General features: G+C 40.9%; 2 protein-coding genes across 2 annotated transcripts; both read left to right on the forward strand.

Annotated features, from left to right (window-relative positions):
- Positions 1-4,194: 4,194 nt before the first annotated feature.
- Positions 4,195-7,460, forward strand: TMEM169 (transmembrane protein 169; the record flags this gene model as incomplete). The annotated part of the gene is made up of 2 exons (XM_079924225.1): positions 4,195-4,633; positions 6,838-7,460. The coding sequence occupies exons 1-2, from the start codon at positions 4,363-4,365 to the stop codon at positions 7,458-7,460; spliced, it is 894 nt and encodes a 297-aa protein (XP_079780351.1). The 5' UTR covers positions 4,195-4,362.
- Positions 7,461-14,616: 7,156 nt separating this feature from the next.
- XRCC5 (X-ray repair cross complementing 5) lies at positions 14,617-114,039 on the forward strand. The gene is made up of 21 exons (XM_079924063.1): positions 14,617-14,740; positions 19,531-19,644; positions 22,473-22,656; positions 23,557-23,605; positions 24,056-24,178; positions 26,974-27,165; positions 29,962-30,076; positions 31,429-31,567; positions 34,424-34,536; positions 37,883-37,945; positions 42,402-42,539; positions 43,407-43,497; positions 46,956-47,089; positions 60,537-60,733; positions 68,959-69,052; positions 70,527-70,596; positions 92,612-92,721; positions 94,348-94,444; positions 96,256-96,323; positions 106,795-106,869; positions 112,645-114,039. Exons 1-21 carry the CDS (start codon positions 14,720-14,722, stop codon positions 112,657-112,659), a joined length of 2,202 nt encoding a protein of 733 aa, XP_079780189.1. The 5' UTR covers positions 14,617-14,719; the 3' UTR covers positions 112,660-114,039.
- The last annotated feature ends 7,857 nt before the right edge of the window (positions 114,040-121,896 follow it).

A 121,896-nucleotide genomic window follows, 5' to 3' on the forward strand; every position in this document is an offset into this window, starting at 1 on the left:
AGCCCTAGAGGTTTAAGTATAAAATCTGGGGTAAATGTTGGCAGGCAGCAAAGCATGGTGAATAAAACATGGGCTCTGAAATTAGCAAAGCTGAGTGTGAGTCACAGCACCATTACTATGTAACCTTGAGCAAATTACTCCTCTGCATGGGGATAATAATAGTACCTCCTTCCTTGGTTTGCTGTGAGGATTACACAATAATGATTATTGAAAAGCACTTAGAACAGCACCTAGCACACAGTCAACATCCAGTAAGTTTTAGGTATTACTATTATTAAGTCCAGATGTCCTCATTGCAAAATAGTGCTTGTTCTGTTAGGAATTGTGCAAGTTAGGCTTAAATCCAGTTCTCTCACTTCTTTATTTAACATGGAAGAGCTTAATAACGTCAAGTGAGGACATTAGAACCTACTTTATCACAGAAAGCTCCTGTATTCTGGATCTTCCCATTTTTAGAACATCGTGTGCTCTTAGAGACGTCACCAAATGAATTTCGTAGTCCAACAAGCTCCATGCATAAGAATGTGAAGGTAATGGTACTTATTTTGTTCAAACAGGCAAAGTCAGGCTGTGAAGATTTAGTGAAACCTTAATTCCACCTGTGGGCGTTTTCAGTTCTGTGGCTGAGCACCTCATTTGTTTCAGTCACTGGGCTATGTGCCCAAGATACAAAGGTGATAAGACCCAGTACCCACCTTCCATCCAGTGGGGAAACAGGAAAGAAAATTAACAATTAAAGGATGAAGGAGAAGTATTTAGGTGATACTTGGACAATGGAGGAGAGCTACCTGCTGAGAAGGTTGCTCAGACTTTGGGGAGTTTTGGCATTCAAAGAAATGTGATAGAGTCAGTCTTGGTACCTGGTAATACAGAAGGTGCATCGTATTAAGACATGGAATTTGCTTCAAATTGAGTGGCATTTAGCGCCTAGTTAGATTTTTGTCTGTTTCATAATCCTCCTCATTCCCCACCCTGCCCTGACTGGGCCAGTCCACTAAACGTTGGGGCCATTTAATACAAATAAGAGGAGAAGTTTTATTGTTTGGGATACAGAGACACGAAAGAGTGTGCATGTGGCCTTGAAAGAAAGGAAGTACTCAGAGAGCACTGAAACAAAATGAAGATTTGAGAATTGGGAACAAAAGTAACAAAAAGCTGGCACCCTGGAGTTACTGAGGGTAAACAGTCTCCGGGTGCCTGGGGCAACAGAACTGTGAGTAGAGTCTACTTACAGTCTACTACAATTCTCAATTATAAATACAGTTATTTGGAAATTAGGACATTTGTTTGGTAAATAATTCAGAAACTTTTCATATCAGTAGAAGCTGCCACTGTTCTCATTAAAGAAAGGTATTTAACAGTATAATTGACAATAATGTTATATAACAATGGCGCCACTTGCCTCCTCCACTAAGTTTAAAACTGGGTTTGTTAAAAGCACATGAGGGACTTCCCTGGTAGCGCAGTGGTGAATCTGCTTGCCAATGCAGGGGACATGGGTTCGATCCCTGGTCCGGGAAGATCCCACATGCCGCGAAGCAACTAATCCCGTGCGCCACAACTACTGAATGTGCACGCCTAGAGCCCGTGCTCCGCAACAAGAGAAGCCACTGCAATGAGAAGCCCACGCACTGCAGTGAAGAGTAGCCCCCACTCTCTGCAACTAGAGAAAGACCGTGGGCGTCAACGAAGACCCAACACAGCCATAAATAAATAAATTTTTTTTTTTTAAAAAGGCCCATGAGAGTATTCTGGCTAATAAATAAAGAAGAAATGAGAGAAATAGAATGTCATCATTTTTGTAACACCTAATGAACGAATGGGTCTGGCCGATAGTCGTCAATGGCTACTAATTTCACGGAGTCAAGCAAATATTAGCTACCTTCTGATGGAAATACAAAACACCATCTATAACATCTTGCCAAAACAACCAACCGACCAAAAAAAATTCTAACCCAAATCTGAGTAAGCCTCTTTATTTAGCTACCAATTTATAGGAAATATGTGGTTCAGAGGAACATACTATGGGGGTTGCAATCCTCAAGATCTAGGCTATGAGAATCTGCAAGGTAAATGACCTTTCTTTAACAAATAAATAGAAAGGAAAAGGAAAAAAAAAATTGGTTGAGGAACATATGGACCTGTTCCGTCCAATATAGTAGCCAGTAGCCACATGTGGCTATTTAAATTTAAATTGGTTAGAATTCAATAAAATTTAAGATGCATTTCCTGGGGAATTCCCTGGAGGTCCAGTGGTTAGGACTCCACACTTTCACTGCCGAGGGCCCAGGTTCAATCCCTGGTCGGGGAACTGAGATCCCACAAGCTGCTCAGCGTGTCCAAAAAAATAACAATAATAAAAATAAAAATCATTTCCGCAGTTGTACTAGACTCATTTCAGGTGCAATGGCAGAAAGTTCTATTGGACAGCGCTGCTATAGACAGAGGTGTGCGATCTGTTTCCATTGCATAGATCTTATTTGAATCCTAATTCAAGAAAATAGAATTTAAAGTTTTAAACAGGGAAATTTGAACTGACCAGATATTTAATGATATTAAAGAATCGTTTAAATAATTAGGTGCGATAATGGTATGGTGATAATCTTTTTTTAAAAAGAGAGTTCTTATATGTAAGAGGTACATGCTGAAAGAGATACAGATAAAATGAAATGATATCTGACATTTGCTTTTTTTTTTTTTTTTTTTTTTTTTTTTTTTTTTTTTTTTGCGGTACGCGGGCCTCTCACTGTTGTGGCCTCTCCCGTTGCGGAGCACAGGCTCCGTTCCGGACACGCAGGCTCAGCAGCCGTGGCTCACGGGCCCAGCCACTCCGCGGCATGTGGGATCTTCCCGAACCTGCACGAACCTGTGTCCCCTGCATCGGCAGGCGGACTCTCAACCACTGCGCCACCAGGGAAGCCCTGACATTTGCTTTTAAATAATATGAGGAGATAAAACAAAATTGGCTACTAATGTTTTGATTATTGTTGAAATTGGGTGAGAGGTACAGTAACGATTCATTCGAATTATTCTCTTTGCTTTTATAAATGTTTGCCACTTTCCCTAATAAAAATGTTCTCATTTTACATGTTTGGAACGTTCCATAATATAATAACATTTTTTTAAAAGAAGCAGACAAGCAGTTACCTGTTATTTTGACTGTGTTGGATCTTCGTTGCTATGCGTGGACTTTCACTAGTTGCGGCGAGTGGGGGCTACTCTTTGCGGCAGTGCGTAGGCTTCTCATTGCGGTGGCTTCTCATGTTGTGGAGCACAGGCTCTAGGTGCACAGGCTTCAGTAGTTGTGGCAGCAGACTCAGTAGTTATGGCTCGCGGGCTCTAGGCTCACAGGCTTCAGTAATTGTGGTGCACGGGCTTAGTTGCTCCGTGGCATGTGGGATCTTCCCAGACCAGGAATCAAACCCACGTCCCCTGCACTGGCAGGCAGATTCTTAACCACTACACCACCAGGGAAGTCCCGCAGCTACCTGTTTAAATGCGACTGGCTGGGTATTTGCTAAGTGGCACCTCTTTAGCAATAGCACTCAAAACATTCCGTTCCTCTTAATGGCTCCATGTACCAAAAACACAGACCGATCAGCTTCTTCCTTAAAAGATGTTGTATAGACTCTCTTCTCTCCCACCTCTTTTTACCTGGAGAACAAAAGAGGAGAAAAGTGTGCATTCTTTCCACTGGTCTCCCAGAAGGTGATAGTACGGATCCCAGCCATTCTGGGATCTTGGGCCAACAAGAAGCCAGGAGACAAGTGTCTTTATAGAATATCAGAGAAGGCATGGTTAGTGGAGTTGTGCCATTGTTGGATGGCTTGTTCAAAGTTGCATTCAACCATTTGAGTATAGTTGTAACGGCTGACCCAATAGCCAGAAGCCTGGAGTGCTGGTGCCCGCCATAGCAATCTCCATCTATGGTGAGAGGAAGAATGGTCCTTAATCTGTCTGTAAGGCTTCCTCACCCAACTTCCTTATACTTGGCATCCCCCAGCTAGATTGATGAGTTTTGCATAATATATGCAACACAAAATATGGCAACACAAATAATATTTTATTAACAATGATTCATTCCTGTAAAAGTATTTCCATAGCACTCCCAAAATAAACTTTTATGAGAAATAAAGGGGGGCAAAGGCTTCTGCCAAGTTGAGGACCACTTCCTAAACCCCTCTCCATCTCACCCTATTCATTCCCTGTTGATGATTTTGCTTTCCTACCTTTCAGGTGCAACTCATCGTTGGAACGTCTTTGCATAGCCCCATCCTGGAAGAAGCTCTGTGATGTGTGGATCGTGAGTTTGCTCAAGCAAATTGGACTCTTTACAAGGAATAGCTAGATTTGAAGACTAGGATGGAAGAGCCAGCACCAGTGGAAGGCCAGGGCCAGCTCCCAAGCCCCCACCAGGGCTCTCTGAGGAAAGCCATGGCAGCTGCCCTGGCCCTTGATGGGGAATCCACACTGGGTCGCAGGAAAAAGAAGAAGAAAGAGTCCCGCCCAGAATCTATTATCATCTACCGGTCAGAGAGTGAGAAACTGGATGAGGAGCCTGGGGAATTAGAAGGTGGAGATCAGCCTAAAGAGGAGGAGGGAGATGATTTCCTAGACTATCCTGTGGATGATGGTAAGTCTCTCTGGGGCCACCTACTTAAAGCCACAGGAAGGAAACCAAATGAGGATCCTCCAGAAGACAGACAGTCATTTGCTCACTGACGTACTTCTTATTGATACATTTCTTCTCGCAGTGTTGCAGCCTTCATTCAACAAATCGATAGTATTTGTTGAGCATTTATTATGTTCTCTTCTAGGTGATACAGAAGAGATCTCTGCCCTTTTGGAACTCCTTGTGTAATGGAAGAGACCGATTTATACACAAAAAATAGTAATACAAGACAACCATGCTAACTATTTAATACATGTAAGATAAAGAAACTAATATTTGACTTCCATAATAATCAGGAAAATGCAAATTATAACAACGAGTTATAGTAATCCTTCACATGTAGGATGGCCAAAAATTGGGTAAAACATGATAACATCAATGTGTGGAAATGGATATATTCTCGTATACCTCATGTGGAAGAGGAATCCGCTTCAGGGAAATCTGTCAATATCTATTAAATTTAAAATTCAAAATATGCATAGCCTATGTCCAAGAAATTCTCAGTATCTACCTCATGCCCATGTGCGTAAGGAAGCATGTATAAGAATGTTTGTTGCTCTTAAGGAAACTGTGGAGTGTCCATATTAAGTGTCACTACACAGCAATAGATGGATGAGGTAGATCTCTGTGTCGATGGTCACCCCTAAGACATACGCCCACGGTGAACAAGATGAGCAATGCCCCTGCCTTCATGCAGTTTACCTTCCAGTCAGGGGAAGACAGACAGCAAAAAGTCAGCAGATAAGAGACAATTACAGGTAGTGGTATGGGTTCCAAAGACAGTAAACCTCAGTGATGGGAAGATGAGCAAGTGAGGGAGGCGGGTGGAGGGAAAGATTGCGTGGTTGGGGATGCCTCTCGGAGGAAGGGACGTTTGCTCTTGAGGCAGGCCCATTCTGTCCATCTACCAGCCAGGGGGCTAGGAGTCCACAGGGCCTGGGGGACATGCCAACCGAAAGCCTATACCCTCCTCCCATCCTCCACTTCTAGACTACACTTCACATACTAAGGACTGTGGACTTTGCTGTTTCACTACCTGCAATCTCACTGCTGGGATGGCCAAAGAGTGGCTGTTTGGTGAGGGTGGTGGTGATGGTAGTGATGGCAGTGGTGGTGACGATGGTGATGCTGGTGGTGGTGACGATGGTGATGATGGTGGTGGTGATGGTGGTGATGCTGGTGGTGGTGGTGGTGATGCTGGTGATGCTGGTGGTGGTGATGCTGGTGGTAGTGGCGGTGATGCTGGTGGTAGTGGTGGTGGTGATAGCGATGCTGGTGGTGGTGATGGTGGTGGTGATGATGGTGATGCTGGTGGTGGTGATGCTGGTGGTGGTGGTGGTGACGCTGGTGGTGGTGATGGTAATGCTGGTGGTGGTGATGATGGTGATGATGGTGGTGGTGATGGTGGTGATGCTGGTGGTGGTGGTGGTGATGCTGGTGATGCTGGTGGTGGTGATGCTGTTGCTGGTGGTGGTGGTGGTGGTGGTGGTGGTGGTGATGATGGTGATGCTGGTTGTGGTGATGCTGGTGATGCTGGTCGTGGTGATGCTGGTGGTGATGCTGGTGATGATGCTGGTGTATTTTTGTTGGGGAATGTGTGTATGTTGTGCGTGTGTATGTGTGGTGCCTGTGTGTGTACAGAATTTGGATATGAAGGCTGGGATGTCCACCAGCATATGAGGAGGACCCTCTCAGAGAAGCATGGGGTTAGGAATGAGGAGAGAAGAGGGGTGGGCTGCTCATCAGTATAACACACACACAGCACCACCTTTACACACAGTAGCTGATACTCAGAAACAGTATTTTCACAGCACTTGTAAACTAGAAATAAGGTCACTATGAAGTAGTGTCTGTGGTAGAGTTCCTCACTCCCCTCCATATCACAGACATGATAGAGGCCCAGAAAAGTGGAGAGAGAATGAGAAACAAGTTTAACCTGCTTCAGGGCCCTGATGTGAGAGTTTACCATGGGAGTACTAACCCCTCCCCTGAGGGAGACCCATTCAGTCCATCGTGGAAACACTGATTTCGTACCATGTCAGGGTGTACCGTGTCAGGGGCTATAATAATGGACATTCTTGTACTCAGCTCCAGTCTCAGAGGATGACGCTCTGATGAAATGTCTACTCTTCTGATCTTGACTTTTCCCTTTTTATGCCCTGCAGGTATGTGGAACATGCCTGTGGACAGCCGCTATGTCACATTAACTGGGACCATCACCCGAGGGAAGAAAAAGGGGCAGATGGTGGATATCCATGTCACGTTGACAGAGAAGGAGCTGCAGGAACTCACCAAGCCTAAAGTGTCTTCAAGGGAAATGGCACCTGAAGGCAGAAAGGCCTGCCAGCTGGGAGCAGACCGTGGGCCCCACGTGGTCCTCTGGACGCTGGTCTGCCTGCCTGTGGTTTTCATCCTCTCCTTCGTGGTCTCTTTCTACTATGGCACCATCACCTGGTACAATATCTTTCTTGTGTACAACGAGGAGAGGACCTTCTGGCACAAGATCTCATGTTGCCCCTGCCTCATTCTCTTCTATCCAGTGCTCATCATGGCCATGGCCTCTTCCCTGGGCCTCTATGCTGCCGTGGTCCAGCTCTCATGGTCCTGGGGAGCATGGTGGCAAGCTGCCCGGGACATGGAGAAAGGCTTCTGTGGCTGGCTGTGCAGCAAACTGGGTCTGGAAGACTGTTCTCCCTACAGCATTGTGGAGCTGCTTGAATCTGACAATATCTCAGGCAATCTGTCCAACAAGGATGCCACCCAGGAGGTAGAAACATCCACTGTCTAAACTCCCAACAACTTACTTGATTCTCTGGTCTCAGTAGCCTGTATATCATCTTCCAATTTCAGAATATTCCTTCTTTAAATTATTCCTCCCCCGCCTTCCCCCGTACACAGTTCTTCTGGAAAATTTTAGCTCACACTGATCTGTCCTACCATCTTGTTGGTTTCCAGGAGGGCGGAAAACAGAAAAGCAATCTGTGCCCAGATAGTCCATCCAGTGGATAAACTCTTCTTCATTCCTTGACCTAAGATGACCATTTTTCTGAGACAAGGGAGCTCAGGTGTGTGTCAGTTCAGGAGCTTGGAGGTGTTCCTGGTGCCTGGAACCCAGGGGAGATGTGACTAAATGTGACAGGGAGAATAAGGAGGCTCACGGGAGACCCAAGTCCACCAATAAGATAATAGATAGGGATGGAGTGAAATATTTAAGAAGCAGGCTGCAACAGTGTAGCAGAATGTAAAGATATGTGTGTATCACTTAGATTTTGATTTATATATTAAATATAATTAAAATCCAAATATCAGTAGTTTAAACAAGATAGAGGTCTGTTTCTTTCCTGTATAGAAGAAGTCTGGAGGCAGACCATCAGGGAAATTGATGAAGTCATCAGAATCCCAGGCTTTTTTTATTCACCAACCCTCACTGCCTTTATCCTCAACACCCAGTGCTGACTACATCTCCAGTCATCACATCCCTGTTTCGTATAGAACAGAGGAAAGGGCAACGAAGAGCACATACACCCTCCTAGACTAAGGCGGCTTCTCAGAAGGCCCCCTCAACACTTCTTGTATCTCATTGGCCAGACGGTAGTCACATGACCTCACAAGCAAGAAAGGCTGGGAAATGTAGTCTTTTGGCCGGGCAGCTATATTCTAAATGTTTGGGTTCTGCTAATTTAAGAGACAAGGAAATAATGGCTATTTTGGTAGGCAAGTAAGAATCTCTGGCTCACAGTAATTATTTAAATACATTCAGATCCAAAACTGCGAGTACAGTTTTATTTATGTATGTATGTATTTATTTATTTAAGCCTAAATATTACACAGAGAATTTATACATAGATACTAGCTACATATACTATGCATAAACCACACGTAGATATTAGCAACTCATGTATGTTGCAATTAAATATCTATAATGCCATGTGGTTTCAGGTTTTTTAGAAAGGAAGAGTGAATAGTTCAATACAATTATATCATAGTAGCATAGCTTTCTTCCCGGTAGTGAAGGTGGGCCTGTGTGGTGATGTTTAGTTTAATGTACAGATGAAAGACTGCAAAGGGAGGCATTGCATATGTCAGACTTTCCCCCAGCAAGGTCAGCAGCCCCAAGCACAAGAAGACAGTTAGCTTTGTGTGGTTTGTCAAAGCTCACTCAGAGCCTCACTCACTCAGAACTTTCTTCTCACAGCAAACACAGTCTTTGCTGTGCTGAAAAGCTTGGGTCTTCATGGACGCTGAGGGTGTAAACCAGGTGGATCCAGATCAATAGATTCTGAACTTTCAAAAAATATTCCTGAGGGTCTCTTTCCAGTTTCAAAAAAATCAAATCCTAAGAGGTCAAGCAGATTTTGGAGGTTTGAGTCCTTATAAGAATAGCTGGTGCCCTATTCATGGTTCATGTCTCAGGAAGAAGCTGTTGAAAGAACTGCTGTGAATCAAACCAGATGGGTCAAGCAATGCTGTCCCACAGAAGGCCAGGACATTTGCCTGATGCACGGTGCTGTACTCCACCTTCAGAGGAAACCCCTCCTTTTTAAAAATAACTATTATTAGTTTGAGAAAAAAAACAACAACTGTGTCTAACACGTTTGAAGATAATGTTGGTGCTCTCTGGTGCTTTTACAGAGATATAAACAATTGAAATGAAGACAAAGAAAATAAAAATAAAATCAGATTAACGTTTGCTCACTTTTTCTTTGAGTTTCTCCAAAATTGCTTTGAACGCTTCAGTTTTCAGAAAAGGTTGAGCGTGGTGACTATTTTATATATGTATAATGATCTTAATATGGGTCCTTATGTCTTGACTCTTCCCATAGACCACCAATTTATGAGGATTCTGTTTAGCTGGATTTTTTCCACAGATCACAGATTTACCTAAGCTTACATTAGGAAGTTGCAGCCACATTTGTCACATTTTTTTCGGGGGTTAAGGAAACAAATGGCCAAGGCGAAAAACAGTCATGATTAGGACAAGGATAAGATGTCCCTGGCAGAATGAAGGAGGGTGGGGTCAGGGTAAGGAGCGTGGGATACCTAGGTGAAGTTGATGTAACCCTCACCCTAATTGGGCTCGCCACCTAGTGGAAGAAATAGGCTCATAAAATAAAATCATTTCAAAAGGGCTCAGAGAGGTATGTAAAAGCCTAGACCTGAGGAAGGAAAACTTAACCAAACAGACCTAAAGCAATCTCATCCTTGCTGTCAGCAAATACCTAGAGAATTTTAGAGGAGAAATTAGAGAGTTAAATGCCATACTTGAACATTCTGTTAGCTCATAGTTACCTACTCTTCATGGTGAATATCAGGAAGGAGGACTATGCTTTCCAATTGCTCTGTAGCCATAATATTCTGAGCTTGGTAAACCATGTCTGATCCAGTATGATAATGCCAATGTTCCCAAGCCATCTTGTCCATCGACATTAGGCAGCGCTCTTCATTTCAAGTCCAAGGGGACCAAAACCCCTGTTATCCATGATTTCTAATAAAACAAGGTTCTAAATCTTAAGAAGAACTAATTTTAGATGACTTGAAAGTTTCATTGTGTCATTGATACCAGGCCACCTAGGGCTTAAGTTTTACAGTGTTGCAAATGATTAGAGGCCAACATCAGAAATTTTACCCTCCTTGAATGTAAACTGGTGCAGCCACTATGGAGAACAATATGGAGGTTCCTCAAAAAACGAAAAATAAAAAAAAATAAAATAAAAAAACGAAAAATAGAACTACCATATGACCCAGCAATCCCACTACTGGGCATATATCCAGAGAAAACCATAATTCAAAAAGACACATGCACCCCAATGTTCATTGCAACACTATTTACAATAGCCAGGACATGAAAGCAACCTAAATGTCCATCAATAGCGGAATGGATAAAGAAGATGTGGTACATATATACAATGGCATATTACTCAGCCATAAAAGGAATGAAATTGGGTCATTTGCAGAGATGTGGATGGACCTAGAGACTGTCATACAGAGTGAAGTAAGAGAAAAACAAATATCTCATATTAACGCATATATGTGTAATCTAGAAGAATGGTATAGATGATATTTGCAAAGCAGAAATAGAGACAGACATAGAGAACAAACATGGATACCAACGAGGAAAGGGGGGAGCGGTGGGATGAATTGGGAGATTGGGGTTGACGTATATACACTATTGATACTATGCATAAAATAGATAACTAATGAGAACCTACTGTATAGCTCAGGGAACTCTACTCAATGCTCTGTGGTGACCTAAATGGGAAGGAAATCCAAAAAAGAGGGGATATATGTGTACACATAATGCTGATTCACTTTGCTGTACGGTAGAAACTAACACAACATTGTAAAGCAACTATATTCCAAGAAAAATTAATTTAAAAAAAAGAAAATTTCCCCTCTTCGATTAATTTAATTACTAACATGAGCCTGTTGAAATACATTCTAGGCCCAAGATGAAGCCACTCCTGCTTAGGTGCCGCATCAGCAAACCAAAACTTAGGTCACTTTTGCATCCCTTTACATGTTCTGCTTGACCAGAAATGTAGTACAATCGTCCCTGGCATCAGTGGTGGATTGGTTCTAGGACCCCTGTGGAGACCAAAATCCACAGGGATGCTCAAGTGCCTTACATAAAATGGTAGTACAGCCGGCCCTCCATATCTGTGTTCTCCATCCTCAAATTCAATGAACCAGGGGTTGAATTTGACCTGCAGTCGGTTGAACCTGTGGTTGCCCAACCCATGCATATGGTGGGCCGACTGTATGTCCAGTCAGCCAACCCCCAAACAGCAAGGCAGCTCGGGCTCTATACTTCTTTCCTTGTTCCTTCTTGCTCCAAACAAGGCTGACTATGTGGCCGCAGCCAATCCGATATTTTCTATTTTTCTCTTCCTTATTCGTTATTATCTATCCTGTAAAAGCTTCCTGCCTTTGTCTCATTTTGTTGTCCTTTGAATGGAAACAGTCTGTTTCATAAAGTGTTAAATAAAATTTGTATCGTTGAAATTGTCTTCTTTAATCATTTCTAACAAGCATTTTACATGTTTTTTTAATGGTATTTTAAAATCACATAGAATATGGTACATCACCACTCACATCTTTCTGGGATATAAACTTTTATTTCATATTTGTACCACATTAAGATTTTAAACTAATTTTTCCAATTGCCCATATAAACATTGTTACGCCTCTGTCAGAACACAAAGCCTGCACATTTTTATTTTGTATGCTGTTCATGAATTCATCACTTATGTAGTTCACTCTCAGAGCAATATCAAACTCAAACACACTTCAGCAACTTCAATTGTAATTTCAAAATAAAATTCTTTACTTGCTTTTGTTAACTACTCTTAAGGGATGCATATTCTACACTACAGCAAGAGTTTAAAATATCCCTATTGTTCCAGTTATCTCTAGTTGCGTAACACGTAAAACTTACTGGATTAAAATAACCGTCATTTGACTTATTTGCTGGTAATTCTGCGATTTGCGCAGAGCTTGATGGAGATGACTGGTCTCTACTCAATATCTCTCTAATGCTGGGACAGCTCCCTTGGGGATGCAGCACCTACTCTCAAGATGGCCTCACTTGCATTTCTGCCAAAGTGGTGCTGGCTGTCATCTGGGTGGGCCCCTGGGGCATTGGTGCTCAGTGCTGGTATCAGTTTGCTAAGGCTGCCATAACAAATACCATAGACTAGGTGGCTTAAACAACAGAAATTAATTTTCTTATATTTCTGGAGGCTGCAAGTTTGAGATCAGGGTGCCAGCACGGTTGAATTGAGCCTGAGGAGAGCTCTCCCCTTGGTTTTCAGATGGCTGCCTTCTGCATATTCATATGACCTCTTCTTTGTGCAAATGGCTGGTGGGGTTGGTGAGCAGGGAGTCAGTGCAAGCACACTAACTCTCTTTATAGTGGCACTAATGCCATCATATAGGCCCCCCTCTCGTGACCTCTACTAACTCTAAGTACCTCCCAGAGGCCCCATTTCCACATACCATCACATTGGGGGTTAGGGCCTCAACATATGAATTTGGAGAGGACACAAACACATAACCCCTAATAGTGCTCCTCCGTGTGGCTTCCCACATGGCTAGGTTGGGCTTTCATAGCATGTAGTCTTATGGTAGTCAGTCTTTATATATGGTATCTGGCTCCCACTAGAGTGCAAAAACCAAATCTGCCAGGTACTCTGAAAGCTTTGGTCCAAAACTGGCCCAGTGTCACTTCCACCACATTTTATTGCATTTTAAGCAGGTCCTAAAGCCAGCCCAGATTCAAGGGAAAGGGACTGTATAAGGATGTGGATGCTGGGAAGCATGGCTATTGGGGGCCATCCAAATAATGATTTTCCTTTTCTTATTTCATCCATTTCCCTCATACGCCACAGTGGCTCCCATGCACTTCTCTTTCTGTCCAAAATGCCCCTTCTCCTCTACTAGCCATAGCCCATCACCTCTTATCTTTACCCTTTCCACCTAATTCTTTATCACACAAATCTAAACCGATCCTGAACTGACAGGCTGAAATGGAACCAAAAAAGTCAGAATCCTTTCGTTGTGGAGGAAGAAGGGAGTCGCCATTTACACTGTCACATTGGTAATGTTTGTCCCTCACCCTTGATTAATGGAGGCCCTTTGCCAGGAGAAGTAGTGCTTAAAGTCCATATCCATTCTCAACACCATCGCTGCCTAGCTGTCCGGAAGTGTATGATCCTAAAGACTTCTATAAGGACAGTGGAGAGATGCAAACAAGCACACGCACTAGAATTTTAAAAATTTTTCCCAGGAAACAAATCTGTATTGGAGGGTGTGTAGTGTGAGAAAGAGAGGGGGGAGGGGACAGAGAAAGTACAAGAGGAAGAGAAAAAAAGGGAAGGAAATAGAGACTAAACACAAGATAAAATCATGGGCATAAAGCATAGACATTGCCTTCACCATGGTGAGTCTCCAGTAATTCTATTTACCTGTCATATGAAAAATACTTTAAAAATAATATTTCAGCCTTAAAAGAACTCCTTGAATCGAAAACTAGATGAACCCTCTAGGCTCTGAAAGCACCGTCTGAAAGTGTCTGACTCTCCTGGCTTCAGTGTGTTTATAACTTAGGCTCCCTCAAGACCCCTCCCTCCTCATGGCCCCTCCACATCTTTCCAGCTGCAGGCCTGCTTTACCCAGGTCTGATTTTCAAGAGGGACAGAAGCTGATTGGACTTAATGTTCTAGGCTGGCAGACACTTTGCAGGTTCCCAGACCCTTCGTCCAGTCAGCTCTCAGCTTGTGGGTCATCTGGTACAGAAAAGAGCCTTTTCTGTGTAAGGTTCAACTTGGACCTGCCTCCCTCAAAGAGTCAAGGGCTGCAGGCTGGACAGTTTCCTTTGAAAGGGGGTGGAGCGACTGTCAGGCACCGAAATTGATAGCTGCCATTTCTAGAACATCTCCCTAGATTCGTTTTCTGGAATTAAACCTCACTTCTTCCTTTCCAACCTAGCGACGCTTCTAAGTATTGGGAGATCATTAGCAGACGGTGTTTCATGCCTCCAGGCCTTTTTACATCCCATCTCCTTTCCAAGGAAGAATCTTCTTTCCACTTTGATTGCCTGGAAAACTACTTTTCCTCCAGGAGTTGGATCTAAGGTCATCGCATCTGTCGTCTTTCATTATTTTTAGAAGAAGAAACAGAATTTTAGGGAAGTTAAGTGACTTTTTGGATTCATGCTCATATTCAGGGAAATCTAACTCCAGATATCTGACATAAAACGCTGTAGGCATTATTCTCAGTGTGAGAAAAGGGGAATGAACCTTTCCGAGAAATGATTCCTACCTCTAGCGATTTGGAAAGCCCGAAGACCACACAGCTCCTCAACAAGGGGAGAAACGCAGGGGCTCTGCGCATGCTCAGAATGTCGACGTACAGTTTCCCCGCCCCTTCCGGCCTCAACGGAAAGCGGCTCTTCCTGCGGCCCTCCAGCTCCGCGTCCGGCGGAACTGAGCTTCGGCGCCGCAGGTTCCCGCTCGGAAGAGGCGACCAAGGCGCTTGCGGAATGTCAACATGGCGCGGTCGGGAAATAAGGTAGGAACATCTGTAGGCTTGGGCCTTGCCTGTGCCGGGGGTCCAGAAGCAGGAATCATGGGATCACGGCGGTGCCAAGGAGTGAGGAAGAGAGATCCCGGTGGTGGGCTGGATCAGTAGGGCCGGGGTCGAGGGTTGCGCTGTGAGAAAAGCTGGCGATTTGGTGTCTTAAGGCGGGAATTTGAGCCTCGCGCACTCCCCACCCCCGTCGCCTACTCAGCCCTTCCATCCTCCCACTTCCTCTCCACCGGTCCTCATCCTGCTTTCCATCCCACTCGGACCTCCCCTCCGTACCTCTCTATCCCAGCCTACCCCCGACTCCTCCATTACTTCTGAATCTGGGTTTTTAAAATCTGTGAGAATGGAAGTTAGCCACGAAACGAACCAATCCCAGAGGCCTGTAAAACTTAAGAGAAGGATTGAGTAAAATAACTTGAAATGTAAAACGTCTTATTACCTCTATAATAATCTAATATTTCGCATTTATTGCGAAAGCTTACTCTGGTGAGGCACTGATCTAACGCTTTATTCCGGTCTCATTTAATCTTCACAACAAGCCCATGAGTTGAAAACTTTTATGCCCAATTTACAGGTGAGAAAACCGAGACCTAAAGAAAGTGAAGTGATTAGCCCAAGGTCACCCAGTCCACAAGTGGTAGAATCTGAATTTGAACACAGGCTTTCAGCTTTCAGAGTCCGGGAGAATGTCTCTCTTGCTAGGAATCTATGACCCTCAGTGACCCAGGTTAATAACATGATCAATTTTTAAAATGGCATTTTCAGTATAGGCAGAGCGTGGTAGTTGTCTCTGAAGGGTCTCTAGAGGGAGGTGTGTTCCAAGGACTTGTTCATTCATTCATCCATCCATCGGTCTATCCATCCATCTATCTATTCAAAACTAGGCCCTTTATTAGGCATTTGGTATACAGATAAACAAGATAGGAGTTGGAGCAGCTGATCCCTAGTCTTCTCCACTCCCCATAGGGAAATGCTGATTAAAATGATTATGAACATATGCCACTCACCTCCTTTATTCCTTTCAGCTGCTGAAAACTTTCAGCGCTAATGAAGCAGCTGTTTATGGCAGGTGGACTTGCAGCAGAATTCTAATAGCCTGTATTGCTTCGGTGTTTAAATGAAGGGTTGCCATGCTGCTCAATTTCTTTCTCCTGGTTTTCTTCCTGCTACCAGAAGGGAGCTTGCGGTATTACGTAGACCATTCTTCTGCTTCCAGATAAGAACTTCCATACTGTGAAACCCTTTGATGCCATTTTTTGGATACCTGATTCCTGGCAAAGGACCTTTAGTCCTCTGATTTAGAGTTTTTTGTTCATAAAAGTAGCTTTTATGAACATATATTAAATAGGTGCAGCAGCGTATTTGGGGACTCTTAACTTTTTAAAGGTTCTTATGCTCAGAGCATTGAAACTATGGGATGTAAATTTTATTCTCAAAGGAATTTTGTAGTTTTTTACCACCCTTTCTCCAAACATACTATTTATAATCTAGAACTCTCTTAATATTAATGCATTATGTTTAATTCTTTGTGAACTAGGGGAAAACTTAAATAGTCTTTCCTTTCCATGTTTTGCCTTGCCTGAGATGTAACCAAATTAGAGATCATCTATAACGTCCCTGATAGGAGCTCATCTAGGTTTTTCAAACAGTTTTAGGCTCAGGAGATCATTGCTTCAGAAAACAGTAGTTCTTTCATTTATTACTTCTAAATATTATTTTTTCTCCCTTAATATGGTGTCAGATCAATCTCTATAGCTTCCATCTGTTGATCCTATTATCTCGTGGAGCTTTTTATAACACAGCTGTCAACTATTTGAGGATAACAGTCAGGTTCCTCTAAATCTTCTCGTCTGGTTCAAATAACCAGTTTTTCCTACCTGTTCCTTAGGTCACGTATTCTCCAGATCCTTCTCTAATCTGCTCATTTCACGTTCAGTTGTAATTAGTGTTTCTCATAAGATGTGATGATCAGAACTGCTCACCGTTTGTTAAGTGTGGTCTGATCAGTACAAAGCACAGGTGAGACTGTCAGTCAATGTCAAAGAATGTTAACTCTGGAAAATATCTTAGATCTCATCTAGTCCAACAACTGCTTCCTGCCTCCACAAATTAACAGTGAATTTAAGTTACATGCCCAAGAATTTAGCTACTTGGTGATAAAGGTGGGACTGGATCCCAGGTCTCCTGGGATCTAGTTTAGTTTTGTTTTCTTTTTAAACCATAAAACCTGTCTTTTCCTTCCTTAAATTTACTACACCATCGATAGGACTGAAAATATTTTGGAGGATGGAATGGGGTAGGTGTGAGGAATGTACTCCTGTAGCCATGTCGTACTGGTGACATTTTATAATGTCATTTTATAATCCACCCTGAAATTGACTGCTATTTGTTCAGGTCTCCAACCCAATTCAGTTAAACCTTGGTTGCCAAATACAAAACTTTACATGTATCCATTTTACTTTTAGTTTACGTTTGCCCTATTTCCTTAGTCCCCTACATACATGATTGCTAGCCAGTGACCAGGTGTCTGTATTTATGTGGTTTCCTCTGCCTAAAACTGCCCTTGTTTACATGACGGACTCCTACTCATTCTTTTTTTTTTAACATCTTTATTGGAGCATAATTGCTTTATATGTTGTGTTAGTTTCTGCTGTACAACAAAGTGAATCAGCTATATGTATACATATATCCCTATATCCCCTCCTTTTTGAGCCTTCCTCCCACCCTCCCTATCCCACCCCTCTAGGTCGTCACGAAGCACCGAGCTGATCTCCCGGTGCTACGCGGCAGCTTCCCACTAGCCATCCATTGTATATTTGGTAGTGTATATATGTCAGGGCTACTTTCTCACTTCATCCCAGCTTCCCCACCCCCAACCATGTCCTCAAGTCCATTCTCTACATCTTCATCTTTATTCCTGCCCTGCCACTAGGTTCATCAGTACCGTTTTTTAGATTCCATATATGTGTGTTAGCATATGGTATTTCTTTTTCTTTTTCTGACTTACTTCACTCTGTATGACAGACTCTAGGTCCATCTACTTCGTTACAAATAACTCAGTGATGTTCCTTTTTATGGCTGAGTAATATTCCATTGTATATATGTGCCACATCTTCTTTATCCATTCATCTGTCGATGGACACTTAGGCTGCTTCCATGTCCTGGTTATTGTAAATAGTGCTGCAATGAACATTGTGGTACATGTACCTTTTTTTAAAAAAATAAATTTATTTAGTTATTTATTTTTGGCTGCGTTGGGTCTTCGTTGCTGTGTGTGGGCTTTCTCTAGTTGCGGCGAGGGGGGCTACTCTTTCGTTGCAGTGCGCAGCCTTCTCATTGCGGTGGCTTCTCTTATTGCAGAGCACGGGCTCTAGGCACGAGGGCTTCAGTAGTTGTGGCATGCGGGCTCAGTAGTTGTGGCTCACAGGCTCTAGAGAGCAGGCTCAGTAGTTGTGGCGCACGGGCTTAGTTGCTCCGTGGCTTGTGGGATCTTCCTGGACCAGGGCTCGAACCCGTGTCCCCTGCATTGGCAGGCGGATTCTTAACCACTGCACCACCAGGGAAGCCCACATGTGTCTTTTTGAATTATGGTTTTCTCAGGGTATTTGGCCAGTGGTGGGATTGCTGGGTCATGTGGTAGCTCTATTTTTAGTTTTTTTAAGGAACCTCCATACTGTTCTCCAAAGTGGCTCTATCAATTTACATTCCCACCAACAGTGCAGGAAGGTTCCCTTTTCTCCACACCCTCTCCGGCATTTATTGTTTGTAGATTTTTTTGATAATGACCATTGTGGTTTTGATTTGCATTTCTCTGATGATTAGTGATGTTGAACATCTTTTCCTGTGTTTGTTGGCACTCTGTATGTCTTCTTTGGAGAAATGTCTGTTGAGGTCTTCTGCCCATTTTTGGATTGGGTTGTTTGGTGTTTTGGTATTGAGCTCCGTGAGCTGCTTGTATATTTTGGAGGTTAATCCTTTATCAGTTGCTTCATTTGCAAGTATTTTCTCCCATTCTGCCTACTCATTCTTTAAGGTTCACCCAAGGATCATATCCAGGAGGCTTTTTTAGCCTCCTTATCCGTCCTCTCTCCCTTCCACCAGCCTTGGGTGGATGCCCCTCCTGTGTGCTCTCTTAGTGTCCACTGTATACCTCGGTCATGGAATATTGTGCTGGTATCATTTATGTGTCTGTGTCCCCTACTAGAATGGATTTGGTGTCTTAGTCTTCACTTTAGATTCCCAGTTTACAAACTGATTCAAATTATTGGAGTGTATCATTTTAGCATATATAGATTGTGACAGTCACCTATTGCCACCAAAATGCTTTATAACAGACTACACCCCAAGTCAGTGGCTTACAACAAAAGCATCTGTATTCATACTGTGGGTCAGCATATCAGTTGCATTTGGTTTGATGTAGAATATTTTGGGCTCAGCTGGGTTGGACTTAGCTCTAGCCTGCAGATTGTTTTCAGATCTACTCCCCATGGATTTGTGCTCAGGCTCAGGCCAGAGGAACAGCAGCTACTTGGAGCATGCTCCTGTCCTGGCAGATACTTTCTAGCTTTCAGGAAATATCAGGACTATTTAAAATTTCTCCATAGTGAAAATTTATGTGCCTTACATACACTCTCTAAGTAGAACACCTCCCTTCCCTTTATCATGCATACCCTGAATATCTATGGGTGAAATAAGTAAACGACATCTCTTTTTCTTCTTTTAATGACCATTAATAACATTTTCTCACATGTTCTTTGGGACTTTTTTTCCAGGCAGCTGTGGTGTTGTGTATGGATGTGCGTTTTGCCACGAGTAACTCGGTTCCTGGTGAAGAATCCCCATTTGAACTAGCAAAGAAGGTGGTGACCATGTTTGTGCAGCGACAGGTAAGATTCACATTGGTCTTGAGCTTGTAACTCGTGGTTTAACTGCTTGTTGCTTCCACTTAATAATGCAAGATGCCAGCCTCTTTATGTTGTCCACCCTCAGTGTTCTGGGGAAGCCGAGGGGTTATTCTTACATGTACTCACATGCTACCACTGGAGGCTGATATGTTTATCTTTTCTCGTTTTGGCTCCTCCACTGGATATTACAACTTTTATCAGAAGCAAGAGGCAATGTGATGTTTAAGTATGTAAACTCTAGAGCCAGATGGCCTGGGTTTGAATCCTTGCTCTGCCATGATACTGACTAACTTTGCAATCTTGAATAAGTCTTTCAACTACTTTGTGCCTATTCCAGTTATCGTTTCCTGGTTACAAACTACCCTCCCCAAACTTAGTGTCTTAAATGACCTTAAAAAAATCATCTCACGGTTCTGTGAGATGACTGGGCGTGTGATTGGGTGGTTCTCTCTGAGGCCTCTTGTGCAGGTGTGCTCACTCGGTGGCTGGCGCTGAGTCACCTGAGGGCTCGGTGGGGCTATACGTACATCCAAGGTGGCTCACCCCTGGAGCTGGTAGTTATGCCTTCTGGGGGCTGTGAGCTCAGCTGGGGCTGTCGCCCAGAACACTCAACTGCGGCCTCTCCATGTAGCTTGGGATGCTCACAGTATAGCAGTTGGTTCTAAAAAGGAGTGTTCCAAGAGTGGGTATTCTAAGAGACCTGCTTATGTGGCTTTTTATGACCTACCTCTAGAAATGCCAGAAGGTCATTTCCACTGCCTTCTATTAGTCAATCAGGTCGCTAAGCTATCTCACATTCAGTGGGGTGGGGAGGGGGCGGGAATTAGAGTCCTCTATTGTTTTAAGGGGTAGCCTCCAAATACAGGGAGAGAAGGAATAGATGGAGGCTGTCTTGAAGACTCTCTACCACGGTGCCTCAGTGAATATCTCTAAGATAAAGTACTTAGTACTTGACGTATTGTAAATGCTGTATGTGTTTTCATTATCATAACTACTACTACTACCATTATTATTAATTTCTGCCCTTTCTACCTGGTCTGACTGCTACTTTTGCGAAGTCCATGAAGTCCTTCATTCACTACTCCTCTGGACACGTCTGCTGTTTTTTCTGGGTGTTGCCTTTTCTACTGGGCACTGTTACCTCCCACCTGTCATCCTAGATTTTTACAAGTTCTGATAACCTGGAGTCCTTAATATCTCAAAGAAAATGAGGATGCTTCTAACCCCATTCTTGGTTATAGTAATTTGTGTTGGTTGTATTCAAGTAGTGCTGCTGTGCCCTAACGTAGTATAGATTTTTTTTAAAAAAAGGAAACAGTGCTTTCAGTTTTTATTTTTGGCTCTGCCCCTCGCATGGGAGTTGAAGTGAAATCTGGAAGGCCGGGAGACAAAACCTGGTGCCGCTCTCATGCTGCATTCAAATTTCCTCCCCTCTCCTGACTGAGGTTTTGTTGTCGAACAAGATTACCTTGCCTTAAGATGAAGTCTTGTGTGGGAGGCGGCTAGAATTCTAGCTGGCCTGCCGCACTGGTGTGCTGGAAATATTTGAACCCCAGCAGCTGGGACCTTCCCTCCATGTACAACTGGCAGTTGCAGCTGGAGTTGTTAACAGACTGGGGAATTTAACAGACCAAACAGGTGAAGAATGACAGAATTCCATCCTCTGCCCATGCAGTGTTCTTTTTACTGATACAGAAGGCTTCTGTTAATAAGTAGGTGGGAACAGGGCTGCCTTTTGTGTCGCATGCTATTTCTTGTTTTCATATTTCATTATGGAATGCTTCATAAAGAAGCAAACAGAATAATATGATGGAAAGTGGTTTTCCCATTGTCTAGAACTACAACAGCCCTAAAGTTTTACTATATTTGTTTGATTTCTTTTTCTTTTTTTTCTTAAAAAATAAAATGTTAACTTATAGCTCCTTGTGTATCCCCTCCCAACCCTTTTCTTTCCTCTTCTTCCCCTCCTTTCCTCAGAATTTTCATAGTTATTACTGCACGTACTTTATACCTTGGATCTCAGTGTATCTATAAATAGTATTTAGTATTGTATGAAGCTCTCAAAAGTGTATGTAATAGTATTATTCAGTACATATAATTCCACAACTTATTTTTCTCAGTCTTTTGTTTTTGAGATTTATTCATGTTGGTAAACATTGAACAAATTTATTCATTCTTTTTTTTTTTACTAGAGTGTAATATTCCATTGTATAAATAATTTTCAGTGTGCTTTTGCATTCTTCAGTTGATGGATAGTTCGTTTTCAGATTTGCCCTGTTATAAACAGTGCTGAAGTGAACTGGAACTTTCTTGTCTCTTGTCTCTTTGTGTACATGTGCAGGAACTTCTCTGCAGTATATATACCTGTAAGTGAAATTGCTGGGATATAGAATATGAATCAGCAATTTATTTTTAATCTCTGTAAAATTTAAACTTTGTATAGTCATTCCAGAAAGACAGACTAAAATCGTTTCAAATGATACATAATTAGTTTTCACTGGGAATTAGAGTCTGATTTGGGTGGAAGCAAATCAAAGAAACTAATCAAGAGTAGCTACTGCCCTCCCATTCCTCCACCACAAATTGTGCTGAAAGGATGGGAACTGTAGTCAATGAAAAAGTCTGCTTAGAACCTAGGAATTATCATTGCTTATCAGTCCCACGGACCAGTTAGCCCAATATTCTGTTGTTGACGGTGGCCCCAGGGACCTGCCATAGGGAGGTATGGTTGTCTTGCTCCCTGAAGGTTAGATATCTAATGGTTTCCAGGTGATATTGTATGATTTCAACCTTCTAACCTGCTTCTCTAGGTGTTTGCTGAGAGCAAGGATGAAATTGCGTTAGTCCTTTTTGGTACAGATGGCACTGAGAACGCTCTTGCTGGTGAGGGCCAGTATCAGAACATCACAGTGCACAGACACCTGATGCTACCAGATTTTGACTTGCTGGAGGACATTGAAAGCAAAATCCAACCAGGTTCTCAACAAGCTGACTGTATCCTTTTTGAACCAGAGAAGACTCTTAAGAAATTTCCTTTAATCTGGGGAATTGTAATCTAGTTTGGTGAGGTTTTCTAAGAGTCCTAGCTCTGAGTATGTGGATGTTTTTGGCTCTGAGGACACACGGAGGTGATGTGTGTTAGGACTGAATGTGAAATTAACTAGGTTGGGTTGGGTGCCTGGACTCCACGCCCTGCAGTAACTTGCTCCTCTGCACTAGTGACATTGAGAGGTTGGGAGGTATCAGAAGGGGGTATATGTATTGACTATGTGTAGAGGGTTTGGTGGTGGTGATGGTTGGAAATGTTTGGATGTAGAGAAGCTATTTTTAGAAGAGTATAGCATTAGCATTCTCCTAGCCTTCCTGGATGGAGGATAATTGTATGCCAAAAATCAGACTGATACCCAAACTGTGAGACTAACAGTTCCTTCCACAGCTGCCCTGGTTTTAAGGGGTTCCTCTTATTTTTCTAAACAGTGGTGCCATCCCTGGTCACTGGGAGGTGCTGCTGTGCTGGGAGTGACTTACAAATGCTACATTATGGCTCGCTTCATGTGTAAGAATGGACTGTAATCACAGAAAATGGGTTCTAGATACTGTAAGATGGCATCATAATTTTTCATTAAATGAGCAGAATATGTCAGATTACCTTTTGGTTTATTTCATTTTTCCTGTTTATATGTTTCAGGAAGTGTACTTTGATTTATAACATATATGAATATATGTTAGTGAAATAGACTTGGAAGAAGGGCACTTGGGCAAGTACTTTTAAATCATCACACCGTCAGCCCAGTGTCCACAATTTCCAGCATTGTAGATTTCACTGGAAAAAAGTGGCATGTTCTTGGGATAAAGGGACTGTTTGGTGTTATCTTCTGCCCTTAACTAGCTGAGTCCTGGATGCCCTCATTGTGTGCATGGATTTGATTCAACAAGAAACTGTGTAAGTATCTCAACTGAAGAGAGCTGGAAATGAGCCTGTCTGTGTGGAATCAGACCATTTGGAAAATGAACCCTTGCAAGGCTATAATTGTAGTGCCTAGGAGAGTTGCTTGTATGTACCTCTGTGGAGGCTGGAAGGGGATCCTTTTTTATCGTAGTGACCACATCTTTAACTGAAGTTAAAGTTAGGAAATCAGAGACATACTATTTCCATAATGCTCAGAAATTTTGCCTAAGATGTTCAAAGCATGAGTCATGACTGGGTTGGTTATATGTTTAATAGGAACCTAGCTGAGCATCAGCAGCACACGGACTTCTGGAATGTAATCACCTTTGTTAGCTGGAGCTAGATTCATTCCTTACCCTTTTTCTGCTTAGTGACCAAGTACATTTGAAGTTTAGGAAATAACTCAGGAGAATGATTTCTTAACATGCTAACTCTCTCTTCTAGAGGAAAGAAGTTTGAGAAGAGGCATATTGAAGTGTTCACTGACCTCAGCAGCCCATTCAGCAGAGATCAGCTGGGTATTATAATTCATAACTTGAAGATATCTGGCATCTCCCTGCAGTTTTTGTAAGTCCATAAGAATAATATTTGCAGACAGATCTTGTGCTCTTATAATGCAGTGATAGGACCGCTTCGTAGAGCACTCAGTTCTCAAGAGTCCTCTCTGCTCTGAGTCAGAATCTGTCAGATCACTGACTTCAGCCAACGTTCATTGATTACTCTCTTGTGTTCCAGGAACTCTTCTGAGTTTTGATGATAAAGGGATGAAAGTCACAGGGAAACCTGGGAGTTTAGCTCAGTAGCAGATGTTTGCTTGTGCTGTTCTTGGACCCAAAGAATTGAGGCATTAGAGGAATCTTTTAAGGACATTCAGTTCATCTCCTGCCTGCATAGAAGACTTTACCCAAACAATTACCGGATTGGTGGTGTCTTTTCTTAAACAGCCTAGAGGACTGTGTCTTAAAGACAGTAGATGTTTTTAGGATAGAGAGGAATGTCAACTTGGGAACGATTTTAAACACGTCTGCTTATTTTTAACTCTTTTTCAGATCTAAAGGATACACACACATTTATAAAATGTAATTTGCTTGTGCATATTTACAGATGAGGTGTACAAACTTAGGAGGAAAATATTTTTCACAACTTGTTAGGGAGAGAGTCCCTCCTCCCCCAATAACTTGAATTTCCCCTCCAGGCACTTACTTTATCTTATAGCCCTAACAGAAAGTTCTTTCCACTACATTAATCCTTCCTGCTGCATCTGAAACCTGTTTTTTCTTGTCCTATTTTTGGTAAAAGCAGAGTGGAGGTATAGAATGTTGAATTATTAGGGACACTCCTTTTTCGGATTGAGAGCCATACCAAGAAGCCTGCAGCTCTGAGTGGTGAGCCTGCAGCTTCTTTAGAATGCCTGCCGTGGAGAATTAAGAACCTCTCTTGCATGTACGTACCTCTTAAGACTGCTGAGGGGCAACTCCTTTCTGTAGAACTGTAGAAAAATAGTTCAGAATAACCCATCAAGCTGATACTTGGTAAGATGGTACTTCAGAGAAATTAAGTGCTTTTTAAGTGACTCTTCTTTTCTCATTGAGTTGAGGTTTTCTCAGCACTTCAAAAGCCCAGCTCGGTTTCTGTTCCCTGTTCATAATCTCAGATGCCTTTACATCCTTGACACGTACTGCACTTCTGTCAATGTCATCGGAAAGGGCTACTTTTTTTTGTATGAGCAATGCTGTAAAGCAAGCTGAACAGAACGTAGCCTTTTCTTCCACTTGCTGGTTATTTGACTGGTTGTATTTTTTTCTTGGGTAATACCCTTCTTCCTTTGCTGCAAACTTCTAGCATGCGAAGTAGAGTTTTTGCTCTTATTGTTTGGTGTATCCCATGTATGGTGGATTGTTCTAGTTGGACTGGACCTTCCTGACCCTTCATTTTCATGTTAATCATCCCTTCTTCCTGGTTGATGCTCTGGAAACAGCAACAGCGTGGTGCAAACCTGACGTGCTGTACCCTGCTTGCTGGAAGCTCTTTTTCATGTAATGCAGGACATGCACATCTCTCATGCTAAGAATACATAGAAAAAATGGAAACATGAAGCTCTGTTTTGATGATAACAAATGAAATGATAAAGGAATCACCTTAAAAATCCACATGGGGTAACCAGCAGGTAATTTTGAGTAAACTGAAAAGATCGCTGAATTCAACTGTTTGGGTTTCCAGGGACAAACTAGGGTGACCTGCTACAGTGGAAAGAACCTTGCTCTTTCAGTCAGATGACTGAGTCTTTGCTCCGTCACTTATTAGCTTTATTAGCTATACGGTTTTGGCCAAATTATTTCATTTCTGTAGCTTCCATTTCTTTTCAGAAAATGGAGGTAGAAATCTCTATCCAACTAACACATAAGAATGAAATGAGATTGTTTATATAAAAACATTTATAAAGTGTCATGTAGAATATTATCATAAAATGTGTTTGGTTGGTTTACTTTTCAGTTTGTATATTGATTATTGAATATTCCCATGACTGGTAACCCCACTCTAGTTTTAGTCTCATTTCAGGCAAACAACTGGAGTGAAACACAGGAACAAAATTGGTTTTACTTATTTCTAGCAATTAACTGGTTTCTGTATAGGAATTCTCTATCTGAAATAATGATGATGACATTGTTTGAGTTTTAAGTATTTTATGCACTTTCTCTTATTAATCTTTATAATAATCTTGAGAGATCATTAATGGGCATTTGTTTGTTTATTTTTGTCTGCCTAGAATGTCACCCAGCCTTTTTCTAGGAAGCGTTCCTTCCTACTTTTTAACCTAATGGCTTGAATGAGAGCTGACATCTAGATCTGGCTCCTAGGCTACCACTAATTCCTGGTCTTTTGAATTGGAGAGTAGAGGGTTAAACCCTCAGTCCCTCTTTGGTAGTGGAGTTGGGCATTATGAGCTTGAAAGTGTTCAGAAACAATGTGGAGGAAGCCAGTCTGAAAGAGCGGGGCCAGCATAAAGGAAAATGAAATATGGAGATAGAGAGTGAGAGGGTCACAGAATCCTTGTGGTGTTTGAGACTCTGGGTCTAGTCATCCTAAGGCCATGTGCAGCCTTGCCCTTTCAATTATTTTGTTACGTTAAGCCAATAAATTACCCCCATAAAAGCCAAACCAAAGAGACTTTGGTCACTTGAAACTGATAGAATATTGGTCAAGGTAGATAGTGCCATTTGATGGTTGAGAAATGTAAAGCTCAGAGAGGCTGACTGACCATTTTCTCATAGCGAGTGAGTGACAGTCACAGAATTGGAACCCCGTTCATTATTTGGCTTCAGGGCTTTTCTTCTTAAGTACTGCTGGTCTTTTCCTGACAGTTTGCCTTTCCCAGTTGGGAAGGAAGATGGAACTGGGGACGGAGGAGATGGCAACTTGCTCTCCGACCACCATGGGTCCTCCTTTCCTCCAAAAGGAATCAGTGAGCAGCAAAAAGAAGGTATTCGGATGGTGAAGAAGGTGATGATGTCTTTAGAAGGTGAAGATGGGCTGGAGGAAATTTATTCCTTCAGGTAAGACATGAAAGCATTGTTTACAACTTTCAGTTGTAAGCATATTAATTGTTCTTCTGATCAGATGGCTCCCTAATGCTTTTCCTTTTCTGGGCCACTTTTGAATTAGCAGTTATACTTTAGTATTTCAATTTTTATTAAAGAAATGGTGCACCAGCCCCTAATCCCATTTTTTGAAGTTTGTATGGTTGGTGCAAGATTTCTTATTTATTTCCAAGACTATGTCGGTAGAGTTTGGAAATACATAAATATAACGAACGATTTAACAAGTCAAATTATAAAAGATGAGGTAGTAGATTTCTTCTTTATGCCAAGCTTGGGGCACATTTCTTGGGCCCTTCCTTGTCATACACCTAAAAAACATTCTTAATTGTAAAATGTGGTGTCAGGTCTGAGATAATACTTAATATCCTCTAATCTTCTGATTTAGGTTTTAGGAGGCAGTATACTATAATATACAGATTTTTTTAAAAAACTTTTGATCTCAACATAGTTTGGTCAGGCAAAAACAAATCAAAACAAAGCAAAACCCCCAAATATTAAGAATTTACAACCTGTTTATTCCATGTGGGCTTTGTAAAGGCAAAATGATTTAAGAAATGGGAAATCCCTGAAGTACCATATAACGATTAGTCAAGCTACTTTTTTTGGCCATCCAATTAGAGACTGTGGGAGAGATGATCTCCTTTATCTGTATTATTCTTGGTTGGAATTGGATATATATTTTGATCAAAGAACCTGAGACGGGTCCATAGCATCTAGAACGGTGTGTATTTGAAGGGCCTGATTTGGTAAAAGTGGCAATAGAATACCACACTGTATGGCTGTGGAGTTTCAAATCCTCAGGGATACTGCTACTTAATGTTAAAGAATTAATTCCAGTTTATTAATAAACACACAAAATACAAGCATTTTAAGAAAAGTTCTTAATTGAAGTAGAGGTTCAGTTGAAGTAAACGTTAAACAATTAGGATTTTTTTGAGTAGCAATAGTGTGTATCTGCTCTACTTTTTATTCTCAATCACAATTTTCAAATATTTCTGGTGAGCTATAATTGATAAGCAATCAGCCTGCTTTTCTAAACATAGATACTATTGAAAAATTGCAGGTAAATGGGAATTTTGGAAATTGAACTGTAATTTCCCAAGGGGTTGTCAAAGGAGTCAATGAAGAATCCTGTAAGGTGATGTTTCTTTGCCATAATATGTGTTCTAATTGTAATACATGCAAATATGTGTTCCTAAATTATTTTTCTTTCAAATTTGGATATGGCTTTCTCTAACATGGGAATACATGTCTAAAGCTAACATATTCACCATGATATTGTAAAGAAGAATTATAGACCAATAAAATTACCTAGAAAAGTTTCTTTTCCTGTAACATAGCAAGGAGGGAAATTACTATGTGCTGTCCTAGCCGTTTGAAATTACTTTGATTTTAGGTCTGCCATGAAGGTGTGGATCAGAACTTTGCCATCTGATACAGTAGCCATTATCCACATGTGGCTATTTAAATTTATTAAAATTAAATAAAATTTAAAACTTAGTCCCTCAGTCATAGTAGCCACTGAGTTAAAGAGCTCAGTAGCCTATTGGACAGGAATAGTTAGAAATAGAATACTTCCCTCATTGCACAAAGTTGTACAGGACAGCCCTGGACTAGACTTATCCTCATCTAGAAGACATTAGAGGAAGATAACTTGACTTGTAATTGGGGAGCTTCAAATCTGCAGAACTCATCCAGTTGTTCTCAGATGTTACATATAAGAGGCTGGTCTTTAGAATTTCCCCTGGAACAGAATCCAAACCTCTTGATGGTTTTAGACGTGACTCATAATCAGACTAGCAATGTCCTATGAGACAGGTTAGACCTGGTTTCAGACCCATTCATTCCTCAGTGAATACAAAGCCAAGGTGTACCGTAAGCTTTGGAGCAGGGTATCAGGTAGAATATCTACTATTCATTGTAGATTATTTCTGAAAATTGGAGTCTCTTGAGGCCTCTTTGTCCATAACTCTGGATAATGTCAGATAATCCTTAGTGAATACCACAAATTCCACCTATCTCCTATGATTTTCTCTGTTGTGTTTGATTAGGAACCAGATGAAAATAGAACTGATCTTCACTAGTATTCAAATGAAGTAGCCCTCTGCATCGTGTTTGCTACTTCCCAATTCCCTTTCCCTACGCAGTGAGAAACCTAGAGTTACCTGCTTTAAGACTGAGCGTGGACTGCTAAATTCCTTTATCCCGTGGAGAGTCATTATTTAATTCTCTCCACTGTGTGCATATACTTACCATGTCTTTTATTTAAAAGAATGGAAATGAGCTAAAGAATTGCAGGGTTGTGAACAGTGACGATACAGGATGGAGCCCACCCTTTGATATCTTAGAGCAGGGCTTTTTATCCTCAGGTCCATGGTTTTCGGGAGCTGGTGTGTGCAAACACATTTACGAATGTGCTTTTATCACATCCTCACAGTGTCCTTGGTCCTGAAAAAAAAATGTTAAGAACAACTGGCCAAGTTGAAGAAAAGATTGAATAGGGGGAAGGTACAGATGTTCCTTTTCACCTATCAGTAAAGGAATTCAACTCCTTCCTCCTAAGCCAACTCATTTGTATTCTGGCTCTCTCCCAACTGATGGTCGCCACGAGTTTTCCTTGCCATCCCCTGCTGTTCCTCTCTTTATGATCAACAGCATCTCACTTCTCATTCTAGACAACTAAATGCAATGTCCAGCACAGGTTAACATTTTTAAAATTGCTGCTTTCATAATACATTTTTCTTTATTAAGTGAGAGTCTGAGACAGCTGTGTGTCTTTAAGAAAATTGAGAGGCGTTCCATGCCCTGGCCCTGTCAACTGACCATTGGCTCCAATTTGTCTATAAAGATTGTGGCTTATAAATCGGTAAGTGGTAGGTACACATTTTTAAAGAAATGTTAGCAGGCAGACAAATATGCTTATATAAGGAACTGACAATTCGTGTGTGGGTTATTCAAAACCATAATTACTGCTTCTCTAACTGCTCTCCCTGTTCATTTCATCTCTATTTAGCTTTTATGTAAAAGGCATGCTAACAGAGGAAGCTTTAAGAATTGTCTATAATAGGGACTTCCCTGGTGGTCCAGTGGTTAAGAATCTGCCTTCCAATGCGGGGGACACAGGTTCGATCGCTGGTCAGGGAACAAGGATCCCACAGGCCACAGGGCAACTAAGCCCGCGTGCCACAACTACTTTAAAAAAAAAAGGAAAAAAAAACAAATAGTCTATAATAGGGGTTGATTCCCTCCTTTTTCTCTTTCTCTCCATTGACAGTTGATTGTTAATCATGAGTTTCAGGTCTTTCTCTTTTTGTTTTTTAAAGAAAGAAAATGAAATGCATTAAGTTGTATCATTGTGGTATCATAGCAGAAATACAGATACACACCAGAGTTCAGTTCAGGGTTTTGAAAACTCAGTCACATCTAATTTAGTTGTTAATGATCTGGTAGTAACAACATCTAAGAAATATCAAAAGATGTTGACTTGTTACTGTGAAATGGCCTTTTGTAACATATGTACATTTGTACGTAATAGTATATTTTCAAAAATGAGTTGCTTTTGGTAATTATTTGATGAAATTCCAGTTTGAGTATGAGTCTTGGATCCATGCCTCCGCATGACCTTCCTTGTCTTTTTTCTTTAAATGCACAAAATAAATATATAGAAACATTTAAATATATAAAATATACAAAAACATGTTGTTTTATATATTCAAGTGTTTTTTTTAATATTCAAGGACTTAATTCCAAAACACCCTACATGCATGAAAACCATGGAGGTACTTCAAGGCCTAGAATAGTGTCCCTGGGAATGAGAATATAGTCTCTTTCCTTTTTTTTTCCTAGTTACTTTTTCATATTTCCTTATTGATTTCTGAGTACTGATAGACTGCTTTCCCCTTTCTTGTGTGTTGGGAAACTGTGGTAACAAAATGTAGGGCTCTCTTTTGTTAGACAGTCTGAGGGTTTTGTATAGAAGGTGTTTGAATGTATACAAATATTCATATTTATCTGTGGATTACCCTTGGGGGAAAATAAAATGTAGAAAGAATTATAAAATAAACTAAAATTTCCACAGTAGGCAAGAGACAACAAACCAATGTAGCTGGAGTCATTGTTTTGGATTTTTTTCTGTAAAGCAGAGAGTAGGTTTTCATCTTTTGTCCATCTGAATCATAGCTTTCCTTGTTTTCCCTTTATTTTTCTTTTGGAAATCAGATTCTACAAGAGAGAGTTAAAAAGTGTTGGACAGTTGTGGATGCAAGAACTCAAAAAAAAGAAGATATACAAAGAGAAACAGTTTATTGCTTGAATGACGATGATGAAACTGAAGTTCCAAAAGAGGATACTATTCAAGGTATTATTATTGCCCGTGAGAGTTTCACTTTTGCCTAGAAAATTTTCTTCAAGATGATAGGAGGCAGGCTAGGTTTTGTATTATTATTTGTCTAGAGACACAACTATATGAGGGGATCATGAGACGCTGGATCCTTTAGGTCATCTGTTGGGTCTCAGGCAGGATGGTTCCGAGGCAGGAGTATACTCGGGCATTCAGTCTCTCTGGGTTTTAAATGTCTCAAGTGACAGAACTTAATACTTGGCTTTGTTTTAAAGTTTGAAACTCACTAGCTAGGAAAAGGCTTATATTAACATGGCCGAAGCAAATTTTTTGTTTACCTTTGACTTCCATAGTGATCATTTTTCTGAGTGCCAATTTCAGGTCTTATATCCTGCCTGTTTAGCTCCCTTATGGTAATTTAGGGGATAAGAAAAATTATTTGTGTTTGTTATATTGCTTTATGTTCACTAGGATCTTTAGAGTTGTACTTCATATATTTGTACCCATTGGCTCTGTGTAGTGTATTTAGATAGCGTCTCTATCCAGAGGGCTTAGAAGCTAGCTGAGGGTGTCTGAGTGTTCAAGAGCTAAAATGATAAGATACCAAATGATGGTTAAGATAGAAACCAGAGTCTTTATATAAATTTATCACCAGACTATGTGCTACTCAGTATAATTTTAATTTGCAAGTCTTAAAAAAAATTCCTTTCATCTGTGGCACTGCGTTGCAGTATTTGCATATTTATATGTTTTGCAGGGGTCTTGGCGGGTGGGAGAGTGATTAAAGGTAGTGGTGGTCATGACCCCTTTCTTTCTTCTGATGGATTAGAATGTAATAAACAATCCACAATCTCTACTAATTCCTTAATTCAACTCAATAGTATAGTGTGGTTAAGAACAGAAATTTTGGAGTCGGACCTTGGTTAGAATCATGGCTCCATTACTTGCTCGTCATTTAATCCTCATATAATGACTGGCTCATGGTAGGAAGAATAGCGTGATTAAGGGCATAAGACCAGGAAAGCAGAGGGCCTTCTCAGTGATACCAAGTAGTTGGGTAAGGTGTATTGGGCATATGCAGATTCGTACTCAGGATAGTATCTAAAAGACAATCTGCATTTTCTCTTTTAATCTTCACAACAACCAGTGAAGTAGGCACTCTTGTTTCCATTTTACAGATAAGAGAATTGAGATTGAAAGACATTCGTTAACATTTGCAAAATCTCATAGTTAACAAGTAGCAGAATTTGAACCCAGGGCTGCAGGAGTCTGTTTCTACATGCTATTCTGAATTAGGAAGGGCTTTGAATGATACGCTGAAGAGCTTATGCTTGATTTTGAAAGCGACATGGAGCTGCTTATAATGTTGAGGAGCAGAGTGCCATGGGGGCTGTGTTTTAGAAAGATTAATAGGACATCTGGGTATAGGATGGATTGGAAGGAGAAGGGACTAGAGATGGTACCAATTCTTTCGATTGCACGCAAAGAAAGCAGCTCTGGTTGTCTTAGACAGAAAGCAAACATATTGGTGGAGCAAGGGAGAGGGAAGAGTTAAACATTGTTTCAGTTTGAAGAGCATAGATGTGCAGCTTTTCTCTCTTACCTTTTTGCAGTTACCCACATACTTCCTTTGCCTGTCTTCCACTTTCTATCCCCTAATATGTAGAGTTCTCTTTTTTAGATAGAGGGACTAGTTTATGTGAGCAAAGGACTATGGTCGTATTTGTAGTCTGTTCTCTACTCTTTGCCATGTACAAAAGTTACAGTTATTGATTTGCCCTGTAAAAGATGAGCCAGAAAACATAAGACAGTTTTAATTAGAAGTTTTAGGTTACTCTTAAACGATTCAAGTAAGATGTCTGAAAAAACATTGGGTTTAGATACCACTCTTAATCATGTGCCATACATTTCCCTCTTAACTTCTTGTTGAAATTTTTGTTTATATCACCAGCTTTTATTAAAAGACATATATGAAAATAGAAATGCGTTTCTTTTTAATTAAATACATGGCATGTGCAGAGTGAGGGAACTAATAAACACTGGATCACAGAATCTGCCCCCAAACACACAAGTTTCTTTGTTTCTTGGAGTAAAGATGCATATGCTTTTCCTTTTCATCTATGCAAGGTCATAATCCTTGGATTTTGATGATCTTTCTCCCCATTAAACATATAAGGCTATATAGTGAAAGGGCATGACCTTCCATAGGGCAGAGAGGCCCTGGAACAGGGTTGGAGTTTTTTTAAGGAGCCAAGAGCCTATATCTGTAATAACCTAAGTAATCAAAAAGAAAAAAAAATAGACAATCCAATCCCAGAAATAAAATAAATTTAAATGCAGAAAAATATCCAGCTTCTCAATTGAATGTTTCTAAATAGAAAAATTTTGGCTTCTTCCGTTAGGCATTTGTGTATCTCCAGCATCCATTTTTGAGAACATTTTGTTCTGAAAATCCTATGGGCACATTTCTCTGTGGGTCTCCAGGTTTCTAAATAAATGTGTTCTTGTTATTATGTTTACAAGTCATGATTGTACTTTAGTCAACCATGGTTTATCTTTGGAGGATAACTAGGACATTGCATTTGCTACATTCTTCCTTCTAGGATGGATAATCATTAAGGTAACTAGATTGCAGAATATGCTACTTAAAAAAATGTAATTAGATTTTAATTGTCTCTGTGTCGTATATGTTTGTGGATCTGCCGCTTCTTTTTCTGCAGTGATCACAAGGGGTAGAAATTTGATTCCGGCAAACAGTATATGGAGGCTTGATCCGGAGTGTGCATGTATCGTTAATGTATGTATAGGGCCAATTTCAGCTTGTGGAAAATGAGGCCCCATATGCTTAACAGATGCTCTTCTCTTGTTCTTTAGGGTTCCGTTATGGGAGTGATATCATTCCTTTCTCTAAAGTGGATGAGGAACAAATGAAATATAAATCGGAGGGGAAGTGCTTCTCTGTTTTGGGATTTTGTAGATCTTCTCAGGTAAAGCACGTATTTGCCTACTAATTGTAAACAAAACAGATGAGCTTTTTTCTCATTATTTGAGATGGTGTGCTTTGGATTGGGCCTGTTATTTATAATATGTTGTTTTCACTTTTAGTTTTTCTAAAATGTAGTCTGGCGTGCTGCTATCCTTGATTTTTGAAGGTTAAAAATCAAGAGGTAGAGAAGTCGGCATAAATCAGAATAGATTCAGTGAAAAGTCACTTCTTAGCTTTGGTGTCGGTCATAGCTCATAGTAGCCTTAAAGAACCAGCATCCAGTTCTTTGCTATTGTATTGCTTTCTCTAACTGTTATGTATACTGGAGTGTTTTACAGGAGTCAGGGTCTAGTTGGGTTTTGAATGACCGCAGATCTCTTAGAATATCATTGATTTATGCTAGTCACCCTTCTTCTCAACGCCCAACAAAGAGGTCTAGGATGCAAAACTTGTTCATTAGTCATATGTTTTTTAGACGGCAATACAGATGTACAAAAGAGACACAGTGGAAAATGCAGTAACTTATTGAAGGCTGTGGATACCATATACTATCCAAGAAAGGGTCATTAAAGATTCCCAGCAGTCTTAGATGAAATGTTCTTGAGGTAGGCAACCAAACAGAAGGAATAAGTAGAAAGTGCATCTTTTCAGGCTCTATAGGGATGAAGAGATTTTTGTTGGTTCTAGAAGAACTCAAGTGAGAATTAAAATAAATATAACCCAATATACCAGAATTAAATTTCTTCATGTTGCTCCAGCATGCAGTCCCTGTATAATTCAGTGTTAGAATAATTCAGTGAGGTGGGGAGAATGTTTTCCATCATATGCTCAAACTGTTAGATACAGAATAATTCAGTGAGGTGGGGAGAATGTTTTCCATCATATGCTCAAACTGTTAGATACAGTTTTAAGACTCATAAGTCAAAAATTGAGAGTATTTACTTAAAGTCGATACAGTTAATGGTGAGAATAAATACCTTTTGGAAGTTGCGTATCTCTAACAGTTCTCTAACAAATTACACTAAATGTGCTTTTCTTTAAAATTATTCACTTTGGGAGGTATATAAACTTAAAATTTATGGTTCTTAATGTTGGTGCTTATGAGTCTTTTCAGTGAAACAGAACCTCCATTCAGACCTATTTGTAGAAACTGGCTTATTGGGAACTGGGTCTGCCTAATTCCAGATAGGCAGAAAAGATCTATCCAAAACTCCTATAACTGTAATTTAGGACTCAAAAAACTGAAATCATCTGTGCCATGGTAGGTGTGGGGACCTATTTAGTTAGATGGCAAAGCAAGAAAAAGTGAGCTGAAAAGGTACGTTTTCCATTTTAAAAGATTTTTATTGACTTAAAATTAACCTTTAAGTCATGAAGTGTTTTCTAAACCAACTTTCTGTTGTTTTTAAGCTCTAAATTATTTTTGTCTTAAGTGTAACATCAGACAGGTACAATAAAGATAGTCATAATAGCTACCATTTATTGATTATAATATTATAATCAATATACTAACCACTTTATATAAATTCCCATTTAATTCTTGTTAACAGTCCTCTCAGGTAGGTGCCGTGATATGTATTTTATACACTAGGATATTGAGGTTCAGCGCTGTTAGGTAATTGGCCCAAGGTCCCCAGCTAGAAGGTGGTAGAGATGGGTTTTGAACCAGATCCCTCTGACTCCAAAGCTATGCCATTAATCAGCTATAATCTGCCCACCAGATAGACAGGCTCATTTTTGAATAGTCTAGTTTTTACATACCTGCTTTTGTGTATTATGTTAACAAATGCATACACGTCATCTTAAGAGCAAGGTTTTTCCATATCAACTAAGGTAAAGTATAAGTATGTACCTTTTAATAAACTAGTAATTAGCTTTAAATTAATAAGATCACATAGTTTTCCAGATTCCCTTAATCTGAGGGACACTAATATTTCTGGATTGAATTAGTGTGAAACGTTTCATAATATAAAATAGGTTTTTCTTGGTTTGGAATTTTTTTTTATGAATTATGAATTACTCTTCTCTTTTAAACTTTCTGGAGTCCTTTCAATTTGCCTTCTTCCATGTTGTCAGTGTTCTGGGTATCTAATTATAGGATGGATAAGAATTTAGCCAGAATTTCCCCAAATGTCTGGCTGTCCTTTGAGAAGTCATTTAGGTGCCTTAGGAAAAGGTATTGTTAACTGTTCTTGAATCAGTCAAGAACTATTACAGATTCTAATAGGAGGGCAAATAAATCTATATGGATGTAGCAAACCGAAAATATAAGATTATTCCCATATTTTTTCAAATAATGGTTTTCAGATGGGGAATGGAAGGGAAGATGGAGATATTTGGCTTATATGGGCCTCACCCCCACACCTTTGGGACTCAGTTTTCCTGAGCTGCTGTTAACTGTGAAAGTGCTCGCAATTTCTCAGCTTAGAGGTGGGAAGGCAGAAAAAATATTTGAGAAGCATTGCCTCTCTTACGGCACATTCTTATAAATACACTCCAGGCTCAAGATGACATAGATCAAAGAGAAGTTGATCTTGGTTGATAGAAGCAGGTGGTTATAATATTAGGAACTCTTAGTATTCATCTTCTAGTCTTTGACTCCTCTGATACTGTGCTAGGTGAGTAATTTAAAGGACACATGGTACTCTAGTCTCTTTGCAGTTCATCAATGCCTTGTCATTGCTCTTAGGATGAAGTCCAAACCACTTAACTTTGCTCATAAGAGACTTCATGATCTGATCTTCGCTAATCTCACTCATCTAACTTTTCAGCTTTCCCCCTTGCACTGTGGCACTGCGCTACTCCAAAAGCAGTTCCCCAAATGCACTATGTGTTTATGTCACTCCAGACTTAATCACACTATCATCTCTGCTGAGGACACTTGTGCCCAGACTTTCATCTTAGTTCCTACCCATCCTTTAAGTCTTGACTTAGGTGTCACCATTTGCAGAAGCCTTCGCTGACACCTCATGACTAAGATAGCTGCCCTTCTTATGTGCTCTTGTAGCACTGAACTATAATACTGTACTCTTGTGGGCTGGTAGCACTGTCTGGTAATACTCCACCGCAGTTAATTTCATATTTATCTACACTCCTCAAGACAAGGCTACATCCTATTCATTATTGTGTTTATAGTGCCCAGAACAATGTTTGACATAAACTAGGCACTCATATATTTGTTGTGTTTAAGTGATTTGAACCTCAAATAGTTAGTTGTTTCTAGTACCTGTGAATGTTTTCCAGTAAGAGCATTTTGAATGTAATTTCCTAGTAATGTGTGGCATTATGGTTTTCTGTGTTACTTATTTTGGATCGAAACCAGTTCTCTTCCTCACTTCCTCTTGTAGGTCCACATGAAATATTTTATGGGAAATCAAGTTCTAAAGGTCTTTGCAACAAAAGATGATGAGGTGAGTTGACAGTAGGTCTTTGAGGTAGTGCCGTAGAATTGAATTGTCATTTTAAGTGAGTTGTTTGGGGCTTTTATAGTTTAAAATGACATTAATTCTTGCAATAGCAGTGGGAAAATTCACTGACCTTTAACTCTGAAAATGGGGAAATGATAAATGAATTTGTCATAGCATGAGCACAAGGCCTGAGGACATAGTTCTGCAATTGGAGATCAGGTGAGTATTAAAAACAAAAACATTTGAACAAACACATTTAAGTATGGGGATCTCATGGTCACAGGTTCAGGAAGGTTGGGGTCAGGTAAACATTTTCATTTTCATAAACAGAACATTTAGTGCTGGCTTAAGCAACCTGAAGATGAGCTTCACTGACTCACGGGACTACTTCCATCATTGAGCAATTTGTCTTATCCCCCTTACCTCTTTCTTTTCATTATTTTCTTACATCCGCAAGAGATTCTGTTTTCAGGCTGGTTTCTGCCTAGCTAACAGCCCGTGACTCTTGCATCCTACACTCATGCCTGCCCTCTCTATAAATATTTTCTATGTAGTCTTCAAGTAAGAACTTGTTATTTCCTTGGAGATTTTGATGTTAACTGGAAGATTACCATCCAGTGTCTGTTTAAGACTACTTAGGTCTCCATGTTCCAGAAGTTACTTGCATTTGCAACTGGTAAACTGGATGTAGATGGCTTGTTTGGGGTCGGGGGAAGGGTGATGATATAAGTGATCTAGTCCTCTTTTTCTCCTCACTTCTGAAGGGTAGCTGGCTGCTGACTTAGTGAATGGATATGCCATTATTCTATTAGAACAGTAAAATTAAGAGAAGAAAATGCTTGGCTTCCACTCAGTGTTAAATGGATTCATTAAAGCACAGTAGGTGTACGTGAATCCTCAAATTTGAGAATCCTAGTTCATGGATTTCTCCTGAATCAAATCCTAATGGGAATCAGGCAGTTCTAGTATCTATTGTCAACACAACTTAACTGCGTCTTTCATTTCTGCTGAGGTTTTAACTCCAACTTACTGTCCCTTTACCCAAAGAAAATTCTGATCACTTCATGTGATTGCTGGGTATGCAGTAAGGAAAATCATATCACAAAGCTGTGCTGACACATATGATTCTCTAGACTTGCTAGCTCAGGTCAGGGCAGCATTGTGACTTGCATAATTCAAATCCAGCCTCATACAGACCCTATAGATCACAGGGTCACTTTGAGTCACTAAAGAAAAAAAAAACTTCATCTGCTGATGGCAAAGGGCTACTCTTTGGTGTCAGTTCTTGATGTCATAGTCAAAGAATAATATTAACTAATTGGGGCTATGAGATAATCAGGGGAGTAAAGAAACTATGTCATATGAGGACTTTGAGTAACAGATTGCATGGAGAAGACTTGTGTAGGTAGGCAGGGGAGTAGGAGGGATGAGAGACAATAGCCTTCTTCAGATACTTAGAGGATTATCATACGGAATAGAAACTAAACTATGCTTCCTACCAGAGGGTAAATTGGAACCAACAAGTGGTCATTTTGTTCAAGATGAAGAATTATTTTATCAACAAAGATTACTGTCTCCAGATGGATTGGTTCCTTGTGAGATGGTCAGATCCTCATTCCTGTAAGTTTCTAGGCAGAGTCTCAACAATCAGATGTTAGGAAGGGAATTCCTTCATCATGTAGGTTGTTAAACTAGGTGAATACTTTTGTTTTTCAGCTCAAATATTCTATGATTCTATGAATATATTCCTTTTTAAAAATGTTTTCTCTTGGGCTTCTCTAGTGGCGCAGTGGTTGAGAGTCCGCCTGCCGATGCAGGGGACACGGGTTCGTGCCCCGGTCCGGGAAGATCCCACATGCCGCGGAGCGGCTGGGCCCGTGAGCCACGGCCGCTGAGCCTGCGCGTCCGGAGCCTGTGCTCTGCAACGGGAGAGGCCACAGCAGTGAGGGGCCCGCATACCGCAAAAAAAAATGTTTTCTCTGGTCATTAGCATATAATTTTTTTGTATGGAGAATCTACATTTTTATGTGCTGGTTTTCACTATGTGGAAGAGAACGGGAGAAGAGAAAGGGAAGGAAATGGAGCTTTAGTTGAGTTTCCCACAGGTGTAATATGGTGTTCTAGCTGCCATTCCGGACCCCATCCTTCCTTCTTTTTTTTTTTTTTTTTTTTTTTTGCGGTACGCGGGCCTCTCACTGTTGTGGCCTCTCCTGTTGCAGAGCACAGGCTCCGGACACGCAGGCTCAGCGGCCATGGCTCACGGGCCCAGCCGCTCTGCGGCATGTGGGATCTTCCCGGACCGGGGCACGACCCCGTGTCCCCTGCATCAGCAGGCGGACTCTCAACCACTGCGCCACCAGGGAAGCCCCATCCTTCCTTCTTTAAGTATCCCAGTTGGTCCTATCAAAGACACCTAAATAAAAACTTGCAAACAAATTGAAAGTAATCTCTTCTAATCACTTCGTCGTCGTGCTTATCTGGCCTCTCTTATGGGACTTGTTAGAATATATACATTCTGTACTTGGTACACATCTCATTTCTGCTAGTAAAGAAGCTCAGTGAGATCAGGGACTCAACTATGTTTTCTTACATTGCCTAAGATAGTGCTTAGCCAAGAGTAGGCACAAAGTAAATATTCCTTGAGTTGAACTGAAAAGGTAATCAATCTGTCATGAAATCTGTAGAGGATTTTGATGACTAGGTATTGATGTCATAGGTTTTTAGTGGAGGAGATGGGAATACACATAGCTAACTTTGATAAGGGTTAGCTGTAACACTGAGAAAAGTACAAAGTTTTTGGGGAGTTATGGAGAGGGAGAGAGCTGAGTGAAGCAAATCTGAAATGGAGAGCTTGTCAATTTACTGGGCCTTGAAAATGGGTTAGAAGCTTGAGAGCCAGAGATTTGGAGAGAGCATTCTAGTGAGGAGGAAACTGTACAAGCAAAAAGCTACTGAGGTGGGAGAGTACAAGACTTGCCCGTGAATAATGATCAGCTCTACCGAGGCAGGGATAGAGGAACCCTTGGAGGTTTTTATGGAAGAGAGTGACGTGATCAGCTCTAGGAACAGGGGAGGCAGTGATGGAACAGAACAGATAGAATTTGAAAGACGGCATAGAGGTAGACTTGGTAGAGTGTGGTGAACACTTGAAGGTGAGGGACTGTAGGCAGGCATCATCAGCTGTAGGGCTTCTCATTTGGTTGACTGGGAGGTGGTGTTAGTGGAAGCAGGGAGCACAGGAGGAGAAGAGGGGGAAGACAGGAAGCTTAGTTTTGGTCATGGATAGTTTGAGATACCTAAGGTATAACTGTACGAGTTATCTACCAACTAGTGGGCGATATAAGCCTGGATCTCAGGAGAGGTTTTTTTTTTAATCTTTTTTAAAAATTTATTTATTTATTTTTGGCTGCATTGGTCTTTGTTGCTGCGCACGGGCTTTCTCTAGTTGGGGTGAGTGGGGGCTGCTCTTCATTGCAGTGCGTGGGCTTCTCATTGTGGTGGTTTCTCTTGTTGCAGAGCACGGGCTCTAGGCATGCAGGCTTCAATAGTTGTGGCACGCAGGCTCAGTAGTTGTGGCTCGCAGGCTGTAGAGCACAGGCTCAGTAGTTGTGGCGCACGGGCTTGGTTGCTCTGCGGCATGTGGCATCTTCCTGGACCAGGGCTCGAACCCGTGTCTCCTGTACTGGCAGGTGGATTCTTAACCACTGCACCACCAGGGAAGTCCCTTGGGAGAGTTTTAAAGCTGAATATACAGACTTTTGATTCATCAACTCATGGGACTGGATAAAATAAATAGTTGCGAAAGTAGAGTTTTAGAGTGAGAGGAGGAGAGAAAGGCCAAGAGCAGAATTTCAAGATTAGTTGGAAGAACAGAAGAGCTGGGGGAGGAGTGGTGTACAGAAGTAGAATAACAGGGCAGAGTGTTGTTTCTGAAGCCAAAGAAGGAGAAAGTGTAGAGAAAGAGGGATGGTCAGCTGCTACTGATAGATCAAGCAAATAGAATGCGGACTAAGAGTTAGGCCATTTGGAGATCATGGGGGACTTCAGAGGATAATTTCAGTAAGGAAGTGGGTCAGTAGCTTGATTAGATTGAAGAATAATTGTGTTCTAAGCAGTGAAACAGCAAGATTATTATTTCATGAAATGTAAAGATGAAGGGAAAGAAAGTTATAGATACTAATTTGTGGAGAGAGGGGCAAAGAAAGGTTTTGTTTAGAGTGAGGGTGTGAATTCAGAGGAGAAGGAAAATTGAAGGAATAAGAGAATATAATGAAGAAAAGTTCCAGAAGAGGTTCAGTAAATGTGATTAAATGCAGATGTGTACAGTGTAGCCTTAAAGTGGTTAGAGGGGCACTTAAAATCTAAAACAGGAAGAAAGCGAATAACCATCTCGTAAGTATTGTGCTGTGGAAATCCTCACGTGTTTGATATGTGTTAACGCATGCATCTTTCTTACTAGGCGGCAGCAGTTGCCCTTTCCTCCCTGATTCATGCTTTGGATGAATTGGACATGGTGGCCATAGTTCGATATGCTTATGACAGAAGAGCTAATCCTCAAGTTGGCGTGGCTTTTCCTTATATCAGGGACGCCTATGAGGTAAACCTGCAAGTCTTTTATTCATATTAATTTTTTTCCCTTCAGTTCCTTTATTCTAAACAATGCTTCTCAACTGTTAACGTGCATGAGAATTACTTGGGGGATCTTGTTAAAATGAAGTTTCTGATTTTGTAGGTCTGGGGTGGGGTCCTGAGATTCTGCATTTCTCACCAACTCCCCCGTAATGCTGTTGCTGCTGGTCTGTGAACCACACTTTCAGATGCAGTGAAAGGACATGAATTATAAGAGGATGCAAAGAGCTTCTTATTAAATCAAATCAGTAAACATTAACCGTGATCTTCTGTTTGCCCAGTCCAGGGACCTTCTCTCCATTCTCATCCTTCTTGACTTCTCAGAACCTAAAGCGAGTACAGATTACCTCCCTTTCTACAACAGCCTTTAGTGTGGATAAAGGTTGAGGGTGTGATTTTCTTGTGATCCTGGTGAAGTTCCGTTTTCCTAGGGCTCTCCTGTTTAAAAATACAGGTCTAGATCCCTCGCCATTTCCCGTTTCTCAGGGAACTCACTGTAGCAGAAATGGAACGAGAAGGCAGATATCTTGACTTCCACATCAGCTTGCCAGTCACCTTGACTCTCTCATTTGTTGTGTTGGTCATGCATTTTGTAGGTATTCTTTGATAGTCTTTCTTTTAAGCGTTTCTTTTATGTTTAATATTCTTTGTACTGTTTGCAGTTGTGTACAGCTAATCACAGAAATCGGAACACTTTATTCTCCATGTCCCAGACTTGAGCTGTCTGATTTTTGAAATCCTTTTGTTGTGCCACTTTCACAGTGTTTGAGATCAACTTTAAATTTTTTCCATTAATTTGGTTGTTTCTGTTTTTACCTCCACTCTTTCTCATTAGTGTTTAGTGTATGTACAGCTGCCTTTCATGGAAGACTTGCGGCAGTACATGTTTTCATCCTTGAAAAATAATAGGAAATGCATTCCCACAGGTGAGTTTATTTCCATTTTGCTCACTGATTGGCTCTAAACACAGATTGTTTTGGGGAAATCACCTGCCTTTAGTCATGGTTTGGGGCTAGGATTTCACAGGGTGGAGTTACAGTTGACCCTTGAACAACGAAGAGGTTAGGGGCACCACTCCCCCCAGTTGAAAGTCCACGTATAGCTTTACAGTTGGCCCTCGGTATCCATGGTTCTGTATCTGCAGATTCAACCAATCTCAGATTGTGTAGTAATGTACATATATACTTATAATCCACATATATGTGTATCTGAGCAGTTCAAACCCACGTTGTTCAAGGGTCAACTGTAGTTGGATTCCAGTCACACTCATATATGGTAATGATGAAGGTGATTTTTTTCCAGTAGCAGGGATAGGTTTGCTCCAAATGTTGTCTAGTTTCCCCCTTCTGACTTAAAGCTTGTATCTGGGGAGCAGCTTGCTGGAAATGGATGTACATTCTTTAATTGTGAGCAGAAGGTTTGCCCTCTACTGAAGTGAACTGACATGTGGAATCAAACCTGTGACTAGAGTCCTATGTAAAATATGATGTAACTTTAACCAAAAAGTGACAGTGCTGTAGATGCCCTTTTCTCTTTGCCCTTTCTTCACAGTTTACATTATCAGTGCAAGTCCCGTTCCAGGAGTTACTGGGAGCTTAATGAGAAGAGGTCTTTATTAAGCATCTGGCTGCAAATGTCAGGGTGCTACCCAGAGTGATTCTCACACACACAGATCCTGTCTTCCAGAAATCTCAGTTTACGACAGTTATCGTAAGATATACCAGTGGGCTGAATGTAGAGAACATACCAAAAAGAACACAGAATGATGAGTAGATGTTTTAGTTGACAAGTTTAAATCTGCATCAGTGTAGGATTAGGGAATTGTGAGGTGAGTCTCAGAACTGGGTGCCCTCTGTACATTGGGAGCAGTGTGCAGGGCAAAAGCTAAGAATCAAATGGGCCCCTAGGGCTTGTATCTTTACCTTCCAGAAATGAGTCTCTCTGCATCACGTGGAACCAGGCATGGACTTGAATGTGTAGAGAGTGCCAGCGTGTTACAGTATTCTGTCTCTTCCTCGTGGTAATTTCAAACTTTAAATGAGAAGAACATTTAAAGAAGAGAACTTTGTTGAGAGATTACCTTATAGATATATATCACTCAGGATCTAAAACATTAAATATTTTTCGATCTGTTGCTTTATATTGTGTGAGTTCTGTGACATTTTTGTTTGCATTTGCTCCATTGGAAAAACGGATCATTAAAATTGTTTGGCATATTTCCCAAGTCAGCATTTATGTAGGGGTGTGTAATGCCAGTGTAGTCTGGCCTGATACTAGCCTGTCATAGCAGATGGAAATCACCAAATATTCACCTGCACAGGTACCACCTGCTTCCTATTACCGGGTGGACCCTGCAGTAGTCAGCTTGAGATGGTGCCTGAAACCTCCCTTGGAAACTCCAAAAATGGGATAGAAATGTCTCATGATAAATATCTGTATGCGCGTTCATTTTATAATAGCTGTCCAAAAGGGATGTTTGAAAAGGTGAAGAATAGAAGCATAATGAACTTTTAGGAACTGCTTACTCTTTTCCGCCTTTTGCCTAGTGACTGAATGATCCCAAAATAGCACTTCGGTTTTAATAGCTGAACTGCTGTATGAATCAGCAGAATGAAAGTTACACGTGGCAGTTTAGGTAGAAGCATTTTTGGGAGAGTTGTCTTTCATCCACATTCCTTTGGGCTGTGTTGTTTTCACTGACTTGGTAGATTTTTATCGGGGAGAACTTGCTTCCTATCTGGTATTGGACATAAAGAAGAGGACGTCATGTTTCTGCTCTCAAGATCCTTAGAATTTGAATGGAGTGGTGTAAGACATGTATGCAGGACTTTTTTCCAAAGAAGACATACATATGCGTGGCCAACAGACACATGAAAAGATGCTCAGCATCACTAATCATTAGGGAAATGCAAATTAAAACCACACCTGTCAGAATAGCTATCATCAAAAAGACAGCAAATAACATGTGTTTGCAAGGATGTGGAGAAAAGGGAACCCTTGAGCACTGTTGTTGGAATGTAAATTGGTACAGCCACTATGTAAAACAGTATGGAAGTTTCCCAAAAAATTAAAAACTAGAACTACCATATGATCCAGCAGTTCTACTTCTGGGTATTTTCCCAAAGAAAACAAAAACGCGAACTCAAAAAGATATATGCATGCCTATGTTCATTGCCACATTATTTACAGTAGCCAAGTTATGGGAGCAACCTAAGTGTCCATCAATAAATGACTGGACAAAGAAGATGTGATACACACACACACACACACACACACACACACACACACACACACACACACACAGAATGGAGTATTACTTAGCCATAAAAAAAGAATGAAATCTTGCCATTTGCGACAACATGGATGGACCTAGGTGAAATAAGTCCAACAGGGAAAGACAAATACCATATGATTTTACTTAAATGTGGAATCTAAAAAACAAAACAAATGAACAAATAAAACAGAAACAGACTCTTAGATACAGAGAACAAACTGGGGGGTTGCTAGAGTGGAGTGGAGTAAGGGGATGAGTGAAATAGGTGAGGGGGATTAAGAGGTACCAACTTGTAGTTATAAATAAGTCACAGGGATAAAATGTACAGCATGGGGAATATAGTCTGTAATACTGTAATAACTTCGTATGGTGACAGATGGTAACTAGACTTATCATGTTGGTCACTTCGTAATGTATAGAAATATTGAATCACTATGTTGTACACCTGGAACTAACGTAGTGTTGTAGATCAATTATACTTCAATTTAAAAAAAGATTGAAAAAAAAAGACATGCACGCAGGTCTGTGTGATTAGCGCCATGAGGTTTGTGAGAGGAAAGAACTTATTCTGACTTGGGGAGACTGTAAAGGAATCCACTCACTCTGGTCCAATGGCGTCTTCCTGTTAAGTTGGTATACTCTGATACAGGTAATGTTAAATCCTTATAAAGCTAATGCTTCATTTCCAAAGGCATTTTCCTTTTCTTTTTTAATGTTATTCTCCTTTGCCAGTTACCAGTTTTTTTAATGTCAACTCAATGAATACTGAGTATTTTGAATTAGCATATGGAAGGTGGGTTTTGTATGGCTCCGGTGCATTTTTCTTGAACAAACTCTTTTGCTTTTGATAGGATATTCCACTATCAAAAGTTCATTAGAGCTGGGAAGTACCTAAAAGACCAGCTACTCTAAATAGCTCTCTTTGCAAATAAGAAAACCGAGGCTCAAGTAAAGAAATGATTTGCATAACTAGAGAGTATTTTTGGCAGGGCCAGGACTGAATATCCTGCCAGTATTGCTGTGAATAGCTGTGAATGGAAAGCATTTGTTTTGGAGACTAATGGAGGTAATCATTATTTCCTTTTGCTGCTCTGTTTATCCTTGTCTTAGAGGCGCAATTGAGTGCTGTTGATGCTTTGATAGACTCCATGAGCTTGGTGAAGAAAGATGAAGAGGAGGGCACCATTGAAGACTTATTTCCAACCAGCAAAATCCCAAATCCTCAATTTCAGAGATTATTTCAGGTGAGAGAGGAAAGGTGAACCAGTCATACTTTTTTAGATGAAAGAGAGCTAAGTGAAAAGTTAGGGTAATTGGCTGGTCCCAATCAAACTGAGGGCTCAGTTGCTCTGTCTATTTAATGGAAGAATAACACCTTTCTCTACCTACTGAAAAAAGATAAAAAAAATACTCTGAGCTTTTAGAAAGAAAGAAGTAAAGTTAGGATGTTTTTAATTTTTTTTCTGGGAGAAGGCTAGATTTTTTTTTTTTAACAGGAGGGCTAAATAAAAAGCAGATTATTCTTTTATGCGTTTTACTGGGTTTCTTCCTCTGTTTTATGTGAATGAGGCTTTTCCTTGTTTTTTTTTTTTTTTTAATATCCAAATAGGAGGGGGGTTTTTATGAACTGTGTAATATGTAACCACTATTAGGGAAGAAGTGTTAGAGGTCAGAGAGGTTATAGTATGAACTTATTATTAAAGAGTAGCTAAAATAAAGAAAAATATAAAATATAAATTTCTGAGTCTTGGTACAAAGGAATTAGAAGATGGACATTGGATTAAGGGAAGCTGGGTAACTTGACAAGAGAGCTGATTTGTGTGAAGGAAGGGGAGGGATGGACCAAGGATGAAGTGGTAGGGCTATCCCAACCCTGGAATAACCTGATGAAAGCAGGACATAAGCTTCTCTGAACCCCACAAAGGTGAAAAAAATCACAAGCAGCTTTGCCAGGCAAACTTTTCCCCTCGGGGAATGGAGGGCCTACTGCTGTGGCAGGTGGGGGGAGGCGGGGAGGTGGGAAAGGAGGCTGCATGTTGGGGAGTTCCTTGATTGCCCCTTTTGACTCATTTCTCAAAGCATCCTTAACAAACTCAAGTCCGTGTTAGGGCCTGTTGTGATTTTGAGGGATCTTCTACTCAGAAGAAACTGCCTGGTTTTTTGATGGTTGTAATTTAAAAAAAATCTTTTTTTCTAAAATCAGAACTATGAAGATTAACAGGTCAAGACCTGACTCAGTGAATACTTTCGTATTCTAGGTGTAATCAAGTATAAATTACTTGTATACATTTCTTTGCGGTTTTTGACAAGTGGACTTCAAGACATGAAGGCCTTTGCCATTTGTAGAGAAGGGAGGAGCAGACTAGTTGGTGTGGAAAGCTTGCAAAAACAGGTCACTATGGTGAAAAGTAGAAACTTCTAATACTTGGCAGATACCAAGGGTAGGTACTATTATCTTCAACAAATATTTGTTGGATTAATGAACAGATGCAAGCCATAAGTGCAGGCATTGTTATCTTTTTTTTCATTATTATCTTTTAAAGCTTTAAGAACTGGCAACTTTGATTTTTACAACCTACCGACTTTGTTTTCTTTTGTAGGGGAGAGGTTTTCTTTTTTTTCTTTTATTTTTTTTTAATATCTTTTTTGGAGTATAATTGTTTTACAGTGTTGTGTTAGTTTCTGCTGTGTAGCAAAGTGAATCACCTATATGTATACATATATCCCCATATCCCCTCCCTCTTGCATCTCCCTCTCACCCTCCCTATCTCACCCATCTAGGTGGTCACAAAGCACCGAGCGAGCTGCTCTGCCTATGTGATGCAGCTGCTTCCCACTAGCTATGTATTTTACATTTGGTAGTGTATATATGTCAGCGCTACTCTCTCACTTCGTCCCAGCTTACCCTTCCCCATCCCCGTGTCCTCAAGTCTGTTCTCTACATCTGCATCTTTATTCCTGTCCTGTCCGTAGGTTCATCAGAACCATTTTTAATTTTTAGATTCCATATATATGTGTTAGCATACAGTATGTGTTTTTCTCCTTCTGACTTCACTCCATGTGACAGACTCTAGGTCCATCCACCTCACTACAAATAACTCAATTTCGTTTCTTTTTATGGCTGAGTAATATTCCATTGTATATATGTGCCACATCTTCTTTATCCATTCATCTGTCGATGGACCCTTAGGTTGCTTCCATGTCCTGGCTATTGTAAATAGTGCTGCAGTGAACATCGTGGTACATGACTCTTTTTGAATTATTGCTTTCTCAGGGTATATGCCCAGTAGTGGGATTGCTAGGTCATATGGTAGTTCTATTTTTAGTTTTTTAAGGAACCTCCATACTGTTCTCCATATTGGCTGTATCAATTAACATTCCCACCAAGAGTGCAGGAAGGTTCCCTTTTTTCCACACCGTCTCCAGCATTTATTGTTTGTAGATTTTTTGATGATGGCCATTCTGACTGGTGAGAGATGATACCTCATTGTTGTTTAGATTTGCGTTTCTCTAATGATTAGTGATATTCAGCGTCCTTTCATGTATTTGTTGGCAATCTGTATATCTTCTTTAGGGAAATGTCTATTTAGTTCTTCTGCCTGTTTTTGGATCAGGTTGTTTGTTTTTTTGATATTGAGCTGCATGAGCTGCTTGTATATCTTGGAGATTAATCCTTTGTCAGTTCCTTCGTTTGCAAGTATTTTCTCCCATTCTGAGGGTTGTCTTCTCATCTTGTTTATGGTTTCCTCTGCTGTGCAAAAGCTTTTAAGTTTCCTTATGTCCCATTTGTTTATTTTTGTTTTTATTTCCATTTCTCTAGGTGGTGGGTCAAAAAGGATCTTGCTGTGATTTATGTCATAGACTGTTCTGCCTCTGTTTTCCTCTAAGAGTCTTACAGTGTCTGGCCTTACATTTAGTTCTTTAATCCATTTTGAGTTTATTTTTGTGTATGGCATTAGAGAGTGTTCTAATTTCATTCTTTGACATGTAGCTGTCCAGTTTTCCCAGCACCACTGATTGAAGAGGCTGTCTTTTCTCCATTGTATATTCTTGCCTCCTTTATCAAAGATAAGGTGACCATATTTGTGTGGGTTTATCTCTGGGCTTTTTATCCTGTTTCATTCATCTATATTTCTGTTTTTGTGCCAGTACCATACTGTCTTGATTACTGTAGCTTGGCAAGATAGTCTGAAGTCCTGGAGCCTGATTCCTCCAGCTCTGTTTTTCTTTCTCAAGATTGCTTTGGCTATTCGGGGTCTTTTGTGTTTCCATACAAATTGTGAATTTTTTTGTTCTAATTCTGTGAAAAATGCCATTGGTAGTTTGATAGGGACACTGAATCTGTAGATTACTTTGGGGAGTATAGTCATTTTCACAATATTGATTCTTCCAATCCAAGAACATGGTATATCTCTCCATCTGTTTGTATTGTCTTTTTTTTTTTCTCTTTAAAAACTTTAGCGGGCTTCCCTCATGATGCAGTGGTTGAGAGTCCGCCTGCCAATGCAGGGGACACGGGTTCGTGCCCCGGTCCGGGAGGATCCCACATGCCACGGAGCGGCTGGGCCTGTGAGCCATGGCCACTGAGCCTGTGCGTCCGGAACCTGTGCTCCGCAATGGGAGAGTCCACAACAGTGAGAGGCCCACGTACCGCAAAAAAAAAAAAAAACTTTAGCAAAATTTATTTGCATACAGAGTGCTCATTAAACTTTTTTTTGCTTTTTCATTAAAACAGTCCATACCCTCTGTTGACACTGGTTTCTGTTGTTCTAAGTACTTGAAAACAACAAATGGCATTTTCTTAATTAAGAGAATTTTTATTAACACAAGTTGCCTTTGCATGTATAGTCCAGTTTATTGAGGTTTTGTCCTGCGTAGGCTCAGAGTGGGAAGGTCTAATGTTCTGCCTCCTGGCAGGGAAGATGTTTGTATCATCTTTAATTTCTTTCATCAGTGTCTTATAGTTTTTTGCATACAGGTCTTTTGTCTCCTTAGGTAGGTTTATTCCTAGGTATTTTATTCTTTTTGTTGCAGTGGTAAATGGGATTGTTTCCTTAATTTCTCTTTCTGATTTTTCATTATTAGTGTATGAGAATGCAAGAGATTTCTGTGCATTGATTTTGTATCCTTCCACTTTAACAAATTCATTGATTAGCTCTAGTAGTTTTCTGGTAGCATCTTTAGGATTCTCTATGTATAGTATCATGTCATCTGCAAACAGTGACAGCTTTACTTCTTCTTTTCCAATTTGGATTCCTTTTATTTCTTTTTCTTCTCTGATTGATGTGGCTAAAACTTCCAAAACTATGTTAAATAATAGTGGTGAGAGTGGGCAACCTTGTCTTGTTCCTGATCTTAGAGGAAATGGTTTCAGTTTTTCACCACTGAAAATGATGTTGGCTGTGGGTTTGTCATATATGGCCTTTATTACGTTGAGGTAGTTTCCCTCTATACCTACTTTCTGGAGATTTTATCATAAATGGGTGTTGAATTTTGTCGAAAGCTTTTTCTGCATCTATTGAGATGATCATATGGTTTTTCTCCTTCAATTTGTTAATATGGTGTATCACATTAATTTATTTGCATATACTGAAGAATCCTTGCATTCCTGGGATAAACCCCACTTGATCATGGTGGATGATCCTTTTAATGTGCTGTTGGATTCTGTTTGCTAGTATTTTGTTGAGAATTTTTACATGTGTTCATCAGTGATATTGCCCTGTAGTTTTCTTTTGTGACATCTTTGTCTGGTTTTGGTATCAGGGTGATGGTGACCTCGTAGGATGAGTTTGGGAGTGTTCCTCCCTCTGGTATATTTTGGAAGAGTTTGAGAAGAATAGGTGTTAGCTCTTCTCTATATGTTTGATAGAATTCTCCTGTGAAGCCATCTGGTCCTGGGCTTTTGTTTGTTGGAAGATTTTTAATCACAGTTTCAATTGCAGTGCTTGTGATTGGTCTGTTTATATTTTCTGTTTCTTCCTGGTTCAGTCTCGGAAGGTTGTACTTTTCTAAGATTTTGTCCATTTCTTCCAGGTTGTCCGTTTTATTGGCATATAGTTGCTTGTAGTAATCTCATGAGCCTTTGTATTTCTGCAGCGTCAGTTGTTACTTCTTCATTTCTAATTCTGTTGATTTGAGTCTTCTCCCCTTTTTTCTTGGTGAGTCTGGCTAATGGTTTATCAATTTTGTTTGTCTTCTCGAAGAACCAGCTTTTAGTTTTATTGATCTTTGCTATCATTACCTTCATTTCTTGTTCATTTATTTCTGATCTGATCTTTATGATTTCTTTCCTTCTGCTAACTCTTAGGGTTTTTTTGTTCTTTCTCTAATTACCTTAGGTGTAGCATTAGGTTGTTTGAGATGTTTCTTATTTTTTGAGGTAGGATTGTATTGCTATAAACTTCCCTCTTAGAACTGCTTTTGCTGCATCCCATAGGTTTTGGGTCATTGTGTTTTCATTGTCATTTGTTTCTAGGTATCTCTTGATTTCCTCTTTGATTTCTTCAGTGATCTCTTGGTTATTTAGTAGTGTATTGTTTAGCCTCCATGTGTTTGTATGTTTTACAGGGTTTTTTTCCTGTAATTTATGTCTAGTCTCATAGCAGTGTGGTCGGAAAAGATACTTGATACGATTTCAATTTTCTTAAATTTACCAAGGCTTGATTTTTGACCCAACGTATGATCTGTCCTGGAGAATGTTCCATGAGCACTTGAGAAGAAAGCGTATTCTGTTGTTTTTGGATGGAATGTCCTATAAACATCAGTTAAGTCCCTCTTGTTTAATGTGTCATTTAAAGCTTGTGTTTCCCTATTTATTTTCATTTTTGATGATCTGTTCATTGGTGAAAGTGGGGTATTAAAGTCCCCCAGTGTTATTGTGTTACTGTTGATTTCTCCTTTTATGGCTGTTAGCATTTGCCTTATGTATTAAGGTGCTCCTGTGTTGGGTGCATAAATATTTACAATTGTTATATCTTCTTCTTGGATTTATCCCTTGATCATTATGTGGTGTTCTTTGTCTCTTGTAATAGTCTTTGTTTTAAAGTCTGTTTTGTCTGATACGAGAATTGCTGCTCCAGCTTTCTTTTGATTTCCATTTGCATGGAATATCTTTTTCCATCCCTTCACTTTCAGTCTGTATGTGTCCCTAGGTCTGAAGTGGGTCTCTTGTAGACAGTATGTATATGGATCTTGTTTTTGTATCCATTGACCGTCTGTGTCTTTTGGTTGGAGCATTTAATCCATTTACATTTAAGGTAATTATCGATATGTATGTTCCTGTTACCATTTCTTAATTGTTTTGGGTTTGTTTTTGTAGGTCTTTTCCTTCTCTTGTGTTTCCTGCCTAGAGAAGTTCCTTTAGCATTTGTTGTAAAGCTGGTTTGGTTATGCTGAATTCTCTTAGCTTTTGCTTGTCTGTAAAGGTTTTAATTTTTCCATCACATCTGAATGAGATCCTTGCTGGGTAGAGTAATCTTCGTTGTAGGTTTTTCCCTTTCATCACTTTAAATATGTCCTTCCACTCCCTTGTGGCTTGCAGAGTTTCTGCTGGAAGATCAGCTCTTAACCTTATGGGGATTCCCTTGTATTTTATTTGTTGCTTTTCCCTGCTGCTTTTAATATTTTTTCTTTGTATTTAGCTTTTGATAGTTTGATTAGTATGTGTCTTGGCATGTTTCTCCTTGGATTTATCCTGTATGGGACTCTCTGTGCTTCCTGGACTTGATTGACTATTTCCCCTCCCATGTTAGGGAAGTTTTCAACTATCATCTCTTCAAATAGTTTCTCAGACCCTTTCTTTTTCTCTTCTTCTCCTGAGACCACTATAATTCAAATGTTGGTGCATTTTATGTTGTCCCAGAGGTGTCTGGGACTGTCCTGAATTCTTTTCATTTTTTTTTTCTTTATTCTGCTCTGCAGTAGTTATTTCCACTATTTTATCTTCCAGGTCACTTATCCGTTCTTCTGCCTCAGTTATTCTGCTATTGACTCCTTCTAGAGAATTTTTAATTTTATTTATTGTGTTGTTCATCATTGTTTTTCTTCTGGGTCCATGTTAAACGTTTCTTGTATTTTCTTCATTCTATTTCCAAGCATTTGGATCATGTTTACTATCATTACTCTGAATTCTTTTTCTGGTAGACTGCCTATTTCCTCTTCATTTGTTTGGTCTGGTGGGTTTTTACCTTGCTCCTTCATCTGCTGTTTATTTCTGTGTCTTTTCATTTTGTTTAACTTACTGTGTTTGGGGGCTCCTTTTCACAGGCTGCAGGTTTGTAGTTCCCATTGTTTTTGGTGTCTGCCCCCAGTGGGTAAGGTTGGTTCAGTGGCTTGGGTAGGCTTCCTGGTGGAGGGAATTGGTGCCTGTGTTCTGTTGGGTGGGGCTGGATCTTGTGTTTCTGGTGGGCAGGGCTGCGTCTGGTGGTGTGTTTTGGGGTGTCTGTGAACTTAGTATGATTTTAGGCAGCCTCTCTGCTAATGGATGAGGTTGTTTTCCTGTCTTACTAGTTGTTTGGTGTGGGGCGTCCAGCGCTGGAATTTGCTGGCCACTGGGTGGAGCGGGGTCTTAGCAATGAGACGGAGATCTCTGGGAGAGCTCTGGCCGATTGATAATTACATGGGGCTGGGAGGTCTCTGGTGGTCCAGTGTCCTGAACTCGGCTCTCCCACCTCAGAGGCTCAGGCCTGACACCAGACTGGAGCACCAAGACCCTGTCAGCCACACGGCTCAGAAGACAAGGGAGAAAAAAAGAAGGGAAAATCAGTCAGTCAGTCAATAAAATTTTTTAAATTATTAAACTAATATAAAATAATTTAAATAAAGAAAGAGAGCAACCAAACCAATAAACAAATCCACCAGTGATAACAAGTGCTAAAAACTAAACTAAGGTAAACATAAAAATCAGAAACAAATCAGTTGCAGACAGCAAACCCAAGTCTGCAGTTGCTCCCAAAGTCCACCTCCTCAATTTGGGATGATTCGTTGTCTATTCAAGTATTCCACAGATGCAGCATACATCAAGTTGACTGTGGAGATTTAATCCGCTGCTCCTGAGGCTGCTGGGAGAGATTTCCCTTTCTCTTCTTTGTTCGCACAGCTCCTGGGGTTCAGCTTTGGATTTGGCCGTGCCTCTGTGTGTAGGTCGCCTTCAGGCATCTTTTCCCATCCAGACAGGATGGTGTTAAAGCAGCGCCTGATTAGGGGGCTCTGGTTCACTCATGCTGGGGAGAGGGAGGGGTACGGTAGTTATAACTGGAATGCGGGGCGAGCCTGCGGCGGCGAAGGCCAGTGTGACATTGCACCAGCCTGAGGCACGCCATCTGTTCTCCCGGGTAAGTTGTCCCTAGATCACAGGACCCTGGCAGTGGTGGGCTGCACAGGCTCCTGGGGGGTTGGGGGTGTGGACAGTGACCTGTGCTTGCACACGGGATTCTTGGTGGCTGCAGCAGCAGTGTTAGTGTTTCATGCCCATCTCTGGGGTCTGAGCTGATAGCCGCGGCTCATGCCCTTCTTTGGAGCTCGTTTAGGCGGTGCTCTGCCTTCTGTCGGCAGACGGGGAAGGAATCCTGTCTCCTCGCGCACCACAAAACAACAGTTTCTTGCCTCTCCGGCACGTGCAGACTTTTTCCCAGACTCCCACCCGGCTAGCTGTGGCACACCAGCCCCCTTCAGGCTGTGTCCATGCCACCAACCCCAGTCCTCTCCCTGGGATCTGACCTCCGAAGCCGGAGCCTCAGCTCCCAGCCCCCGCCCATCACGGCGGGTGAGCAGACAAGCCTCTCGGGCTGGTGAGTGCTGGTCGGCACCGATCCTCTGTGCGGGAATCTCCCCACTTTGCCCTCTGCACCCCTGTTGCTGCGCTCTCCTCCGTGGCTCCGAAGCTTGCCCCCACCACCCCCCGTCTCTGCCAGTGAAGGGGCTTCCTAGTGTGTGGAAACTTTTCCTCCTTCACAACTCCCTCCCTGAGGTGCAGGTCCCGCCCCTATTCTTTTGTGTCTGTTTTTTCTTTTGCCCTACCCAGGTACGTGGGGAGTTTCTTGCCTTTTGGGAGGTCTGAGGTCTTCTGCCAGCGTTCAGTAGGTGTTCTGTAGGAGCTGTTCCACATGTAGATGTATTTCTGATGTATTTGTGGGGAGGAAGGTGATCTCCGCGTCTTACTCCTCCGCCGTCTTGGAGGTCCCCCTCGGAGAGTTGTTAACATGGCCTGTCTGTATAAAGAAGTATCATTTCTAGGGTATGTATAAATTGAATTCACTTTTTCTAAAACAAATATTTATTGAGTACTAACAATGTATCACGTGCTGGTGATACTATGAGCTCATTACCTGAAAGGACCCCTCCAGAGGAGTGAGAGGAGAAGAGAGAGAGAAAACCAATAGGCACAATAGTGGTGGGTACAAAATACTGTGGGAATAAGAGGAAAGAGAGATTCTTGCAGGTGAGTGACTTCAGGAAGATTTCATTTAGGAATAAAGGCAATGTGTGATGTGCTGTGGGCATGCCAGGCAAAAGAAGTAGCACATGCAAAAGCAAGAAAACACAAAGAAGTGTGATGTATTTAGGGATCCACAAATAGTTCCATTTGGCTGGAGAATAGGCTCTATGGGAAAATGGTGGAGCAGGTAGCAGGTAGCAGACAGGTCATGAAGAGCCAGTAGTTTTTATTTTATCCTGTAGGCAGTGGGTAATCACTAAAGGATTTTGTCAGCAGGCGGGTGACATGATTTTTAGAAAATAGGTCTGATGGTGGCATGGGAAATGGACTAGAGACCAGTTAGGAAACCTGCAGTGGCCCCCAGGAAGACTTGAATTAAAGCAGTGACGGAGAGTGGAGAGGAGAAAATTTAGAAGGTAGAGTAGATAGGACTTAAGGGATTGGATGGTGGTTGATGAGAAATAGGAATTGAAGATAACAGGATCCTAGCTTGGATGACAGGAAGGATGACATCACCATTAATTATGATAAGGAATATAGAATGAACAGACAGAAAAGGTAATTCATGTATTCTTGCAAGTGTTAAATTTGAGTTATCTGTTGGCTGTCCCAGTACAGACACTCAGTGGGAAGTTGGAAATAGGGGTGCAGAGCCCAGGAGAGCGTTCAGGACTAAATATATAGATTTGAGAGTCCTCCTCATTTAGGTAGAAACAGAAGTGAATGAGGTCACCTGGGAGAGTCTGTTGAGTGAGAAGGAGGGAGAATGAAGTCCTGAACACCACCATGATTGGACAATTAGGGATAGACAGAAAAGCTGCCAGAAATGAAACAGTGTTCCTACCTCCACCCTCCCCAAAAGGTCAGAGAGACAGAAAGAACTAGAAGAGTGTTGGAAAGGAAAGAATCACAAATCAGACGTTGCACAGTGGTGAAGAGAGCTGAGCCTGGCAAAGGGCCTTTAGGGTTTGTAGTGAAGTCTCTGATGACTTTGAGGGCCCAGTGGGAGTAGAGTGATGGGGCGTTAGCCAGATTACAGTACCTGTAGGAGAAACCTTTACTGATGAAGGGAAGAGAGAGAGAGAGGATCCAGGAAGCTACAGGAGGATGTAGGACCCAGGAAGACTTTTTTTTTCCTTTTAAAATAGCTATAACTAAGAGTAAATGAGCTGGGAGTAGGGGGCAGAAGGAGGGAGAGGTTAGTAATCAACTTGTTGGCAAGATGTTAATTTAATTCTAATTTTGGAAAGAAATACTGAAAAATATGTCTTTTGTCAAGTGTACAGTTAATACTGCCTTTTAAATAATTGATACGGGGTTGCTGAAATCAACATATTAGTAACTTACAAGCTAGCCACCAGTGGCCTGCAGTTTTTCCTCTAGTCTTTTTCAAATTGTAAAAATCACATCAAGGAAAACAGTTGCTTAAAGGAGAAATTAAGTAGTTTGAGGACTGAGATCTCAGCTTCTCAGCTACTAAAAAGTGTCACTTTCTCATAACCTTTTTTTTAAATGAATTGGAATTTTTTTGATTGAATTTTTATCCTACTTAGCTTTATCTAAAATGTGACCTTTAAGAAAATATGAGAGGATGATGCTTTAGAACATCTCTTGTGGGTCCCTTATTACTGACTTATGGGTGATGACACTATTTGAAAGAATTGCCTGGAATTCAGAATTCTTTTCCCAAAAATGTCACTTGGATATCACAGATAGAATCTTCCAGAGTATTTGCGAGGTAGTCTGCTATGTTGGGTGTTGGATTTCTGCTTACGTCTTTAGGGCTTTGTAAGCTGTTTTTGGTATTTTATTATTTTTTTTAATAAATTTATTTATTTGTTTATTTATTTTTGGCTGCATTGGGGTCTTCGTTGCTGCATGCACGCTTTCTCTAGTTGCGGCGAGCAGGGGCTACTGTTCGTTGCGGTGCGCTGGCTTCTCATTGCGGTGCCTTCTCTTGTTGTGGAGCACAGGCTCTAGGCGCACAGGCTTCAGTAGTTGTGGCATGTGGGCTTAGTAGTTGTGGCGCACGGGCTTAGTTGCTCCACGGCATGTGGGATCTTCCCAGACCAGGGCTCGAACCCATGTCCCCTGCACTGGCAGGTGGATTCTTAACCACTGCGCCACCAGGGAAGTCCTGTTTTTGGTATTTTAATAACTGACCTGAAAGTGAGCGCTGTGAATTGCGAATTATGTATTAGAAGGTTGGGGTAGATTCACAGGTTTGGGATCTTTGTGGTTTCGCCTTTTGCTTTTCATTAAACAGGCCTAATGTCATTGATGCTCCAGGGAAAGTAGAGTAATTAGGGAAAAGAAAGCAGGAGTCAAAAAAAAAGAAAGCAGGAGTCAGGCTCTGAAACAATGAATTTACTAGGAGAAGGAAGGCTTGGGGTTGGTCTCTTGAAATTGGGAGCAGAACATGAAATTTCTAGAGGAAATTGCTATTTAATACGTACCTCAGGGTTTTCTGAATTTGTAGAACATTGACTCTTTGATGACATTTACTGTTTAAGCCCAAGTATCTTTATTTTTTTAGAACCGAAAAGTCTAGCTTCCATTTTTACAGGGTACGAAAACAATCCATGGAGTAGTTTAAATCATATACCTTGTGATATGAAACAGTAATTTTAAAATCGCAGGAGCTATTCAGCTCCATTTTTTTCTTTCCAATTACTAACATATAAATTGTTCAAAGGTGGGAATAGGAGCCTTGTTCTCCAACCTAATTTTGGAATTATCCGCTAGCAAGGGGAGTAAAACACCAATGAATTGAGAGTTTCATTTTTTTTCTTTTTTTCTTAACGGTTATCTCATTTTTTTATTACATTCCTGCACTCCTTTTAGAATACTTATTTTTCTGGGCAGATAACACTACTGCCAAGGCCTGGTAGTCTGAAAGCAGTATCAGTGATTGAATGGGAGTGGCTTGCGGTCCGGATCTCCACCTGTGTGAGCAGCGGAGAACCTGCCCTGGCCTTGATCTTGGCCCCACTCCTGGTGCTGCTTCCTGACACCTCTGTCACCTCTTCTGTAGAGTTCTGAGAAAGAGCGCTTTATTCACTCAGCCAGTACCTTTTAGGTGCTTATCATGTGTGGGGTGCTCTTTTCAGTACTTGGAATTCAGCAGTAGACAAGACAAACAAGATCTCTACTTTCAAGGGGTAAGTGGAGGTAACAAACAGATAAACTAAAAAATTGATGAGATAGTTTTAGATAATGATAAATACTATAAGAAATATAAGACAAGTTTAATGATAGAGAATGACAGGGTGGTAACACGGGGGTAAAGGGCTCCTTCATACGGTGTCAGGGAAATCCTCTCAGAAGAGATGATAATTTAGCAAAGAACAGAATGATTTTAAAAAGGGCCAGCTCTGTTGAGATGTAAGGGAAGGCAGAAGAGGCTGAGGGAGCACAGGACCCAAAGTCTGGAGTGAGCTGGCATGTGCGTGAAGCAGGAGGAAACCAGTCTAACGGGGCGGCTGGGGTGAGCAAGGAGGAGGGAGGCATGCAGGGGCTGTGTTAGGGTTGACTTCAGGATATGGAAAGGAACTTGTGTTAAGATGACTTGAGCTACAGTAGAGCCGTGAAAATGGATGCAGGGAAACCAGTTAGGAGGGGATTGTGGTAGCCCACATGAGAGGTGATGGTGCCTGGACAAGAGTGGTATAGTGGAGATGGACAGAAGTGAGTAGATGGGTGGAGAATAGCCCAAGCTCGGCACTCGGGGGAGTTTTGGGACAGACCAGTAGTCTCATCTCTTCCACAGCGTTCATCCTGGGACTCACTGAGCATGGGCACCTCCCCTTTAGCATCTGATTCATCCACCTTAGGTTGTCTTCTAAGGTTGTGCAAGGGAGAAAGCACAGCATGCTGAAGGGAGGTTAAAGGATTATAACCAAAAAGTTATCATCGCAGATTGTCAGAGGCTTTTGGAATTGCATCTCAGGGAACCTCGTATATCCTCCAGGTAGTCAGAGCAGTGGCCTCTTTTTATGAGATGAGGCTCCTTTCCAGGAGGGCTTCAGCTGACGGTGCTGCTAGGCTTAGATCTGTTTTACAGTTGCTTTTAGACATTACCAACGTCCTGCTAACCAAGGCGGTTCTGGGTCCACCGTCTTTGCTGTCTTTTACATATGGTAGGAATCCCATTACCCTCCCAAATTAAAGAATGAGGATCCGTGATCAGAAGAGTGTACTGAAGCTGTGTGTGATATCTACATCTGCATTTTAAAATCCTTATGCCTTTTCCACAGTGTCTGCTGCACAGAGCTTTACACCCCCAGGAGCCTCTGCCCCCAATTCAGCAACACGTTTTGAATATGCTGGATCCCCCCACTGAGGTGACAGCTAAATGTCAGGTTCCTGTCTCTAAAATAAAGACCCTTTTCCCTCTGACTGAAGTCCTCAAGAAAAAGGACCAAGTGACTGCTCAGGACATTTTCCCAGATAAGTGAGTACTCGATGGAACTATGTGTGACGCTGGAACACAAAGATTGGTTGTGGTCTTAGAGGGGCTGTGGCATTAAGGGTTGCAACCTGGGTTTGTGGAATCACAAAGGTGGGAGGAAGAAACCTTTTGCTATTTGAGCCTTTCATTGGAAATCCTGGTTTCTCACATCTGTCCACTGTAGATATATTTTATCCTTGTGCACCTAGAAATTAGAGCTACCTTTGGGGTTGTTGACTTTTTGATCAGCATCAGATTCTTGATGAATTATATATATAGGAAGACAAACAATCTTTGAATATCTAAGACTGAATTTTAACATTTTTAAAGTAAAGGGCTGAGGATGAGAGAAGAGGGGTAAAAGTCGTAAGGTTTTTCGTTTTGGAGGTAAGGTGTCAGGAGAATATCGGTGAGATTTTGGGAGGGAAAATGGGAAGAATGAAAAACCTGGCCCTCGTTGTGCTGTTACTGTGTTGATGTGCTTGGATATACCATTAGTGAGGTGTAGTTTAAGGATTGTAAAATGGTTTTCATATCCTTAGATAAAGCTCTCAGGTAGCTATTAAGTGTTTTTTCCCCACATCAAGTCTGTTTAGAATTATATCAGTTTCCATTCAAAGCAGAACAAAAACAAACCTTAAGAAGCTGTTCTTATCCAGAATTATTTGGGTGTGTGACATTGATTTTACCAGGTTTTGGTTTTATTATTGGTGACTTTTCCTCCCAAATCAAAAGGATCTACTCATTTCTTTAGGTTGCATTCCAAGATCCAGTTTTAGATCACAGTTTTTTTCCTTTTTCTTTGATTTCCTTCCCACGGCTGTGTCTGCATTGACAAAGTAAAGCTTGTATTTGTAAATACCCCATTGGACCAGTATTGAGTAATTTCCAGAAACCTTCAATTTACAGGGTTCTGTAAATTGTTAATTTAGTGAATTATCTGCCAAGTTGAAAAGACAGGTTTGCATTTTCGGTGGCTTTTTAGAGGTTAATACCCTAAACTTTGTCAGAATTGGGGGGAAAAGAAAAAAAAACCAATCATGGGATTGAAAGATTCTCTCATGTGCATTTCTAACACATCCTGGAGGCTTTTATGTTTCTTTTTAGTCTGTCATGCCTTCTTCTACATAGGAAGACTGTCACTAAAAATCTACTTCTGCTTTCCTCATCTACCTAGATCCCTCTGGATTCGTATCTTAGAACAGTTCAGTAAAATTCTGAGTCGTTTTCTTCCCATGACAGCCTTGCCTTAGTCTCTTCTGCAGTCATATGGCTGTTCCTCTCTGTGTATTAAAGCTCCAGTTCATGATCTTGATTACCTTCTGGTATTGTGGGAAAGAAGTGGGCCATTTTCTCCTCCTCCTGCTGATTAAACTGTAAATTAGCTGGTTAAAAAAAAACATACCAGCTAGACCCAGAAGGCTGTTCTGTGATTTGATCCCTGCTGTGATTACACCTTCAGCCCTGTTCCCGTCTCTCACTTTCAGGAAGCTTGAGCCTGCCAGGCTTCTTGTTCTCTGCCCCCATAATGGGTTTGTTTTGCCACACAGCCAAATTAGCTGTGGGGGGCCGGAGAATAATCTTGCGCACACACACCTACGCACACCCCAATTCTCTACTCTTCCTTCTCAGAAGTCTTAGTTTTTAAGAACTGCAGAAATGACACATTTAACAAATATTCATTGAGCACCTCCTATATTCAAGAATGACTGAGTCCTTCTGCAGGGTTCTTACAGCCACTCAATTTTTGTGATAAGGCTCCAATCAGCTTTACAGGTGGTCTCCCTAAGGGAAAGAAGGATTGCTAACAACCAGCTATGTTTTTGTGTATATTCAGCATCCCTGTATCCAGGGTACATACTTCCAGTATACAGATGAGGGGCTGAGATGGGGGGAGGGGCACATGTCTGTTCAGGAAGTGTCAGAGGCCAAGGAAAGACCTCTGAGCTAGGAGTCTCTAGTTTTCATTCCAGCTTTTTCACTCTTGATCTAATTTTGTTTACATAATTTTACCTTTATGAGAGTTCCTTCATCTAAAAACAGGCTCATCGTAAGAGACATTATAACAGTAAAATCACAGATATTAAAGGACTTTAAACTATTTGGAGGGAAGGCAGTAGTCAAAACCCAGAGCAGTAATACTGTCATTATCAATAAAAACACTGAATATTTGAGAAGATCTACTATTCATGCTGAACCTGTTCAATCCCTAGTGTTGAAGTGATTTCTTCAGTTCAAGAGGGTAAAAGTACCATCTCACACTGCATTCCAAAAATGCACTGAATATTACCCTCATCACAGAGAAGCATTGCTTCCCTTAATGTTGCTGGACACCCTTGCAATGAAAGTAGCATCTCTTGGACAGAACTTACATGAGAATAGGGACATCTGAGGTCTGATCCTGCCTATGGAACTAATACGTGATCTTGATTTCTTTTTATCTCTATATGCAAATAGTGTAAAGTTTTCTACTTTTTTCAAGTCCCCTAAGACCCCAGTCCCTACTTACTGTCAGAGACCAACCTCACCTGGTTTTACTGGCTAAAACTTCAGACTCCAGGGTCAAGATAGTGTGAGTTGGTCCCCTTGCTCTGCAGTGTGACCTTAGTTGCAAGTTGCTTATCCTCCCTAAGCCTCAGTTTCCTCATGGGTAAGTAGGGATAATAGGAATATCTGTCTCATAGAGTTGTCATGCAGGTTAGTTGAGTAATATATGCTGTTCACTGTTCACTGTTGTCACCCTAGAATGGCACAGTGCCGAACACATAGTAAGAATATAGTGTTTGTGAAGAGATGATTTACAAAATCCTAGTCCTGTCCCTAGCACATTTTCAACAACTACGGCAGTGGCGACGATCATGATGGTGATTTCACAGAGAAAACAGAAGCCAGTAGGCGGGAACGTCTCAGTTTTCTGGCCCATCTTACCTAAAAACATACCTGTATGGCATCTGCCTTTACTTCCTTTTTTCCTGCCTCAGTGGAAGAGGGTACCTCATCCTGTCCCAAGTTAATCCTTTCACCTGTGTCCTGGGATGCTATTTCTGTGCCATCTGGTACCTCAGTCCACTGATAATTTCTTCCTTCCTTCTGTATCTTCAGCTTCTCCCTCTGTACCAACTCCTTTCTCTCCACACATTAACATTTTATTTCTATCCTCTAAAAGAAGATGAAGTAATCCCCTCAGTTTCCTCTCTCTAATTACTACCTGTTATCATCATCTTTTCTTCCATAGCCAGGCTTATTAGCAGAAGAACCTATACTGCTTCTTTTCCTAGCACTCACTGGCTCGGCCTTCTGCCCCCACCACTGCCCTGAAACTGGTCTTCTAAAAGACACTAACTGGGCTTCCCTGGTGGCATAGTGGTTGCGAGTCCGCCTGCCGATGCAGGAGACATGGGTTCGTGCCCCGGTCCGGGAAGATCCCACATGCCGTGGAGCGGCTGGGCCCGTGAGCCATGGCCGCTGAGCCTGCGCGTCCGGAGCCTGTGCTCAGCAGCGGGAGGGGCCGCAACGGTGAGAGGCCCGCGTACCGCAAAAAAAATAAAATAAAAGACACCAACTGCTGGATTTACTTAAGCGTGGCAGTCCTTTTCTTTCGTTTTTTTTTTGGTTTTTTGTTTTTTTGCGGTACGTGGGCCTCTCACTGTTGCGGCCTCTCCCGTTGTGGAGCACAGGCTCCGGACACGCAGGCTCAGCGGCCATGGCTCACGGGCCCAGCCGCTCCACGGCATGTGGGATCTTCCCGGACCGGGGCACGAACCCGTGTCTCCTGCATCGGCAGGCAGACTCGGAACCACTGTGCCACCAGTGAAGCCCCCTTTTCTTTCTTGACCTCTTTGTGGCACATGACATTGTCAGTTATCCTTTCCCTCTTGAAACTCATATGTCTTCCTTAACTTCAGATTCTCCAGATTTTTCCCTCTAAACCTTTAACAGGCTCCCTCTCAGATTCCTCTGGGGGCTGCTTTTCTTTCCCCACCAACCTTAAATGTTGATGTTTTGTAGGACTCCTCCTCTAAAAGAGCTGACATTTATTGGACATAGGTATGTATTATCTGTTTGCATCCTTTTGGCCATCTTATGAAGTAGATTCTTTTATTCACTTCATCTTAAAGCTGAGGACACTGAGGCTTAGAGGAGATAAGAAACTTCCTCAGTATCACAGCTGGTTAAGCGATGGAGATGGATTTAAACGCAGGCAGTTTGACCCCAGAGCTTACACTCTCAACGATTATGCCAGACTGCACATCCTAAGACCTTTATTATCAATATTTCACATATGGGTCTCCAAAAATAACTAAAAATCTTGTCTATCCTAATATACTTCCATCTTATCCACTGGATCTTAAGTGTCTACAGATAACTCAAGTTCAGTATGTCCAGAAGTGACTTCATCACCTTTCTCTTTCCACACTCCTTTCAACCCCCTCTTCATGCTGTGATTCTCTATTTCAGTGAATGACACCTAATTTCCAGGGAATCATCCCTTTTCTTCACTCCCCACATCTAATTGGCTTACCAAGTTGTATTAGATTTACCTCAAGTTCACTCCTTTTGCTTCAGGTTAGTACAGTGGCTAATAGCATTGATTTGGATCAAAACCCAAGTATTTCTTTTTTAATTTTTTTTTCCTTTTCATTTATATATTTATTTATTTTTGGCTGCGTTGAGATACGCAGGCTTCTCATTGCGGTGGCTTCTCTTGTTGCAGAGCACGGGCTCCAGGTGCGCAGGCTCAGTAGCTGTGGCTCATGGGCTCGGTAGCTATAGCTCGTGGGCTCTAGAGCGTAGGCTCAGTAGTTGTGGCACGCGGGCTTATTTGCTCCGCGGCATGTGGGATCTTCCGAGACCAGGGCTTGAACCCATGTCCCCTGCATTGGCAGGCAGATGCTTAACCACTGTACCACCAGGGAAGTCCCTCAAGTATTTCTTTTTAATAGTGGTTAAAATTGGCAAGTTCCTCTGTGCCAAGTTGTGATAACAAATACCTGCCTTTTAGGAGGCTGTTTAGGAGAGTGGTTAAAAGTCCAGAGTTGGCTGTGGACCCCTTACTGAGTGCTTTAGACAAGGTCAGGCCCTTTTGAGGCTTGGTTTGCTTAATTGTAAAGGGACAATAACAATAGCTGACTCGTGTGCTTGGCTTCGTGACCGATGGTGAGTTACTTCTTACTAGCATTGCCCACTGCCATTGCTTTTATGTAGGTTTCATTTTAGCCTGCTTTACTGAGATAACCCCTTGACTGATTCCCCTAATTCCAGTCTTAGCCCCTTCCCATCCATTCTGCATTCTGCTATCTGAGTGATGTTTTTAAAAACAAATCTGATCACATCACTCCCTTACTTAAAATTCTTTAATGCAGTGATTCTTAATCTGTGTGTGTTTGTGTGTGATGGACCCTTTGGATAATCTGATAAAAACTGTGAACCTTCTCCCCAGGAAAATGCCCTAACATAATAAATTTTGCATGTAGTTTTAGGTGGTTCACAAATTCCTTGATGTCATCCTTGGATGCCTGATTGAAAACCTTTGCTTTCATGGCTTTCCATTACCTTCAGCTTAAGACCAAATTCTGTTACACAAATGAGAAAACCCAGATAAGCAGAAGGAAGAGAAATGTCTGTCCAGCTACCTGGAGAACCACTTTCTTTCCTCACAGTTTGTGTCTACAATTTAGATATTTTCTATCCTCATCTCTCACTACTTCCCAGCTTGCACTTCATGCCCCAGCCCAACATAGCTGCCTGCTTTCCTCTCAAAGGAATATGTTGCTTACCACAATATTTTCTTAATTGCCTGTTTATATATTTATCTTTTTTATTTGGCTGAATTTCTTGAAGGTGATGATTATTAACTTTTATATATTTAGAATCTAGAGCCTAATTTAGGGGTCCACACATAGTAAGTATTAGGTAAATGTGTGGCTAAATAAATGAATTACAAGATTTATACTCCGGCTTCCCTGGTGGCGCAGTGGTTGAGAGTCTGCCTGCCGATGCAGGGGACACGGGTTCGTGCCCCGGTTCGGGAAGATCCCACATGCTGCGGAGCGGCTGGGCCTGTGAGCCATGGCCGCTGGGCCTGCGCGTCCGGAGCCTGTGCTACTCAACGGGAGAGTCCACAGCAGTGAGAGGCCCGCATACCGCAAAAAAAAAAAAAAGATTTATACTCATATATGAACGAAAAGGAGAAGAGGAGAAAGAACAACAAATTATCCAGGGTTCCAACATCCAAATGCAGCAGCTGTTAACATTTCTGTGTCTGCTGTGACCTTGCATGGATAATGTGTACCTTCCAGAGCTCAGCTCCCTCATAGATAATTTGGGGATGAGAGTCATTGTGCTTTCCTACTTCAGATAGACATTATGAGTTTAATATATGTAAAATTCCTAATTAAATCCTGTTAAATGATTCAATCTTGAGATTATTAAACATATTAAATTTTCACTACTTTCTGCTATTTTCTGGACTTGCCTTTACCTGCCCAGTTCTGGCAAATTAGTATATATGTCTCCTATTCTTCCTTCTCTAGAATCTTATTTGGGAGGGTTTAAGAAACTCTTCATGTGATTCAACCTTGTATTTTCACGGAACTTAGCATAGTGCTTTGTATGTTTAATGCCTCTTAATACCACTATGTAAGTTAATTTGTATTTTTGGAAGAGAATAGGTGAATAGTTGATATGGTACTTTTTGTTGTAGTGTTCTCCTGAGGAACAAACTGAAGATCAGAGAGAACAGTAACTTACTAGACTCTAAACTCTAGACATACAAAAATTAATACACAGTCAATACCTTCAAGAAGGTGTAAGATTCCAGGGCTAGCCAGTGGCAAAACTGAGACTAGAATCTGGGTCTTTTTCCTCCAAATCTTCAGCAGTACCATGTTGTCTTTCTCTTGGGAAGAACCGGCAAAGGTTAACTGAAGTGGCTGTGACTTTTTTTTTTTTAAAGAACTCAAATTCTGATAGAATTTCATGCTGCCTCAGGTTTGTGCATTTTCCCTCCATTTTTGCACCAAGGCTTTGTGTGTTTATTTCTTATTCTCCTTGAGGGAAAGGGCTTTGAATGACTCACCCCTTATCTCTTGTTTACTTCTCAAAAGGAAGAAGGCAAGTGGTGAATGGGAAAGATGTCAAGTAATAAAACTTAATTCTTGTTTGTAAGGCCGTAATGATTACTTTAGTTCTTTCATCTGGCTGTAAGAGGAGATTCATTATTGAAATACCATTGAATAAGCTAACTTAGGTCTTACTTTGCTTTATTTTTAGGATAACCTCTTCAAGCCTCACTGTTTGAAAGTTGGGCTTTTGAATAAAAACATCACATTTAGAAATAGTTACTAATAGTACTCTTAGTTACTAATTTCCCTTCTCATTCAGCCATTTCTTGATAGCTGCTTTTGCCCTAGATTGATTATTTGTCTGGGAGAAAAATCTTCATAATCTCTTGTGTTCAGCATCTTAAGGGAGATTATGGGCAGAGTCTTTGGATTTTTTTTCTCCTTTGCAATTGACTTGACCTCCTTTTGACTTTAGGCAGGCTGTTAAAGCCTGCTTGTTACTTGAAGCAAGATGTTCGATATCCTTCCTCTTTCCCTTATCACACAGATGCTTTTGGACTCTGTTAGCATATTGCCCAAGACAGAATTAGGTTTATAAAGGCACAGATTAAACGTTTTCTTTTGAAAGTGGTTTTTTATAGTTTAAGACTTCTCTAAGAGCAAGCTTTTGCATGTTTGAGGATTGTCTAGTAAGTTTTGACAGCTGTAAGTAGAAGCTTATAAAGCTCTCACATACACGATGGAGAAGACAGGTTATTAGACACAAAGGTCTTCTATGTACATGGAAAGCTAATAGCTATCAATTCTTAGGCAGAAACTAGCAAATAATAACTGAAGGGTAAATGGGTTTCATACTGAAATGCTAAGTTTCCATTATCTATGCTTGCAGTTTCATCTTTTGAAAGGGCTTTGTGATGCAGCTGCTAATTCTGATTTCCCTACTGCTGGAAACAAAGCCAGGGCTGCTCCAGTCAGGCTGTCAGGGGTCCAGAGGGTGGGAAAGGGAGGCAGCCGTTTGTAAAGGAGGACTAAGTGCAGCTGCTTATTTTTGAGTCTTGAAAAATAAATTTGTACTTTTCACATTAGCAATTCTGGGTTTTGTATTGTTTGTTCAGTTTTAAGGGGAAAGAAAAAAAAAAACCCAAACATTTATTTCTTTTCCAGCCATGAAGAGGGACCCACCTCTAAAAAACTGAAGACCGAGGGAGATGAAGCCCACTTTAGTGTTTCCAGCCTGGCTGAAGGCAGTGTCACCCGTGTAAGCAGAACTTGTCGGGTGTGCTCCCCTCTTTCAGGAAGGTTGGGGCTTGGGGAGATTGCATCAATTTTTGTTAGTCTTTTAACGTAGCACTTTCCTTGGTCCTTTCAACATATAAGCCATACATGTCCATCCCACACTTTTTCCTTTAATTATTGTCAGTGAATTACCTATAGAATTATTTATATTGATATATAGTACATAGAGCACTATATAGTATATAGAGCGTGAAACATCACTTTCGTAGAGTTTTCTTGGTAACTTCATTTTGCAGCTTTCTGTTTAGTCACAATGGTAGGATAAGTGTGGGGGGGTTAATGATACGAGTCTTAATCTCCAAGTATGTAAGCTTTAAGAGTATAATTCTCTTTTTTCTAATATACAACTTCATAACAGTTTTCACTAGTTTAGGATTTCCCCAAACCAGGTATCCTTTGACACTTGAGATCTTCTTTATTTAATGGGATGGTTTTTGGAACTTGAATGTATTGCCTTGTTTTAAGTGGCATTATTTTGAATCAGTGGATCTTAAAAATTGTCCCTCACTACTAGCCAAATATACTAGGAAGGATAGCTAGCCCTAGGGCATACCTTTTCCCCACCTGAAAAAGTAATGCTCTCAGAAAAACTGAATGTCTGAAAAATGATTTGGATTTTATTTCAATGTCTTGTAGTAAAGGAAAAAACATCATGACCTTATTTATTCTGGGAGCTTTTCTGACTGCTATATACCAGAGTTGACTGGAAACTTTAATACATTTTGTACCAACATTTCCCAGCCATTGTAGAATCCCATTGTCTTCTCCCCCTCGAGCTGAACTTAAGCCCTATTAAGGTTGGGATCGGAAGGTAAAAGACATAGGTATGATCAGAAAGTGCCGTATAGTGTGGCAGAGCTTTTCTTCTTTGAAACTTTCCCACCTAGCACTGATTTGCTTTTACTCTGGGGGACATGTTTAGTTTGGACATGTTTGAATAGTCTACCAAAACTTCAATGCCAGAGGGTCAGCAGCAGCCCCCAGGAAGGACAGTTCAGTGAATTAAGCATCAGGCTGTTATTTCTCGTGTCATCTTAGTGGAACAAAGGTATTCTGAACTGACCCTGCACTGCAGAATCCTCCCGTTCCTAATTGGTTGGGTGTCAGGATGGACAGGCAGTCTGCCACATAAAGCCTTCCAACTGGGCCGCCTGGTGCTGGGTGCCTTGGGTCATACTTCTGACCCATCCGGAAAGAAGTCAGTTTGCATGAGGAGAGGTAAGTGAAAATACGGACAGAGGACAGCCCTTTGACCACAGGAATCCACTAGCTTTTAACAGATCCGTAGAAATGAAAATGAACAGAAAAGGGCCTTCACTTTGTCGTTGCCTCTATTTTATGAGAACACACTTATTACATTAAGCTGTCTTGTCTTGCCTGGGTGCTGCCAAAAAGAGAAGTGACCTGCAGTTTCATTGTCTGTGGGTGTGTTCTAGGTTGGAAGTGTGAATCCTGCTGAAAACTTCCGTGTTCTAGTGAGGCAGAAGAAGACCAGCTTTGAGGAAGGTAAGAGATGTGCTGTAGGCTTTGCAGCTAAGGAAAAGTGGTTAATTAGGTTAACTGATTTAAGCCTAGACTAGTAAGTGTCACCTTTGGTCATAGTGCCTCATATAGCCGTTTTCTTTCCTGGTGGATCTTTGTGACTGTCCCTTGTTAGTAAGCTCACCGAGGTAACATGAGCACAGGAGGGTAAACTCAGCACAGGGCTGCTAAACAGAGACGAGCTAATTTGTAGGTCTCCCTGTTAAGAAAACTGGGGGCCAGAATCTTGGAGCTTTTAGTTCCACTTCAGTGAAATCCTTTGGGAATAAAACGTTTTTGTGTCATATCTTTCTATTTTCTGAGACATATAATTTTTGTTCTCTCCTAATAAGAGTTTCAGCCCCTTGACAATAATCTCGGAAAGACCTTACTGCTGCCCTTAGATTTGATCCTTCTGAAATTGACCCTGTCCTCACATTTTTCTTTTCAGATATAACCTAGAATTCTATTTAGGCTTGAGCTGATATTAAAACAGCTTTGAGGGATGGATAGAGTGTCTCAGACTGACATTCATTCACTTGATTGCATTCAGGTTCCTGTTCATTCACCTTTAATGAATGGCAGCTGGCAATTGTAATCCTGCAGGTTTCTGTATATAACAGTATTGCATTCATTATTGCTACCCAGGGTCAGGACTGCGAGCTGCCTTCTCTGAGTGTTTATGTTCATGTGTGCACAGAACCTTCTCTTCCAACTTCTTGGCATTTTGGGGGAAATGAGTCCTAAATGCCTAGAAACATTACAGCTTTTTAATCATCTATAGTACCTAGCATAGGTCTAGGGGCCTTACCGCTTAGAGTGTGAGAATCCTAGCAAGATGCCTAGACTTCCTGTGCTGTTGCCCAAAGGCAGTTATAACCAGCTGAGAGCATATAATCTGCCAGGCCAAATCTTGGTGGGAACACAGAGGCCAAGCCCATGAGAATTTCCTGAGGAAGACCAGCTCCATCCTCATGGTAATCTGCATTCTTTTAGGTGGGGTGTGTACGTTTTGTGTTCTGAGAATGGGGAAGAGCTTTTTGCCCTGTTAAAGACTGACGTATAGAAGAAAACCTTGAGTTTTAACATAAAACAAAACTACATATAAATAGAAGGAGGAAATCTAAAATTAAAGTGACAGCTTCCAGAAGGATTGGGGGAAACAGTACTTCAGAATTTCTCTCCTTCTAATACTGGGTTAATCAAATGAGGCTTTCACAGCATTGAACCTGTCTTGTCTCTTAGGCTGCATATTGTGACTGTGTGTTTGGAAGGGGGCAGAAACACCGCTGTGACAAGTCAACGAACTCGGTCATCTATCATGGTTGTTGTGTTTTTGAAGACAGATTGAGGCCTTCTTATCTTGTGATGATATGTTATGGATTACATCAGCCAAAGTCAAAGGTCGTCCCTTTGGAAGTAATTGGTCTTCCTGGTTGGTGTGGGTGTGATCTCTTCAGGGACCTAATGTAGCAACATCACCATTATAAAGGCAGCCTACTAGTTAGTTCAGGTCATCGTGCTGGCATCTACTCTTTGTCTCGGTTATTCCACACAGCGGTCCTGCAGAGTCACGTGAGCAAGTGGAGAAAGTAGTAGAGCTCCAACAGCTGGTGTCAGAATTTTCTGAAAAAGAAAGTTATGTTTATTGGGAAAATACTTTGATAAGTCTTTGGGGTAGAGACTGAGTCTGTGTCCCCAGGCTTGGTTGTTGGCCAGTGCTGGGGTTCAGAGGAGGGGGAAGCTGCTAGCACCATAGAAGTGGAAAAACTGGAGCTAGTTCAGGAGGGAAGGGGGTGAGGAGAACAGGTAAGAGGGAGAGGAAGTGAATGAATTTATGTAAGGGCACAGCGTTCTGCAGTACGTTCCCAGCTCATGACTGCAGATACTCGGTGTCAGTAAAACTCTGGAATGCTTGGCTGGAGTGCTCCATCTGGGGAAACTGGTGAGGAGGCAGTTTGGGGTCTGAAAGTCCTTCAGGCAGAGCAGAGAAAGCTCCTGAGAGCACCAGAGGCCAGAGTCTAAAGAGGTCATGAGAGAGTAAATTCCTGAGAATTTGCTTACATCTTAGGAAAACAGTGTTTCTCCTAGACTAATTGGGGATTTAAAGCAGTCTTGTGAAAATAACAAGGGCAAGTGGCCCCTCGATGGCATATAGATTATAATAGGTATTATTATTCCCATTTTATAGGTGGAAAAAACTGTAAAACTGGAAGAAATGAACTTCCCCTCCAAATCACACAGGGATTCAAATCCATGTCTCCTTCAAATACTGGATTTTTCTACCTAGCAGTACTATTTCTCCTGATTCCTAATGCCTTCCTTTCCTACACGCTTCTTTGTTTAAACATTATAAGGTCAAGCATCTCAAACCTTGTGCCCATAGATAGGATTTTTGATGAGTAGACGGTTCTTTTCTGTTGAACGTGACTGCATGCTGGCACGTTGTAGTGCTGTGATGGTGGATGTCCCTCTGTACCTCCATCTGGGACTTATCAGTCAGAGATCTCCAGTGACCTCACAAAAGCAGACTTTCTGCAGAGCTGCAAGAAAATGGGACTGCCCACTTGTTAGCAACTAGTTCTGTTTCATGGTCCTAAATTGGCTTCCCTTTTTTGCTTCAAGCTCCAGAAATTTTGTTTCTTCATTACTTTTCTACCTTTGTTCTTCTACTTGGATATCTCTTTGCTAAGCTCTTTGTGAGCCAGGACTCACCTTGCAAGCCCAAAGTACCCCTCCAGACTTAAAGCTGCCTCCCTGATATTGGCCTTCTAGAGGCAGAAGCCCTTCTCTTCTCTTTAGTGTATCTGTTTTTTAAATTCAGTTGCCAAAAGCATGATTAATATTAGATAGTTTTACCCTTAGTTAGAACTTGGCCCTTTCACCTATTGTTACAAACTAAAATATGGGTGTAATTCCTTTTTACCTGTACTAGTAGCAGAGTCATACTGAGAGTATTGTGACCCTATCCCCTTGACATCAGCAGTAGGCAGCTACACATTTTCTTATCTAGTTTTTGGTGTGAGGGATGTTTCTTGTCCTACGATTATTGGCATAGAGTAGATAACACTGAACCCCAGGAATGTGTTCTTTCTGGCTGTTGATGCTTCTCTAAGATGTCTTTGATTCTCAGGTGTTCTTCTTTTTCTGGTCCCTTTCTTTCTCCCTCACTACCCACCCACTCTTCTATTACTACAGCTTTAAAATAGAAAATTCTTGATCACAGCTGTATATATAATAATAATCATCGCTCAGTTGTGAAAGTGGGGTTGTTTCCCTCACATAGTATTCGTAAGCACATCGGCACCATCATCTGTGATGTCTGTTGTGTGTAGTTGTGGATTATTGGAGAACCTGAGTCCACAGAGTTCTCAGAGACTCCTCAGCAGTGACAGGGTGGCAGAGCTCTGTTCCACCAAGCTGAATTCACAGGAGCCTGATTGGTTGAAAAGCCAGCCTGTCAAGAAAAGGCATCCTAAGTAGAAGTGGTATGGACTCCTATTCGGGGTCTGTTATTTAACATTAGATTAATGTGCAGTGAGTGTAATGTGCACACATCCGTTTGATAGATGATGATGACTTTATTCTGTGGCTACTGAGATATTTCATTTTTCTCACATCTCTTTCCTCTCTCTCGCTTTGTTTGGATCACATCTCATCCTCAAGTCTGCTGCCTTTGTTCTCTAACCTATCTTATTCTCATACATCAAACAACATCCTTTCAATTTCAAAGGACATTTCTTAAAATTCACTTCTGCAAGATCTCCCAAAATTAGGCAGAACGTTATTACCACAATTAGTAATAAAGTTATATTATTCAGCAAAGTCAAATAGATAATTTTTTTCAACTCTGTGGGTAGAGCAGTTTACTTACACACATTATATGATTTTCTGCCATGAATCAAGCCTAACCTGTGGATTCTCAAGAGTTGGGATCTAGGAGAAGTTTCGTGTGTGTGTGTGTGTGTGTGTGTGTGTTGTGTATTTTCTCTTTTTAATGGTGTATTCATCTTGGCTATGGATTACGTAACCCATTAAAGCTCTTTCCAGATAAACATAAGAAGATAAAAATATGGCCTTTATTGTTTTGCACAGAGCTGGTAAATTTAAGAAAAATAACCTCCATTAAATACCTTGAACGTCTTGGAAGAAGGATACTAAATACAAACAGAAGTAAAATTTTAAGTATCTTTAGCTGTATAAAAGTTTTGTTTTGTTAACAGTTTGACGTACTTTCTTAGTCCTTTCCCAAAAGAGCAGTGATCCGTCTACTCACAAGAGAGAAAATACATGATTACATATTCTAGAGGTTTAGTCTATACTTCTATATTTTTTATTAACTATCTTGTTCTTCACTGGCTTTCTTTTTAACTTGTCTAGTTTTAAATTGTTAAACTCCAGAACTTGATGATCCAGGCTTATTTTACACCTCACTTATCAATGACAAGTAGTCTCATTTGAAAACAAAAATCAGTTTATTTGGAATTGTAAAGGATACCTACTAAAAGGGTATGTTATTATTTGACATGGTAATTGTGTGTCAGTGACCCTTAGGGTCTTGTTCATCTTCCGTGTGGCATGGATTGAGGCCCAGAATAGTTGAGATGACTTTCCACGGATTATTGCAAATATGCAGTCAGATTCCAGAGAGCCAGTTCTTGGCCTCTTGTGGCTTAAACATCTTCATTGGTTGCTTACATTTCATTAGACAGCACAGCACTGCTCTGAAGCTTACATTTTAATATAATAAAACTCATTAACCAAATAATTAAAATGAAATCATTGAAATGAAGACAAAAAGAAAAAATAAAAAAGACATGGCATAGAAATCAAAGACCGTCATATACACACAACCACTTTATAAGTAAGTGTTTTCAGTTTTCACAATTCTCCCTAAAAGGCGTCTGTCCATTCTTACTCAGCTTCTAGCATCTTTTCAAATTCCTGTCAATCTGTAGATCAGAATATCTCTAATTACAGAGTATGGCTCTTGTAAAATGTAGCCTGGCTGTCTGTTAAAAAAAAGAGAGCGTACAAATCCTGTTTGCTATAGGTAAGCTCTCTGTGAGCACCAAGATTTCTTCCTGAGAGCATTAAAGGACGCCTGTATGTGATACACGACAGCATTTTCATTCTCCCAGTGTTTTGTTTTCTCATGCCAGGTGGTAAAGTTGCTTGCCTTAAACCTGCTGAGTATTTTTTTCCCTTTTTATGTTAAAAATAGAAAGAATATTTTTCCCTCTGGCTGAAAATTTGGAACTCATATGAATGCTTTCCCTGTGTCAGAACAGCTAGAAGAACAGAGTCCATTCAAGCCTGCATTTAACGTAGTGACCCACTGGCTTGCTTTGATGACCCGTGCCAGCTGCTGGAAACACGGAATTAAATGATGGGTGCTTTGGAGAAAGGGTGTGTTACCCAACCTGCTGTTGGAGTTCACCCTTGCAGGAAGTGCTAATGAGAATGATTTGTGAAGCAAAAAGCTGTTGAAGTACTTACGGCAATTTGGTTTTTTCTTTATTGCCTATAAATTCATGGTGCATTCATGGTGCATGGTAGATCACTGTCATGCAGGGCATTGCACTTGGTTCTCCTTGAATTGGAGAATTGTCTTCACGATTGTTTCTTAAGCCCAGCTGGTTGATAAAGGAAACTGATTTCAGGTTGTGCTGATGTGCAAACTGCTTTCATCAATGACTTAAAGTGACTGCTTGTGGCAAACAGCAGAAGCTCTTAACCAATTTAGATGTTTAGGAAAGGATGTTAGGCTTTTGTTAAAATAGTAACTAATGGGCTGAAATGTGTTAAGAGGAACCTAGAAACAGCTTGGAGTCCCATTTAAAGGCAATAAAAGTATTTTGGTCCCCTCCCCCTTTCAAATTATAAGCGCAGGGCAAAAAGTATGCTTACACAGAAAGAAGTGGCAAGTATAATTTGGTACACTTAGTCCTGTCTGTTCCCATGTCTACATAAAATTTTTAAAATGGCATACTAGTTTCTTTGGTCAGAAAAGGGAGAGAAGTTTGGTTCAGATATAGAACACAGTTTCAGCAGGGCTTGAGAATATTATTAGTGTAGATGTCCTTAGACATAAATTAACTTTTTTTTTTTTTGCAGTTTCTTATGGACAGTTGCAGAAAAATCTTTAGTTAATAGTTATGATTAAAGACTCTGCTGTGGATTGAATTGTGTTCCCCCCAAAATTCATATATTAAAGCCCTGACTCCTCATGTGATGGTATTTTGAGATGGGGCCTTTGGGAGGTCATTAGGTTTAGATGAGGTCATGAGGGTGGAGCCCTCATGATGGGATTAGTGCCCTTATAAAAAGAGACACCAGAGTTTGCACTCTCCTCTTCTCTTTCTTGCTCTTTTTTTTTCTCTGTGATGTGAAGGTGACTGTCTGCAAGCCAGGGAGAGAGCCCTCACCCAAACCTGACCATGCTGGCACCAGCTTCCAAACTGTGACAAAATAAATTTCTGTTGTTGAAGGCAGCTAGCCCATGATATTTTGTTATGTCAGCCTGAGCTGACTAATACAGGCTCATTTTCTTTTCCTTTGTCAGATTAAACTGCTGAAATCCTGTATTTTATCTCTTTATGTCTTTTAGTGGTAATGAGATGCAACTCTAACACTCAAGCTAGTCACTGTATTTCATTGGTAGGCCATTGGAGTCAGGAGCCATTTCTTATATGAGAACTATCTAACTGTAATTCTCTTGCCCTTGGAATCTTGTAGTGTTTCCTTGGGGCATTGAGGATAAGATTTACTGTATGAGCTTTTCAGCAGTTATTCTATAAAAGAAACATCTAGTGTCTCCTTTCTGTCTGTGGTAAATCTCCACAAATCTCTCAGTTAAATTGCACTTATTTATTGCCAGTTTTTAAATAGTTCATTGAAGTATAATTTTCTACTATAAAGTGTACTCATTCTAAGTGCAATTTAGTGATCCTTTATAAATGGAAAAGGTTGTACAGTCATCACCACAACCCAGTTAAAGAACTTTTCCTTCAACTCCAGGAAGTTCCCCATGGCAGTGTGTAGTCAGTTCTTTTTTTCCCCACCACCACCTCAAGCAACTATTTTCTGTCTCTATAGCTTTGTCTTTTCTGGAAATTTTACGTAAATGGAATCACTCAATATGCAGTGTTTTGCATCTGACTTCTTTTACTTAGCATAAGGTTTTTGAAGTTTGTCTATGTTGTAGCATGTATCAATAATTGACTTCTTTTTGAGCTGAATAATGTTCAGTTTTAATGAATATGCCACAGTTTGTTTATCCACTCGCCAATTAATGGATATTTGGATTGTTTCCAGTTTTTAGCTATTACAAATAATGCTGCTATGGATATTTGCATACAAGTCTTTGTATGTTTTCAGTTTTCTTGGGTGGGAGTGGAATTGCTGAACCATATGGGAAGTTTATGTTTAACTTTTTAAGAAATAGCCAAACTCTTTTCAAAAGTGGCATACCATTTTATATCCCCACTGGCAGTGAATGAGGGTTCCACTTTCTCCACATCCTTGATAACCTTGTATTGTCAGTCTTTTCAGTTATAGCTATTTTAGTGCGAATGTGTCAGTGTATCATTGTGGTTTTAGTTTGCAGTTTCTTAAAGACTGCTAATGACGCTGACCAGTTTTCATGTGCTTATTAGCCATTCATATATCTTCTATCTTGTTTATCATGTTTTTATTCTTCTATGGGCTGTCATATTGTTGTCATCTATAAGAAATCTTTGCCTAGCCCAAGTCACAAAGATTTTCTCCTGTGTTTGCTTTTGAAAGTTTTAGGCCTATAATTCATTTTGAGTTGATTTTTGTAAATGGGTATTTGGTAAGTGTGTAGGTTCATTGTTTTTCAGAGGGATAACTAATTGTCCCAGCACCGTTTGTTGAAAAGACTGTCCTTTTCCCATCGAATTGCCTTGGCACCTTGTTGAAAATTATTTGACCATAAGTGTAAGAGTTTATTTCTGTAGTCTTTAATTTAATTACATTGATCTATACCTGTCCTTCACTAATACGTTGCTTTGTTTACTTTAGCTCTATAGTAAGTTTTGAAATACTGTATCATAAGTCTTCCAACTTTGTTCTTTTCTAAAATTGTTTTGGCTAATCTAGGTTCTTCACATTTCCATATAAATTTTAGGATCAGCTTTTCGATTTTTTAGGGATTTTGATAGGGATTGGCATTGAGTATATAAAATAATTAAGGAAGAATCTCCATCTTAACAATATTGAATTTCCTAATCCATGAACATGGATTCTTTTTCCATTTATTTAAATCTTGTTTACTTTCTCTCCATAGTGTTTTATAGATTTTAGTGTACAAGACCTGCACTTCTTTTGTTAAATTTTTGCCAAGTGTTTTTTAATTTTTAATGCAATTGTGGATTAAATTTTTAAAAATTTATTTTTGGACTGTCTTGCTAGTATATAGAAATATTGATTTGCGTATATTGGCCTTATATCCTGCAGCCTTGTTAGACTTGTTTATTAGTTCTAGTTGTTTTTATATACTCTTTAGGATTTTCTACTTACAGGATCATATTGTCTGCAAATAAACTCAGTTTTACTTCTTTCTTTCTAACTTGTATGCTTTTAATTTCTTTTTTTTCTTTTTTTTTTTTAATTTTACTGGCTGGAACATCCAGTACAGTGTTGGCTTTCAGACTTTCACCATTAGTATGATGATAGTTCTGAGTTTTCTCAACTTCCCTTTATCATCTTGAAGAAGTTTTCTTCCATTCCTATGTGATTGAGCGTTTTTATTGAGAGTTTTGTCAGATGCACGCTCTACATCTATTGAGATGATTATGTGGGTTTTATTCTTCTATTTATATGGTATACTATATTCATTGATTTTCAGTTGTTAAACCAGCCTTGCATTACAGGGGTAAATTCCAGTCAGTCATGGTAAATAATCCTTTTTGAATGTTTCTGAATTCATTTTGCTAATATTTTGGTAGGATTTTTGTGTATATATTCATGAACGATACTTTTCTGTAGTTTTCTTGTGATATCTTTGTCTGACTTTGGTATCGGGAATACAGGCCTCATAGAATGAGTTGAGAAGTATTCTTTCCTCCTCTTCAGAATTGGTATGATTTCTTCTTTAAACATTTGATAGAATTTGCCAGTGAAGCCTTCTGGACCTGATTTATTTGTGGGAAGCTTTTTAAAACTAATACAGTCATTTTACTTATGATAGAATCAGTCAGATTTTCTATTTCTTCTTGAGTCATTGGTGGTAATTTGTGTCTTTATATGAATTTGTCCATTTCATCTAAGTTGTCTAATTTGTTGGCATAACATTGTTCATGTTATTTTTCCCTTACAATATTTTTAAGTTCTGTGGTTTATAGTTATATGCCTGCTTTCATTCCTGATTTTGGTAGTTTGTATCTTCTGTTTTCCTTGGTCAGTCTAAGTAAAGGTTTATGGGCTTTGTTTCTCTTTTATAGAAGATCCTAACTTTTAGTTTTATTGATTTTCCTCCATTATATTTTTTTAAAATTTCATTGATTTCTGCTCTGATCTTGATTATTCCCTTCCTTTTACTTGCTTTGGATTTAATTTGCTTTTTTTCCTAGTTTCTTACACTGGAAGTTTAGATTACTGATTTGAAACTTCTTTTCTAACATAGGTATTTAAATCTATACATTTTCGTCTAGCCAGTTCTTCAGCTGCACACCATGAATTGTGATAACGTGTTTTCATTTTCACTCAGTTAGAAATGCTTTCTAATTTCTTTTGTGATTACTTTGACCTTTGGATTATTTAGAACTGTGCTGGATTATTTAAGACTGTGTTGTTTAATTTCCAAATACTAGGAAATTCCCAAATTTATTTCTGTTGTTGATTTTTAATTTAATTCTGTTGTGACTGGAGAACATATTTTGAATGGCTTCAGTCCTTTTAAATTTATTGAGACTTGTTTTATAGCTTAGCATATAGTCTGTTCTGACAAATGTTTCATATGCCCTTTAAAATAATATGTATTCTGTTGTTGCTAGGTTGAGGGTTCTGTAAATGTCAATTTGGCCAGTTTGGATGATAGTTTTTTCAAATCTATATCTTTGTTGATGTTATGTCTAGTTGTTCTCCATGATGTTTTGAGTATTGAAGGTTATTCACCTTGAGACCTTGTGGGCTATTAAGACCTTTATAATTTTTGCCTCACCTAGCTAAACAAAAATCTAGAAACCCAAGTGAATTTCTAGAGTTCCAATAAAGAAAACATTGTCAGTTCAAGTAATAGAGTGTATTTTAAATAAAGGTCTTCAGGTATTGGAGTTTAAAAAAAAAAAAAACTTAGATGTATGTATCACAGGATTATGTTTGTGTTTCAGAATCCTCTGCTTCATGGGAGGAATTCATTTACGTTAGTAAATGACAAGCTTACTCGGTACAGGAAAAACTGTGGAGATTTCAGGAACTTGCTGGCAAGTCTTAGTTCAGTGTTTAAAGATTGGGAAAATGCATAGGTTCATTGCTCCCTCCTTTCATTTGTTTCTTCTTTGGTGCTCTTTTTCTCAAGCATGGGTGTATTTTGTTTGATTCATTATTTGCCTCATACATAAGTTTGGATTATCCCAATTATCTCATAATTGTCCCATTTCTAATTACTCTTAGATGGACTATAATGAAGCCAGCAGGACTTACACATTGGAATTTTAAATGTATAGAATTACAGGGAAGGTTGAATCTACAAACTAATGATAAAATTTGCCTGCCACAAATCTGGTTCAAATTGGTAGACTATCCTGAGGATGGTGGGTGAAATTAAATACTTTCTAAGGTCCTTTTTCGTACTGTCCTTTAAGTATATGAGTAATAAACAGAAGGAAGTAGGTGGAAGAGAAAAAATAAAACAAAAAAGAAATAAAAGGATCAGTGAAATAGAAGGGTCCTGAGTAACTGCCATCAGTAAATGTCAACCCATGAAAAATGTCTTTCCATTTAGAACTCACTAAAAATACAAACAATTGTTTATTGTTAACTTATGTAATAGTCTCTTATATGTTTCAAGATGACTTAATTGCTTCTTTGGCTTCTCATTAAAAAATAAATACATGCTCATTGGAAAAAAATCAAATAGTAATTCAGTAGTGCATAAAAAGGGGAACTCTCTTCATTCATTGTCCCCCTCTCTTCCAAACCCTCCTCATACCCACATTCTTTGTCTTGCTTTCTCTCACTTCATAGGAATAACCCTGTTAATCCCTATTAATGTTCTATATCATAGTCAAGATGGTTAATTGTTTTAGTGTATGGTAAATTGAGGCTATAGCCACAGGCAGTACATTTTAGAGAACCTCCCATTCCTCATGGGATCAAGCATCTTGACCTAAGAGGGAAAAAAAGAGCTTACAACAAGATGGGATAGGGCTAATTCATACTTAGTAAGTGACAACAACAAAGATGCCTGCATATATAGTCATGATAATGTGGAAATGATATCTTAGCCACACATAACTGCATACATCTTACATAGCCCATTACTCTTTGTCTGTGTATTTTCTCTTTCCGTAGAGCTTTATTTTAACCATTTATATAGCTATAAAATTAAGGTAAAGGGTGGTGATCAGAATTCTAGACTGTCCATTCCCCCATTCAGTGATAGCCAGTACTGAATACACAGTGTATGGGTTTAAATTGAAGGAACACAAAAAGACATCTTCATGTCTTTTAGACATGAAGCTTTTAGAGGAGTAACTCAGTGAGGCCTTGATCATTTATTCATCCATTCAGCAAATGGTTGTTGAATGCCTACTTTATGTGCTAGTCATTGTGGCAAGATACAGACAATAAACAAATAAAATCTATGTTCTAGGGCTGCTGTAACCAAACTGGCTAGCTTAAAACAACAAAAGGTTATTTCCTCTCAGTTCTGGAGGTTAGAAGCCCAGAATGAAGGTGTTAACAGGGTTGGTTCGTAAGGACTTCTGAGGGAGAATCCATTCCGTGGCCCTCTCCTAGCTTGTGGTGACAGCTGGCAGCCCTTGGTGTTCCTTGGCTTGTAGGTGCATCACTCCAGTCTCTGCCTCATCTTCAGTTGGAGTTCTGTGTGACTGTGTCCAAATTGACCTCTTCTTATATGGACATCAGTCATATTGGATTAGCTCACCCCCCTTTATGAACTCATCTTAAATTGATTACATCTGCAAGGACCCTATTTCCAAATAAGGTCACATTCTGAGGCTCTGGAAAGAACTTGAATTTGGGGGGGAACACTGTTCAACTCATGACAGCACTATAGAGAAAACTTGAAACAGGATAGTGGGATGGTGAACGCTGGGGTTGTGAGGGGCTTGTGATTTTATGTAGAGGATCAAGGAAGGCTTGTTACTTGGTTATTATTTGAACAGAGAACTGAGGAAAGTGGAAGATAGAGCCTGGTGGATATCTCTGGGGAAAGCCTTGCAGACAAGAGGGAGCATTGCCCAGAAGCATCAGGGAAACCAGCGTGTCTGGAGGAAAGAAGCGGAGGTGAGATCAGAGAGGTATCTGCGGCACATATCACATAGGGCCTCCTAGACCTTCTGCTTTTACTCTGAGTGAAATAGGAAACCGCTAAAGAGTTCTAAGTAGAGGATGATCTGATTTAAAAGGCACTCTGGCTGCCGTGATGAGCACGGGCAAGGTTGAAGTAGGCAGATGAGTTAGAAGGCTACTGCAGTGATCCAAGTGAGAGAGGTAGTGATGGAGGTAGCGAGAAGAGGTCAGACTCTCGATATATTTTGAAAGTAGACTTGGCAGGTTTTGCTGGCAGTTTGAAAATAGGATGTGAGAAAAGGAAACAAGTCAAGGGTGATTGTTAAGTTTTTGGGCCTGAGCAACTGGAAGGAATTGGCATTTACTGAGAAGGAAAAGACATGCTAAGTTGGTTATATAGGTCTTGACTTCAGGAAAAAGTCCTGGGTTATAAATATAAATCTGGGAGAAGTCATCATAGAGATGGTCTATAAAGACATGAGAATGGGCGAGATCCTTAAGTGGGGCAGAGGTGTGGGATCTAGGGCACAGGTGGAAGGGGTAACTTAGATAGATGCACACACAGATAGTTCATCCAAGCCAATAGGAAGGATGCAGAGTATGGGTATAGAAACAGGTGGGTTGACCAGTTTGAGGAAGAATTCATGGAAGAGGCTGGCATGACCTGAGCCATAAAAGGCTGGATAGGAAAGGGCCCAGAGAAAGGTATCCCAAGTGAGGCAACAGCCAAAGTGATGGGGTGTCCTAGTGCTATGAGTACTAACAGGACTTTCTCCAGAAATAGGGATTTTTGTTACTGCTGTTACTTTGTCTCTTGAGTTTACTGTTGATGAGCATTTCTGACCACTTTGTACCATTTCTAAGTTTCTTCTAATTTTAATCACTTTCTAATCCAGTTGTTTCATATCTGTCTTTTTCTCTCCATCCTAAAAAACACTAATTTAGGCTTTCATTATTTTACCATTGGACAGTTATAGCATCCTATATTAATTACCCTCCAAGTTCTTCTTGTTCAACTCATCCCGTATGTTGGTACAGATTCAGCTTCTTATAGCACAGATCTGATTATGGGTCAGCCCTTCTTAGTCACTCTCTGTTTCTTTGAAATTAGTCCCCCAGCCAAGACTTTCCACAACCTTGTCCCATCCCACCATTCTAGACCCATATTTCTACAGGTTCCCTCTGTGCACCCTGTACTCAAACCAAACTGTACTCCCGCTAATACTCTTGGCTTTCCGGCTCTTCTGTATGTTTGCTCGTGATATTTCTTCCACAAAGAATGTCCATTCTTTTTTCTCACCCCCAAATTTCCTCTAAAGAGATTCTTGAGGTTTAAGAGCCAGTGTATGCTGGATTACTAATGCCCAGTGGTAGTTTTATTGTAATATGATTCATTATCAAAGATGCTGCTGCTGGTCTGCCGTCAGTGGGACAAATAAAACCTCTACTTATTTTTATGCTCTCTGAGTACTGCCGATTAGTAGTAATTTTTTTGTTTCCATCACTGTCTTTAATAATAACGATTTGAATTTTTGAATTACAGCAGAACTAATCCTCAGGTTCTCTGTATTGATTTATAAATCTTAGCCTCATCGAAGAAGAAGTAGAGAAAAATAACATCGCTGTATTTTGAGCTCTAGAATATTATACAACTTTCTTCACAAAATCAGAAAAATATTTTAAAAAAATGAAAGAAAATAAATGAGAGGTCCTTAAGGAAAGATACAATGTAAACACAGTACATCATTATTTACCAGTTTTCAAGAAGATTTACTACATGGAATATGGTTTGAAAATTTCTGGTACTTGATATTTCCATTTAAGAATGAGTCAAATTCTTGAGGCATATTGTAAAACAGTGCTGGATGTTTGCATCCAGCTGCATCCCCTCCTCCATCATCCACAAAAGCACATTCAACTAGTGGCCGCCTGCTTCTCTCCTTGCTGAGGAGTCTGACTCATCGCTCACTGCATCTCTTCAGCTAATCCATGAATTTCAATTTCATTCAATTACCAACTTCTAATTGGATCTCATTGCCAGATTGGTCAGTTCCAGAGCATTTTCTCTTGGCTGCACTGTTTCTATGGCTACTTGGTTCCTTCTGCCAACTTCCTGTATTAGTTTGATGACATCCACTCAGGTCTGAAGCTAGACAGATACTATAAAATTACTACAGCACTGTTAGTACAGTATCACTCCAGCACTACTGTCATCTTGCATTCTGCCTCCCTCCTACCACTCATCCAGAATGGGATCAAGTCTAGATGGTGTTCTGAATTCTGTATCACTTTAGTATTTAGTAAATTATCATATTTTAGTATGGTTCACCAAGTTTTAGAATTTGTTTTAGGACCTTAGAAAATTACAGAAAAAGAAAAAAAGAAAATCTTGGAGATGCTCTTTCTCTGCCCTCTCCACTCCCTACTCCCAACCTCAACGCACACTGCCAAGCATATAGCACATGTACATTACATAAATGAGCCAGGGCTTCCCTGGTGGCACAGTGGTTGCGAGTCCGCCTGCCGATGCAGGGGACACGGGTTCGTGCCCCGGGCCGGGAAGATCCCACATGCCGCGGAGCGGCTGGGCCTGTGAGCCATGGCCGCTGAGCCTGTGCGTCTGGAGCAAAAAATCACTTCCTCATTTGATGAAAAGAACTTCCTTTAGTTTCTTTCTTATGTTAGCATCATGTCCCAGTTTTGCACTACTTTAAGTGCACTCCTTTCTGGAAATGGAGGAATTAGACTAAAGAGTGGATGTTCCTTGTTCTTAACTGCTATATGCCCTGTAAATATGAACTAATAACCTTCAGGTTTTATGGGACATGTTCAGTGGGTCTTTAATAGTTAAATTGAGTGTTTTTAGTAAAAAAATTAAAAGACCATAGAATGCCATGAAACCCACCCATTGGCCAGCAAACTTAAAAATTTCCAGCTGACTTGGGAACAGGTCTGGTCTTACACCCAAGTTATTTAAGATGAGAAATATTATTCATCCAGAATGAAAAAGACTTGTCATAATGTTCCCTATATAAATTCGTCTTGAAGCCAGTGGGCTGAACCAGATGCCATTATTTTAGTTTCTCATTAGCTTACACTATCACCTTTTTTTCTAGAGTGAGCTAAGACCAAGAGACCTTCAAAATCTTTCTTCCTGTGGCTACACAGTAGGACTCCAAAAATAAAACGAGAGATATCATAGTCTGCAGGATTGGAGTCTAACAATAAAGGTTTTGCATTTACTCTGCTCCTGTGCCTGGGGTTTTAATTTAACACATCAATGAAAAGTTAGCATTTAAAAAGGGGGGAAAACACCCAGCAGGACTTACTTTTATTAGTGCAATTTGTAAGAAATTACTGCATTTAATGAGAAAATCGTTAAGCATGGAAAAAATGGGCTGTGACTAAACTTATGGAGCTTAAACGTTGAGGTTTTAATTGAGTTTTTTAGTTATTGGTAAGAAAAATAATAATAATAATTTAAAAAACCGGGGCTATATCTGTACTGTTGAAGTGGTCAGTGCTTTATATACCTTCGTACAATTTCCTGTGCTACTGATCATGCATAATATTACTGCTGTGGTATTCTCTGTCATATCTGCTGACTTTTTCTGTTCTTAAAAGGGGGGCAAAGAATCTAGCACAACAGTTTCTAAAAAGGGGAAGGGTGGGGCAGAGGCAGAGTGCAGGACAGAGCTGTGTCTACTCCACAGTCCACCTGCTTAAAAATAAGACAGCAATTGAATTTCACTTTCAGGTTCATAAAGCTTATATTTTTTCCCTAGTTCTCAGTTTCTTTTGTTGCCACCAGTGATTTATTTTCCCCTAGTAAGCAGATTTCATTAAAGAGTGTAAGACTAAAAAACGGGAATAACACCAGACCAAGGAGCACAGACATTCAGGACAAATTCTTGGTATCTTAGATCCAGACTCTTTTGGAAATGGAAGCAGAAAGGGTATTTAAGAAATAAATCAGCATAAAATGTCATTTAGAGGGAAAATATTTAGGAAATCTTTTTTTTGTACTTATATTTTCAGAAGTGCATTTGCTCCTGAAAGGACATGAATACCATGGGAAGGGTTCAGTCACTTCTAGTTACTCAGGTTTATCAACATGGTCCACACAATTGTGAGAAACCTGTTAACTGTGTTTCATCATGAACCTGAAGGAAAGGGAAGTGTATGTAGCTCACCCTTCCCCTGTGTGCACCAGCTCTGGGGGGAGGACTGGGGCAGGTCCAGCCCCTGCGGGTTGCATTTTCCAGGCTCCCACAGCTGCTAGCTTCCTACTGGGTTCAGCCAGTGTGAGAGATTGGGGGGAAGTAAGGAAGGAGGGAGAAGCCAGGATATTTCTCTTTTTCCTTTACCGAGTAGGGCAGCAGCTCCAAGTCCTCCATGGTTTTGGCTCCCATAGGACAGGCCCCTGAACTTTAGTTATACCCCCTCTCATTTCTTTTCTGCTCTGTTCTGTTCTCCTCCACAGTGCCAGGGGTGCTAGGAGCTTCTTGCTGTTCCTAATCTCTGGGTTACAGCACCCATTCTCAGTTGGCTTAATAGTTCTTTATCACCCGTGTAACAGTTGCCTGCATTAAATTTCCCGGTTAAATATTCAGTGATTTCTGTTTTTCTGGTTGGACCCTGGCCAATAATACACGAAGCCTCTAACCACAATGGCCAATTTATACCCTATAGTAAAGAGACACAAAGAAGCTTCTTTGTGACAGATTTCTGTTTCTGTAACCTTTATTAAAAACACAGACTTGTTTTCTTACCAGGCAAGTGTTTCTTGTTAAGTTTTTGCTTTAAAACAGTGATTGTAATTTACATGTGGATTTAATTGGCGGCAGACTGGACTACTTGCTTAGATTTTTATTTGCTACTGATAGATGTTATTCCTTTTAATTCTCTTAATGACTGATCTGATCATATACTTATTTGATTTAAATGCTTGATCTTTATTGTCACCTTATTTTGTTTTATAAAGATGCCATTGACTATGTAAACTGTTCGACATTTAATAATGATTTAACTGCTGACATCTGCAAAATGTGCACCTCTTCAATAAGTAAAATTCTCGTAAGGCATTGATTGAGATCATGAGAAGAATTAAACTGGGAAACATCCTGAATGATTCCTGGGCTCAGCAAAATCATTTGAGATGGTTTTCCAGTCCTTTATATATAATGTGTGACAGCTGAATGAACCCACTGCTCTTTTGGCTCTGTACGATGGAGGGAAAAAACCCACAACAAATGACTTCCTTTCACTTTGTTGGAAACATCTTTGCAGAGAACAGAGGGAGTAAGTAAATGTTAAGTCAGAGGCCAGCAAGCACATGGCCCCAGATGTTTGTGACTGCAGCAAGAAGGGAGATGACTCATTTTGTAGGACTTTGGAAGGTGTTGAATGTTTTCTCTAAAGAGATTAAACAAGGAAACACTGCCATTTTCCTCTTACATGACACTTCTGAATCTCGATAACATTTTAATATAACATTAAAGTATTATTGTGTTGACTCATTTTATGTATCGACAATCTGTACTCCTGTCAGATGCTGGCTTAATATATAATGTCCCTATTATAAACCTCAAAATCCAGAACAGAAACTTTTGAAATCCAGAATAGACATCTTGTTTTTGAAAACTTCTTGAGATAAATGACAGCCTTTGCCTGACCTGGTATCCTAAGACGGATGGCCTTTCCAATGGCCATTTTTTATTTTACCTGCTAATGAGTATTACTGAGCCTCTGACTAACTCTGAAAAGCATTTTGGTGAATTATAATTAGGGCTGTGATTTACTGAGTATGAACACTGACAGACCATTTCTTAGCCCTATAATTGATGTAGAAGCAGAGAAAAGCACCCTGATGATCAGCGTTTCCTGTATGAGGAGCAGGGGGAAAGGGGGAGTCAAAGTAGATTATTTTTTTAGCCATTTCTGCGTTTTACTTTTATTAAAAATGGCAGGGAAATGCCACCAAAGTTTGGATGAGAGGTCCCTTATCCACATCGCATTCTGATATTCAGTATATTAAAGCATCATCCATCACATCTGTTTACTGGTGTTAAGTGATTCATTATAGTCAGTGAACCACAAAATAGTCTAGGTAGAGGGACAGAATTCAGAACTATGGACCAGACGCACAGGCCATGTAACTGAGTATTCCTAGAAGGGCAAAACCTGGTTCTGTGTATTCATTGGATTTATTAGAAGTTTGGATATGTTTATCTAGTATCTGCATTCCTGAACCTTCTGGAGGAAAGAACAGAACAGTCTAACATGTAAATAAGAAAGCTAAATCCAGATAGGCCTGCAAATACATAAAGACTTCATTCTTCAATGGAAACTGGTTATTGAGACTCCTACTTCTTTTCTTTGTATCTTTTCTTTTCCATACTGTTATTGCACATGGATTTTTGGCTTTGCACTTGCTTTATTTTAGTTTCTTTTGAATATTTTTTTCTATAAGATGGCAACTGTGTGTGTGTGTGTATTCCATCATATTTCAAGATAAAAATGGGTCTGGAAGCTGTGTTTTTTGCAAAGCCATTCAGCAGTCTCTAGTTGTTTCATGGGTTCCTGGGTGTAAGGACACCCTAAGTTTCAGTACTTAATCTTTTGTGCTCATTATACTCTTTCTTGCAGAATTTATATAATAATTATACATAATATTATTTATGTAATACTTTATAACACAGTAGACAATTCTCCTCTTCAAATAATTTCTTCTCTCAGTATCTGTGTTGCCTTACCCTCCTTTTTCCCGTCTCCCTGACCATTCCTTCTTGGCCTCCTTTGTCAGCTCCCTTGCCGCTGTACAACCTCTAAACGCTGCAGTTCCTAAAAGGCTTGTTCTTGAACCCTTTTTTTCCTACACTTCCTCTATCCTGCCACAGGCCCCTTGCACGCATTGTTCGTCCTCCTTGGAATTCCCTTTCCTCCCACCTCCTCTCCTGTCTAATTCTTCCTCCTCCTTTTTCTTCTCTACTCCTGTCCATGGACTCCATGTGCTGGACCATGCGCTTTTCTCCAGGTACACCCTGTGCTTTCCCACCTCTCTTCTTTTTTTAAAAAAATTTATTTATTTTATTTATTTATTTTTGGCTGTGTTGAGTCTTCGTTGCTGCGTGCGGGCTTTCTCTAGTTACAGTGAGCGGGGGCTACTCTTCTTTGTGGTGCGCGGGCTTCTCACTGCGGTGGCTTCTCTTATTGCGGAGCCTAAGCTCTAGGTGCACAGGCTTCAGTAGTAGTGGCTCACGGGCTCTAGAGCACAGGCTCAGAAGTTGTGGCACACAGGCTTAGTTGCTCCGTGGCACGTGGGATCTTCCCGGACCAGGGCTCGAACCCATGTCCCCTGCATAGGCAGGCGGATTCTCAACCACTGTGCCACCAGGGAAGCCCCACCTCTCTTCTTTATACTTTTTGCTCACTCTGTTTTTTGCTGTCTGATAGCCAAATTCTGTTTTTCATTGTCCAGCAAAAATGCCATGTTAATTCATGAAGCTTTCTTTTAATCACCAAAGATTTTTTAAAATTCAGAATAGTTGATATATTTCCGTACCACTCACAGCCCTGTTCACATTTACCTCCTGTTACTATTTTTTGTGTATATGTATTATATCCTCTGTTAGACTGTAAACTTCCCAAGGGTAAGGATCTTATCTTCAACTTAATTGTATCTCCTATAGAATGTAGCATAGCATTTTATATGTAGCAGTTACACAGTAAATATGTACTAGGCTAAATTAAAATAATCACTAAATCAAGCAAAGAGAAATATTTACATTATAGCTTGCTGAGACTCCTTATTCACATTTCAGAAGAAATGAGAAACTTGCATCTCCGGGATTACTGCCCTTGGCCTGTAAAGGCTCTTATTTGTGCACAGATATGAAACGCTCAGTGAACTTCACATCAGACTCTCTGAGAAAGCAGCCTGCTTGAGTGGTATAGGAAATATCAAACATTCCTGTTACTTCGCCTTTCCAGGCTAAAAAAGGGAGATAGCTTCTATTGCTTTGAGTTTCTTGTTGATGGTTTTCTGCTCTGCTTACTAATTAGGGCTATTTACCTTGTTTAAAAAGACCCATCCAAACATTCCTTCTCTCCTTTGAATTGTAGTTGGATATTAATTCACTGCTGCCGGATACATTGGTAAAGATTCCTGAAATTGCAGGGAAGTGTTTCTTTAATCCCTCGAGTTGGTTAAGTACTTTATTGTAATAGAGATCATAATCTCCTAGTTGGTAGAAAAGATGAAATGGTTACTGGGGCTGTTTTCTCTTGCTGCAAAATTATTATATTAGGAAATACCTTGTCCAGCTTTTTAATCCTTTTCACATGCTGCAGGCACCGCATTTCAGCTCTTTCATAAGGCATTGAGCAATGCTCAGGTCACTGCGATTCAGTTAGTGGCCTTGAGCCTTTATAGGCAAGCCTTGAAAGTAGTTTTTTTAGTACTGCACGCACACACATTCGTAACTATAAGAATGCTTGGATGAGGCCACGACGATGACAGACCTGCAGTCTTACAATATCTTGACCATTCAGCACAAACTGCTGAACAGCCAGCTAGCAAGCAGTTTCAGGGGACAAGTGAGAGTGAGCCTTTAGGCCATGACTGTGCACATCTCCTTGGTTTGTTCCTCCACACCGATCGTAAGTGTCTATTGTGATCTGCTCAGCAACTTAAGTTCCCTGATGACTTCATGCTTTTATTTTCCTGTGCTTTTTTTTTATGAAGAATGTTTATTTTTTTGTTTATGAGGTAGTCTCAAGTTGCAAACCACCTTGGAAACTATAACATTATTAATGCATTTCCTCTTCCTATAGCATTTATGATGTTGCTTGCTGACCATTATTGTTAAGTATTCATGGCTCTGTAGAGTGCTGAGTAACTTAGAGACTGTTCAGATTCAGCTAAGGGCAGAAGATACGTAGCAATGATTTTCCATTCTAAAAGGACTTTATGAAATTAAGATGAGAGCTGGTCCTTTCTAATTTGACCTGTGATTAGAAGAAGATGGAGTGTCCCTGGCTCATTATTTTTCATTGTGCGACACTGTTTGACATTTATCTTGAGTGGAATTAGGGGAGGGAATAGAAGATCTGTTTTCTATGACTGTATCAGGAAAGGCAGTTGTGAAATATCCAAATGACCCCTGAATTGTGGGGGGAAATAAAAAGCAGCAACAGCTTAGTGTTTGAAATGCCAAAAGGAACATTTAGCTATAATTCTAAGCATTTTAGAAATTTTATTTCTTGTCAAATGTCAATAAGTATTATGCAGACTTTCTAAATGTAGACTTTTGAAGTCAGTGTTTTGCATCTCATCTTTCCTTCCCATCCACCCCCTTACAAGAAAAATAGCTTTTGTGCATATGGACCGCGAGGCTTTTGATCCATAACACATACTTACAAGCACACAAGAGCGTACATTCTCTCTAACAAGCATCACTCAAATCAAGGAAAATAAATTTATTGTCTTATGTTCTAGCAAGTCACCAGTTAATAAATCACATTGAGCAGTTTTTGGATACTAACGAAACACTGTATTTTATGAAGAGCATGGACTGTATCAGAGTCTTCCGGGAAGAAGCCATTCAGGTAATGCTATCCTGTGTCCTCTTCCTAACCAGTTGGTCACCACCAGAGGGGGGAGACATATAGCACCCCACAAATAAGCCTGGGCTTTGGAAATACTCATCCTTACTGTGAAGAGCAGCGTATGCCAAGGAAGTAGAAATGACTAACTCATTTTGCTATTGGTGTAATTTCTGAGGAGGAATAAAGACGTGTGGGTGAGTGGGATCTTTTATCCCTGGGAGTTAGCTTTTTATTACACTCTGTAGCCCTGGCTTTATGATTTCTATTTAGGGAGCCAATGAAATTTCTATTGTATTGTATTATATTTGGCTAACTATTTTAGGGAAATGGGTGGAAAAAATATAGTTGTGTAATTATTGAGAAGGATTTGATGAAGACAGAAGTAGGGATCTGAATGCCAGGAAAAAAAGAACACAAAATGAATAACTCAGCACTCCTGTCCCACCTTTTGTGGGGTTTTCTGTTTGTTTTAGTAGGAATATTAGAAAACGCATCTAAAAATCTTCCAAATTATTTCTAGGCTTTTATACATGAACTCTAGATGAGAGTAAGTTTAAATTAGAAAGTATATTTTTAAAGTAGGCACGGTTGTAGTGTACATTAGTTTGTATGTGGGTGCTTATTACATATTTGCTGAGTAAATGAACAAATTACTTCTTGAATTGTTTAGGTAGTTACAAAGAATGATAAGAAAATGAGAAAATTGTTCAAATTAAAATGGGATAAAAGATTCAGTAGTAGATAATCCAAATTCCCTACAGATAAAAAAACAAAATTTTGGCAGAGTAGAGTTAGTATAAGACTAAGGATGACTCAGTCAGGTGGAGAAAGATTTGCTTAGATGAAAAGGTAGTGAAAATGGTTTTTTAGCACCTCTACCCCATGCCCCCCCCCCCCCCAAGGCTGGATGGAGTGTCTGATAACGCTTCTGTGCGCTGTTGCCACCACATGTCCTTTAGAGTACCAGGTCATTGGATTCCAAAAAAAGGGAGAGAGAGAAGGAGATGGAGGAGGATCCAGAGAGACTTTAGAGACATATCAGTCCATCTTAATGACCTTTTTAAACTAAAAATGTAAAAAGAAAGTAAGTTGGGAAAATGTGACTGGTTATTTGCTCCTGTTATTAATTTTTTGTGAATATTTTAATAAGTCTCTATATTTTAGATATTGCATACTGAAATATTTATAGATGAGCTAATGTGATTGAAATTTGCTTCAAAACAATCCAAGGGTTGTGGGAGAAGTTGAGGGTTATCGATGAAACAAGATTGGCCGACTTAACAGTTATGGAAGCTGGGTGATGGGTGCACAAGCATCCCACTAAATTACTCTGTCTTTGTTTGACTCTGTCTATATTAAAACTTAAAAAACAAAGTACCAGGCCACCAAAAAAACTGTGTGGCTATGGAAATTTCTGCACCTTCAACAGATGGAAAGATTTCTGGCTCCCAGCAAATGAAGGTGAAATTTGAAATGCCAGTTTCCCATTTACCAAAGAAGAACATTTTATATATTTTTAATAAATATCGTGGATTCTTGTATATGTGCTGCTTTGGTCTGGGGATGAAATACGTTTCTGTATGAGCTCTGACCTGCCACCTCCTCTACCTCCACATGCTACCACAGTTTTCAGAAGAGCAGCACTTTAACAGTTTCCTGAAAGCCCTTCGAGAGAAAGTGGAAGTTAAACAATTAAATCATTTCTGGGAGATTGTCATCCAGGGTAAGGTGTCATTTATCTTTTTATCCAAATATTTATGCTATTTTTTTCTAAGTATAAATTCTAAATATAAATTATATTGTGTGATGTGTTATATGAGGACCCGATAACTTTCCATGTGGATTTGGGAAACGCTCAGGATTCAGTGAACTAAAAATTTTGCTTAATCATAAGTACAAAGTGATAAATAATAAGTAAACATATAAGTCCCATCTTAAACTCGTTATGCAGCGTGACCCTTTCAGAGATTACGCCTTTCTGTTTGATGAGTAAAGAAGCTGTGCAGGCAGACATTGTTCCCTTTCTGCGATTCTTAGACCTGTCAGTCCTGCTGGATCCACAGCACTTTCACTGACCTCCCCCACGTTTTCCCCTCCTCCACCTTTCATTGCCGTGTTCTTTGGCTTTCCATATCAGCTGACCAGCATCTTCATGCACCAAAGCCATTCAGTTCCTCACTTAAGTGACCAATGCAAATTAATCGTAGAAAGAGGGCAAATCTTTCAATTTTAGGCATGATGTTTGATTTCCGTCATGTCCTTTGCCCATTTTCTTTAACCTGACTTGATTTTCTTTCAGAACCCAAATATAAGAGGTTACCTATTAAAAGTACATATTATGAAAACAATGATATTGCAAAGTATGAAACTTTGTACTTGAAGTAGAGCCCCCCAAATTAGTTTCAACCTGTCTTTCTATGCAAATTCTGTATAAAAGGAGTTGCATTCCTATCTATCCAGCTTCTAACAGGCAGCTTTTCATCACTCAGGCAAGCATTTCTCTGACACTTAATTTTTCAGCCCTTTAACTTCTACACTCGGGAGCAAAAGCTATTAGAATAGGTGGTGAGTGGGGCTTATTCAAATCTCTTTTGTGTCCCTGCTGCCGACCCAATAGATGAAAGAGATTGGTTTTGGTATTTATTGAATGCCTCTAGCATATTGCTTGCTGAAAAGAAACTTGTAGGACACACACAAGACACATATTTTCTAAGAGCCTATAACCTATTGAGAGAATACACATGACCTGTGCCATTTCTAGGTGCAAATGGATGTTAAATGCATGTGCTTTTCTGAAAGCGTTTCATGCATCAGCCATTTGAGGCAGAAGAAAATCTTAGGAAAAAGAGAAAACTAAAGGGTAAATTTTCTATCCTTGATTTGCTCTCACTGAGCTAAACTCGATGTACTGTGCTAAATGATAGACAAGGCCATTCATTGTAAGAGCATGTTTCCTCCTGACCTTAGCTCTCCTGCCATTCCGTCAATAGCCAGTAACACTACTAGAAGTCAAAATGTCTGCACATTCCCATACCTCATGGGTTGGGACCAAAGTATAGTCATTCAGTTTTCCCTTATTTACTGAGCTCCTGCTATGTACTACATTGAGGGGAATATAAAGATGAATAAAGCATAGTCCCTGCCCTAGAGAAAAGTATAATCTGTTAGGAGGGCTAAAATATGTACGAATAGTTATACAGGATACGACGTGATGAGAGCCATTTCAAAGGGATAAACAAACTGATCTGAGAGTTCTAAAGGGGAGAGCCAATCAAGAAAGACTGCACACAGCTGGTAGCATTTGCGATGTGCCCTTCATTTTAATAAGCAAAAATGGGAGAAAGGGTAATGGAAGATGGGAGGAGCAATGTGAGTTGAGTGCCTTTAATAAAGTTTTATATTTCTTATAGAGAAGAGCACCTTTATAGTTCTAAAAATCTCCAGTGCAAAGATGGGAGGAGGTGCGGTGGAAAGGAAGGTGGGATTGGGATTGATTCTTTGTACTTGAATTTTACTCTGTGAATTACTTTCTAGATGGAATTACTCTGATCACCAAAGATGAAGCCTCTGGAAGCTCTGTTACTGCTGAGGAAGCCAAAAAGGTATTGAGGGGTAGCTCCCTGTCTTTAGATGAATTATTGTAGTGGATATTATTTTCTTGATGCCCATTCTTTCTTTTTTGTTTTTTAAATTTCATTCATTCATTCATTCATTCATTCATTCATTCATTTATGGCTGCGTTGGGTCTTCATTGCCGCGTGCAGGCTTTCTCTAGTTGCAGCGAGCAGGGGCTACTCTTCGTTGCAGAGCACGGGCTCCAGGTGTGTGGGCTTCAGTAGTTGTGGCTCACGGGCTCTAGAGTGCAGGCTCAGTAGTTGTGGCACACGGGCTTAGTTGCTCCACAGCATGTAGGATCTTCCCGGACCAGGGCTCAAACCCGTGTCCCCTGCATTGGTAGGCAGATTCTTAACCACTGCGCCACCAGGGAAGCCCCGATGCCCATTCTTTCTTGAAGAAGTAAAATTCTAAGGGTAACTAGATTAGTGTTTCTAGAACTCAGTGCCTCTAGAGTTCCTGGTCCATAGTATAAACCACGCTTAGCGTAGACCCTGGTTAAGGCTAGGAAACCTATCCAGCCCAGTGATTCCCACCCAGGCCACCTGTTAGTCACCTGGGGAGCTATTTTAAAAGAAAAATTACTGATGACAGGTGCCTCTCTCTCTCCCCTGAGGTTCTGTTGGTCTGAGATGTGTTTTGGGCATGATTTTGAGTTTTTAAAACCCCTCAGATGATTGTGATGTGCAACAAGGTAGAACAATAGTGGTATTCTAACATAAGGCATATCTAGGTCTTTACAGTAGAGCACCCCATGTATGCGGGCCCCATGATCTTCATATTGACACAAATGGTCAGTATGCTTGGTGTCTTCCTGCTTGATGTATGAGCATTGAATCTGATTTCAGTTATGAGTCAAAAACATAGCTATTTAGCTCAGTAGTCTTTCATTATACCTCAGATTTGGGGTGAAAATTTAATGAAATTAAATTGAGTAGCTCAAAAGTATATGGTTTGTAACATTCAGTGTCACTTATAGTCACTGGTTGACCCAGCCCTGCTAGTACCACACCTGGCATCTGTCAGTTATGTGCTAAGCCTGTGCTGTTTGCTAGGCACTGTGCTCGATGATAAGACAGCACTCCGCCCTCTAGAAACTCAAACAGCTGGTTATAAGGTAGTAGAAGGAAAAACTGGAGACTCAAAAATTAACTGCCAAGCTAAGGGAGAGCTTGGTCTGGGACTGGTGGACAGTAATCTAAGGAAATGGCAGAAACAAGGCTGGAGATGTTCATCTATGGCCAAATTCAGGCCAAATTTTAAATACCTTGAATTTTCAGCTCGATAAATGCACTTGGAAAAAACCATAATATTGTTTGGCAAAGGAGTTAGAGTATACAAGAATTTTTATTAAGCACTTTGCCTGGCAAAAGCATTTTGTTAAAGAACAGATATGGCCCCCGCTTTCAGGAAGTAAGATCCCAGAATTTAAAAAGCATACTCCATGTTGTCTCCTTAGATAAGCTGCCCACGGCCCTGGATCCTGGGATAGAAAGAGCCTGGGCGAACAGAGGCCAAGCCCTCTGCACTGTTAACCACAGTCCCCACGAGAGTTAACGTCCAGTGAGGCATACATAGTAGATGAATATTTATGAAGTATGATTACGCAGAGGCCTTTTTTGCTTAATTTTAAACTTCATAGTAAGCATCAGTTAATGAAGGTTTCCAGATACTTGAGGTGCTTAAGTAGCAGCAGCCATTTTCAGAGAAAGTATGTGAAGAATTCTGCCTCCTCGCCACGACCAGGTTGGGATTAGAAGGCCACGTGGACTGCTATATAAGAGTAGAAAACATCACTCGTCTTGTTAAACGTCTTTTGGCGAGATGGGCTGATGTTAGGGCCTAGTTAAAGTGAAGCTATCCATCCTCATGCTTCAAAGGGAAATAATTGAATTTTTTTTTTTTTTTTTTTTTTTTGCGGTACGCGGGCCTCTCACTGTTGTGGCCTCTCCTGTTGTGGAGCACAGGCTCTGGACGCGCAGGCTTAGCGGCCATGGCTCACGGGCCCAGCCGCTCTGCAGCATGTGGGATCTTCCCGGACCGGGGCACGAACCCGTGTCCCCTGCATTGGCAGGCGGACCCTCAGCCACTGCGCCACCAGGGAAGCCCCAATAATTGAATTTTTAAACCAGGATTAAAAAAAAAAAAAATACTCCAAGGTGCTGATTATTGTCTCAGAAGGGGTTCAGTGGTGTCTGTACCCCCTTCTGCCGCAGTCAGGACTGAGTGCCTTGGGCTTCAGAGTGCCACTTAAGTGGTTCTATTTCTGTTTGTTATTTTATACAATGGCATGATAATCTTTCCCCCTTGAACTAGGATGCATCATTCAGGACTCTCCAGAGAGACAGACCAATAGAATGCGTGTGTGTCTGGTGTCTGTGTGTGTGTATGTATGGGGGTGGTGGGGACTGATTTATTTTAAGGAATTGGCTCACACAGTTGTTGGGGCTGGCAAATTTGAAATTTGTAGAGCAGGCCAGCAAGTTGGAAATTCAGGCAGGATTTCTCTATTACAGTCCAGAGACAGAATTCCTTCAACTGATTGGATGAGGCCTACCAACATTACCAAGGGTAACCTTCTTTACTTAAAGTCAGCTGATTGTAAATTTTAGTCGCATTTACAAAATACCTTTACAGAAACCTCTAGACTAGTGTTTGACACAGCAGCTGGTCACCATAGTGTAGCCAAGTTGACACATAAAATCACATAGGGTGAAAGCTCATCAATCAGTTTTTGCTAAACAGGTAAAATAAGTCAAGGCAAATAATTCTAGTCATTGCATTAAAAAAAAACCCTATCATCCAGGTGAGAATTGAGTACACATTACAGTTTGGGGAGGAAGAGGAAAGCACTGACCTAAAAAAGGTAGTCTTTCCTCCCAGCAGTACCTCTTAACCAAAGGTGTCACAGCTAAGTGACTCCAGAAAATCAGAAAAGAAAGAAATCTAGGAAGGGATAGTGTGCTGCTTGCAAGTGTCTGGGGCTTAGTCTTTGTTGCAAATGCAGTATCATCTTTGGAATTTAAGGGCACAGAGCCTAACCATCAGGAATTGTAATGTCTGGTAATGAAGCTGCAGAGAGGAGTTTCAGTTAAGACTAGATATGGGCTGGTGTCCTTACATGATTCTAGTATCAACAGAACTGATTTCAGTTGGTTGCGGTTTAAGACAACTCTGAAAACATCACCATGTTTGAATAGGAAGAAAACATGGTAAACAGCAGAGTGGAGCCCATTGTTGTGATTCACGCTCAGCGCACACTCTGTCCTGTCTGACTTGCAGTTATGCTTTTGTGTCTGCTTCAGTATCACATGAACCCTTCATTTTTTTTTCAGAATGAAAACTTAATCCTTTATATTAAAAATATTTTTAAATGGCCCCTGTTGATTTTTGGAGAGAAATGTGGAAGGAAAAGTGTACATACAGATGATAATGGGGAGAATTAGTGAGATTCTGGCTCAAGGAAGTTGATTCCTTGTGGTTTTAATAGGGGAGACATGCTTCAGCTTTTTCTCCTGGGTAAGTTATGGAAGTGTAATCACTTCTGGCCATACACTAAAATATTCATTTACATTTTCTTCAGAGCAAGTGTTTTTATTTATTTATTTAAATTTATTTATTTATTTTTTGTTTTTTTGGCTGCGTTGGGTCTTCGTTGCCGCACACGGGCTTTCTCTAGTTGCGGCAAGTGGAGGCTACTCTTCATTGCGGTACGTGGGCTTCTTACTGCAGTGGCTTCTCTTGTTGCAGAGCACAGGCTCTAGGTGCGTGGGCTTCAGTAGTTGTGGCACGCGGGCTTAGTAGTTGTGGCTCACGGGCTCTAGAGCGCAGGCTCAGTAGTTGTGGCACGGGGGCTTAGTTGCCCCACAGCATGTGGGATCTTCCCGGACCAGGGCTCGAATCCGTGCCCCCTGCATTGGCAGGCGAATTCTTAACCACTGCGCCACCAGGGAAGTCCCAAAGCAAGTGTTAAGTTTGGCCACTTACCAAATAATCACTTAAGGAAACTTGGCTATAATCAGAGATTGGAGAACAGTCCTCATAGTCCATTAAAATTCTTTCAAGATATTTACCATAAGTTATTTAAAGTTAGCAACTGTCACATTATTGCTATTAAATGTTGATGATTTGAAAGGAAATAATTATTCAGGATGTCCATTTTAAATGAAAGTTAAATCATAACTTTACACTTGTACGTCTTAAGGAGAGCTGTTTCCCTCCAGTGTATTCTAGAAATATGTGGATTTTATGATTCTTTGAGAAATATAGGTACGTCAGCCTTGCTGCAGAAATAGAAAGTTCTTTCATGACATAAGCGTAGACAGTCACTTTTCTTTTCAATAACTGATACCTCTATTTCATTTCAAAGCCTAGACATAAATATTGCCCCTCTTTTTCATTCATGTTTATTGTCATTATAACCTGTGAATTCTTTCATTTAACTTTTCTGTTTCTAGTTTTTATTGTTAGACATGCCATTAATGTTTGATGTTTGATAAGGTCTTTTATATTTTTTCCTCCAGCTTTATTTTATTTATTTATATTTAGTGAGTTCACATTGGTTTATAGTGTTATGTACATTTCTGTGGACAACATTATATTTTGACTTCTGTATACACTACAGCATGCTCACCACCAAAAGTTTAGTGTCCATTCATCCCCATACAGTTGACCCCCTCTACCCATTTCGCCCTCCCCTCATGCCTTCCCTTTTGGTAACCACCACTCTGTTCTCTGTATCTGTGTGTTTGTTTTTGTTTAGTTTGGTTTGTTCTTTTGTTTTGTTTTGGTTTTATATTCCACATATGAGTGAAATCATATACTATTTGTCTTTCTCTATCTGACTTATTTCTCTTAGCATAATACTCTCAAGGTCCATCATTCAAAAAGATATATACACTTCTTTGTTCACCGCAGCATTATTTACAATAACCAAGATATGGAAAAAACCTAAGTGCCCATTGTTGATGAATGGATAAAGATGTGGTATACATATACAATGGAAGACTCCTTAGCTGTAAAAAGATGGAAATCCTGCCATTTGCGATAACATGGGTGGGCCTTCGTAGCGCCTGTGCACCCTTCTTCCGTCAGCTCATTTCACAGGGTGTGGCTCTGTGGTGGGTAGGAGGTGTGCCTGTTTATCCTGGCACATTCCAGGAGCATCTGGGAACCACAGTCAGTGAGAGACCTGGACTTGTGAAAGGTCGAGATAAGCTGATTCTTCATTTGAAGTTTATCTTCTTTATTTAAAAAAATGTTTCTTTTAAGTTTTTCCTACTAACCTGTGTTAGGGATAGAACAGTGGTTCTCAGCCAAGGGTGATTTTGTTCCCCAGGAGACATTGCCATTGTCCAGAGATTCTGGGTGGTTACAGCAGGCGGCGTGCTACTGCCTCCTAGTGGGTGCAGGCCCCCACAACAAAGGATGCTGCTTCTGAGAAGCCCTGGGCTAAAAGAATTTAAACAAGTCAGAGCCTTCACTAAGGCGGAAGATACTGGCTTAAGTTGTGTAGAATTTTATTCAGCTGGAATAAATCCTCATGATCTCCTAGCTGAGTTTTTATTTCTTAAAACTGAAAGCTTACAAGGAAGCCTGATAGATAAAACAGAGAAAGGTGATGCTTCTCACTTGATGGGCAGTGGGAGTGGCAAATTGTCCCATGCCCACAGGACTTGGAAGAACCCTCAGGACCTCAAGGAACAGAACCTGAAAAATACTGATCTAGTCCAAACTCCTTATTTTATATATGAAGAAACTTAGGGCTGAGACGTAAAATGATGTGTCTGAGATCTCATAGTAAGTCACTGGCCAGGAATCCAGTTGTTGGACTGACCCCCAGTCCTCCATTCTTTTTACTCCATATTAAGAGCACAGAGGGGAAAGAGGATTTCTTCCCATGGCTTTGGAATATTGTTTCTCACGGGATTCCAGGATGCTGAGCTATGTCTAAACAATCATTTGATACAAAATCTGTGGGGGAGAAAGCATCATTTTAGCACTTGTTTTCCTTATAGCTGCCTAATCTAGCCTGCTTTTTTGTTGTTGACATTTATTGATTTTTCCATCGTAGCATCACAGATGCTCAGTGCTTAGTGATCTGGTCATTTTCTAGATGCAGTCTAGAGATTTGAAGTTGACTTTCTCGGTGTCTCACAACAAGTTCATGGCTAGCTGAATTGCCTAGAGCCCAGACCCTGGATTCCCACTATAGTCATCTCCATGCCTCCGCCTTAGAATGCCACCAGCCGCATGTACATAAAGAAAAGAGGCTCATGCTCCCTCTTTCAAAAGAGATCTCCAAAACCTTGTGAAGGATTATAAGATAAAATTTAGGAATCATTTCTTGAGAACAGTTTTCTCTCACTGCCGGCCGCTCTTGGACCCCATGACACTTTTCTTTGCTCTTTTCCACTTTCCTTTTCTGCCTTAAATCTCTAGTGTAATTGTTCTGGATGTTAGTATGAGAAAAGCGATAATTAAAATATCACAGTGTTACCTTATATTTGTTTAGAGCTTGATACTTTTAAGATACAATTAAAACTTTTTTTTGAGGTGGAACATACAGTAAATGCACAAATCTTAAATGTGTACACTGATAAATTCTTACATGCTCATATATCGGAGTACCCACCACCTAGATCAAAATAAAGAGCATTTCCAACTCCTCAGAAGGCTCCCTGATGACATCTGTCACTTGAGAGTCATTTTGCCTGGCTTAACCTTCACATAATTGGAATCATGCCTTTTATGATTCATCCATGATGTTAAAATTGTTCATTCTTTATTATAGCTAGGTAGTATTCGCTTTTATGGCTGTACCACAATTTATTCATCCATTCTCCTAATGATGGACATTTGATTGTTTCCAAACTTTGGGAATTGTGAATAAAAATGCTGTGAGTATTCTTATACCTGTCATTTGGTAGACATGTATTGGGTGTATTCCTAGGAATTGGAAGATAAAACCTACAGTACCACAAAGCATTTTTGTGTACTTTATTTTACCTGAGGAGCAATACAGCCCCATGAAATAGATAGGGTCAGTAGTAGTATTCTCATCTTATTTTTGAGGAAGACACAGTTATAGAGAGGCCAGGCGGCTTGCCCAGGGCTACTGAGGAACGGGCAGTGCTTAGGTGATGGTTCTTTCCTCCACACTAGTTTGCAGGATTTCTCTGCCGCACTGTAGTGCCTTTATAGCATGAAAATAGCATTAATGATACCTAGGTGTGTGTCATTTTAGACAAAATACATGCAAGCAGATTTTCATTCTTCCTCATGCTTTTGTGTATCTGGATTATGGGTGATTCTTTGGAATCACCTGAAGGTGTTGGAATAAGCCCGGTGGAAGCCATGTGTTTTCAATTTGGGGATTGGTAAGGGTCTGAGGACAAGCTGATTTTTAGTTTTTAGTCTTATGGAGGAATAGGACTGGAAGCTTCTATATAGAGGTTATTGATGCCGTTTCTCTGCTTGTGGCCAGGATTGTATTTCGGTGTACCTGAGAAGTAGTAGTTTATCCATTTCATAAAGATCTCCAAGTAAGGAGGTTCTTTCTTGGTAACCCCAAGTAAATGATGGTGGTTTGAGGATGGAAGACTGTGTCACACAACGGTTCTTTCTGTTTATTCTCTGCTTTTTCAGCATATTGCAGAGAGAAAGAACATAAGAAAAGTCAAGAGTTGACTTGTGACCCTTTCAGCTGCGTTCAGAGAACCTGTTGCTTTTATTGAGAAAACAGGCCAGTCGTTGAATTCTCTGCTTTATCTCTAGCTTCCCTGTCACTGCACAGCCTGGAAATTACTTGTAGTTAAAAACTCTGATGGTAAGGAGTGATATGATATGTGTAAGAGATCAGCCTCGCTTGGGGCTTTGGGGAGGATAATGGATGGCAGCCCAGCTTTTAGCTGTAATTTGCTTGAGCAGAAATGTGAAGCAGATCTGTCAGGAAATCAGTTGCAGATGTTTAGCACTTGATGGAAATGGAAGTTTGTGTGCTGCCGTTCCTTTCTTCCTAGGAACTTGGCCTCATCTCAGAGACATGCCATTTGTGTTTAATTGTATATACCGTGGTCATACTGTGCAGACAGTCCTATCTTCATTTATCCTGTAATTGCAGTGTGAAAGGGGCTTTTGCAGGTGAGGAGGGAATGGGAATTAGAGCTTTTAGAGGCTGCGTGCCAAAAAAATTAGGAATTTTCTAGATTCATCAATAAATACCTACCATGTATCAGGTTTCTAAGGAATGATAAAAGGCATAGTGGACTACAGAAACACTGAGACCATGGAGCTTGTGTTTAAAGGTGCCGGTCGTTTGTAGCCCCCCACAGGCATATGGTAAGACACAGCTCTACCTTTTATTCACTTCTTACCAGCTGGATAAGTCTTTGTCCTTTGCGCTGGTATTCTTGCTGCAGGGAAAACCATGTGGGGGTTAATGATCGTGAGTAGGAGAGGAGAGGAACAAAATAAAAAATATTTTTTAATATTGATAATAATTAGAATCATAAGTAAAGATTAATTTGGGCATCTAAGAGCAGGGTTTAAGCTTTAGATGTAAACCATATGCAAATACAGTATGAATTTCTTATTCATGTATGTCTATGTGGCCCTCAGATATCTTTATTAAAAATCAACCAGAATAAATAGAATTAATGATATGGATGCTGCGTTACAGTTCTGTTCCAGGCTGTGTGCCCACTGCTAGCATTTTCTGTCCCCTAAACTGTAGATGCCCAGCGCTGAACACAGTCCAGTTCAGGGTCAACAGAGGGCTATGGAAAGATTTGTAAATGTCCTTAGAAGAAGAAAAATTCCTTAATCGCTCAATCAAAATTGAAGTTAATGAATGATGAGATGGTTTTGACTGAGGAGGAAAAAGTCCAGGAGGGATGTTGAGTCAAAAACAAACTGTCAGGGACTTCCCTGGTGGTGCAGTGGTTAAGAATCTGCCTGCCAATGCAGGGGACACGGGTTCGAGCCCTGGGCCAGGAAGATCCCACATGCCACGGAGCAACTAAGCCCGTGCGCCGCATCTACTGAGCCTGCGCTCTAGACCCTGAGAGCCGCAACTACTGAAGCCCACGCACCTAGAGCCCGTGCTCCACAACAAAAGAAGCCAGCGCGATGAGAAGCCCGCGCACCGCAACGAAGAGTAGCCCCCGTTCGCTGCAGCTAGAGAAAGCCTGCGCACAGCAGTGAAGGCCCAACACAGCCAAAAATAAATTAATTAATTTTAAAAAAACCAAAAAAACCTGTCATGGCCATGTCCAAGGTGCTAGCAAGGCCTGTTTATAGATCTTAGGTTTCCGAGGCCTCCATTATGTCCGCTGTACCATAGAAATCACAGGGATATATAGGGAAAGCGGTTCTTGCCATGCTTTCATGTCGAGAAAGTGAGGAAAGTGCGTACGAGTACACCTTTCCTTCTTGGGTGGAGCTACTACAGGAGCATGTGGGCCGAAAGGCTCGCTCACTGCCTGCAGGCTCCATGCACACTGACCCTGAGGGATGCTTGCCGGGAGAGGCGTGCCTCGCCTCCCACCTCCCCTTTTAAAAACACTCACTCCTGCAGCCTTGTCTCTGCCACCATGTTATGTACTTGTGCTACAAGAAGATCAACTCTGGTGTGAGAATGGATAAGTGGTTCATAGAAACTAGCTCTTAGATGCAGTTACCACACACCTTAAAGGATAAGAGTCCCCACTGCTATCTCTTGGAGGGACAGGATGGAGGGCAGGAATGTTCAGATAGTCTTCAAGGGCACTCACTACCCTTTTAACATCTGAGTTGCATTCCTAGATGCTTGCAAACTTCAATTCAGGGCCCTTGCTTTTCTACGTAGCTGCCTTTTAGAAGTTCCAAGTCTACAACACTGATGCTAAGCAGAAGTGTACACTAGAAGTTTTCTCATCCACCTTCCTGTTTTCAAACAATTTCTAATAGAAATTTAAAGATTGCCAGAAAAATAATTGAACAATCTCCCAAGCTCAGCCATTTTTGTGTTTCACATCTCTAAAAGAAGTCCTTCCTTTTACCTTTTTTGTCCTCAGTGAAACTGAGGAATAGATGATTATAATCTTTAAGTCCAGACACTTGATTCTTAATGCTCTCTTCAAAAGAGGCAGAGACATACCTGTTTGGGGTGTTTGGTTCTCTTCTGAACCCTCAGGAGCCCACATGCCCCCTGTGGAAGCAGAAATGGGAATATCTGCTGTCCTCTGTGCCCTCTGCGTGCTCGCTGCCTTGGCGAGCCGTGTCATTTCCTCCCTCTCGTCAAGAACTTTCTCTGTCACTAGTTAGTGGACTATTCAACCTCACAATTGGTCCTCTCATCCAGAGCCAAATGAAGGGGCGTACATCAAGATGGTGTTTCTTTGGGGCCATTTGCATGCGTTCCTCCATTAAAGGAGGCAAAAACGTCCTTTTGGTATTGTGCCTAACTTCTATTCACAGTTTCTGGCCCCCAAAGAGAATCCAGATGAAGACACAGCAGCTGTATGTGAGGAAGGTGGTGACGTGGATGATTTGGTAAGTACTTTTAATATATAGCAGGTGTTCTAATGCTTGAACTTGCCTAAGCTGTAAATACAGCCACAAAGCCTGCTTATCATAGACTTGCTTCTTATTCTCGTTTTTTTAAAATAGATCTTTATTGGAATATGATTGCTTCACAATGCCGTGCTAGTTTCTGTTGTACACCGAAGTGAATCAGCCATATGCATACACATGTCCCCATATCCCCTCCCTCTTGAGCCTCCCTCCCATCCTCCCTATCCCACCCCTCTAGGTCATTGCAAAGCATTGAGCTGATCTCCCTGTGCTATGCTGCTGCTTCCCACTAGCTAACTATTTTACATTCGGTAGTGTATACGTGTCGATGCTACTCTCACTTCGCCGCAGCTTCTGCCTCCCACCCCATGTCCTCAAGTCCATTCTCTATATCTACATCTTTATTCCTGCCCTGCAACTAGGTTCATCAGTACCTTTTTTTTTTTTTTTACATTCCATATATATGCGTTAGAATGCAGTATTTGTTTTTGTCTTTCTGACTTACTTCACTCTGTATGATAGACTCTAGGTCCACCCACCTCACTACGAATAACTCAATTTCATTTCTTTTTATGGTTGAGTAATATTCCATTGTATATATGTGCCACATCTTTATCCATTCATCTGTCGATGGACATTTAGGTTGCTTCCATGTCCTGGCTATTGTAAATAGTACTGCAGTGAACATTGTGGTACATGTCTCTTTTTGAATTATGGTTTTCTCAGGGTATATGCCCAGTAGTGGGATCACTGGGTCATGTGGTAGTTCTACTTTTAGTTTTTTAAGGAACCTCCATACTATTTTCCATAGTGGTTGTATCAATTTACATTCCCACCAACAGTGCAGGAGGGTTCCCTTTTCACCACATCCTTTCCAGCATTTATTGTTTCTAGATTTTTTGATAATAGCCATTCTGATGGGCGTGAGGTGATACCTCACTGTAGTTTTGATTTGCATTTCTTTAATAATTAATGATGTTGAACATCTTTTCATGCGCCTCTTGGCCATCTGTATGTCTTCTTTGGTGAAATGTCTATTTAGGTCTTCCACCCAGTTTTTAATTGGATTGTTTGTTTTTTTGTTATTGAGCTCCATGAGCTGTTTGTATACTTTGTAGATTAATCCTTTGTTGTTTCACTTGCAAATATTTTCTCCTATTCTGAGGGTTGTCTTTTTGTCTTGTTTATGGTTTCCTTTGCTGTGCAAAAGCTTTGAAGTCTAATTAAGTCCCATTTGTTTATTTTTGTTTTTATTTCCGTTACTGTAGGAGGTGGGTCAAAAAGGATCTTCCTGTGGTTTATGTCAAAGAGTGTTTTTTCTGTGTTTCCCTTTAAGAGTTTTATAGTGTCTGGTCTTACATTTAGGTCTTTAATCTATTTAGAGTTTATTTTTGTGTATGGTGTTAGGGAGTGTTCTAATTTCATTTTTTTACATGTAACTGTCCACTTTTCCCAGCACCATTTATTGAACAGGCTGTCTTTTCTCCATTGTATGTTCTTGCCTCCTTTGTTGTAAATTAGGTGATCATACGTGCATGGGTTTATCTCTGGGCTTTCTATCCTGTACCATTGATCTATATTTCTGTTTTTGTGCCAGTACCATACTGTCTTGATTACTGTAACTTTGTGGTATAGTTTGAAGTCGGAGAGCCTGATTCCTCCGACTCCGTTTTTCTTTCTCAAGATTGCTTTGGCTGTTCAGGGTCTTTTGTGTTTCCATACGAATTGTAAAATTTTTTGTTCTAATTCTGTGAAGGATGCCATTAGTAGTTTGATAGGGATTGCATTGAATCTGTAGAGTGCTTTGGGTAGTATAGTCATTTTCACAGTATTGATTCTTCCAGTCCAAGAACATGGTATATTTCTCCGTCTGTTTATGTCATCTTTGACTTCTTTCATCAGTGTTTTATAGTTTTCTGAGTACAAGTGTTTTAGGCAGGTTTATTCCTAGGTATTTTATTCTTTTTGTTGCAATGGTAAATGGGATTGTTTCCTTAATTGCTCTTTCTGATTTTTCGTTGTTGGTGTATAGGAATGCCAGAGATTTCTGTGCATTAGTTTTGTATCCTGCAACCTTATCAAATTCATTGATTAGTTCTAGTAGTTTTCTGGTAGCATCTTTAGGATATTCGATGTATAGTATCATGTCATCAGCAAACAGTGACAGTTTTACTTCTTCTTTTCCAATTTGTATTCCTTTTTTTCCTTTTTCTTCTCTGATTGCCATGGCTAGGACTTCCAAAACTATGTTGAGTAAGAGTGGCGGGAGTGGACATCCCTGTCTTGTACCTGTTCTTAGTGGAAACGCTTTCAGTTTTTCACCATTGAGTATGATGCTTGCTGTGGGTTTGTCATATATGGCCTTTATTATGTTGAGGTAGTTTCCCTCTATGCCTATTTTCTGGAGAGTTTTTATCATAGATGTGTGTTGAATTTTGTCAAAAGCTTTTTCTGCATCTATTGAGATGATCATATGGTTTTCATTCCTTAATTTGTTAATATGGTGTATCACATTGATTGATTTGCATATATTGAAGAATCCTTGCATCCTTGGGATAAATCCCACTTGGTCACGGTGTATGATCCTTTTAATATGTTGTTGAATTCTGTTTGCTAGTATTCTGTTGAGAATTTTTGCATCTATGTTCATCAGTGATATTGGTCTATAATTTTCTTTTTTTGTGATACCTTTGTCTGGTGTTGGTATCAGGGTGATGGTGGCTTTGTAGAATGAATTTGAGAGTGTTTCTCCCTCTGCAATTTTTTGGAAGAGTTTGAGAAGGATCGATGTTAGCTCTTCTCTAAATATTTGATAGAATTTGCCTGTGAAGCCATCTGGTCCTGGACTTTCGTTTGTTGGAAGATTTTTAATTATGGTTTCAATTTCATTACTTGGGATAGGTCTGTTTATATTTTCTAGTTTGTCCTCGTTCAGTCTTGGAAAATTGTACCTTTCCAAGGATTTGTCCATTTCTTCGTGTGTACATTTTATTGGCATATAGCTGTTTGTAGTAGTCTCTTATAATCCTTTGTATTTCTGCAGTGTCAGTTGTGATTTCTCCTTTTTCGTTTCTAATTTTATTGATTTACGTCCTCTCCCTTTTTTTCTTGATGAGTCTGCCTAAGGGTTTATCAGTTTTGTTTATCTTCTCAAAGAGCCGCTTTTAGTTTTATTGATCTTTGTTATTGTTTTCTTCATTTCTGTTTCATTTATTTCTGCTCTGATTTTTGTGATTTCTTTCCTTCTACTGACTTTGGGTTTTCTTTGCTCTTCTTTCTCTAGTTGTTTTAAGTGTAGGGTTAGATTGTTTATTTGAGATTTTTCTTGTTTCTTGAGGTGAGATTGAATTGCTATAAACTTCCCTCTTAGAACTGCTTTTGCTGTGCCCCATAGGTTTTGGGTCATCGTGTTTTCACTGTCATTTGTTTCTATATATTTTTTAATTTCTTCTTTGATTTCTTCAGTGATCTCTTGGTTATTTAGTAGGGCATTGTTTAACCTCCATGTATTTGTGTTTTTTACTTTTTTTTTTCCTTGGTTATTTAGTAGGGCATTGTTTAACCTCCATGTATTTGTGTTTTTTACTTTTTTTTTTCCTGTAATTGATTTCCAGTCTCATAGTGTTGTGTTCAAAAAAGAAACTTGATACGATTTCATTTTTCTTAAATTTTCTGAGGCTTGATTTGTGACCCAAGAAGTGATCTATCCTGGAGTATGTTCCGTGTGCACTTGAGAAGAAAATGTATTCTGCCACTTTCGGGTGGAATGTCCTATAAATATCAATTAAATCTATCTGGTCTATTGTGTCATTTAAAGCTTGTGTTTCCTTATTTATTTTCTGTTTGGATAATCTGTCCATTGATGTAAGTGGCGTGTTAAAGTCCCCTACTATGATTGTGTTACTGTCGATTTCTCCTTTCATGGTTGTTAGCATTTGCCTTATGTACTGAGGTGCTCCTATGTTGGGTGTATAAACATTTATAATTGTTGTATCTTCTTCTTGAATTGATCCTTTGATCATTATTTAGTGTCCTTCCTTATCTCTTGTAACAGTCTTTATTTTAAAGTCTATTTTATCAGATATGAGTATTGCTAGTCCAGCTTTCTTTTGATTTCCATTTGCATGGAATATCTTTTTCCATTCCTTCACCTTCAGTCTGTATGTGTCCCTAGGTCTGAAGTGGGTCTCCTGTAGACAGCATATATGTGGGTCTTTTTTTTGTATCCATTCAGCCAGTCTGTGTCTTTTGGTTGGGGCATTTAATCCATTTACATTCAAGGTTATTATCAATATGTATGTTCCTATTACCATTTTCTTAATTCTTTTGGGTTTGTTTTTGTGGGTCTTTTTCTTTTCTTGTGTTTCCCGCCTAGATAAGTTTCTTTAGCATTTGTTGTAAAGCTGGTTTGGTGGTGCTGAATTCTCTTAGCTTTTGCTTGTCTGAGAAGCTTTTGATTTCTCCATCGAATCTGAAGGAGATCCTTGCTGGGTAGAGTAATCTGGGTTGTAGGTTTTTCTCTTTCATCACTTTAAGTATATCCTACTCTGGCCTGCAGAGTTTCTGCTGAAAAATCAGCTGGTAACCTTATGGCAATTCCTTTGTATGTTACTTTTTGTTTTTCCCTTGCTGCTTTTAATATTTTTTCTTTGAATTTAATTTTTGTTAGTTTGATTAATATGTGTCTTGGTGTGTTTTTCCTAGGGTTTATCCTATATGGGACTCTCTGTTCTTCCTGAACTTGTGTGACTGTTTCCTTTCCCATTAGGGAAGTTTTCAACTATAATCTCTTCAAATATTTTCTCAGACCCTTTGTTTTTCTTTTCTTCTTCTGGGACCCCTGTAATTCGAATGTTGGTGCGTTTAGTGTTGTCCCAGAGGTCTCTGAGATTGTCTTCAATTCTTTTTCATTCTTTTTTCTTTATTCTGCTCCTCAGCAGTTATTTCCACCGTTTTGTTTTCCAGCTCACATATTTGTGTTTTAATGTCTAACATACCAGCAGCTCTCTACACTATTATTTATTGCCATTATACTTGATAAGTATTTACTTGTATTTACTAATAAGTAAATACTGATACTGATAAGTATTTACTAAGTATTTACTAATACTTGATAAGTATTAGTAGTAAGTATTACTCAGATAAGTAATTTCATAATGGATGTTCCTGTGCTCTATGGTTTTTTAAGTTTATTGTTCATTCAGTTTAATCCTGTCATTGAAGGACTAAAAAAGAGCTGGGAAGGCTATTCCTGTAGCAGCAAAATGTCATAATTTACTGAAATTGCTCTCAACCGAAATAAGCAATACAATGTGCGATTTGTGTGGGTTGACAAATAAAAACAGCTTTTAAAAAGCCTAGTTCTTAAATGTTCTCAGTTAACTTTATGTAAACAGAATAGGCTGATAGGTATTTGGGGATTTCTGGACCTTATCACACTGTGTCTGGATGCCTGGGACGCTGTGTAGAGTATTGGCTTTTGTATCCATCTTTCATGTGTGGAAACTTCCTGCCTTTAAGCCTCACATGACAGCAGTCCAGTAAAAACTTTCAGCCGTTTTGTGGAGAAGTTCTTAGGATTGAAATGAAGAGGTACTTAGAATATAACTCCTAATTTAGTTAGCAGTGAGTAAGCGTGCAAGTCCATGCATGCCACCAGTGAAGAGAACCATTGTCACTACGGTTCTCTCCCCAGAGAAGCAGTGTTCTGGAGTTGGCCTGCTTCCTCTCTAAATTTGTTGTTCGTGTTTACAGCTGGACTTGATATAGCTCATGGATGTGTGGGGAATCTACCAGAGTTGCTGTCACTGTGGTGCTGAGAGTTCTATACAAAACAACCTGGAGGAGGTCATTCGAGTAGAACTGGAAGATCTGGAGATGGTCCCTGCAGATTATATAGAAGTGAATCACCTAATTCCCTGTGGAATGAATACAAACGTATATAAGGGATAATTTAGACCCCATACAAGTTAATAAAGAGTCATTATTTTCTGATCGGCGTATTCTTTCTTTTGTGGTCTTATTGATCTCAGTGTATTACACACGTGCTTTGAAGTTCCTGGAAAATGGATTTCATCCCGATCTGGTATACTGTTGAGGATTGCAGGCCTCATGAAATTATCTCGTGTAGAATGATGGCATGGTCACTGGTGAGTTTCTCAATACTCCCCATGAGGTCTAGTCCATTGTCTGATCCTCTTACAGCATCACAGCTTATTCTGATCAAATGGTGGCATTAGTTTCTTACCAACAGAAATCTGGCTTTGGAAAATCATGGCCAGGTTTTTTTTTTTTTTTTTTTTTTTTAAGCATTTTAGTCATCACATTACTTTGGCTGTACAGCAGGGTGGGAGGGGGAGCACCGTTTCCCTGTGTACCCATTTTAAGCAAAGTTACGATGATGTGCTCATGAAGAAAGGATGCTATTTTGACCCAGCCTCTGACATATCAGTGAACCCTAAAACAAAAACAAGCAAACAGGGCTTCCCTGGTGGTGCAGTGGTTGGGAGTCCGCCTGCCGATGCAGGGGACATGGGTTCGTGACCTGGTCCGGGAAGATCCCACATGCCGTGGAGCGGCTGGGCCCGTGAGCTATAGCTGCTGAGCCTGCGCGTCCCGAGTCTGTGCTCCGCAACGGGAGAGGCCACGGCAGTGAGAGGCCTGTGTACCGCAAAAAAAAAAAAAAGAAAAAAAAACCCACAATAACTGAGAGATTCATCACCAGCAGTTATTTGGTCATTACACTCTACTTGCAGGTCTCACAGAAAGTTTGGTTGTGTTAAAACACTTCTTCCTTAATTTCCCCATCTTTCCCAGCTCTACCCAAGTCTCCTTTCCTATCTCTCTGGATGATGTTTCCTTTCCTATAATAAGAAAATAAGAACCCCTTTTTTTTTTTCCTATCCTCATTTCTTCCCCAAATTCTAACTTCTCCTTCCTTGGTGTCACAAACTTCATGGTACCCAGGCTCCCATATCCTCAGCAGCCCCATAAATAGTCATTGACTCACTTTATTTTGCGAACATTAAAGGCATCAATGATTCATTCCTCCTGTGGACTGCTGCTAATTACTAATTGCAGAAGAATTCTTCAGTACTGTGCTGAGAATTAAAAACCCTCTGTGCTTTGATTGAAAATGGAACTCCATGAAGAGAGAGGGGAGCTGTTTACTCTGTGCCTTTAGGACGTCTCATTATACCGTGCACACTTCAATCAATCTTGACAAACAGTTTGCCCATTTAAAGCAACCCCAATGAAGGATATCATATCTTACTGTCCAGTTGGATAGTTGAGGCCCAGGGGAGCTTTGTGACTTGGGCAAAACTGAGACATTTGTCAGAATCAAGAGGGCAAACTTTTTTCTCTAAATTCTTCGTTATTCACATCAGATCCTCCTGGCAGTATGAATCAGTTCCATGAGTATGGCCTCATAAGCATCCCGTGTCTTCGACGGTTGGGGAATCCTTTCTCGGAAACATCAGTCCTTCTGTCAAACCAGGAAAAGTTTGCATCAGGTTAGTCCTTTGTGATACTTTTTGATTTATGTTATACACAGTGGGATTATTTGTGCTTCCCCTAACTCCACTTTTACCTAAGTTATCTTAATACCCAAAAGAAGAAGCAAGTTTAACAGGCTAGGGAGAGAAAGGACTAAATTAGCCATGTAATTTCATGTAGGCAGAGTGTCCGTGCTGTGTGGACTTGTTCAGAACATAGGGGCATCTATTTTTGAGTAGGGGTTTTGTGTTTTGAGTAGGGGCATCATGTTTTAGATGAACACACCAAGGTCCCATTTCCCTGAAATGAGATGTGCAGATCCGTAGAACTTCTAGGTGTTGTGCCTGCCGTGGCCCCAGAGAGCAGCACGCAAGATGTCATCATTAGCCAGCCGCAGGCTAGTCCCCGGAAGGCCACTAGTCCCACACGTGGTAGGCTTGTGTGGGAATTGGAAGTTGCTATCGGGCCTGGCGCCGTTGGACCTCTGTGTCACTAACATTCACTGACTTGCAGAGGTGGTAGAGATAAAGGAGGGGACTCCCCCCCAGTCACCACCCAAATGTGCTGCCCCCCATTAAAAGCCACTGTCTCAAATGTTGGAGTTTGGTCCTTTGCCAATTAATATATGTATAAAATTTAGAATCTTGAGAAATTCCTTGGAAAGCCATGTTGGGAATAGGCAGTGTCTTACCTAGTCCAACTTGGGTTTTGAAAGTAAATGAACACATATATACTTCTATTTTGAATATGCACAGTGCTAATGACTGGGTTTGCAGCTCATTTTGATTCAGACAACACTATGATGCAGCCCACTATCTCCCACTGGCCTCACTATATTGTTCTCCCAGGTATTCTAGGTTCAGAACACAAGCTGGTAGCTCAGTCCAGAGTAGAGGCCGTGAGGGGACACGGTGTGGGTGAGGAAAGGACACTAGGCTCACCCTGATCCTGGATTCGTGTTCTCCCTCTGCAGCTCACTCTGTGGCCTTTTCAAAATGCTGAACATATTACCTGCCTTCCAGGCTTATTAAGGAAGAGCATGCTCGTGAAAGTACTTTGTAAACTATAAAATGCTTTACATGAATAAAACATTATGGTATTATGAAAACTCAAAGTAGAAGGAAGGCATGGGCAGAACTTTTTAATAGGTCTGCCTTCTGTCTTTATTTCCATCTTATTTCTTGCAGAACCTTGAGTGTTCCAGTCTCTGTGTGATCAAGGTAGGGTGTTAGGACCCAGGGTAGGTGTTTTGTTTGTTTGTTTGTTTTTGCGGTACGCGGGCCTCTCACTGTTGTGGCCTCTCCCGTTGCGGAGCACAGGCTCCGGACGCGCAGGCTCAGCGGCCATGGCTCACGGGCCCAGCTGCTCCACGGCATGTGGGATCTTCCCAGACTGGGACACGAACCCGCGTCCCCTGCATCGGCAGGCGGACTCCCAACCACTGCGCCACCAGGGAAGCCCAGGTTTTTAATAGCTTCAATAAGGTGACCACGCATCCCAGTCCACTTAGGAGTGGTTGTCCTGGCATGATTCACAGTGTCCGCTTTCACTCTCAGAAGTGTCCTCCTAATACGGAGTATGGATTACATGGTCCCCCTGGGTGTTGATCATATTCAATTAGTAGCAAAACCAGGGCCCAAGCCATGGACATACCCTGCCCTGCGAACCACCCCTCTCCTGTTAGTGCCCTGCTGGAGCTAAATACACAGGGAGCAAACAGCAAGGTGGAAATCAGGGGCAGCTGGGTTGTAGCTCATGGCCTATGTTTGTAGCCTGCCTCCCGCATCCAGATCTTGCCACCAGCTGGCTGCCAAGCCTGGGGCAGAGCAAGAGCATCCTGTTGGGCCCACTCAGAAAGAGTAGGGCCAGACTGGCCGCCTGGAGGAGAGAAGAAATGCATGTGAAGTTTAATGTACTTAAAATCTATCGGGGCTTTTAATGACCCCTAATAAATAAGGTTGAGTCACCAATCACATTGGTAAGTCTTCCTCCCAGCAGGCAGCAGGCAGGATGGCCTGGGAGAAGGCAGGACCTTATCACTCAAAGGGGGTTCACAGCTGGCTTTGTAGGAGCTGCTTGAATAAGGGGAACAGGTGCTGCCCGGGGTATAGAGAAATCAGCCCCAGACACATGCCCCTCTCCCAGCCTCACGTGTACATTCCCCAGGCCCATGGCCTTTGCACTGCAGCATGTGGGGTGGGTGAGGACCCTGACGGGGGGTCTGACAGACCTGGGAGGAGTCCTCGACTATCATGTCTTAGCTTGGGGGAGTCTCTGAATTTCTCTAAGCCCCTCCCAGAGTGGTTGTTAGGATTAGTGAGCACATAGCGTGACGGCAGGATGGGGAGAGGGGCGTAGGAGGAAGATGACATCATCACAGGGAAGCTTGGGGAACAGCAGAAGTGGTGGTAAGGTGTTCTGGGTAATTACCAGCCTCCCTTTGGATAAATGTTGTGTTGTAAATGAGGGCAGAGTTTTAGAGATGGAGGAGGATGAGGAGAAAAGAGTGGTCCAGCGGCTGGCAGGGAGGGGAAATTTGGGAGTAGGGAAGCACAGGCATCTGTGGGGCACGTTGTTCTTAGTTTTTCCCTGTGTGGGGTGTGAGTCTTCACATCCCCACTAAATATTCAGTGAAATCTCTATTTCTCACTAGTGTGTTTAGAGTTGGTTATTTTAGAGGATGCGTATAACTGTGATGAACTCTGACCTGCATCAAGGAGGGCAAGGGTGACATAGGCTGCCCACGGAGAGTCCAGTCATCTCTGAATTACGTGGGTTCGTTCCTTACTGCTGAAACCTGAAATTAGTCAAATGTGAGTAACAGCGAACTCTACTCCTTAGGTCACAGTATAGGCCCCATGCCCCCAAGCTGTGGTTTCATGGCCAAAACCAAACATCTGTGTAACAATTCCCCTTCCAGGGGTACGAACGAAAATGAACTCTGTTCTTGAAAGTAACAGCAAGCAGATAACAGCTTGACCAGGACAGCACAGAAGGCAGTGTCTGTGATACCTTTGTCACTGCTCCTAATTTAAAAATTGCATTCCCGGCTGTTGGGCTTGAATTTGATCAAATGAGGGAAACTGAGACCAGATCCAACACACCATCGAAGATGCCGACGCATGCCACGTGGCCACATGCCTTTGTTGTGTATTTCACAGGATGCTATGTCTGTCCATAGTGTTAAGACTGTGCCCTGCTGAGGGGTCTTCAGCGATTTTGAAAACAGGAAGGAGATTCCTCTCCCTATTCTGGTGGTCCACCCACTTGGATTAGAAACAGTCCTGCCCAGAGAGGCAGAAGGAAGGGCGTGGTGAACCTCTGGCAAATCCAACCTTAAGTAATGTGTGCGTGGCTTTTCGCTGTCCCTGCCCCAGCAAGAATAAAAGGTTGAAAAATACGTCCGTTTCTTACTAGTTTGCATTGACAGAAGCTGGCAGAGGATGGGGGTTAAAGGAAGTTATAAGGCATCTCTGATGCCAGGTGGTATGATACCCTAGTCCCGCTGGGAGTGTGTGATAGGGGTTGGCAGAATCCCGCAGAAGCCGTCCTAAGGCTGACGTGGCATTTCTGCAGCTTTAGCAGCACCCAAGAGCCCTGTTTGTCAACCCCGAGTTCCTGTGGCCTGCGTCCCAGTGTTTGCCAGATGAGGTGAACAGAATAGAATGTGCTCACCTCTGAGAAGATTAGAGTCTATCTTGGACCAGACATGAAGCTGAGGCACGAGCCCTATGCAGAGTAATACGGAAATACCAGTCCCCTCCTAACTTTTTTTTTTGCTAAAGGGGAAATATCGTCCAAAACTAACATATCTGTGGCTCGAGTGTTTCACAAGTGGATGGAACTGAGGCACTTAGATGCGAGCTCTACCTGCCTCTGCCTGAGGGCTGCGGGGCATGAGCGGTGGGAGAAGGCAGGCCATCCCAAATGCCACACTTGCAAAGGCAATGGGAGAGATACGGGACTCAAAAAAGGAAGAGGGGGCTGGAGTTCTTGGAATTCTTCAGAGTAATCTTGGGAAGCAGCATGCTTGTTTCAGTCATTCATTTAAAGCAAACCAGCTGCATCGTTTTGATCATTATTCACGAGGTTTGACCAGAGGTGACTTTTCACTGTTTCCAAACATCAAGTGTACTCAAAATTTGTAGACCACTGCAGAAATCCAAAGGGATGAATTATAGGCTCCAAAGACAATTTGAGAAGAAGTTTTACTCAGTAGCAGCATACATATATTTTGGCATAAACAGCTGAAGCATTCATTTCAAAGGAACCTTGTTCTCTAAGCAGCAGGAGGCTTGCTAGGGCTTGTGATTATTTAAAGGGATCTATGGACTTGTCCCTGGAGATAAAGACTCAGCCTCCCATCCTTCCCTCCATGTGATACCAGCAAACGAGAGGCAGTGGGAAGGGCAATGTGAACTCTGGAGAACCCAAGAAACCAGATGGGCCCAGCAGTCCGTTTCATGGAACCTTTTCAAGTGTAGTATTTCTTCACATCTAAATGCCATTAATTATGTTAAGAAATGGAGAAAAGCCAGTGGCCATTTTAGTTTGCATCCTAATCTTTTTAATGTTAAAATGCTACAAAATACGTAGGAGTGATGAAATAACGCACCTACCTCTTGCTCCCCTCACTGGTGTCACGGCAGGGATGCGAACTTCGCAGTGATAATAGTCAGGAGAACTTTAGGCTGTGAACAATGGGAACACCAGCTAACGCTGGCTGAAACAGAACAAGCCTTTATTCTCTCCACGTGCAAGAAGTGCAGTATAGGCAGCTGCCGGTGATTCTGTGGCCCAGGAATGTGGGGAAGACCAGTTCTTTGGGCCTTTTCCTCATCTTGTTCCCATTCAAAGCAGCAAAAAAGGTAGACAAGGCAGCACCAGCCGTGGCCGCCTCTTTATAAGGAAAGACGGGGGTGGTGCTGAGGCAGCCGACTTCTTTGGGTGAAACTGTGTCACATGTCCAATTCTCGCTGCAAGGGCACCTGGGAAATAAGAGCATCTGTATCGTTTCAGGCATCCTAACTGGAGACAGGTCAGGGAGAAGGGGGCAGAAAATGGATGTTGGGTTTGCCAACTGGCCGCCTGTCACTGGTTCCTTCGCATAATGGCTGTACACTCAGAGAAGTTGCCTCCCCGTCTAAACTTCCCTTTTGCTCTACGTATGGTAATTGGTGGGTTTGTCTGAGATTTAAAATCAGTTGATTGAAGTAACACTTCCAACAGAGTAAACCAGTAAGTGTTGGTAAATTCCAGTCCCCCAGGCCTCCTGCTCGCCATCCTGCATCTTGTGTCACAGCCCAAGACTCTGCAGAAGTCTCCGGGTGGAGCCGGGACGGTTCCTGCCGTCTGTCCAGGGCCTACTGTGGAGGCATGCCGTGTCCCTCCCACGCCTGTTTACTCTCTACACCGGAGCCTTGGGCAGTGCTCTGAGGAGTGCAGCCCCTCGCGCACCATGACCACTGGCCCGAGCTTGGCAGCTGTGGGAAATTGGGGGCCAGGGAGGAAGGAGTGCAGACGTGAATCCAGGGCTTCAGTCGTCTGCAGAGTCTGTGCCGCTTGGTGATTCCACAGCTCCTTTTTCATTCCTCCTGTCTCCGCAGAAGGCTGCTTTTTAATTTCCACCACATATCATGAATAAGAGCCCAACCTGGGATCAGACTGCCTACATTTCCGATCCTGCCTCAATCATTGCCTGGCTGTGTGACCATGGCCCACTTAACCAGTCTCCGCCTGTTGATGCAGCTGTCAGACAAGGCGTACGTCCACCATGCCTAACTTGCAGGGTTGTCAGGATGAATGAGGACGACCCACATAAAATGCTTGGCATGCAGTAAGTGCACAGTAATACTTCCCATTACTATCGGCCCCTCCACTTCTGTATTTCTTCCTCCTCCCCACCAGCATCTGTCTGGCTTTAAAATGCCCTGCTCTGCCTGCTTCGAATGGACACCCATAACCCTCTGTGGATTAGCTGACAGGAACAATGCTCGGAGGGACAACTCCATCTCCGCCCTTAACTTGCTCTGTGTCCCGGATTGCATCACTCCAACAGGCCATCTGTTTTCTCCTGCAAAACGGACACCTGCCTCTGAGGGATGGTGGAGCAGAAGATGAAGAATGGGAAGCTCTCTAAGAGAAAAGGACTCGAGGGCATTTTGAGTTCTGGCTGGGCGGAGACGTGTGTGCACGTGCATAGGCACGTTTCCGAGTCTTGGAACCTCAGCAGGTAGGTCAAATCGCAAGGCGTCACTTCACCTGGCTCCTTTGTTTAAAGCCCTCCCTCCAAAAAATCTACAAACAATAAATGCTGGAGAGGGTGTGGAGAAGAGGGAACTCTCTTACACTGTTGGTGGGAATGTAAATTGATACAGCCACTATGGAGAACAGTACGAAGTTTCCTTAAAAAACTGAAAATAGAGTTACCATATGATCCAGCAATCCCACTACTGGGCATATAGCCTGAGAAAACCATAATTCAAAAAGATACGTACACCCCAATGTTCACTGCAGCTCTATTTACAATAGCCAGGACATGGAAGCAACCTAAGTGTCCAACAACAGATGAATGGAAGCAACCTAAATGTCCAATGACAGATGAATGGATAAAGAAGATGTGGCACATAGATACAATGGAATATTACTCAGCCATAAAGAGAAACGAAATTGAGTTGTTTGTAGTGAGGTGGATGGACCTAGAATCTGCCATACAGAGTGAAGTAAGTCAGAGAAAAATATTGTATGCTAACACATATATATGGAATCTAAAAAAAGTGGTTCTGATGAACCTAGGGGCAGGACAGGAATAAAGACACAGACGTAGAGAATGGACTTGAGGACACGGGGAGGGGGAAGGGTAAGCTGGGATGAAGTGAGAGAGTGGCATGGACATATATACACTACCAAACGTAAAATAGCTAGCTAGTGGGAAGCAGCCGCATAGCACAGGGAGATCAGCTCCGTGCTTTGTGACCACCTAGAGGGGTGGGATAGGGAGGGTGGGAGGGAGATGCAAGAGGGAGGGGGTATGGGGATATGTGTATATGCATAGCTGACTCACTTTGTTATACAGCAGAAACTAACACAACATTGTAAAGCAATTATACTCCAATAAAGATGTTAAAGAAAAAAAAAAAAAGCCTTCCCTCCCCTTTTTCCAACTCCCTGAGCCCTGATCCTCCAACAGCACCAGGATTAGATGCCTTTTATGGGCTACGATGATCAGTAGAGATGAGAGGTTTAATCACCACTCATAAACTGCCGTGCACCCACCGGCAAAGGGACGCAGGGGAGTGCACGGTAGCCGAGAGGACTCAGGAAGGTTCAGGGCTGAAGGCTATAGAGTGTGTGTGTGTGTGTGTGTGTGTGTGTGTGTGTGTGTGTGTGTGTGTGTGTGTGTGTGTGTGTGTGTGTGATGGTAGAGAGGCAAAAATCATCCCTTGACTTTACATGCATAATATATGTGTGCACACAGATTCAAACCCTCTAGCACGTACCTACACACAT

This window comes from Stenella coeruleoalba (genome assembly GCF_951394435.1).
Source record: "Stenella coeruleoalba genome assembly, chromosome: 6".
Taxonomy (NCBI): domain Eukaryota; kingdom Metazoa; phylum Chordata; class Mammalia; order Artiodactyla; family Delphinidae; genus Stenella; species Stenella coeruleoalba.

Bases quoted from the DNA above. Each gene is read 5' to 3' on its own strand.
- XRCC5 (XM_079924063.1), top strand. From the start codon at position 14,720: ATGGCGCGGTCGGGAAATAAG. The intron at 14,741-19,530 runs GTAGGAACATCT...CTTTTTTTCCAG, and splicing joins TGGCGCGGTCGGGAAATAAG to GCAGCTGTGGTGTTGTGTAT. The intron at 60,734-68,958 runs GTGAGTACTCGA...TTTCTTTTCCAG, and splicing joins CAGGACATTTTCCCAGATAA to CCATGAAGAGGGACCCACCT.